The 124,593-nt window shown below is 42.4% G+C and overlaps 3 protein-coding genes and 2 non-coding genes across 11 annotated transcripts; 1 reads left to right on the plus strand and 4 right to left on the minus strand.

The window, feature by feature from the left end:
• Positions 1 to 27,785: 27,785 nt before the first annotated feature.
• On the minus strand, positions 27,786 to 67,121 carry LOC120065404 (eukaryotic translation initiation factor 4B-like). 7 transcript variants are annotated; one of them, XM_039016390.1, is made up of 15 exons: positions 67,071 to 67,121; positions 63,212 to 63,364; positions 62,765 to 62,970; positions 47,014 to 47,130; positions 46,553 to 46,607; positions 45,516 to 45,668; positions 44,933 to 45,106; positions 44,204 to 44,368; positions 43,669 to 43,927; positions 42,804 to 42,907; positions 37,925 to 38,165; positions 37,712 to 37,746; positions 36,369 to 36,498; positions 34,334 to 34,481; positions 27,786 to 28,150 (listed from the first exon to the last, which is right to left on the minus strand). In XM_039016390.1, exons 1-15 carry the CDS (start codon positions 67,081 to 67,083, stop codon positions 28,070 to 28,072), a joined length of 2,034 nt encoding a protein of 677 aa, XP_038872318.1. In that variant the 5' UTR covers positions 67,084 to 67,121; the 3' UTR covers positions 27,786 to 28,069. The 7 variants fall into 7 exon arrangements, 6 of the variants coding, with proteins under 6 accessions (XP_038872318.1, XP_038872317.1, XP_038872319.1 ...); XM_039016389.1 differs by having other exon boundaries at positions 44,210 to 44,368; positions 44,921 to 45,106; XM_039016391.1 differs by having other exon boundaries at positions 34,409 to 34,481; positions 44,921 to 45,106.
• On the minus strand, positions 45,292 to 45,471 carry LOC120065764. Its single transcript, XR_005478716.1, has one exon. It is a non-coding gene; the product is annotated as a small nucleolar RNA SNORA81 (small nucleolar RNA).
• Positions 58,938 to 59,073, minus strand: LOC120065755. The gene has a single exon (XR_005478708.1). It is a non-coding gene; the product is annotated as a small nucleolar RNA SNORA16B/SNORA16A family (small nucleolar RNA).
• Positions 67,122 to 83,084: 15,963 nt separating the features above from the next.
• On the minus strand, positions 83,085 to 93,105 carry LOC120064643 (keratin, type I cytoskeletal 18-like). Its single transcript, XM_039015267.1, has 7 exons — positions 92,519 to 93,105; positions 90,850 to 90,932; positions 86,234 to 86,390; positions 85,313 to 85,477; positions 84,737 to 84,862; positions 84,146 to 84,366; positions 83,085 to 83,259 (listed from the first exon to the last, which is right to left on the minus strand). Exons 1-7 carry the CDS (start codon positions 92,999 to 93,001, stop codon positions 83,226 to 83,228), a joined length of 1,269 nt encoding a protein of 422 aa, XP_038871195.1. The 5' UTR covers positions 93,002 to 93,105; the 3' UTR covers positions 83,085 to 83,225.
• An 18,457-nt stretch (positions 93,106 to 111,562) lies between these two features.
• LOC120064644 (keratin, type II cytoskeletal 8-like) lies at positions 111,563 to 120,423 on the plus strand. The gene is made up of 7 exons (XM_039015268.1): positions 111,563 to 112,224; positions 116,809 to 117,017; positions 118,143 to 118,203; positions 118,431 to 118,526; positions 118,686 to 118,850; positions 119,495 to 119,620; positions 119,781 to 120,423. The coding sequence occupies exons 1-7, from the start codon at positions 111,691 to 111,693 to the stop codon at positions 120,003 to 120,005; spliced, it is 1,416 nt and encodes a 471-aa protein (XP_038871196.1). The 5' UTR covers positions 111,563 to 111,690; the 3' UTR covers positions 120,006 to 120,423.
• Positions 120,424 to 124,593: the final 4,170 nt, after the last annotated feature.

Raw genomic sequence — 124,593 nt, forward strand, 5'->3', positions numbered from 1 at the left:
TTGGTCGAATTTGTGATAGCTACTGATGTAGTAAAAAACTGATGGAGTAAAAATAGTGGTGTCTTTTGCTAACGTGGTTAGCTAATAGATTTACATATTGTGTCTTCCCTGTAAAACATTTTAAAAATCGGACATGTTGGCTTGATTCACAAGATGTGTACCTTTCATCTGGTGTCTTGGACTTGTTAATGTGTGAAAGTTAAATATTTAAAAAAAATATCTTTTGAATTTCGCGCCCTGCACTTTGAGCTGGCTGTTGTCATAAGTGTACCGACGTCGGGCTTGCACGCCAAACAGGTTAACTCTTCAATATCTGTCAAGCTGGTTGTTGAGCATTGCTAGACAGCCCTTTTCAAGTCTTGCCATTGATTTTAAAGCCGATTTAAGTCTAAACTCTAACTAGGCCACTCAGGAACATTCAATGTCATCTTGGTTAGCAACTCCAGTTTATATTTGGACTTGTGTTTTTGTCACGCCCTGATCTGTTTCACCTGTCCTTGTGCTTGTCTCCATCCCCTCCAGGTGTCACCCATCTTCCTCGCTTATCCTCTGGGTATTTATACCTGTGTTTTCTGTCTGTCTGTGCCAGTTCGTCTTGTTTGTTCAAGTCAACCAGCGTTTTATCTCAGCTCCTATTTTTCCCCAGTCTCCCTTTACTTGTCCTCCTTGTTTTTGACCCTTGACTGTCCTGACCCGGTATCCGCCTGCCTGACCACTCTGCCTGTCCTTGAGCCTGCCTGCCGTCCTGTATCTTTGCTCCATCTCTGGATTACCGACCTCTGCCTGACCTGACCCTGAGCCTGACTGCCATCCTGTACCTTGACCTCTACTCTGGATTTTTGACCCCTGCCTGCCTTGACCTGTCGTTTGCCTGCCCCTGTTACAATAAACATTGTTACTTCACACAGTCTGCACTTGGATCTTACCATGATTCCTGATAGTTTTAGGTTATTGTCCTGCTGAATGGTGAATTTGTCTCCCAGTGTCTGTTGGAAAGCAGACTGAACCATGTTTTCCTCTAAGATTGTGCCTGTGCTTAGCGCTATTCCATTTCTTTTTATGCTAAAATACTCCCTAGTCCTTGCTGATGACAAGCATACTCATAACCCAAACATTTTTTGAGAGAGAATGGCGCCGAAGGAGATGGCTGCCGTTTTACGATCCCGTAACCAATTGTGCTATTGTGTATGTTTTTTCACGTTATTTGTATCTTATTTTGTACATAATGTTTCTGACCCTGGGACTAAACACCTCCCTCTGCAACTGGATCCTGGACTTCCTGACGGGCCGCCCCAGTGACTTTTTTAATTAAAGTCACTATTGGCCTTATGGTGAAATGCCTGAGTGGTTTCCTTCCTCTCCAGCAACTGAGTTAGGAAGATTTCACCATGCTCAAAGGGATATTCAATGTCTGCTTTTTTTATTTTCACCCATCTACCAATTGGTGCCCTTTTTGCGAGACATTGGAAAACCTTCCAGGTCTTTGTGGTTGAATCAAGTTTTTGTAAAAAATGTAAATTAAAACATAATTCCACTTTGACATTATGACTGGGGTGGCTGGGGTCTTTGACAATTTTTAGTAGTAGTGCCTTGCGGTCAGAGGCCGAGCAATTGTCGTACCAGACAGTGATGCAACCAGTCAGGATGCTCTCGATGTTGCAGCTGTAGAACCTGGTGTGTAGGCCAGTAACACAAAAGCTTAATTTAATACATTTTAAATTCAAGCTGTAACACAACAAAATGTGGAAAACATCAAGGTGTTTGAATACTGAAAGCACTGTATCTCTCAGTCCGAGGGGAGTGGAGTCAGGACAAGTGGCGGAAGACATGAAGAGACATGTAGAAGTGTGACAGCAGTTGTTTAAGGGCACATGGTATCTGAAGAATTGAGATGGTTACGTAACAACTCAGAACTCAGATTTGGACAATGTGTGTACAGGCACTCCCTTTCCAGGGACACTTCCAAGAGTTTTCGTAACATCTTGTAACCGTTACATCTTGTTACCTTCGTAACATTGTTACATCTTGTTATCTTAGTAACATCGTTAGATCCCACAGTGTGTTGTTTTCACAGAAACCATTGTTACTCTAAAACTGGTCAAAGGAGAGCCACCCTTCCTTTACTATACCTTCGTCTCTCTACTCAAACCAGACCCGTACCAATTTGTGGTGCTACGCAGTACTAGGCACAGCTATATCCCTGATGAGCTAAAGTGACAGGGGGTAAAATCTAGCTAACCTGATGATTTAGAGTCAGATTAAGGGATGTTAAGGCCTTGCCCAGAAACCCCTAGACCCTACTCCCTAAGTGCTTATATCAAAGGTATCACGTTACATGTAAGACCCAGATGCAGACAACTTCGAAGTAACAACAGTTTATTGATCGAACAGGGGCAGGTAAAAAGCAGGTCAAGGGCAGGCAGAGGTCTGTAATCCAGATAGGTGGGGCAAAGGTACAGGACGGCAGGCAGGCTCAGGGCAGGCAGAATGTTCAACACCGGGAAAACTAGGAAACAGGAACAATCGAGACTCAGGAGCAGAGGGGAAACCGCTGGTAGACTTGACGAAGCAAAACAAACTGGCAACAGACAGAGAACACAGGTATAAATACACAGGGGATAATGGGGACGATGGGTGTCACGTTCTGACCATAGTTCTTGTGTGTTTTACTTGTTTTAGTGTTGGTCAGGACGTGAGCTGGGTGGGCATTCTATGTTGTGTGTCTAGTTTGTCTGTTTCTATGTTTGGCCTAATATGGTTCTCAATCAGAGGCAGGTGTTTTGTGTTGTCTCTGATTGGGAATCATATTTAGGTGGCTTGTTTTGTGTTGGGGTTTGTGGGTGGTTGTCTTCTGTCTTTGTGTTCTGCACAGGATAGGACTGTCTCGGTTGTCACGTTTTTTATTTTGTATTTTTGTATAGTGTTCACGTTATCGTCTCTTTGTTTATTAAACATGTTGAACACTAGCCGCGCTGCATTTTGGTCGTCTCCTTCACCAACGGAAGAAAACCGTTACAGAACCACCCACCATACTCGGACCAAGCAGCGTGGTAAGGGGAAGCAGCGGCAGCAGCAGCAGGAGCTAGCAAGGCAGGGGTGTGTCTTGGGGGAGCACACGGGGTGTGTAGCTGGGTCAAGTAGGAGACTTGAGCCAGTTCCCCGTGCTTACCAGAAGGAGCAGTTGGCGAAATTGAGGTACGAGTCGGAGAATGTGGAGGAGTTATTGGACAGATTGGAGGAAAGTGAATGGATGGGAGACTATGAGACATTCGATGAGTTGTTGGTAGAATTGGAGGAGAGCGAAGAGAGAGAGCTGTTGGTTTGGCGTAGTATACAAGGTACTCGCCCTGAGGTGTGTGATTACCGTGGAGACCGGGAGTACGGGCAGACACCGTGTTATGCGGAAGAGCGCACGGTGTCTCCTGTACGGGTGCACAGCCCGGTGCGGTACATCCCAGCTCCACGTATCGGCCGGGCTAGATTGAGCATTGAGCCAGGTGCCATGAAGCCGGCTCAACGCATCTGGTCTCCAGTGCGTCTCCTCGGGCCGGTGTACATGGCACCAGCCAAACGCATGGTGTCCCCGGTTCGCCAGCACAGCCCAGTGCGGGTTATTCCACCTCCCTGCACTGGTCGGGCTACGGGGAGCATTCAACCAGGTAAGGTTGGGCAGGCTCGGTGCTCAAGGGAGCCAGTACGCCTTCACGGTCCGGTATATCCGGTGCCACCTCCTCGCTCCAGTCCAGTACCACCAGTGCCAACACCACGCACCAGGCTTCCTGTGCGTCTCCAGAACTCTGTTCCTCCTCCACGCACTCTCCCTGTGGTGCGTGGCTCCAGTCCAGTACCACCAGTTCCGGCACCACGCACCAAGCCTATTGTGCGTATCCAGAGCCCTGTACGCACTGTTGTTTCTCCCCGCACTAGCCTTGAGGTGCGTGGCTACAGCCCGGTACCACCAGTTCCGGCACCACGCACCAGGCCTATAGTGCGCTTTGAGAATCCAGTGTGCCCTGTTCCTGCTCCCCGCACTAGCCTAGTGGTGCGTGTCTCCAGTCCGGTACCACCAGTTCCGGCACCACGCACCAGGCCTACTGTGCGCCTCAGCAGGTCAGAGTCGGCCCTCTGCCCAGCGCCATCTGAGCTGCCTGCCTGCCCAGCGCCATCTGAGCTGCCCGCCTGCCCAGCGCCATCTGCGCTGCCCGTCTGCCCAGCGCCGTCTGAGCTGCCTGTCTGCCCAGCGCCATCTGAGCTGCCTGCCTGCCCAGCGCTATCTGAGCTGCCTGCCTGCCCAGCGCCATCTGAGCCGCCTGCCCAGTGCCATCTGAGCCGTCCGTCTGCCCAGCGCCATCTGAGCCGTCCGTCTGCCCAGCGCCATCTGAGCCGTCCGTCTGTCCCGAGCCGTCAGAGCCGCCCGTCTGTCCCGAGCCGTTAGAGCCGCCCGTCAGTCAGGAGCCGCCAGAGCCGCCCGCCAGTCAGGAGCCGCCAGAGCCGCCCGCCAGTCAGGAGCCGCCAGAGCCGCCCGCCAGTCAGGAGCTGCCAGAGCCGCCCGCCAGTCAGGAGCTGCCAGAGCCGCCCGCCAGTCAGGAGCTGCCGGAGCCGCCCGCCAGTCAGGAGCTGCCAGAGCCGCCCACCAGTCATGAGCTGCCCGCCAGGCATGAGCTGCCCACCAGTCATGAGCTGCCCGCCAGTCATGAGCTGCCCTCCAGTCATGAGCTGCCCTCCAGTCATGAGCTGCCCTCCAGTCATGAGCTGCCCTCCAGTCATGAGCTGCCCTCCAGTCATGAGCTGCCATTCAGTCCGGAGCTGCCATTAGTCCGGAGCTGCCCTTCAATCCGGAGCTGCCCCTCTGTCCTGAGCTACCTCTCTGTCTTAAGCTACCTCTCTGTCATGAGCTGTCCCTCAGTCCGGAGGAGTTTCCTCAGTCTAGTGGGGACCTTTGTGAAGGTTCCTAGGCCAAGGTCGGCGGCGAGGGTCGCCACTCAAAGGACGCTAAGGAGGGGGACAAAGACAATGGTGGAGTGGCATCCTCGTCCAGCGCCGGAGCCGCCACCGCGGACAGATGCCCACCCAGACCCTCCCCTAGAGTTTTGGGTGGTGCGTTCGGAGTCCGCACCTCAGGAGGGGGGTACTGTCACGTTCTGACCATAGTTCTTGTGTGTTTTACTTGTTTTAGTGTTGGTCAGGACGTGAGCTGGGTGGGCATTCTATGTTGTGTGTCTAGTTTGTCTGTTTCTATGTTTGGCCTAATATGGTTCTCAATCAGAGGCAGGTGTTTTGTGTTGTCTCTGATTGGGAATCATATTTAGGTGGCTTGTTTTGTGTTGGGGTTTGTGGGTGGTTGTCTTCTGTCTTTGTGTTCTACACCAGATAGGACTGTCTCGGTTTTCACGTTTGTTATTTTGTATTTTTGTATAGTGTTCACGTTATCGTCTCTTTGTTTATTAAACATGTTGAACACTAGCCGCGCTGCATTTTGGTCCTCTCCTTCACCAACGGAAGAAAACCGTTACAATGGGCGACACCTGGAGGGGGGTGGAGACAATCACAAAGACAGGTGAAACAGATCAGGGTGTGACAAAGGATTGGATATGGCAACAAAATATACATCTGGTGGTGGTCATAGTGGTGGTGGTGAAGCTACTACCATATTTCATACACCTATCCAATTCTTTCAGATCTTCATGAGAATGAGGATAGGTAGGGGTTGTCTCTGGATAAGGGCAATGGTATTGGGAGAATGCGCCACTTCTACCAGCCTTTGTAATCAGAGGCTGAATGTGTTTCCTGTTTTCAGACTAGCCGTGTTCACAGTTACCACAAGCAGGTTATCGTTTCTCGTCATGAATCTTCTTTTGGAGGCAGCTCTGCAGAGTGGTCAAAATAATACAAATCAAAAAAGCACATTTTTATTTAATGAATTTTTACAATATAGCCCATTTTACCTTTGCAGCTGGCCCATCTAGCGGAAATCACTCAGTTCTGACTCAAGGAAAAAAACTCATGCCAATAAACGTCAATCTGCCTACCACATTGTGTCATGACTTCCGGCATCTGGACTCCACTTGTTGCTGTTACCATAGCTTTTCAGTGCCTAGCAACCACTGTGAGCACATACTCATTGACCCTCCCCTTGCAGTCTGTGTGGAGCAACCTTTGGCCACAGCTAGAATCTACTCCCACAGGTAAAATGTATGTGAATGTTTGGATAGCAAGAAGTGAGTGGGCTTACTATTCAGTTTGTGTAGTTTATGGTGCATGTTTCAGGCTGTGTTTTTGGATTGTAGACTAGGCCTATAAATCTAAGAAGTCTATAACCTTTTCTTGGCATAACTATAGCTAGCAGTTTGTCTCGCTCTCTCACACACACACACACACAATGTGAGTTGTCAGAGAAACCACTGTTGTTTTCCTCCCCTCACAACTCTATAATATTGTTCCCAAACTACAAATCCAGTCATTCCAGTATACACAAAGCGCCATGTGGGTAGATGACTGGCACTGAGCAGGGAGAGTGGGAAATGATTAGCCTAACCCCAGTGGGGGGACACCATACTGTACACGCTGGGAGTGCTCTTAACCAGGCCAGGGAGTACTCTTACCAAGGCCAGGGAGTGCCCTTAGCCAGGCCAGGAAGGGCTCTTAACCAGGCCAGGAAGTGCTCTTATCCAGGCCCGGAGTGCCCTTAATGTGCCAGAGGCTAAGCTAACGGGCAAAGAATGTGTTGACAACAGCCTACTAGGGGTGGGCAGTACACAATTTCTGTTTTTATTTAGACCATGACTTGCCAAGAGCTAACTGTAGCATTGGCTAAATAAAGGGAACCATTGTTTCAACAAAAGCGTGAATAAATATGTAATGATGTTTACAGTACAGTGCATGCCTCAAAATATGTTATTCCTCTGCATTGTATGTGCTGGTACTATATGGTACACACACCAGTTTGCTACAGCAGGAAAATAATCCTGCAGCAACAGGAAATGTGAATACTATGTGGACATTTTTATAAGGGTTGATACATTTTTCGAAAGGGAAAATCACGTCTGAAATTTCAAAGCTGAAATTGCAAACTACAGAAGCCTTTTTAAACCTCAAATACACTACAAGTATAACATTTCCTGGATTGCAGGAAGGTTCTCCTGCAACAGGGTGGTCAAATTAAGATCCTACATCTGTATGTACAGTGTATTATATAAGAGAAATGCATAGATGTTGTATAATATAATTGAACAGACAAGTCGGATGACAACCGCTCTGTAATTGGAAAAGAATGTCGAAAAACTTTTGTCTGGTTGTACAAAGAGGCTTTAGTTGTGCTTGGTTTGTTTGGAGACAGAGAGGGTGTGAAATGGGAATTGTCTTCCATGTCCTGCTTATCAACATGTTTGGCAGGATATAGGGTATGGCACAGTGAGGCCCCAGCTGCCTGTTAGCCTTCCCTTCAACCAAGGCCTTGTTTGTGTACTCTTGAGGTGCATAGAGTTACATGGAGAGAAACTGAGCTGTTCAGACATATTTTGTAATGAGAAAGGAGTTGGAGCGAAGACCAGTGTTGATCTATGTTCTGTGAAACCTTCCACCAATCTGCGTGCAGATGACTAGCTTGAAGTAAGTGCCAAGCTCCACTAGCCCTCGTGAGAGAAACCCAGCCTTCAGTAAGAGCTCCCTCAGTCCAATTAAATAAACCCACGTATAATGGGATAGCTCCCCTTGTATGTAGCAGACCTGCATTCAAATACTATTTAGAGTATTTCAATTACTTTCAAAGACATTTGGAAGTAAGTATTTTGATATTTTTTTTGTTTGAAAACACAAGTAGTTGAATATTGGAATGTATTTGGAAACACACCTGGAAATGATTGTGTATTTGAGTATTTCCAAATACAAATAAATACTCTAAAGCATTTGAACCAGGTCTATTTGGTATTTGAAATAATGTATTTGGAAATAAGTATTTGAAAATACGTCCAATAGTAGTTTATTCGGGCCACATTATTTGAAAATACAAAAATACACAGAACATAGGTATTTAAATAACAAATAATCAAATACACATGTATTTCAACACAGGGCCCATATCCACAAAGATTCTCAGAGGAGAAATGTGGTCTTTAAGAGACATTTCACTCCTACTCTTAAGGGTAAAATAAAAGCTATGCATTAAGCCTCTTTAGTCATAAAGTCCCACCTAATAAAACACGTATTATTAATAAAACAATCAGAATAAAAAAAGGGTATGCATGCCAAAATATTAGGCATGATTTAAGAACAGGCAAAGTGATCGTGTCATGCGAAAATTCGAACAAAGGTTTTACCATTGCAACATCTGATTTCGCCTAAATTCATATTAACCTTGGTTGTCTGAAGGGTGCTATAGAGTTCACATCTGGCGATGTCTTATTGCGATTGGTTATTCCCCATCATTTGCAACAATATCAATGAGCGTCATCACTATCTTTCCTTTGTGGTACCTCAAACTGTCGCAATTACCAACTGAGATAAACATTTAAGAATTTATGGAACTCCTGTCTCTGAGCAGTGTCCTAACATCATCCTAAAACCTACCTACTCTGAGCTGGAAGCAGGTTGGCATTTATTGGGATGACATGTACTAGAGGCTGCTCTGCAGGCTGGCCACTAGCTGGCACAGCCACAAAGTCATACAATCGTATTTTAAACTTAACCCTAACCTGAACCACACTGCTAACCTTATGCCTAACCCTAACCTTCCATTTTTTCATTAACTTTTATGACATGAAGCATATCTTTCTTTTTTTTCTCGCAGGCCTATCCTGGACCTTGCCTTTGAGACATGCCTTAATTGTCACGTTCCTGACCTGTTGTCTGTTATTTTTGTATGTGTTTAGTTGGTCAGGGCGTGAGTTGGGGTGGGCATTCTATGTTTTGTGTTTCTATGTTTAGGTCGTTGGTAATTAGCCTTATATGGTTCTCAATCAGAGACAGGTGTTTGACGTTTCTCTGATTGGGAACCATATAAAGGTAGGGTGTTCACACTGTTTGTTTGTGGGTGGTTGTCTTCCGTGTCTGTATGTATGTTCGTACCACACGGGACTGTAGCGTTTTGGTTTGTAGTCTATACCTGTTCGTACGTTCTTGGTGTTATTTGTAAGTTCTCTAGTTCAGGTCTGTCTTCGTTCGTTTTGTTATTTTGTAATTATTCCAAGTGTTGTTTCGTGTTCGTCTTCGTCGTTTAATAAATTCATTATGTTTTCTAAACCCGCTGCATGTTGGTCTGATCTCTACTCCTCCTCTTCGGACGAAGAGGAGGAGAACAGCCGTTACAGAACCACCCACCAACGAAGGATCAAGCAGCGGGTTAACGGACAGCAGCAGGTGTACAAGGAGGAATGGACATGGGAGGAAATCCTAGACAGAGAAGGACCCTGGGCAGAACCAGAGGAGTGTCGCCGCCCCAAAGCGGAGATGGAGGCAGCGAAAGCGGAGAGGCGGCGATATGAGGATGCAGCACGGAAACAAGGCTGGAAGCCCGTGAGTCAAACCCCAAAATTTCTTGGGGGGGGGGCTCTCGGGGAATATAGTTGGGTCAGTCAGGGGACTTGAGCCAACTCCTCCTGCTTTACATAAGGAGCCGGTGAGGGCGGATTTGGAGGTGAGTGACGCAGAGACAGTAAAGGAGTTAATGGAGAAATTGAAGGAGAAAGATATGAGAGATGTACTGGTTTGGTGCATGAGGCACGGCATCCGTCCGAATGAACGTATTGGTGAGTTAATGTCACTGGGAACAGCTCTCCATACTCGTCCTGAGGTGCGTGCTAGCCGTCTGGTTAAGACAGTGCCTACACCACGCACCAAGCCTCCTGTGCGTCTCCAGAGTCCTGTGCGTCCTGTTACTGCTCCCCGCACTAGCCCTGAGATACGTGTTCCCAGCCCAATACCACCAGTGCTGGCACCACGCACCAAGCCTCCTGTGCGTCTTCAGAGCCCTGGTTCTCCTCCATGCACTCTCCCTGTGGTGCGTGTCTCCAGCCTAGTACCACCAGTGCTGGCACCACGCACCAAGCCTCATGTGCGTCTCCAGAGCCCTGTACGCACTGTTCCTTCTCCCCGTACTCGCCATGATGTGCGTGCCCTCAGCCCGGTACCATCAGTGCCGGTATCAGGCACCAGGCCTATAGTACGCCTTGAGAGTCCAGTGTGCCCTGTTGTTCCCCGCACTAGCCTGAAGGTGCGTGTCCTTAGCCCGGTGCCTCCAGTTCCGGCACCACGCACCAGGCCTACAGTGCGTCTCAGCCGGCCAGAGTCTGCCGTCTGCCCAACGGCGCCTGAACTGCCCGTCTGCCCAACGGCGCCTGAACTGCCCGTCTGTCCAACGGCGCCTGAACTGCCCGTCTGTCCAACGGCGCCTGAACTGCCCGTCTGTCCAACGGCGCCTGAACTGCCCGTCTGTCCAACGGCGCTTGAACTGCCCGTCTGCCCAACGGTGCCTGAACTGCCCGTCTGCCCAACGGTGCCTGAACTGCCCGTCTGCCCAACGCCGTCTGACCTGTCTGTCTGCAAAGCGCCGCATGAACTGCCCGTCTGTACTGAGCCTTCAAAGCCGCCCGTCTGCCATGAGCCTTCAGAGCCTTCCGCCAGACAGGAGCCGCTAGAGCCTTCCACCAGACAGGAGCCGCTAGAGCCTTCCGCCAGACAGGATCAGCCAGAGCCTTCCGCCAGACAGGATCAGCCAGAGCCTTCCGCCAGACAGGATCAGCCAGAGCCTTCCGCCAGACAGGATCAGCCAGAGCCTTCCGCCAGACAGGATCAGCCAGAGCCTTCCGCCAGACAGGATCAGCCAGAGCCTTCCGCCAGACAGGATCAGTCAGAGCCTTCCGCCAGACAGGATCAGCCAGATCAGTCAGCCAGCCATGAGCAGCCAGATCCGTCAGCCAGCCATGAGCAGCCAGATCCGTCAGCCAGCCATGAGCAGCCAGATCCGTCAGCCAGCCATGAGCAGCCAGATCCGTCAGCCAGCCATGAGCAGCCAGATCCGTCAGCCAGCCATGAGCAGCCAGATCCGTCAGCCAGCCATGAGCAGCCAGATCCGCCAGCCAGCCATGAGCAGCCAGATCCGCCAGCCAGCCATGAGCAGCCAGATCCGCCAGCCAGCCATGAGCAGCCAGATCCGTCAGCCAGCCATGAGCAGCCAGATCCGTCAGCCAGCCATGAGCAGCCAGATCCGTCAGCCAGCCATGAGCAGCCAGATCCGTCAGCCAGCCATGAGCAGCCAGACCCGTCAGCCAGCCATGAGCAGCAAGACCCGTCAGCCAGCCATGAGCAGCAAGAGCCCGCCGGCCAGGATCCGCCAGAGCCCGCCGGTCAGGATCCGCCAGAGCCCGCCGGCCAGGATCCGCCAGAGCCCGCCGGTCAGGATCCGCCAGAGCCCGCCGGCCAGGATCCGCCAGAGCCCGCCGGCCAGGATCCGCCAGAGCCCGCCGGCCAGGATCCGCCAGAGCCCGCCGGCCAGGATCCGCCAGAGCCCGCCGGCCAGGATCCGCCAGAACCCGCCGGCCAGGATCCGCCAGAGTCGCTAGACAGTCATGAGCTGCCCTCCAGTCATGAGCTGCCCTCCAGTCATGAGCTGCCCTCCAGTCATGAGCTGCTCTCCAGTCATGAGCTGCTCTCCAGTCATGAGCTGCTCTCCAGTCATGAGCTGTCTTCCAGTCATGAGCTGCCCTCCAGTCATGAGCTGCCACCCAGTCATGAGCTGCCACCCAGTCATGAGCTGCCACCCAGTCATGAGCTGCCACCCAGTCATGAGCTGCCACCCAGCCATGAGCTGCCACCCAGCCCGGAGCTGCCACCCAGCCCGGAGCTGCCAGTAGTCCGGAGCTGCCAGTAGTCCGGAGCTGCCCCTCTGTCCTGAGCTACCTCTCTGTCCTGAGCTACCTCTCTGTCCTGAGTTATCTAGGGGGGACCGGTGTGAAGGTTCCTAGACCAGGGTTGGGGGCGAGGATCGCCACTCGGAGGACGCTAAGGAGGGGGACAATGACAATGGTGGAGTGGTGTCGTCGTCCTGCGCCGGAGCCGCCACCGCGGACAGATGCCCACCCAGACCCTCCCCTTGAGTTTTAGGGGTGCGCCCGGAGTTCGCACCTTGAGGGGGGGGTTCTGTCACGTTCCTGACCTGTTGTCTGTTATTTTTGTATGTGTTTAGTTGGTCAGGGCGTGAGTTGGGGTGGGCATTCTATGTTTTGTGTTTCTATGTTTAGGTCATTGGTAATTAGCCTTATATGGTTCTCAATCAGAGACAGGTGTTTGACGTTTCTCTGATTGGGAACCATATAAAGGTAGGGTGTTCACACTGTTTGTTTGTGGGTGGTTGTCTTCCGTGTCTGTATGTATGTTTGTACCACACGGGACTGTAGCGTTTTGGTTTGTAGTCTATACCTGTTCGTACGTTCTTGGTGTTATTTGTAAGTTCTCTAGTTCAGGTCTGTCTTCGTTCGTTTTGTTATTTTGTAATTATTCCAAGTGTTGTTTCGTGTTCGTCTTCGTCGTTTAATAAATTCATTATGTTTTCTAAACCCGCTGCATGTTGGTCTGATCTCTACTCCTCCTCTTCGGACGAAGAGGAGGAGAACAGCCGTTACATTAATGAAGCTAGGGGGCAGAATCTTTATATTTGGAAAAATAACGTTCCCAAAGTAAACGGACTATTTCTCAGGCTCAGATATTAGAATATGCATATAATTAGAAAACACTCTAAAGTTTCCAAAACTGTCAAAATATTGTCTGTGCGTATAACAGAACTGATTTTGCAGGCGAAAACCTGAGGAAGTGCTTTGTTACATTTTTAATCCTTGTTCCATTGCTTGCCCCTCCTCCATTTAAAGGCGTATCAACCAGATTCCTTTTCCAATGGCTTCCTCAGGCTGTGACCAGGCTTTAGACATAGTTTCAGGCTTTTATTTGGAAAAATGAGCGAGATTTATCAAAATGCGCCAGGTGTCCTTTGATTAGTTCCTGCGCAGGAGAGATTTGGCTAGACATTTTCTTTCTCTGTAGTATTGAACAGTTTACCGTCTGGTTGAAATATGATCAATTATGTATGTTAAAAACAACCTGAGGATTTATTATAAAAAACCTTTGACATGTTTCTACGAACATTACGGATACTTTTTGGAATTTTCGTCTGCCCTTCAGGACCAGAACGAGCTTGTGGTTTTCTGAACATAACGCGCAAACGAAATGGCGGATTTTGGTTATAAAACTAATCTTTATCGAACAAAAATAACATTTATTGTGTAACTGGGAGTCTCGTGAGTACAAACATCCGAAGATTATCAAAGGTAAGCGATTAATTTTATTGCTTTTCTGACTTTCGTGACCAAGCTAATTTAAGGCTAGCTGTTCTAGCTGTTCTTTTGTTCTTTGTCTAGTGATTTTTAGTATTATTTTTGAATTTGGCGCGCTGCAATTCAGCGGTTGTTTACGAAAATTATCCCGTAAAAGGGATCCGTGCGGCAAGAAGTTTTAAGCCTATCCTGGACCTTGCCTTTGAGACATGCCTTAAACTTGCCTGTCAATTGATATCAAAACAAATGTGTGTATTTCATTAATACCCCTGCAGAAATGTATACAATACATTGGTGTTTAGTGTTGCGTTTACTAACATTTCAATAACGTTTAAAAACAAAACTGGAGAGTGGAGGTAAGACAAAGTGCTGAGGACAATGCAAAAGCATGAATCTAGCACAGGAGGTTGGTGGTACCTTAATTGGGGAGGACAGAGAGGAAGGGCTCGTGGTAATGGCTGGAGCGGAATGGGTGAAATGGTATCAAATGCAAACACATGGTTACCATGTGTTTGATTCCATTTGCTCCGATCGGGCCATTATTATGAGCCGTCCTCCCCTCAGCAGCCTCCACTGCAACCGAGCAGTCTAAGCTCAACTCAGGCCCCATTTAACATAATTAATTTTGATTACATTTGCAGGAGTATTGCAGAAACCAAATGTCATACATCTTAAATGGAAGACTTCTAAAACAATGGAAAGCACTGATCTCTAAAACTCAAAAATCACTGATTTGAAACCTCTGATATACAGCAATCAAAATAACTATGGTGTAGACTAGATGTTCAACAATATCAAAACAAAGTGAGGAAGGAGATAAGACAACGACCAGCCTTTCTTCAGTTCATTCAGCCAAACTCCCTTAGAGTCCATACTTTACTGCAGTGGGCTAAATCAGGGTCACACAGAGTGTTTCTTGGTAGTACTTAAACAAATCTACTAGTATACACCTCACACACACGGTTATGGGCTTAAAAAGAAGAGGACACCTGTACCATGTCAGACATAGAGTTGAAAGTTATTACATTTTGAGTTTGCATCCCGATATTACACTTTATATACATCACAGAAGACTGAAATATAACAAAATCCGTTTGACATAGAAACACCGGATTTTTGGCTGGTTTAAAAAGATTGTGTTTATTAATTATGAAAACAAATATGAATAACATTCCACCCATGAGGCCACTAGGTCATTTGACTGCAGGAAAGAGCTACTGAAAACCCTGGAATCTCTCACCTGATCACCACCTGGGTAAGAGAAGGCCCTGTGCCAAACCTTCAAAATAAATCTCTACTGTACATAAGCTGAATGTTGTAAAAGCAACTCATCAAAGGAGCTTGATTTTAGACAGGTGTTTCTAATAGTTCAGTCATGCCCTGCACATGGGATACATGCAGAGATTAGTAATAGACCCATGGCAATGCATTGCGAGGTACACGTTAGTATCAGCATTGATGGTTACATCTTAATATTGTGTTAACTAACCCCTGCAAGATGTTTTGACGAGGTGAGCAGATAGGAGCAGTCGAAAGACCTGCTGGTTTAGTTTCCCACACTGTTGGAATGAGACACACCTCTGCTGAGCATCCACAAGCTCATGCAAATTAACCTTTGTTTCCAAAGGCTAAGCCAGACGTTTGTGTTCCTTCATCTGTCAGTAGACTCAACTGCTGTTCAGAGGAAGAATGTGAACCTGTTAGTCCAGCCACAAGGTATGACATTAAAAAAAACAGCAAGCAGCCTACAAGGCTGTAAAAAGAAGTTGTCACTGTATGATTTATGTCGAGTCCTGCAGCATGGGAAGATTCAAGATGATACAAGTAAACTTTGCAGTGAATTGCCGGTGGTATATCATGTGTTAAATTGAAGCTGTTAAATCTGACATGTTTTACAGGATTTAGTGCAATAATCATTCAATGAGATCAAACATTTAATGACCTTGTACATATGTCTTGTTCCTTTTATAACTCAATTATTTATGTCGAATGCCACACATTATGAGTCAAATGATAATACTAAATAATCGGTGCACAAGTCGAGTCAAGGGGAATGCATGAATTAGTTAGTTAGCTACAAGACTAAAACAAGGAAATTGAGGTTTGAATGGAGGTTTAAATTGAGTTAGTACATGCATGCATGTTTGATGATACTCCTCGTCTCTACTAGGGATGGGAGGAAAAATGTATACAGTAGAGTATTGCAATATTATTTCTGATGATATTATACCGGCTCTATGACTCCAAGTATTGATTCTCAAAATGTAGTTAATGTTAGCTAGTCGGCTGTACCTGCGCCAAAACTGTGGCATTTCTCCTTCTTTAGCTTGTCCTCAATCTTTAAAAAAAATGGTGAGCCAACATGTGATATGATTGAAACATTGAATCGCAAAACAATTGCACTAATGATTCGCAATACAAAGGCCAGTTTTATGCTCTGCATGCACCAAAGGCCACATTAAATCACAAACTTGAAGTGCACTAAGGGACACTGAAATGAACGACAGTGCACTTGGGCTTTTCGTCTTTCCTACTTTGACTAGTGGTGACTGGTCCTGGAGTTCTACAGTATGAGGAGGGTGTTTGTGTAGAAGAGAGCCCTGGGGTTTCATGCTGTTCTGGAGGTGTTTTATTTTCTTTATTTAACTAGGCAATGAGGTGTACTCTCTGCCTACCGGAAATAGTTACATAACAAATGTCTTTCATCTGCCATGTAGAATTAGACGATTAAGCAACAATCACAATGATGCGAGCCAAGATTTTTCATTAGCTTGAGTTGCGCTTGTATTGTCCTTTGTTTCTTTTAGGAATAGCTCTTGCTATCTCTTCATTCATCTATTCATTTCAGGCCATTCTCCCCTTGACCTTTTTCCAATGAAAACCTCACACTATAACGCAAAGGATTAAAGGAAAATAAGATAATTATTGTTGTGCAATAAATGGTATGAGGCAATAGGCGACATACTGTAAGTGTCCTCTTAGGGGGGCCACTAAAGTGTTTTGCCCAAGAGGTAGGGGGGCCCTAACCATATCTCGCTTAGGGGGCCCACAAAAGGCTAGGGCCCTGGATGAGAGCATGGTGTTCTGAGTTGTTCTGCTTAGCTGTGTAGCTTAGCTGCCTTCTGGTTTCTGCAGTCTGGTTTGTCTTTTAAGGCCCAAATTGGAAGCTATTCACAGGGTGCATCCCAATAGTATAAAATGGCTTCCTCTTGTCTCCTCCCCTTCATCTGTGCTGATCTGAAAACAAAAGACGGGTGAAAGTGACTGAGTGGATGCTTAACTGCAGGGCCACAGACCTTTGATGGGTGTTGCGAATTCCCTGCCGGTGACTGTTATCAGCAACTCACAACCATGAGCTGCACACTCCACTCCCCATCCCCCACGACCAGAGCCTGAGAGTCTAGGGGATACCATAACCCTGCCTTTCAAACTCTCCCTGACCTGTGTGACCTGTGCCCTGATAGGTTGCTAGTTTCAGAACCAGTAGCATTCCACTACGTCTCCCAATTTTGATCTCCATGTTCATCCCCCTCAGTGTGTTTAAATACATTTCCTGTGTGTTAACTCTTGGACGGCTTTATTCCCATCTAACCGGGGGCGGTGTCAGTGAGTCACAAACCAGTAAAATACTTAGAGATGGGTCGCTCTCTGGGGCATGTGCTAAAAGTTATTTTTAAATATTTTAAAAACGCCCCCCTTCCCCCTCCTGCTCCTGCAGCCAAATTCTCCATCATTTTTTAACATGGGCCTTGATTTTCAGCAAAAACAGAACCATACTGGGGTGGGCAGTATCTGCTGATTATCACAAATGTAGATGGATAATTTAGTTAGTTAGAGACTAGCTGCTACATTATGCTGTCAGAACAAACTAGTCTTTACTTGATTGTAATTACTGGCAGTCGAACTGCAGTTTCCCCCTTCCCTGACCGTGAGGCCGTGTTTTGAGCAACTCCAAAGTAACCTTGATTAGCCTACTGGTGGTATTCATCCCACACTCATCGCCTGCCACTGGTAGGTATAGCTAGAGCATCAGGACAAGTGCAGCAGCGCAGTGCCACACTCGCTGTGGCAGAAGGGCGGGGAGGGGAGTCATCCGTTTATGAGAAATGTTCTGGTTTGAAGGGCAATTTGTTATATTTAAAGTTACAAAAGAGAAACGAGACTAAAAGTACAATAAACTTGTATTTGTAAAAGAAGAAGAAAAAAAAGGTCATGTGTTCCAGCCCCTCCAGGGCTCTATGTGTGAACCTGCATACTTACCTGGATATACTTCAACCTGCCCAGATACTTCACGTTAGTGCAGTGGAGTAAAGGAGACCTGAAGCCTCTTTTGACTTTTGTGATACACTCCCATGGAACAGTTAGTGCCAACAAGACCACCTTACTCTGAACAGAGCCATCCATGGGTTATGCTGGAGCCAAAAGGACCAAGCTACTTTGATGCCCCACGCTAACCTGAGAACCACGAGGGAAATGTAAGAAAGCGGTGTCTCTGATTGGCCATAAAAACAGTCCTGAAAAAAGATACTGTACATTATGAATTATTGTAAATGAAGGGGTGTGTTTTGTATGTAGGAATGTCTATCAATGTGAGTTTATCTTGGGGAGTTTCTCCCATTCTTCTATGCAGATCCTCTCAAGCTCTGTCAGGTTAGATGGGGAACGTCACTGAGCAGCTATTTTCAGGTCTCTCCAGAGATGTTCGATCAGGTTCAAGTCCGGGCTCTGGCTTGGCCACTCAAGGACATTCAGAGACCACTCCTACATTGTCTTGGCTATGTGCTTAGGGTTGTTGTCCTGGTGAAGGTGAGCCTTTGCCCCAGTCTGAGGTCCTGAGCAACCTGGAGCAGGTTTTCATCAAGGATCTCTCTGTACTTTGCTCCGTTCGTCTTTCCCTTGATCCTGACTAGACTCCCAGTCCCTGTCGCTGAAAAACATCTCCACAGCATGATGCTGTCACCACCATGCTTCACCGTCAGGATGGTGCCAGGTTTTCTCCAGATGTGAAGCTTGGCATTCAGGCCAAAGAGTTCAATATTAGTTTCATCAGACCAGAGAATCTTGTTTCTCATGGTCTGATATTCCTTTAGGTGCCTTTTTGCAAACTGCAAGCGGCTGTCACGTGCATTTTACTGTGGAGTGGCTTTCGTCTGGCCACTCTACCATAAAGGCCTGATTGGTGGAGTTTTGCAGAGATGGTTGTCCTTCTGGAAGGTTCTCCCATCTCCACAGAGGAACTCTGGAGCTCTGTCAAAGTGACCATCGGTTTCTTGGTCACCTGCCTAACCAAGACCCTTCTCCCCCAATTGCTCAGTTTGGCCGGGCGGCCAGCTCTAGGAAGTCTTGGTTGTTCCAAACTTCTTCAATTTAAGAATGATGGAGGCCACTGTGTTCTTGGGGACCTTCAATGCTGCAGAAATGTTTTGTTACCCTTCCCCAGATCTGTACCTCGGCACAATCCTGTCTTGGAGCTCTGCAGACAATTCCTTCCAACTCAAGGCTTGGTTCATGCTTTGACATGCACTGTCAACTGTGGGATCTTATATAGACAGTTTTGTGCCTTTCCAAATCATGTCCAATCAATTGAATTTACCACAGGTGGACTCCAAGTTGTAGAAACATCTCAAGGATTATCAATGGAAACAGGATGCACCTAAGCTCAATTTCAAGTCTCATAGCAAAGGGTCTGAATACTTATGTAAATAAGCTATTTCTGTTTTTTACTTGGAATAAATTAGCAAAAATGTCTAAAAACCTGTTTTCACTTTGTCATTATGTGGTATTGTGTGTAGGTTGATGAGGAAAACAAATAATTTAAAACATTTTAGAATAAGGCTGTAACGTAACAAAATGTGGAAAAAGTCAAGAGGTCTGAATACTTTCCGTATGTGTTGAACCCAAAAATGTAGGTTGGAAGGTAAAACCAAATCAAATATGGATGTGAATGTAAATACTACATGATCATCCTCCATCAGCCAGTGTGCTTCAATAGGCCAGGGCAAAATGGAAAGAGTCACTCCACATGCTACCGTTTGAAATGATGGTGTAATATACAACACACTACTGAAATATTTGGGCTGGTAATTAGAGTATATTCCACTCATGAATTTGAATTTCATTGATACACTGTAAGTTGATGATTTTAGCTTGATACCATAGCAGTTACAGTAACAAGTCACATAGAAAAGTTGATCTTGTGCAATGTTACATGAGGCAGAAAGGGCAGGTACTGTAGCCCTTGGCTCCCTGAAATGGCTTCTTGCTAGTTACCGGTGGCTGCAGGTAGCTTAGTGGTTCAGAGCGTTGGGCCAGTAATTGAAGGATGCTGGTTTGAATCCCCGAGGTGACTTGGTGAAAAATGTGCCCTTGAGCAAGGCACTTAACCCTAATTGCTCCTGTAGGTTCAAAGGTTCTGAACATAAGACTCTGAACAGACAGAAGGCATTACAAGCGTTATTATCACGGTTGTCCTGAGTTTTGAAAAAAATACCACTTACATCTGAAAAATGTGCCAAAGTGATAGAAAAATGCTGTAATTATCCCTGACAGCACATAAAGACACATTTTCCATGTTGACAAATGAGAGAGAGAAAAAGAGGGTGTGATCATGTGGGGTTCATACATACACACATACAGTACATTTGTGTGTTGCAGTTTGTGTGTGCGTACATGTATGTGTGTGTGTGTGTGTCTGCGTTCATTCGTGTGTGTGTGTGTGTGTGTGTGTCTGCATTCGTGTGTGTGTGTGTGTGTGTCTGCGTTGGTGTGTGTGTGTGTGTGCGCGTGTGTGTGTGTGTGTGTGTGTGTGTGTGTGTGTGTGTGTGTGTGTGTGTGTGTGTGTGTGTGTGTGTGTGTGTGTGTGTGTGTGTGTGTGTGTGCGTGTGTGCATGTGTGTTTGGAATGTGGAGGGTGTGTTTGGAATGTGGAGGGTGTGGTTGGAATGTGGTTTTGGAGAGATTTGATTGATTGAACAAAGTATAGAAGAGAGTGAATATGCTTCAGGCATATTGTCTATTAAGACTGATGGTCTGACGATCAAACACCTTTTAAGGGGATAGTAAATGTTTGTTTGGATAGAAACCCATAGCTTGTTAAGCAATTGCCTAATCAAGTGTGTGTAGGCTCTATTCTCATTGTAACATACCTTGCAATTCTAAAGGGAAGAAAATGAGAAAATATTGACTGAGTCTTAAAGTTGGATCCATGTATAAATTCTTCTTATAAAAAACCTGCAAAGCATTGTCCACACTAAGTATCTGCTTGGATACATTCTTCTTACTCGTATTATTATCTATTCTGATGCCTAGTCATGTTATGTGCAGTGCCTTCAGAAAGTATTCACAACCCATGACTTTTTCCACATTTTGTTGTGTTACAAAGTGGGATTAAAATGGATTTAATTGTATTTTTTGGTCAACATTTATGAATAATGTACGAAAAATAAAACGCTAATATATCTTCATTATAGGATGCCATCTTTCCAATTTTCCAACAAGTCAGTTTGTCAAATTTCTGCCCTGGCAGAGCTGCCCATGTTAACTAAGTGCTGTTATTGTGACGTGTAAACGTCTAGGAGCAACAATGGCTCTAGTGTGTCCAAGGGCCCCCCATCTCGTGGCAAAACATTTTAGTGGCCCCACTCTTGATGGCAGAGAGAAAAATCTATGTTTTAATGTTCATTTACTACAATTATACATATTTTGCCGTGGGGCGGAGAGAACATTTAGCAATTTTATAACAAATGTATTGCAATTCTACTCATTTTGCCATGGGGCAGAGAGATACATCTTTCAGTTTGAAAGAAAATTTCCTACAATTCTACACATTTTGCCATTACTTATGCCATGTTAATATGATATCTGAGTGAGAATGACTAATACTGCGTGCCCGATCGGTATTTGGCCATGATTACTACAAGTATAGCTGGATAGACTAACTACCAATCCAAAAATGAACATAGCAAATTGTCAGCTAACTGAGGGACTGACATAACAAGAGAAAAACTGTTGATGCACAACCAAATTTCAAAATCACATCTTGTGTACTGTTCTTACTCTAAATAGTGAGTTCCTTTTTTGGGGGGACAAAGTCACCGCTTATGTCGGTTATGCCTGGAGCCGGCCCTGCATGTACACATTTCATACATTTCCCTTTTGGTTGGGTTTGGCATAAGGATAACAGCATCCTCTCATCAAATGACTCAATGGAAGAAATATGTCACACATCACATACACATTGAGAGGTTGTTTGTTCTCCTAGTGCTTTAATGGGTCTCTGAGCAAGCAGAGAGAAAAACATCTGCTACAATGACACCTGCTGGTGACTCAGGTGTGGACAGACAAATGAGATGGATAGCATCCATCGACAGTGAACGAGACCACACAAGTAGGCCAAATAGACATAAGGGGTCGACTTTCAGGGGCCTTTCAGGAATACATAACCCTTCATATTTACCACTTTAAACCAGACCATTTGTGGGTAGGAAAATTAACTTTCAGTTAGACTGCCTGTGATTCCAATTAGCCTGTTTGATAGGTCACTGTTTGGCAGGCAAATTATGTACTAACCTGGCTAGAAAAGTCAAATGAATGTGAGTGGAAGGCTGAAAAGTAGGTTGTGGAAGCACAAATCTGTCACAGAAAGAATAAACAAATTCCATGGTCGCCTGTGATGACGAAGTCTCCTCATTCATCTCCTCGGGTGACAGTGGAATCCATGTCTTTGCTGGTGCCTTTGCTGCCTCCCAGGGTGATGCTGGAATCCACATCTCTGCTGGTGCCTTTGCTACCTCCCAGGCTGATGCTGGCATCCACGTCTCTGCTGGTAGAGACCTGGATACCGTTGGTGGCTCCCAGGATGTTACAGCCAGGCAGGTCAAAACTGGGGCCTACATGGCTGTTCTCATGGCCACTGATGTAAGTGCTGCTGCTCTTGTATCCGCCCATTGAGCCCCGGACGTAGCTAGTGGTGCGACTGCTCTCCAGGGGGTAAGAGTTGTAGTTCATTGCTGGAAGTGGAAATGAACATTTCGGGTCATTGAAGTGAACATGGACTTGTGTTATTTATTTATCTCAGTTATTTGACCATTACGATTTACAATCAGTACTCAGAATTAAGTGAAACAGAATAGCTGTGGAGTGTGAGGACATTCACTTACAAGAAGACTGTTTGGAGATGCTGACCGACTTGATTCCAGTCACCAGCCTGGGTAAAGAGGTGGAGAGTAAAGAGAAGGGATCATAGAAGTAGAAGGAATAGAACAGGCTTGGAAGCTCTAACCCTGAAGCTCTAACCCTGAAGCTTTAACCCTGTAGCTATAACCCAGAAGCTATAACCCTGAAGCTCTAACCCCGAAACTCTAAACCTGAAGCTCTAACCCAGAAGCTCTAACCCAGAAGATCTAACCCTGGCAATTTGACTGGTAGTGGTAGACTCATGGATACACCACGTTGTCTTACGTCAGATTGTGTCACTCCTATGCGACGCTCGTCGCTCGACCAATCTTTTATGTAGGATGTTGAACACATTAAAAAAAGAAAAGATTTTGCTCATCTGCATAACACTAGTTCCTGATTTCGAAAATCACTCCGCTCTCGGTATCTATGACACACTGGCTACTGCGGCAAACCATGCTCCAGCTAGCAGCCTAGTGCGAGCTTGTTTATGGTAGATAGTTTGCTAGCTTGTTGATAAAGTTGTAAGTCACCAAAGTTATGGGACTGTTCTCAGAAATCAGCATTTTTCTGATTCTGACAGCTGGCACTGTGCCTCGCTACTTTGTAACATTTGGCCAATGCGATAACGGCGCAGAGAGCAATGAGTTGTGCTGTAGAACTCAGCACACTAATCACGGCAGAACTAATCACTCCCTGCCATCCAGGACCTCTATATCAGGCTGTATCAGAGGAAGGCCCAAAATGTTTCAGAAAAACCGCCAAAGACTCCAGCCACCCAAGCCATAGACTTTTCACTCTGCTACCGTCCATCGGCTCTCAGACCAACAGGCTCCGAGACAGCTTCTACCCCCAAGTCATAAGACTGCTAAATAGCCAGACTGCTAAATAGTCAATTAATGCTACCCAAACTATCTGCACTGACTCTATCTTGCGCTGACCCTATGCACACTCACTAGACTATACAGTATATACACACCATATACACACTCATTCACACACACTACATTGACACTCCCACATAAAACCCACACATATTCACATACACTACATACACACACACATAACACACACAAACATACCAACACAACACAAACACACATACTTACACACACACACACACTTTTACACTCATCAGTTGCTGTAGCAACTCTGTTCTTTATTTTACTCTTATCGTTATCTATCCTGATGCCTAGTCACTTTACCCTGCCTTCATGTACATATCTAGCTCAAATACCTTGTACCTCTGCACATTTGATCTGGTACTGGTACTCCCTGTATATAGCTCCATTCTTGTGTATTTATTTTATTCCTCTTTTTATTTTATTTATTTTTATTTAACCTTTATTTAACTAGGCAAGTTGTGTTACTATTTTATTTTTAAACTCTGCATTGTTGGGAGGGCTCGTAAGCAAACATTTCACAGTAAGCATTTCAGCGTTGTTAGCATCCCTGCCTTTTGTTTCATATTAATTAATTTTGCAAGCAGACACTAGCTAGCTAACACTAGCTAATTTTCAATTTTCAACAACAAAACACCTTAACTAGGTGTAGAATTGGGTAGTGAAGACTTGCTCATTGAATGATGCTAACTGATGTGGCTCATGCAATTAAACATATTTTCAGAGGTGTGTATTCGTAGATGCCAAGGGAAGCCAAGCTTCCCCCAAAAATGCAAAAAACAAAACAAAAAAAACATACAAAATAATTGATCTTTCGTCTCTCTGTGTTTCATCAATTTCCTTCAATTCACAAGAGTCTTGTGTATCTCACCGGAGAAAGAATACAAGTTAATGAAACAGTGCCCCTCTGTCTCACTATTTGTAGCCCATCTATTTGATGCTGTCTGGCCAAAAAGAGTATGACATTGTTCCAGCCCGTAGCATTGAATCAGTCTTTGATTGAATGTAAGGGAAGCCAGCGAGCGTTTGGCCTCCCTTGATTAAAAAATATATATTGAATAATAGCCAATGGTCCTAGCGCACAAAAAAAGTGTCAAGGGAAGCCAGTTTGACTTTGGCTTCAAAGCCAAACATCATTGACAGAAAAAAATTGAATTATTGCATCATCTTGTTGTGTCCTTGTCATCCGGTGGCTAGTTAAAATCGTCTCTTTCCTAAATTAGCTATAGATGGAGATAGGGATTTAGACTTGTGGTTTTACTTAAATTCTCTGCACTGGCAAGTTATTATAAAGGCGATTCTGATCCAACCATAAATTAATACATTGTGCCTCTGGCCTGAGAGGATGGAAGTTCAACATGTAGATAGATGTAGTATACTAATGTTTACTAGCTGGCCTGGTGCATCGTTGCCCATGAATGGAAGTTATGCTAGCCAGCAAGCATCTTAGCCAGGTAGCCTAGGACAACAAAAACTAAAGGTGTATACAGTATGACAGTCAGAGACCGTTTAGGCAAGATGAAAGAACAGAATGGCATTGGTGTTTCTCTACAAAATATTTTTTCTATTTGCACACACACACACAGAGAGAGAGAGAGAGAGAGAAATCAGTAGCATGGACAGCCACATCATGTTTAGCTTACGTTGGAATAAATCATTTTGGGTATCTTTTAGATGTCACTGTATTTGACTAAGCATAAGGGATTACAGTGGCTTGCGAAAGTATTCACCCCTCTTGGCATTTTTCCTATTTTGTTGCCTTACAACCTGGAATTAAAATGGATTTTTGGGGGGTTTGTATCATTTGATTTATACAACATGCCTACCACTTTGAAGATGCAAAATATTTTTTATTGTGAAACAAAAAAGACATAAGACAAAAAAACTGAAAACTTAAGTGTGCATAACTATTCACCCCCAAAGTCAATACTTTGTAGAGACACCTTTTGCAGCAATTACAGCTGCAAGTCTCTTGGGGTATGTCTCTATAAGCTTGGCACATCTAGCCACTGGGATTTTTGCCCATTCTTCAAGGCAAAACTGCTCCAGCTCCTTCAAGTTGGATGGGTTCCGCTGGTGTACAGCAATCTTTAAGTCATACCACAGATTCTCAATTGGATTGAGGTTTGGGCTTTGACTAGGCCATTCCAAGGCATTTCAATGTTTCCCCTTAAACCACTCAAGTGTTCCTTTGGCAGTGTGCTTAGGGTCATTGTCCTGCTGGAAAGTGAACCTCCATCCTAGTCTCAAATCTCTGGAAGACTGAAACAGGTTTCCATCAGGAATTTCCCTATATTTAGCACTATCCATCATTCCTTCAATTCTGACCAGTTTCCCAGTCCTTGCCGATGAAAACATCCCCACAGCATGATGCTGCGTGGTGGCACATGCTTCACTGTGGGGATGGTATTCTCAATGTGATGAGGGGTGTTGGGTTTGCGCCAGACAGTGTTTTCCTTGATGGCCAAAAAGCTCAATTTTAGTCTCATCTGACCAGAGTACCTTCTTCCATATGTTTGGGGAGTCTCCCACATGCCTTTTGGCGAACACCAAACATGCTTGTTTATTTTTTTCTTTAAGCAATGGCTTTTATATGGCCACTCTTCCATAAAGCTCAGCTCTGTGGAGTGTACGGCTTAAAGTGGTCCTATGGACAGATACTCCAATCTCCACTGTGGAGCTTTGCAGCTCCTTCAGAGTTATATTTGGTCTCTTTGTTGCCTCTCTGATTAATGCCCTCCTTGCCTGTAACAAAGACCCACCTAAAGGTCTCTGTTGAAGTGCTGTACAAGTAACTTATGTCTGGATTACTTTGATATGGTATCCCTTGTATATTACTTAATTCTTGTGTATTTTTATTCCTTGTGTTATTTAAATTATATATTTTTAACTCTTCATTGTTGGAAAAGTACTCGTAAGTAATAATCTTTACGGTAAAGTCTACACCGGTTGTATACGGTGCATTTGAAAACTAAAATTCGATTTGAAGTCCCCTGTAGAACAAGTGCTGTACAAGAATCGTCAGTTTTGATGAGTAACTTCAAAACCTATTAAAATATTCATTTAAATGTTTTCCAATTTAAATCGGGAATTAGGATGCATTTTGTCTCCCCATATCAAATCTGGTATAATCAAAACCTCATAGCTTAAAGTAAAACAAATAATCTAATTTGTCACATACGCCCAATAAAACGGTGACTTAATCGTGAAACGCTTGATTACGAGCTCTTCCAGACAATACAGTTAAATAATAGAATGAAAAATAGTACCACAAATGGAATACAATACATAAGAATGGAGCTATATACAGAGTGTACCAGATCAATGTTCAGGTGTACGAGGTTTTTGAGGTAGTTGTGTACATGAAGGCAGGGTAAAGGGACTAGGAATCAGGATAGATCATAATACAAGTAAAATAAAGGACAGAGTAGCAGCAGCATAGTGTGTTGGTGTTGTGTATGTGAGGGTTTTTTGCATTAGTGTCAGTGCAGTGTGTGAGTGAGTATATAGTGTGTGTATATATAGTCTTGTGAATATTTTACTGCTGCTTTTTAATTATTTGTTACTTATTATTTTCTTTCTTAACTACATTGTTGGTTAAGGGCTTGAAAGTAAGCATTTCACTGTTGTAGTCAGCATGTGACATAAAATTTGATTTTGAATAAGAATTTCCAAGCTACTTCCCAAAACACTGTCAAACACCTTCCCGGTACATCTCAATAGATCAGTAGCACTGCTTGCTGGCTAAAGTTCTGTCCTACACTAGTAGTACCAGCTTCAAATATTTCTCAAAAGGTATACTTTCATTGGGTGCACTCTTTTGCAGCAGATGTCTGGTTATTAGCTGTGTGGGCAGTTGGCACTCGATTTGCAATTTAGTAGTCTGGTGGCAAATGCCGATTGCCCCACTCACAACAGACCAGCTAGGAGCTAAAACTTTTATTTTTTAATGCTTGTGGTAGAGAACTTCTGATCATTAAGAAACATTAGAACCGCCACAAATCAATGCTCCCTTTATTGATCAGCTAATTTTTCCTGATCTATCGTCTTTTAGTTAGTGACGACATTCACCGCCCCGTGCTCTACAGTACTCAATTACAACGGCAAACTCTGCCTTCACTTATGTAGTTCAGTGTCCGCCGGCGGGGTAAAATAAGCACCCGCCCATTGAGAACAATGTCATTATGAGTATTGGCTGGACCAATCGGCGAGAATATATACTTTTATCCTACTCAGCCAGCTGTCAGGTAAAAAAAAAACACTGCCTTTTTAACTGCACATGAGATTTAATAGGTCAGGCTGACAAGCAAGCATCCAGTAACCAACTCTCATCCTTTTCCACTGGGGAGAAGGATGGAGCCCAACGCATACCATCACAAATGTAAACAATATTTGTTTTTACCCCACTTTTTTATTTATTACAATTAATTCAATTTTCCATATTTTCTTGTGTCGACTATTCCTTTCCTTCTCCATTTAAAACAAGTCAGTATATGACTATTCTTTTTAGAAACTGAAAAGTCCTGAAAAGGGTAGGGGAGGGAGGGTTACGAGTAAGGAAAGTAGGTAGGAGTGACGACCTCCCAGGTGCCTCTACACCAGGTGAGGAGACTTTCATATTTAATGTGAGATTCTTTCATTGGCTGGATCTTCTTTTCACTCCACCGCTCTGGCTTTATTCTACGCGGTCCTCCGCGTCGTCTCCTTGCTCGCTGTCCATTAGCAAAGCGGCGTATTTACTGGCTGAGCTGAATTTCTGAAACAAAAAAAAAACTCAGATCAGGAGAGATCCTAACGCTGCTCATTTGGTCCCACATTACAATAAATGTCCTTAGTTATGCATTTTCATGGTACAGTGCTACTACAGGTAACGGGTCAAACACGTAAATACTATGTCACAATGTGCACCTAAACTGTACATTGTATTATTTTTTAAAATTCAGATTTAAGTGAGAAGTATTTGCTCCGTTATATTCCTGTTTGTGGCCCACCTGTTAGCTTGCACGATTCATGCCATTCTCCTTTAACCAATCATCAACAAGCTGTTTTCACCCACAGAACTGTAGCACCATTCTCGGTAAACTCTAGACACAGTAGTGCGCGAAAAGGCCAGAAGACAGGCCGTTCCTGACATACTGGCACCGACAACCATACCACGCTCAGTCGATTGTTTTGCCCATTCTAACGTTCATCCGAACAGTAACTGAATGAGTTGATGCCTGTCTGCCTGCTTTTATATAGCAAGCCACGGCCAGACTCCACAGTTGTAAAGTTGGCTGATGTCCTTTGGGTGGTAGATCATTCTTGATACACAGTGAAACTGGAGAGCGTGAAAAACCCAGCAGCGTTGCAGTTCTTGACACAACCCGGTGCGCCTGTCACCTACCATACCCTGTTCAAAGGCACTCACTCTTTCTTGCCCAGTCACCCTCTGAATGGCGCACGTACACAATCTGTCTCTCAATTGTCTCGAGGCCTAAAAATCCTTCATCTACACCGATTGAAGTAGATTTTAGTGACATTAATAAAAGGGATCACAGCTTTCACCTGGTCTGTCTCATGAAAAGAGCAGATGTTCATAATGTTTAATCCTCAGACATGTATGCACACACACACACAGTACCAGTCAAAAGTTGATACCTACTCATTCAAGGTTCCTTTACGATTTCCTACATTGTAGAATGGTGAACACATCAAAACTATGGAATCATGTAGTAACCAAAAAAAGTGTTAAACAATTCAAAATATATTTTATATATTTGAGATTCTTATAAGTAGCCACTTTGCCTTTGACAGCTTTGCACACTCTTGGCATGCTCTCAACCAACTTCATGAGGAATGCTTGTTCAACAGTGTTTAAGGACTTCCCACATATGCTGAGCACTTGTTGGCTGCTTTTCCTTCACTCTGCGGTTTAACTCATCCCAAACCATCTCAATTGGGTTGAGGTCAGGTGATTGTGGAGACCAGGACATCTAATGCAGCACTCCATCACTCTCCTTCTTGGTCAAATAGCCCTTACACAGCCTGGAGGTGTGTTGGGTCATTGTCCTGTTGAAAAACAAATGACAGTCCCACTAAGTGCACACAAGGTGGGATGGCATATCGTTGCAGAATACTGTGGTAACCATGCTGGTTAAGTGTGCATTGAATTATGAATAAAATCACTGACAGTATCACCAGCGAAGCACCCCCACACCATCACACCTCCTCCATGCTTCAGTCTGAACCACATGCGGAGATCATCCGTTCACCTACTCTGCGTCTCAAAAAGATATGGCGGTTGGAACCAAAAATCTCACATTTTAACTACTCAGACCATAGGACAGACTTCCACCGGGTTTCTTGGCCCACGCAAGTCTTCTTATTGACATGGGTTCTTTGCTGCAATTTGACCATGAAGGCCTGATTCAGTCTCCTCTGAACAGTTGATGTTGAGATGGTGTCTGCTACTTGAAACGCTACTGTGAAGCATTTATTTGGGCTGCAATCTGAGGTGCAGTTACTCATGAGAGCCAGATTCACAGGGCTTGATGGTCTTTGAGACTGCACTTGAAGAAACTTTCAACGTTCTTGAAATTAAAATACATTTTGGGAAAAAAGGACAACTCAGCTCCAGCATTCATTGAATCAGATAGCTTATTCATCACAAAACCAACTGATATTGCAAACTACTTTATTTTTTCATTGGCAAGATTAGCAAACTTAGGCATGACATGCCAAAAACAAACACTAACACATCCAAGTTTCTGACCAAATTATGAAAGACAAGCATTATAATTTTGAATTCTGTAAAGTGAGGGTGGAAGATGTGAAAAAAGTATTGTCTATCAACATGACAAGCCACCGGTGTCTGACAACTTGGAAAAGTTAGTTTCAGAGTGGGTGGCAAGGAATAAGCTAGTCCTAAATATTTCTTAAACTAAAAGCATTGTATTTGGGACAAACCATTCACTAAACCCTAAATCTCAACTAAATCTTGTAATAAATCATGTGGAAATTGAGCAAGTTGAGATGACTAAACTGCTTGAAGTAACCCTGGATTGTAAACTGTCATGGTCAAAACATATTGAGTCAAGAGTAGCTAAGATGGGGAGAAGTCTGTCTAACAAAGCGATGCTCTGCATTCTTAACACTATCAACAAGGCAGGTCCTACAGGCCCTAGTTTTGTCGCACCTGGACTACTGTTAAGTCGTGTGGTCAGGTGCCACAAGAAAGGACTTAGGAAAATTGCAATTGACTCAGAACAGGGGAGCACGGCTGGCCCTTGGATGTACAGAGAGCTAATATTAATAATATGCATGTCAATCTCTCCTGGCTGAAAGTGGAGGAGAAATAGACTTAATGACTACTTTTATTTAAGAGAGGTATTGACATGTTGAATGCACTGAGCTGTCTGTTTGAACTACTGGCGCAAAGCTCAGAAACTAATGCATATCCCACAAGACGTCTCTTCACAGACTCTTCAAAGTCCAGAACAAACTATGGGAGGAGCACAGTACTACATGGAACTCTATTCCACATCAAGTAACTGATGAAAGCAGTAAAATAAAAATAAAAAACACCTTATGGAACAGCAGGGACTGCGAAGCAACAAACATAGGCACATGCATACACACATGCACTATACACAGATTTTGTACTGTAGATATGTAGTAGTGGTGGAGTAAGGGCCTGAGGGGGCAGTCTTGTGAAATCTGTGAATGTATTATAATGGGGATCCTAAATAAAAACAAATACAACAACTGATTGGCTCAACAACTTTTAACAAGGCACACCTGTTAATTGAGATGCAATCCAGGTGACTGCCTCATTAAGCTGGTTGAGAGAATGCCAAGAGTGTGCAAAGCTGTCATCAAGGCAAAGGGTGGCTATTTGAAGAATCTCAAATATAAAATAGGATTTTGATTTGGTTAACACTTTTTGGTTACTAAATGATTCCATGTGTTATTTCATAGTTGTATTCACTATTATTCTACAATGTAGAAAATAATAAAAAGAAAAACCCTAGAATGAGTAGGTGTCCAAACTTATGACTGGTACTGTATTTACACATTTTAGTAGGACAATGTAAAGTCCATTATTCATCTGAAGAGTAGGAATTGGGCTGTATGAGAAGGTTTCAATCCTAAGCAACCTGCATACATACCATCATAGCTACTGTAGTTGGTCAAAGCTGTGTGGTGGAAAACCTTGGTGGAGCATTCATTGTGGTGCTCATGTGAATTTATTTTCTTTTCCTGCTTCAGACCAATGCCTACTTCACACTTAAGATAATTTTTAGTTTCCATTATTTTTACACCGGAAAGTGATTACAGATTTCCACATGCAAAAGGTGTGTTCAGAAATGTAATTTGCACTTCAAAGTGTAAATTGTCTCAATTTAATGTCCAGAACCCGGTTTCGCAAAAGCATCTTAATGCTAAATTCACCCGTAGGACCTTCGTAGCCACCTTGTTAAATTTGAGCCTTTTTCCAAAACCATTGTAACAAAAGTTGTACTTAAAACACAAATTTACCTCAGAGCACTCGTAGAACAGCTAACTGGGTCGTTCAATGCTTTTTTTGCCCTTCCGTGTCACTTCATACATACTCTCCCCGATAAACAAAGAATCAAGATTGTCTCTGACCACCGATAACTTAAGAACGAAGTTGACTACAATACCAAGTCGCTAATGTCTTTGCAATTGTTATAAACAAGCAAAGGGTAAACAGATGCTTCAAATGAAAACCGAGATAACTGCATTAAAGACAATTGGCTACATAGGCCTATATTATTCAATCATAATGAAATCATTTTCATGTTCAATCAGTTGAGTTCCATTTTGCTAATTGTATGCTGTAATTTTTGCCTCAATTCCATGGTATAGGACTAACATGTGCGCAATGTGACAAATATTTGATTTAGTGCATAGCCTAAGCATTAAAATAACACCCTGACTACACCACTCGTGTTACAAAATAAATTTAGAAACCTATATTATTCAATTATTGCGAGCAGTTACCAAGGGCTAAAATAGAAGTCAGTTCTATTTGTGACGCAGATCGCGCTGCAAGTCCTGCCTCTCCCATCTTCTCATTGGTTTATAGAAGCAGATACCCACGTGCCATCTCCTCATTGGTTATACCCACGTGGGTGATTGAAAGAAACTGTTGTCGGTCATCGTGGTAATACTATGAAAGTTTAGATGCCACTCACCATAAAGTTCAAAGAAGAAAAATCCTCGAAGGAGGAAAGATGACTAGAAACGATTCGGTTGCCCGTTTTATGTGTGGATTAATTGTCGTAGTAGAGGACCTTGTGCATTTCAGGTAAAATAACTCAATGTTTAACTTCTTTTGGACTAGGGGGAAGTATTGAGTAGCTTGGATGAATAAGGTGCCCAAAGTAAACTGCCTGCTACTCAGGCCCAGTTGCTAATATATGCATATTACTAGTAGATTTGGATAGAAAACACTGAAGTTTCTAAAACTGTTTGAATGATGTCTGTGAGCATAACAGAACTCATATGGCAGGCAAAAACCTGAGAAAAAAATCCAACCAGGAAGTGGGAAATCTGAGGTTTGTAGTTTTTCAAGTCATTGCCTATCAAATATACAGTGTCTATGGGGTCATATTGCACTTCCCAAGGCTTCCACTAGATGTCAACAGTCTTTAGACCCTTGTTTCAGGCTTCTACTATGAAGGGGAAGCGAATAAGAGCCGTTTGAACCAGTGGTCTGGCAGAATGCCATTAGTTTAGTCACGTGAGAGCGAGCTGCGTTCCCTTTCATTTCTAAAGTCAAAAGAATTGTCCGGTTGGAATATTATTGCCGATTTATGACAAAAACATCCTAAAGATTGATTATATACATCGTTTGACATATTTCTATGAACTGTAATGGAACTGTTTTGACTTTGGAATAAGTGCCTGCGCCTTGTGAATTTGGAATTGTTAAGTGAACGCGCAAACAAAAAGGAGGTATTTGGACTTAAATTATGGACTATATCGAACAAAACAAACATTTATTATGGAACTGGGATTCCTGGGAGTGCATTCCGATGAAGATCAAAGGTAAGTGATTAATTTGAACGCCATTTCTGACTTGTGACACCTCTCATTGGTTTGAAAATGGCTGTATGGTTTTCTGCTGCTAGGCGCTGACCTAACAATCGCATGGTGTGCTTTTGCCGTAAATCCTTTTTGAAATCGGTTGGATTTACAAGAAGTTTATCTTTAAAATGGTGTATAATACTTGTATGTTTGAGGAATTTTAATTATGGGATTTCTGTTGTTTTGAATTTGGCGCCCTGCAATTTCACTTGCTGTTGTCGAGGTGGAACGCTACCGTCCCACTGGTGCCAGAGAGGTTAACAGTCAATCCCAACATTTTCAAATCCAATTGTCACTTTATGGATGCTATAACCTCATTTTAATCCGACGTCTTCAATTTGAGCTAGGTAGGCACAGAAAATACTCAGTCAATTGCTAATGACCCTGTTAAAAACATCCAGTATGTGGTTCTCGGTAAAGGCCGGAACGGCTCAGGACGAGGGGCAGGAAAGTGTGTTGTATATCTCCAATCAAGTCGATTGGCTTAGATATGATGGTTGGGAGAATTTAATAACATTGAGCTTTAACCAATGCCTATTGCCCCCACAATATGTATGGATAACTATTTATATAAATATCAGTAAACTTTTCATTAAGCGGGACCCATGTTTTTCCCTGATGTGTGAATTTTGCAATAAAAGCCAAAAAGAAAGAAGAACAAAAAGACTGAGGAAAAAGCTGGCGACATTGAAAAAAAGGGTGGTGCCATGGACAGTTTCAGTAGAACACTGAAGCCAATGTGACAAGATTATGGGGTAAAGGACTGAAGACAGTTTGGGGGACAGGTTCAGTGAAAGACGAAATTATTCAGGGAGAGTTTCAGGTTTTGAAAACTGAACTCAACTGTGTGGGAGTTTGAGGAAAATCCAAATCCACTATGGGGTGGGTCAAGAGCACTTGATGTGACACCAGGACTCACGGGAGTTGGGGACTCTTCGTATTTCTTTGGCTCTGGTGCTGGTCTTGAGTCCCGGTCTCTTCTGTTATCCTTTCTACAATCAGAATAAACACTAAGTTAAACTTCACTGTCCAGCTAAGTCTTGAGGGTCAGAGCCTGTGAGTGCACTAGCACACCGTTCAACAGTATGACACCAAATATTTCCCAGTCAAATTGATCCAATATAATCCACTCATAACTGTAAATTCAGGAGAAGACTAATAGTATTCACACCCTCACAATCTCTCGTATAACCTCTAAAGGCTGGTTAACAGTTAGTCATCAAAAGGAGTGTTTGCCGGTCCTCAAGTAGGCTACCCCAAACATGACATTTGTTACACCCCCACACAAGCTTGCCTACTCAACTAATGATCAAGCTCAGGTGTGATTGTATGGGGCTTGATAAAAAAATGTTATGTTTGGGAAAGGAATCGAGGATCACTGCCTAACATTGGTGTGAAAAAACATGGTTATGTACACAACCTAAAGCACTTCCATCCAGTTTAAAGAGTCATTTTTGTGAGATTTTTTTTTGTGTGATGACATATGCAAGAAACCCCCACATCTACTCAAGCCTGCAAGACAAAGGTGTTTTTTTAAAGGCAAAATCAGCCAGTAATTTAACCAGGGATATTTTCGTTCATGGAATTAGCTAGCTAAACAGTTATTTTATTCCCTAAAACGAATCAGTTCAGTTATTACGGTTACCATAACAAGGAACTACAACCTTTAGGAGCAGGTAATAATTCTATACCAGGGGTCTCCAACCTTTTCTAGCATGAGAGCTACTTAAAAAAAAACGTTACAAGCTAGCTTTCAAATAGGCACATTCTCCTCTCCCCTGTAACTCACCTGCAACTCCTCCCCAGGTCCTTAGTGTACAAGAGAAAGTAGCACACTAAGTTCTGCCAATATACTTGGTAAAACAATGTTTGTTTTAACCAACTCTAAAGGGGGGCCCAATAAAATGTGATTTTCCCCCTGTTTAATATTCTTAAATTAAGTTCGGTCAAATTCTGGTTTTCAATTTTTGGGGGAATTGTCACTCAATTTGTTGTTCATAGAGAAACAACAAAATTGGATGTTCAGAGTCTATGTCCATGCTTTAATCAAATCCGATTTATTTTATTTTAAATGTAGCTCAGTTTATTTTTTTTGTTCAATTCCCCTTTAATTGCACATCTAGCGAGTGAGGAATGTGCCATCTAATTTGCCGGTCTAGCGATGATTTTGTACTGCTCATGTCATAACAATGTTTGCAAATAAATAGATAAATGTACTTAACATTTAATTGAGAAAGTATGTGTCAACCCACAAGGCAGTTATCACATCAGAGTGACAGACAAACGTGTGCACCACACAGACAGGGGCAATATTGATGGAAATTAATTGGCAGATAGTTTTGGCTAGTTGGGAGCTTGGGGTGTCTGACACTTGTGAGATTTGTTAATGAAAGTTTGCGGTGGAACACGTGAAAATCGCATGTACTTTCAAAATTGTTTGGCAAGCTACTCATTAGGTGGGCTGCGAGCTACTGTAAGAGACCCCTGTTCTGTAGCCGTATCAATTATTTGTCAATATTTACATAAGTCAACATTTCTGTGTTTGTGACATGATGTTCAAATCCTCCAAATTATCATTTTGTGCTTTTGTAGTGGAGGTAAGCGAGTCCTAATGCTGTGCCGTAATGTTCGGGAGAGCCAAGAGTTGAGAAATTACAGCTTGCATCTGGAATATCCTCACTGAGGAGAGTATTAGGCCCTAGTGAAGGCACTTCCATTAGGCTAGCAAGCATTTAACCTAATAATAGGGGCAATTGCATTGCTTTTAACTTTCTTAATTTCCAACAGTTGACGTACCGACCATAAACCAGCCTTTAGAGGTGCCCTGGCTGCAATACCCTCCCTGCCTGTTCCACTAATGCCGCTCGTTTTGGGCTGACCTGTCTTCCTCCCTTCGTCGATCTCTGTTGGCCCCTTCTCCTCGGCCCCGCCCTGCTCCAGGCCCCGCAGCCCCCCCTCTCCCCCGTGGGGGGCCCCGGTCCCGACGCACACCGTCCACTTTATTCTCTTCTGGAAGGGAGAGCCCAAACAGTGAGGATGGAGGGAGGGGTTTGGGTGGCTGGAACTCCACTTAAGGCTACACTCCACAAACAGCATTCCACACCGCCTCTGGCCCAGGGTTGCATTCAAGATCGTAACATTTGCAGTTAAGCAAAACATGTATTGTCAAATGGGAGGTTCACACGTCTAACTTCTGTGATCTTGAATACAACCCAGGCCTAGGGAACCCATTTTCCTTAATGGCCGCAGGGTCTGCTGCTTTTGCTGACTTGACAACCTTCACCTGATTAATAAACTATATCCATTAAAAAATGAATAATCTTACCTCATTTCCCAGGAGCTAACCACATATTAATGGAAAAATCTGTCAAGAGCTTGACAACAGGGTCATGTTCAGGAGGCACAAACGAGAACTTTCAAAACATATTATGGGAAGGGGTGTTGAAGGTTGAACATTAGGTGTTTGGTGCCTACAGAGCACAACCCTGGGAAAGAATCAGACACTGCACCCATACAGGATCAAGGGTTCCCCACTTTAACTTTACACCAGGGCTGCCCAGTTTGGTTCCTGCTGCCTCTTCTCTCCTGGGTTTTATACCAACTGATAATTCAGTAAATTAGAGCTGGATTCCAATACTTCAAAGTTGCTTCTGATGTCCCATCACAATCAATTTGAAATAATTTTGTGAAATACTGGTGGGCAAGGTAGTTGGGACCTTCCATATTGCTTTTTGCCAACCCTTCAAACCAGTGCTTTACAGTTGCAATATGGAGTCCTGAGATAGCTAGCCAATGAAACAGGCAAGAGAACCAACAGGAGAGATTATCCAGGACCATAATTGGGCAGTGCTACACTATTTTGATCCATGTTAGTCAAGTTGTGGCCTCGTCCCAATCCACCCAATCGCCCCTGCTTTAGCTAAATCACCAAACCCCGAGAAAGTGGAAAAAAATCAATCATTTCCTTTTAGAATTGGAATGTGATGTTAGATATCACAATCCAGCAGTCATTCAAGGGCGAGGGGGTGAATAAAACCCCAAAGTGTCAGTAACACTCACGCTTGACTTCAGAGCAAAATCTCTTAATCTGAGAGTAGGACCGAAAGGCCTAGTTGGTCCACTCTGGGATTAGATTAGGACAAAGTCTCCATTACACCTTATTTGGAATGAACCACTAACAAAAACACACAAACACAAGTTCTTTGCAGTCCGAGTGCCTTACCCCTTCCAGATCCTCTTTCATCTGCAGAACTTGAGCTGAAAGAGACCGGACATTCAGACCTTTAGCTAACTCGCTTGCAAAGCAAAAAGTCCAAGCATTTTTTTTTGCCTCAGTCACTACAAGACAGGCTTTTGGTAATGATGACCTAAATTGGCCACACCGTTATCCACAGATGCTATACAATATACAAGACGTATAAGAACGTGTTCTGACCTCAGTTTGGGACATGCCGCGTCACTGGGGGAGACAGGGGTGGACCCTGCGCTCACCGCAGGGCGCTTGGCCCAGGCATTCTCCTTGGGTGGTGGTGCGGGCATCACCTTGAGGGGCTCCTTGGAGGAAGATGTGGAAGAGTTGGCGGAAGTAGGGCGAGCTCCGGGAGAGGGAGGGTCGTCTTCCTTACCACTGAATACTTCATTCTCAACTGATCGCTCGCTCTCTCTGCGCCGCGAGACTGGACAAAAGAGGGTGAGATTTCCGTATTAAAACTGACTGTTTGGGTTGTCTCGGGCGTAAAAGGGGCTACCTCTGCTCCTCTCCTTTAACTTGTATTGAAAACAAATTTGCAAAAAAAGGAATACGTTATATTCACCCATGCCGTCTTTTTAGTTCGGTGCAGACGGAAGAGGAAAGGAAGGCATACACACAGTAACAGTCGGAAGTACTCATTCAAGGGTTTCTCTTTATTTTTTACTATTTTCTAAATTTTAGAATAATATTGAAGACATCAAAATTATGAAATAACATATGGAATCATATAGTAACCAAAAACATGTTAAAATCAAAATATATTTTATATGAGATTCTTCAAAGTAGCCACACTTTGCCTTGACAGCTTTGCACACTCTTGGCGTTCTCTCAACCAGCTTCATGAGGTAGTCACCGGGAATGCATTTCAATTAACAGGTATACTTTATTAAAAATACATTTTGGAATTTCTTTCCTTCTTAATGCGTTTGAGCCAATCAGTTGTGTTGTGACAAGGTAGGGGTGGTATACAGAAAAACCTATATTACGGCAAGAACAGCACAAATAAGCAAAGCGAAATGACAGTCCATCATTACTTTAAGACATGATTGTTAGTCAATACGGACTTTGAAAGTTTCTTCAAGTGCAGTCGCAAAAACCATCAAGCGCTATGATGAAACTGGCTCTCATGAGGACCGCCACAGGAAAGGAAGACCCAGAGTTACCTCTGCTGCAGAGGATGGCCATTAGTTACCAGCCTCAGAAATCAGCAATTAACAGCACCTCAGATTGCAGCCCAAATAAATGTAAGACATCTCAACTAGGGCTGCACTGATATTTCCCTTGCAAAAAAAAACAGATACATAAAGTTGGCAGCCTTAAGCATTCTAGTACAGTTAAATAGTTGAAACACACACTGACCAAAAAGTTGGCATTTACGTATGTCCCCATTACCAGTAAAACAATCAAAACCTATTTCTTTCACTTACTTGCTGTGCGGTTTCATTGTTAATTTGTTTAATTCTCAACCAGGATTTCAAACATGTCAGTGAAGTTTCAGCTGTCTGTGGCCTCTTCTGTTGTGGGTCCTCTGTGCGCACGCACCATCACTGTGTCCGTTTCCATCTTGTCCAGCTGTGTAACTTTTCACGTAAACCAGATTTCATGTCTGCATCAAAGTAGCAGTCCTTGTACCTAGCGTAGAGCATGGTGGCAACACCGTAGAGGCTCAGAGAGAATGCCACCAAATCGCTTGTTCACGGCCTCTAGTAGAGTACTTTTGCAAGTTAACCCTACGGACTGTGTCGGCAGTTTTGTTGATCAGATGCTTCAGTGCCATGACAGAGGGTATCACGTCTGCTTCAGACGCAGTTGATGAGCTTATTTCTCGAGTCAGTTCGAATGGAGCTAGGTGTGTGTTCATGTTTTCAATGAGAGTCCACTGGTTTGTGCTGATAGTGTCAGGTAACTCCGTCTACGTACACGCCAAGCACTTCTTTATATTCCAGCAGGCTCTCCATCATGTAAAAAGTACCGTTCCATCTGGTGGAAACATCTTGCTTAAGCCTATTCGTTTTCATGCCAAGATGCTCCTGTATTGCTTGCAGGCTGTGAGTATTTAAAATGACCCACTATCTTCCTACCTGTTGCCACTGTCAGATATGCCACTTTTTTTATTTATTTATTAATTTTATTTCACCTTTATTTAACCAGGTAGGCAAGTTGAGAACACGTTCTCATTTACAATTGCGACCTGGCCAAGATAAAGCAAAGCAGTTCGACACATACAACAACACATAGTTACACATGGAGTAAAACAAACATACAGTCAATAATACAGTGAAAAATAAGTCTATATACAATGTGAGCAAGTGAGGTGAGATGAGGTGAAGGCAAACAAAATATATATATATAAATAAAAATATAAAAAAGGCCATGGTGGCGAAGTAAATACAATATAGCAAGTAAAAACACTGGAATGGTTGGTTTGCAGTGGAAGAATGTGCAAAGTAGAGATAGAAATAATGGGGTGCAAAGGAGCTAAATAAATACAGTAGGTAAAGAGGTAGTTGTTTGGGCTAAATTATAGATGGGCTATGTACAGGTGCAGTAATCTATGAGCTGCTCTGACAGCTGGTGCTTAAAGCTAGTGAGGGAGATAAGTGTTTCCAGTTTCAGAGATTTTTGTAGTTCGTTCCAGTCATTGGCAGCAGAGAACTGGAAGGAGAGGCGGCCAAAGGAAGAATTGGTTTTGAGGGTGACCAGAGAGATACACCTGCTGGAGCGCGTGCTACAGGTAGGTGCTGCTATGGTGACCAGCGAGCTGAGATAAGGGGGGACTTTACCTAGCAGGGTCTTGTAGATGACCTGGAGCCAGTGGGTTTGGCGACGAGTATGAAGCGAGGGCCAGCCAACGAGAGTGTACAGGTCGCAGTGGTGGGTAGTATATGGGGCTTTGGTGACAAAACGGATGGCACTGTGATAGACTGCATCCGATTTATTGAGTAGGCTTTGGGCCAAAACATTCGTTTACAGCCAGTTGCAGCGTGTGTGCCATGCATGGCAAACTGGAGACTCCGCATTCTTCCAAAGCCTTTGTCATGTTACGTGTATTATCACATAGCACAGCGTGTATTTGTTCTTTGGGATTTTCCAAGTTTGAAACATGTTCTCAAATGCCATTGAAAAAGCAGCAGCCGTATAAGAACCAGTACATTCTTGAGCATGCAATACAGCTTTCCTCAGTACGAAATCCTCATCGACCCACTGCGCTGTCAGACTCAGCATGCTCATGGGGCTGACGTCGCTGGTCCAAATGTCAGTCATGAAGCTAATATCAGTGACGCCCATAGCAAGTAGCTAATGGATATGCATTTCAACAATACTGTGCAACTCCAGGTGGGGCAACATCTGGAAAAATAGCACCTACTTAGTGTGTACCGGGGCTCAAGGTGCTCGACCAGTCGGCGAAAGCCAACATCATCCACGACAGAGAACGGTTGATTGTCAAGGGCAATGAATTCCATTATCTTGCCGTTAATGGATTGAGCTTTTGAGTTGTCTCGCTGAAACTCTTACTCTTTCAAATGACTGCTCGACTTGAACTAGTTCAGTTGGAGGTGCGTTTAGTTTTTTTCTGCTTTTATTCTAAGTGGTCGCTGAACGTCTGGGGGTGATGCACTTTCAAATTAGTAATTACGTTTGTGGTATTGGACGATTTCACTTTCTCCCCTTAGGAACTAATAGCAGCACAAACGTTGCATCTGGCCTTTTTGTTATCTTCCTTTGAAACTTCAAAATAGATCCACACAGCAGACATTGTGGGCTGGGTTAGGAATGCTGTGTTGCATGTGTAGCGCTGTATTTTTTGTGGCATCATTATATCATCTACCTACGTTATATAGGTATGCACGTCAGCTTTGACATCGGTTTTTCACATAGGTGTTAAACTAGACATCGGGCCGATAGCGATGTTGGCATTTATAGCTAATATGTTTACCGAGATATCATGCACCCCTAATCTCAAAATCAACTGTTCAGAGGAGACTGAATCAGGTGTTCATGGTCAAATTGCTGCAAAGAAACCACTACCGAAGGACACTAATAAGAAGAGACTTGCTTGGGCCAAGAAACATGAGCAATGTACATTAGACCAGTGGAAATCGGTCCTTTGGTCTGATCAGTCCAAATTTGAGATTTTTGGTTCCAACCGCCGTGTCTTTGTGAGACGCAGAGAAGGTGATCATTGCATGTGTGGTTCCCACTGTGAAGCATGGCGTTGATGGTGTGGGGGTGCTTTGCTGGTGACACGGTCTGATTTATTTAGAATTCAAGGCACCCTTAACCAGCATTGCAACCACAGCATTCTGCAGCGATACACCATCCCATCTGGTTTGCACTTAGTGGGACAATCATTGTTTTTCAACAGGACAATGACCCAAAACACACCTCCAGGCTGTGTAAGGGCTATTTGACCAAGAAGGAGAGTGATGGAGTGCTGCATTAGATGTCCTGGTCTCCACAATCCCCCGACCTCAACCCAACTGAGAAGGTTTAGGATGAGTTGGAGTGAAGGAAAAGCAGCAAACGAGTGCTCACCATATGTGGGAACTCCTTCAAGCATGCCAGGTGACTACCTCATGAAGCTGCTTGAGAGAATGCCAAGAGTGTGCTAAGCTGTCGTCAAGGCAAAGGGTGGCTACTTTGAAGAATCTCAAATGTAAATATTGATTAGTTTAACACTTTTTGGGTTACTACATGATTCCATATGTGTTATTTCATAGTTTCGATGTCACTATTATTCTGCAATGTAGAAAATAGTAAATAAACAAAAAACACTTGAATGAGTTGGTGTCCCCAAACTTTTGACTGGTACTGTATATAAACACATATTTATGCAACAGATCACACCATAGATACACATTCCTTGAAATACTGCTGAAAAGGAGTGGCTGTTGCAAGGAACCACTAATTTGATAGCTGGCAGAAAACATATCTACAGTGAAAATACAATGGATAGTGTGGTTGACATTTAAAAGTTGATCATGCATGCGTGCTCACACCACAAGCAAAGAGACTACAAAGAGAACTGGATAAAACTCAGAAGATCAGTAAGGTTGATCACCTCTTCCTCCAGATGTACTTCCCGTCTGTGATGACTCACTTCCTGTGCGGGAGCGTGTAGCAGGTCGCTCAGAAGGTGGCTCCTCACTCCTCCAACTTGGGTCCCTAAGCACAGAAGAGAAAGATTGAGTAAATATATTCAACAAAAATGTAAAAACGCAACATGCAGCAATCTCAACGATTTTACTAAGTTACAGTTCAAATAAGGAAATCAGACAATTGAAATAAGTTAATTAGGCCCTAACCTATGGATTTCACATGACTGGACAGGGGTGCAGCCTCGGGTGGGCATAGGCCCACCCCCTGGAGAGCTGAGCCCACCCACCCAGAACAAGTTTTTCCCCCACAAAAAGGGCTTTATTACAGAAAGAAATACTCCTCATTTTCATCAGCTATTTGGGTGGCTGGTCTCAGACGATACCGCAGGTAAAGAAGCCGGATGTGGAGGTCCTGGGCTGGCATGGTTACATGTGGCCTGCAGTTATGAGGCCGGTTGGACGCACTGAAAAATTCTCTAAAATGGAGGCGGCTTATGGTAGAGAAATAACATTTAATTCTCTGGCAACTGTTCAGGTGGACATTCCTGCAGTCAGCATGCCAATTGCACGATCCCTTAACTTGTGGCATTGAGTAGTGACAAAACAGCCTTGATCATTACACAGGTGCACCTTGTCCACAGCCCAAGGTGCACCTGTGTAATGATCATGCTGTTTAATCAGCTACTTGATGTGCCAAACCTGTAAGGTAGATGGATTATCTTGACAAAGGAGAAATGCTCACTAACAGGGATGCAAACAAATTTGTGCACAAAATTTGAGAGAACATTTCAGCTCTGGCACTTTCCAGCTACACCCTCAACACCACACCTGTCTCTGTCGCGGGGTTTCCTATCAAAGCCCCTGGTCTTGTCCTCTTCCAGCTGCCTCTGGAGTTTCTCCTCCACCTCCCGCTCCTTGGCTGCAGTGTCCACGGGCTTGGCTGCTCCGAAGATGGAGGCACGGCCGGAGCTGGGGGCAGTCGCTGGAGCAGCTGGGGCAGCTCCCCCACCACCGCTGCGGGCCTGCTCCTCCTCCTTGGGCGTGCTGCGTGGCTTCAGGACCAGCTTGGGTCTCTGGGTGGTACCACCTGGGTGTGGAGGATAGGGGGGGGGGGGACAGTGGATTTGGGATGACATTTTGCATTAATTTAATCTGTATTTGAACCTTGGATACATCATCACCAAGGGAGACCTGTTCATATTATATAATACAACACTGCTCAGTAATTAAAGGGGGACCTAGGCAGGGGACTTGAGGGGAGGATGGTGTCAGCAGGTATAAGAGGATGGACATGTGGTTGACATCATACAGAATATACTGCGATAAGCAAAATAATATTGAATGTAATTTGAGGGTCAATTACCCTCACCTCCTCTCTCCTCGCGCCTCTCATATCGGTCCTCTCTGTCCCCGCCGTAGCGATCCCGTTCCCCGTAGCGGCCACCACCACCCCCGTCATCATCACGGCGGTAGCCACTGCCAAAGGCACGTCGCCCGCCATCATCCCGGTCCCTGCGGGAGCCAAAGGCTGTGGTGGAGTAGAGGGAGTACAAGGGCCAAGACTTTACAAGCTGTTCACAAAACAAAAAAATACAGCTGCCATACTTGAGAAACGAATAGATTTTAGCACCAGCAACCACAGTCAGATCAATGTAACTGCAGGACCTTGCTACTCAGCATGGTGTGTCGGTTTGAGAAAAGTATAAATTCTGAACTATTTATACTAGTGGAAATGACAGACAATGTCACGACGACACGGGAGCTGTAAGTCGCAAAGTGAGAACACCCTTCAGATAGAAAATCCTCACGATTTATCAGCTGTGATGTTGTACAGTGGAGCATGCATAAAGACATTCAGATTTTCAAAAACGCACTGTCGGGAAGAGCCATTAGTCGGTTTTCCTGTGAGAATTAGTCCCAAGCAAGGCTAAGAGCAAAAAAGAGCATATGGATTGACATTCATAAATCATACAGGAGGCTTGATGGACTGATGACATTCTGACAGAGGAGGATCTGGATAACAAAGTGAAGCGTATTCTAGATTGTCGATGATATGCTAAGTTTTGAGCAGTGGTTTTACCTCCGCTCTCACCTCCCCGGTCGTCATAGCGGTCTCTGCCGCCGAAGCCACGGTCTCTGCCGCCGTCCCGGTCGCCGCCAAATCCGCGGTCCCGGTCGCCGCCAAATCCGCGGTCCCGGTCGCCGCCAAATCCGCGGTCATTGTCCCGTCTCGGACCGTCACGGTCTCCATAGCGGTCGCGTGACCCTGAGAGGGACAGAAAGAAAATGTCAGTTAATACAATTACGAAAGGCATGCAAATCAAGTGACTGCCTGTTGAGATCTAAGCAATATTAAGTCAGTTACAGAACGTATGCAGTTCTTGTCATAAGGTTGAAGATAAGAACTTGAACTGTATGATGGACAGCCTAAAACATGACCATGCATGCTTAACATTTCAGTAGCCTTGAGACAAAGGACATTGGACATTAAGAAAGAGGTCCGCCATAGCCTCATTTGCGACACTGTGCCTTTTCTCTCCTTCCTTGGTGTACCCGTGCTTACATGCTTGCAAGAGCCAAGCCGTGAGGCATCGCCCTCCCAATTTTAGCAGGGTGCTTTAAAAAAGGGATGTGTGCTTGCTGAGTCCACTTTGAGCTTAGAGGGAGTGACTCACCGAAAGCGGATTCCTCTCTCTTTGGGGGTCCGTCATCAGCGTCAGCAGTGGGCCGGGCCCTCCAGTCGTCACTGTCTGTCTTGTCGGGGCCCCCCATGTCTCCCATACGGCCCATCCTGTCCCGTCCGCCCATCTGGCCATTATCTCTCCCCTCTGGCCATAGGAGGTTAGGTATAGAATTAGAAGATAAAGGCCAACACACTGTAAATGCCCCCAGGTGCTTTATTTCTGCACCACATTAGTAAACATTTTTTGTTGCTCTAGCACTTCTTCAGTGTTTTTTTTGCCCTGGCATTTTATGAGAAATGTGGGATGTGCATCAAATGTTCTCCTGACACATATGATTGGTTTCCCGGAAGCAGAATAAGCCTAGTCCTGGACTAAAAGCACTTGCAATATTCTCCATTAGCTTTATAGCCCAGGACTAGGCTTAATCTGTGCCCAGGAAACCTCCCCATAAAGTCTAAGGCTGGATTTAAACTCTTGTAGATGTACTCCATAGAGACTCTGCAACATCTCCACAAACCACAGAGATTCCAGAACATGCTTTAGCTTGTAACTTTACGTACGAGTCAATGACATCTTGCTACGAGGAACGTTTGGAGTAAAAATCCAGCCTAACATCAGACAAAAATGATGCTACTACAGTTTTGATGTGTTACTACCATTTGTGCCCAAGATCTATGATGCTTACAAAGCCCAGGTCAAGTGATAGAACATTTGGCCATTCTGTTCCCATAGTACAGTAGAAAGCTAGAATCATGGGTTGTGTATAACTCATGGAAAACAGAAAGGAAAATGCCGCACACTGCTGCTCATGCGCCCAGGTGATATTTATTTACAACGTTTCGACCCTTAGGTATGGATGCCTGATGAAGACCTAAGGGTCGAAACGTTGTAAATAAATATCACCTGGGCGCATGAGCAGCAGTGTGCGGCATTTCCCTTTCTGTTTTGCATGAGTCTGCCTACAACTCCAGCAACTGGGGAAAGTACCTGGAGGTGCCCATGTTCTTCAGATTTTGTGTATAACTCACCCTTGTCGTTGGACTGATCTGCAATATCCACCCGGATCCTGCGGTTTCCCAGGTTCTGTTAGGTCAGAGGTGCAGGGAACAAGCAAGTCATTACCAATAATGTGGCCTAAATTAACCAACTCATCTTCTTTCCATACCTGCATGTTCCAGTGTGATAGCTGGAAACAATTTACCTGTCATTTACATTAAAATGCAATATATTGGTCTTGAACAATTCATTTGATTAACGCATTTACGAAAAGCTCTCTTACTGTTACTAAATTAACATTTGTCCCTTGTAGTCAATAACCAAAGTTGAATGGATGTTGATATGGGTTGAAATTATAGAAAAATGTCTATGGGATGAATCCCAACTAAGTGAGTGGGTCCTCATGCATTGCATTGATCAGTGTTCTGAAGAATGGAACTCTAGTTAAGACCCTTTGATCCTTCCTGGTGCTATTCCTTGCGCCCTTCCTTACCTCCTCATTGAGAGTCAGCGCCCTCAGGAGGGAGTCCACATCATCAAACTCGGCGTAGCCAAAGCCCTTCAGCCTCTCTGGGTTACTGGGCTCCCGTGGCAAGCGCACAGCACTGATCTGAGAACAGAGGGGAGACAGAGCAGTGAGAGTGAGCTGATGGAGAACTTTGCTGGTATGAGGTCAAAAATTAGACTGATGAGTGATCGCTGATGCGGACAGTCTCAGAACAGATGATAAATATTGCAATGACATTACAAGAATGAGTTACTGTATCATGAGATTAATCAAAGTGTACTTGAGGGCAATAGGATAGCGACAAACTCCTTTGCATAAATTGGCAGGTCTCCTCCCACATTCAACTTCTCTCCATATAGGCTAACCTACAGTACTTACATTCCAACATTTATACGACTCAACTCCTTTAATAAAATCTATATTTTTGATGCCTCCCATGTTAACATTGAAGATAGTTCAGTATATGGTGCTTGTTTGTGTAAACAGCTACATTTCAGGCAAGTCATCTTAACCTTTGGACAAGTAAAATAAAAAATGCTGTCGACTTGCCCATTGGGCAAGTGTCCAACTGTTAATGTCCATCCCCAGAAGACAACTGGTGGTTTCAAGAACAGGTTAGCCAGGTTGATGCTTCCAGGTAAGCCTCCTATAGATAGGATAATAATATATACACTAGTGATGCACCAATATGACATTTTTCTAACCAAAAAAACAACGATATTTACAACTTTAGTGGCCTTTTACACATTCTAGTACAGTTACATAGTTAAACACACATGGATGCAGCGGTCTAAGGCACTGCATCTCAGTGCAAGAGGTGACACTACAGTCCCTGACTCGAATCGAGGCTATCATATCCGGCCGTGATTGAGAGTCCCATAGTGCGGCACACAATTGACCCACCGTCTTCCAGGCCGTCATTGTAAATAATAATTTGTTCTTAACTGACTTGCCTGGGTAAGGTTACACACACACAAAAAAGTTTTGTTGGCATTTACGTATGTCCCCATTACCAGTAAAACATAATCAAAACCTATTTCTTTCACTTACTTGCTGTGTTTCGTTGTCCATTTGTTTAGTCGTTTCATTCTCTACCAGGATTTCTATTGAACTCCGTTTGGGTCTTGCGTGTCAAAAAAGATAATCAAATAACACTGACGTGTCAAATAGCAAGCCAACTATATAGCTAGGTGTCATCTAAAATAACCCTCATTGATAAGATAGTTCTTATTTGATTAATGGTGGTCAGACCCATCTATGTGAAGCTAGCCACATTAATTAGCCACAATAGTGGACTTTGCGGTTAGCCTTCAAAATAAAAGTATGGCATAGTTATACTATTTGTATTAATTTGCATTACTGTAAATGACATACTTTTATGTTGAAGGCAAACCGCAAATTCCACTATTGTGGCTAGCTTCACAACACACAACACAACCAGGTGTGGTCGAGTCTCACTAGCCAGATGAAGCTAGTTGGCTGCTTATAATATTAGCTTTGGGCAACAGGGTTAAGTTGCTGACTAGGTATTTATTTTTCATGAACTGAAGTTCAATTTCAATAGGCGAACAAGTGGCAACCTAGCTAATACTTACAAGGATTCCTAAATCATTGCTAAGAATAATGGAAATGACTGCAGGTTCTACTGGTCATTGTTTTCAGGCTGGTTGTATTGATGCTAGCTAGGTACCAAGCTAAAGCTAGCTACCCCAGAAGTTGCAGTCGAACAAATGATGCTTTACCAAAGCGGTATTGTAAACACATCGTTCGTGGCTGGTGTTTGCAGACTTATTTGTACAGCTTTGACAGTGCTACTGTATCTTTGACACGCAAAGACCCAAACGGCGTTCCATAGTATGTAAGTCGTGAAGCTAATAGCAGTGATGCCATTACTGTGTAACTCCGGTGGGAGCAAATTAATTACTTAATCATACAATGTGATTTTCTGGATTTCTCACAGTTGAAGTGTACCTATGATAAAAATTACAGACCTCTACATAATTTGTAGGAAAGTAGGAAAACCTGCAAAATCGGCAGTGTATCAAATACTTGTTCTCCCCACTGTAGGTATGCACGTCAGCTTTGCCATCGGTTTTGTCGATACCGATGTTGCCATTTTTAGCTAATCGGCCAATTCCGATAATCTTGCATCCCTAATATACACTTGTATATTAACTGGCTAGACAGGTTGATGGTACGTAATCCCTCCTATAGATAGGATAATAATATATACACACACACGTGTATATTAACTGGCTAGACAGGTTGATGGTTCCAGTTTAGCCTCCGATAGAAAAATATATATACACACACATATGTGTGTGTATATTAGAGGTCGACCGATTAATCGGAATGGCCGATTAATTAGGGCCGATTTCAAGTTTTCATAACAATCGGAAATCAGTATTTTTGGACACCGGTTTGGCCGAAATGTTATATCTTTTTTAACACCTTAATTTAACTAGGCAATTCAGTTAAGAACACATTCTTATTTTCAATGAAGGCCTAGAAACGGTGGGTTAACTGCCTTGTTCAGGGGCAGAACGACAGATTTTTACCTTGTCAGCTCGGGGATTCGTTTTTGCAACCTTCCGGTTACTAGTCCAATGCTCTAACCACCTGCCTTACATTGCACTCCACAAGGAGCCTGCATCGCAGGCTGACTACCTGCTACGCGAGGGCAGCAAGAAGCCAAGGTAAGTTTCTAGCTAGGATTAAACGTATCTTATAAAAAACAATCAATCTTAACATAATCACTAGTTAACTACATAAACATGGTTGACATTACTAGTTTATCTAGCGTCACCTGCGTTGCATATAATCGATGCGGTGCCTGTTAATGTCTCATCGAATCACAGCCTACTTCGCCAAACGGGTGATGATTTAGCACTGTCGTTGCACCAAACCTAACCATAAACATCAATGCCTTTCCTTAACCTTTTCTCAATAGGGGGTGCTGTTTGCACTTTGTAAAAATTTAGTTCCCAAATTAAACTGCCTCGTACTCAATTCTTGCTCGTACAATATGCATATTATTATTACTATTGAATAGAAAACACTCTAGTTTCTAAAACCGTTTGAATTATATCTGTGAGTAAAACAGAACTCAAGTTGGAGCAATTTCCTGTGAGGAAGTGAGAAATCTGAAATCAGGCAGGCTGTTCTGGGGTCAGTTTATTAATTTGCATGTCTTCTATTGGTCGAGATGCACTGCATACGCCTTCCCCTAGATGTCAGCAAATAGTGAGAATTGAAATGGAGTTGCTAGGCAGATCTGAGGCCATATAAAGGGTCTGGGAACGTGGGGTCCAGTCTTTTCATCATTCGCCATGACGCAAGACAGACCTCAGGATTGCGTTCTGGAAAGCTCCCGTTATAGGCCTTATAAAATCAGAGCCGGATATATCTTCGATATAGGTGTTAAAGACATCATAATGTTGTTATTTCAAACCGAGTTATATCAGTTTATATCAGTATATTGCGATTTTCGGATATTTCTTAGTGCTGCGTTATAGTGAGTTGGACACGTCTTCGCCACATGGCTAATGTTTACTGCTAATTCCAAAGTTGAAGGCGACAATCTACAACCGAGCAACGATTCCTCTGGACAAAGGACAACTTGCCCAAGATTCTGATGGGAGCTCATCAAAAAGTAAGAAGTATTTATGATGTTAATTCGTTGTTCTGTTGAAAAATGTAAAAATACTATTCCGCCATTAATTTCGGTGCGGTCTCGCTTTAACGCACGCTGTATGTCGTAGTAACGTTCATTTTAAAAATCTAACACAGCGGTTGCATTAACTAATGTATCTTTCATTTGCTGTCCAACCTGTATTTTTTAGTCAAGTTTATGATTAGTTACTGATTAGATTAGGTGCCTCTCCCAAGATTTCTCCCGACATTTTGTTGGCAGCTTGGCTACTATTCTCATTGTATAACCACGATTTGTGCCGCTAAATATGCACATTTTCGAACAAACAATATATGTATTGTGTAATATGATGTTATAGGACTGTCATCTGAAGAAGTTTGAGAAGGTTAGTAAAAAAATTAATATCTTTTGCTGGTTTATTCGTTATCGCTATTGTTGGCTTGAATCAATGCTGTTGTGTGGTTGGCTATTGTAGTAAGCTAATATAATGCTAAATTGTGTTTTCGCTGTAAAACACTTAAAATCTGAAATATTGGCTGGATTCACAAGATCTTTGTCTTTCATTTGCTGTACGCTGTGTATTTTTCATAAATGTTTTATGATGAGTATTTAGGTAATTCACGTTGGTCTCTGTAGTTATTCTAGTTGCTTTGGTTAGAGTTGTGATGGTGGCTGCAATGTAAAACTATGATTTATACCTGAAATATGCACATTTTCTAACAAAACATATGCTATACAATAAATATGTTATCAGACTGTCATCTGATGAAGTTGTTTCTTGGTTAGTGACTATTTATATCTTTATTTGGTCGAAATTGTGATAGCTACCTATGCAGGAAAAAAATGGCGAAAAAAAAAGTTGTGTCTTTTGCTATCGTGGTCAGCTAATAGAAATACATAGTGTCTTCCCTGTAAAACATTTTAAAAATCAGAAATGATGGCTGGATTCACAAGATGTGTATCTTTCATCTGGTGTCTTGGACTTGTGATTTAATGATATTTAGATGCTAGTATTTACTTGTGATGCTATGCTAGGCCATGCTAGTCAGCTTTTTTACTGATGGGGTGCTCCCGGATCCGGGATTGTGATTAAGTAGAAGTTAAAATCAATACACAAGTATATATTTTTTAAACATGCATATATAGTTAATATTGCCTGCTAACATGAATTTCTTATAATTACGGAAATTGTGTCACTTCTTTTGCGTTCCGTGCAAGCAGTCAAGGTATATGCAGCAGTTTGGGCCGCCTGGCTCGTTGCGAACTGCGTGAAGTCCATATATTCCTAACAAAACTTAATTAATTTGCCAGAATTGTAGATAATTATGACAACATTGAAGGTTGTACAATGCAACAGCAATATTTAGACTTAGGGATGCCACCCATAATAATAAAATACAGAACGGTTCCGTATTTCACTGAAATAATAAATATTTTGTTTTCGAAATGATAGTTTCCAGATTCGACCATATCAATGACCAAAGGCTCGTATTTCTGTGTGTTATGTTATAATTAAGTCTATGATTTGATATTTGATAGAGCAGTCTGACTGAGCAATGGTAGGCAGCAGCAAGCTCGTACACATTCATTCAAACAGCACTTTCGTGCATTTGCCAGCAGCTCTTCGCAATGCTTCAAGCATTGAACTGTTTATGACTTCAAGCCTATCAACTCCCGAAATTAGGCTGGTGTAACCGATGTGAAATGGCTAGCTAGTTAGCGGGGTGCGTGCTAATAGCGGTTCAATCGGTGGCATCACTCGCTCTGACACTTGGAGTAGTTGCCCATCGCTCTGCTTTTGTGGAGCGATGGGTAACGATGCTTTGAGGGTGGCTGTTGTCGATGTGTTCCTGGTTTGAGCCCAGGTAGGGGCGAGGAGAGGGAGGTATTCTGTTACACTGGCAATACTAAAGTGCCTATAAGAACATACAATAGTCAAAGGTATATGAAATACAAATGGTAGAGAGAAATAGTCCTATAATTCCTATTACAACAACCTAAAACTTCTTACCTGGGAATATTGAAGACTCATGTTAAAAGGAACCACCAGCTTTCATATGTTCTCATGTTCTGAGCAAGGAACTTAAATGTTAGCTTTTTTACATGGCACATATTACACTTTTACTTTCTTCAACACGTTGTTGCATTATTTAAACCAAATTGAATACGTTTCATTATTTATTTGAGGCTAAATTGATTTTATTGATGTATTATATTAAGGTAAAAGAAACGTCTTCATTCAGTATTGTTGTAATTGTCATTATTACATTTATTTATTTTTTTATCGTCTGATTAATCGGTTTTGGCTTTTTTTGGTCCTCCGATAATCGGTATCGGCGTTGAAAAATCATAATCGGTCGACCTCTAGTATGTATGTATGTATGTATATACACTGCTCAAAAAAATAAAGGGAACACTTAAACAACACAATGTAACTCCAAGTCAATCACATTTCTGTGAAATCAAACTGTCCACTTAGGAAGCAACACTGATTGACAATAAATTTCACATGCTGTTGTGCAAATGGAATAGACAAAATGTGGAAATTATAGGCAATTAGCAAGACACCCCCAATAAAGGAGTGGTTCTGCAGGTGGTGACCACAGACCACTTCTCCGTTCCTATGCTTCCTGGCTGATGTTTTGGTCACTTTTGAATGCTGGCGGTGCTTTCACTCTAGTGGTAGCATGAGATGGAGTCTACAACCCACACAAGTGGCTCAGGTAGTGCAGCTCATCCAGGATGGCACAACAATGCGAGCTGTGGCAAGAAGGTTTGCTGTGTCTGTCAGCGTAGTGTCCAGAGCATGGATGCGCTACCAGGAGACAGGCCAGTACATCAGGAGACAACCCAGCAGCAGGACCGCTACCTCCGCCTTTGTGCAAGGAGGATCAGGAGGAGCACTGCCAGAGCCCTGCAAAATGACCTCCAGCAGGCCACAAATGTGCATGTGTCTGCTCAAACGGTCAGAAACAGACTCCATGAGGGTGGTATGAGGGCCCGACGTCCACAGGTGGGGGTTGTGCTTACAGCCCAACACCGTGCAGGACGTTTGGCATTTGCCAGAGAACACCAAGATTGGCAAATTCCCCACTGGCGCCCTGTGCTCTTCACAGATGAAAGCAGGTTCACACTGAGCACATGTGACAGACGTGACAGAGTCTGGAGACGCCGTGGAGAACGTTCTGCTGTCTGCAACATCCTCCAGCATGACCGGTTTGGCGGTGGGTCAGTCATGGTGTGGGGTGGCATTTCTTTGGGGGGCCGCACAGCCCTCCATGTGCTCGCCAGAGGTAGCCTGACTGCCATTAGGTACCGAGATGAGATCCTCAGACCCCTTGTGAGACCATATGCTGGTGCGGTTGGCCCTGGGTTCCTCCTAATGCAAGACAATGCTAGACCTCATGTGGCTGGAGTGTGTCAGCAGTTCCTGCAAGAGGAAGGCATTGATGCTATGGACTGGCCCGCCCGTTCCCCAGACCTGAATCCAATTGAGCACATCTGGGACATCATGTCTCGCTCCATCCACCAAAGCCACGTTGCACCACAGACTGTCCAGGAGCCACCTCATCAGGAGCATGCCCAGGCATTGTAGGGAGGTCATACAGGCACGTGGAGGCCACACACACTACTGAGCCTCATTTTGACTTGTTTTAAGGACATTACATCAAAGTTGGATCAGCCTGTAGTGTGGTTTTCCACTTTAATTTTGAGTGTGACTCCAAATCCAGACCTCCATGGGTTGATAAATTTGATTTCCATTGATAATTTTTGTGTGATTTTGTTGTCAGCACATTCAACTATGTAAAGAAAAAAGTATAATAAGAATTTCTCATTCATTCAGATCTAGGATGTGTTATTTTAGTGTTCCCTTAATTTTTTTGAGCAGCGTATTACACACATTTTAAACTTCATATTCATCTCCTGCACACCTATATCAATATGAAAATTGGCTGTTTCTATTTTTTGTAGGAAAAAAGATAAGACGCACATCGTGTGATTTAAAGCAATTATGAGTAGGCATTGCCAACATTGTGGAAACTCCTTCATGACTGTTGGAAAATCATTCCATGTGAAGCTTGTTGAGAGAATGCCAAGAGTGTGAAAAGCTGCCATCAAGGCAAAGTGTGGCTACTTTGAAGAATCTCAAACATATTGATTTGTTTAACACTTTTGGTTACTACATGATTCCATATGTGTTATTTCATAGTTTTGATGTCTTCGCTATTATTCTACAATGTAGAAAATAGTAAAAATAAAAGGAAAAACCCTTGAATGAGTAGGAGTCCAAACTTTTAACTGATACTGTATATATAATAAGCAAGTTTATTTTATTACACCCATAGCAGTTAATACAAACTGAAATCCATGAGCATACAAACACAGTGGTGTGATACTTTTAGTATTTTAAAGTATCTGTACTTTACTATTCATATTTGACAACTTTTACTTCACTACATTCCTCATAAAAATGTAATACTTTATACGCAAAAAAAAATCTGACACCCAAAAGTACGGAACGCTTAGGACAGAAAAACGGTCAAATTCTCGTACTTATCAATGGAACACCCCTACCGCCTCTGATCTGGCAGACTCACTAAACACGTTTCATTTGTAAATTATGTCTGAGTGTTGGAGCGTGCCCCTGACTATCTGTAAATTTAAAAAAGAAAATGGTGCCGTCTGGTTTGCTTAATATAAAGAATTTGAAAGAAAATTATTTATACTTTTGATACTTAAGTATATTTTAGCAATTACGTTTACAGTATATTTAAAACCAAATACTTTGACTTTTACTCAAGTAGGATTTTACTGGGTGACTTTCACTTTAGTCAATAAGGTACTTTTCCCACCACTGACAAACATGGATAAAAATAAAATAGAAATAGTAAAACAAATTAACTAATAATGTCCTGCGATTTTAAAGTGACTCATGAATCAATGAGCAGAAATATGGGATTGGTGACCTCGTGTACCATTCAGTTCTAGACTTTCGTAGTCAGTTTGTTTTGGCTGCGGACGTTCCTGCCTGTCAGTGAGGGGGTAGCCAGTCTCTGAATTTAGATTTTAAGAGGCTGACAGCAGTCAGTGCAGAGTTGTATGTCGTTCATGGAGCTGAGGTAGGGACAGGTATAACTGGAGAGTCCTCCTGGGATGGTGCGGCATGCTCTCTTCTGAATATGCTCCAGGTCATTAGACTGGGCTGGGTCAGTGAGCTGTGCCAAGCAGGAGTGGCATTCTCTAGGGTGGGGCATATGTAGCGGGTGTACATGTTCACCAGGTCTTCCTGTGGCACATGGAACCTTTTAAGGCGGCGAAGGAGAAACAGTGATCTGTTGCTCTTGGTTAGCATAGTAGCAACCTGCTCGCCCCACTGTAAGTGCTTCTGTACAAAATGTTAACATTATTTTTTGCAGGTGCTCTTATTGCTTTTGTAAGTTGCTCTGGATTAGGGTTAAGTTTCTTTCAAGGGAACAGAGCTAGTCAGCTCTGGGATTCGAACCAGCAACCTTTCGGTTACTGGCCCAACGCTCTTAAGTGCTAGGCTACCTGCTGTACTGTCACACACAGATCCTGGCCCTCAATCCAGAGGTGGCATGGGACAGGTGGATTTCTTGTTAAGGTTACTGATAGGACCTTGCACTTGGTAGGGTTCAGAGGCATTCTGCTTGCATGAACCCACGTGTCGAAGTTGCAAAAGGGTGTTCAACTCAATATTAACTTCTTATGGCTGGGTGGCAATATTGAGTAGCTTGGATGAAAAGGTGCCCAGAGTAAACTGCCTGCTACTCAGGCTCAGAGGCTAAGATATGCATATTATTAGTAGATATGGATAGAAAACGCAGAAGTTTCTAAAACGGTTTGAATGATGTCTGTGAGTATAACAGAACTCATATGGCAGGCAAAAACCTGAGAAAAAATCCAACCAGGAAGTGGGAAATCTGAGGTTTGTAAGTTTGCCTATCCAATATACAGTGGGATATTGGTCATATTGCACTTCCTAAGGCTTCCACTAGATGTCAACAGTCTTTAGAACCTTGTTTGATGCTTCTACTGTGACTGAGGGAAGGAGAGCTCTTTGAGTCAGGTGTCTGGCACAAGCTGAACATGCGCGCTCACGTGAGAGCGACCTGCTTTCCATTGCATTTCTGAAGACATAGGAATTCTCCGGTTGAAACATTATTGATGATTTGTTAAAAACATCCTAAAGATTGATTCTATACATCGTTTGACATGTTTCTACGAACTGTAATGGAATTGTTTGACTGTCTGACCTGTGCGTCATGAAATTGGATTACTGGACTGAACGCGCGAACAAAATGAAGGTATTTGGACATAAATGGACTATATCGAACAAAACAAACATTTATTATGGAACTGGGATTCCTGGGAGTGCATTCCTGGGAGTGCAAGGTAAGTGAATATTTATAATGCTATTTCTGACTTCTGTTGACTCCAAAAGATGGCGGATATCTTTATGGCTTATTCGGGCTCTGAGCGCCGTACTCAGATTATAGCATGGTGTGCTTTTTCCGTAAAGTTTTTTTAAAATCTGACACAGCGGTTGCATTAAGGAGAAGTTTATCTAAAGTTCCATGTTTAATACTTGTATCTTTTATCTCATATTTCTGATTTTTGTGACTCCTCTCTTTGGCTGGAAAAATGGCTGGGTTTTTCTGTGACTAGGTGCAGACCTAACATAATCGTTTGGTGTGCTTTCGTCATAAAGTCTTTATGAAATTGGACACTGTGGTGGGACAACATCTTTAAAATGGTGTAAAATACTTGTATGTCTGAGGAATTTTAATTATGAGATTTGTCGTTTTGAATTTGGCACCCTTCACTTTCACTGGCTGTTGTCATATCGCCCCGTTAACGGGATCTCAGCCGTAAGAATTAAGGTGTTACTAATGTTTTGCACACTCAAGAGTATATTAACAGGCTAGACAAGTTGATGGTTCCAGTTAAGCCACCTCCTATAGATATAGGCAATGATTAACCTCAGGTGGGTTTAATGTCCTGTTTGTGTCCTTCAGTTTGACAGGAATTAGGAATTAACGGTTAACCGTTAAAATTGGTTAGTCGCCGAAAATACATTTGACCGGTCATGCTTATTGTTCTATAGGTACATTTTAATAATTTTGTGGAATTAAATATTTTGTTAGTTGTTAAGCATCTTATTACACGCGTTCATCATACATCATAGGCTATTCTGCTCCTCAAACTAGGATATTGCCTGTCAGACATCACGAGAGCATGTGCTTTTGTAAGCCCAGTCATTGCACAACGAATAACAATTATAAATGTAATTGTGTGTTAACTGTTTTATAGCCACAATTAACTTGTAATTACAGCAATCAACTCGTAATAACAGCATTTGAGTGCATAGGCTATATCAACGGTCACACACCACTTTGCAATGTGAGCTTGAAGGAATATAACTGTTTGAAACCCAAACGTTTAACTTTAAATAAATGAGGCATGTATTACCTTGCTTCAAAGTAGCCTAGCCAAAATCCAACCATAGAAAGTGGAGGCAATTATTTTATGAAGATACAGAATGTCTCTTCTGTTCTATTGGTTTTCGTATAAACTTTCTTTCATTGTCCATAAGCCAAAGGCACAATGCTCCTATTAGCAACCCATCCTAGTCATTACGATAAGATTCCCCTTCTCTAGGTTTCTAACTGAGATTTGTCTATCACATATCTAACTGATTGCTTTAAGTGCGCTGTTTAGAACAGTGATTTCCCACGAATTGAACTTCGGCAAATGTTCAAAAATTACTTTTTATTGGCTGCTTCATTACAGGAGTTGCATGTTCGATAATAAACTATAGCCTTTTGACTAAGACAACAGGTTTGCTATTGTTGCATGTTTCCAGTTCTTAAAGAAAAATGTCTGCTCCTTGTATACATGCATAGTATTTTCTGTTGGTCACCTCATTTTACTGATTGGGGGGGAAAAAATGTTTGTTGACCGGTTAATGAGGGGTCGGTTAGTCGGCAGCAAAATTGACCAAAATGTGCATCCCTAACAGGAATACAAACTGGTGTATAAATAGCTGACCACAAGCATCAACACAACCAAAGTCATTCAGTTTCTCATATCTCCTTCAAAACAGAAAACTTTTCTGCAGCGATCATTGGGAGGCAAATCAAATTAGAATCCTGATAACACATACTAGATCTGTCATATAATCACAATGACTGCCAAGAAATACACATCACACTATTTCTAGGCACAATTTAGCATCAAGTGTCCTTCCCCTTAATGTTGCTGAGTCAGTTATTGTCAAACTGCACAGCGACCGTCGGTGAAAGTGTTGTTTTTGGCATCCATTTGACCGTGTCTGCTACAAGAGAACAGCAACGGCTTCGATTGGTGCCAAGAGGCTCACTGTTGGCAGGTTCAATAGGTGTATAATTCTTAAGATAACGAGGCTGGTCAGCAAAAACTAAGTTTGGTAAAGAGTCTAATAGATTTGTTTTTGGTGCAAACCCTTATAATAGTAAATGTTTTACAGTTCCCCTTTCCTATATACTGATAGTAGCGGTCAATCAACACAGATCTACACTGTTGAAAATGTAGATCTATCTCCATAAAGATCTACATGTTTGGGCTCCCGAGTGGCACAGCGGTCTAAGGCATTGCATCTCAATTAGGGCTGGGCGATATGGCCAAAATATTATATCACAGTATTTTTTTTAATTTGTATGGTATTTGACTGTTTTTAGTTTTTGAATAATAAGTTGTACATTTGCTTTATGAGTAGTGAGTGATCCTAGGGTGGCAACACACCAAGTGATTTCAATGAGTCTTTCTCCATTCTGATTGTTTTATACTGTTCAATTCAACCAAAACAAATTTCAGCACTTCTATCATTTCTGCATTTCCTGCACTCAATTGCAGTGGTGGAAAAAGTACCAAATTGTCATACTTCAGTAAAAGTAGACACGTTAACAGAAAATTACTCAAGTAAAAGTCATCCCACTAAAATACTAGTTGAGTAAAAGTCTAAGTATTTGGTTTTAAATATCCTTAAGTGTCAAAAGTAAATGTAGTTGATAAAATGTATTTAAGTATCAAAAGTGAAAGCATAAATCATTTTAAATTCCTTATATTAAGCAAACCAGATGGCACCATATTTATTTTTTAAACGGCTAGCCAGGGGCACATCCAACAATCAGACCTAATATACAAACAATGCATGTGTGTTTAGCGAGTCCTTCAGGTCAGAGGCAGTAGATGACCAGGTATGTTCTCTTAACAAGTGCGTAAATTGGACAACTTTCCTGTCTGCTAACTTTAGGTGTCAGGGAAAATGTATGGAGTAAAAAGTACAGTATTTTATTTAGGAATGTAGTGAAGTAAAAGTTGTCAAAAATAAAAATAGCAAAGTAAAGTACAAATACCAAAAAAGAAACGACTTAAGTAGTACTTTCAAGTATTTTTACTTAAGTACTTGACACTAGTGCTCAATTGAGAATTTCCACACTGCCACATAATTTGCCCATATCGTGCAGCCCTATCTAGGACTTTTTAACCAAATGTTGCAATTGCGATTTGACTTGCGAATTAGAGCAAAACTGTTGGAATCATGGAAATAAAATGACTGTTCTATGGTTAGAATATAATAGTGCGCACTTTGAATACAGTGTTGTTTGAGACAACAAATTAAAATGCCAGGGAGGAGTTATTGTGACAGGGTAGGAACTAAAGTGTTGATAAGTGTTTCCTAGGGGACCCTATAAGCTTTGGCTACATTGCATGTTCTCTCTTAGCTACTTCATGTAGCTAACATATTCTTGCTTTTCATACTCCTCTGATTTAGAAGATACTGTTGCACAAACACGCCGATTTAGGTCTACACCATCACTGGTATTATCAGGCTGTGTTAGCTAGTGACGTTTGCTCTTACTCAGTACATTTATTAGCTAGCTAGATAGCTATTAGCAATTAACATTTAGTGTCTCAAGATTCAGGGCAACTTGCTAAGAAAAGACAAACTAGCTGTTTGCTGATGTAAGAAACAAACGAATCGTGTCATTATAGAACGCTAGTGGATTTATATTAAGAAGCAAAGTGAAAACAGCATTGTTGTTGTCAACATTGTTACATGTGCTGCATTGACCATGCAGACTGAACGCAAGTGGCATGGTTGAGAAACATCAAATGCGCTCCTTGAGTGACAGGGGGCTTGGCTAGATTGTGGAAAGTGGCATGGAGAGAAAGAACGGAGAGAGATGACTCAAGTAGTAATGTGAACTATAAAGTGACATTACACATGGCGTATCACATTTAACAAACCAAACATTAAAATGCCGGTATATTGCACTCCACACTGCCCTTCCCCACCTGAACAAAAGGAACACCTATGTGAGAATACTGTTCATTGTCTACAGCTCAGCGTTCAACACCATAGTACCCTCAAAGCTCATCACCAAGCTAAGGAACCTGGGACTAAACACCTCCCTCTGCAACTGGATCCTAGACTTCCTGACAGGCCACCCCCAGGTGGTTAGGGTAGGTAGCAACACATCTGCCACGCTAATCCTCAAAACTGGAGCTCCCCTGGGGTGCGTGCTCAGTCCCGTCCTGTACTCCCTGTTCACCCACGACTGCATGGCCAGGCACAACTCCAACACCATCATTAAGTTTGCTGACGACACAACAGTGGTAGGCCTGATCACCGACAACAACGAGACAGCCTATAGGGAGGAGGTCAGAGACCTGGCCGGGTGGTGCCAGAATAACCTATCCCTCAACGTAACCAAGACTAAGGAGATGATTGTGGATTACAGGAAAAGGAGCACCGAGCACATCCACATTCTGTAGTGGAGCAGGTTGAGAGCTTCAAATTCCTTGGTGTCCACATTAACAACAAACTAGATTGGTCCAAACACACCAAGACATTCGTGAAGAGGGAACGACAAAGCCTATTCCCCCTTAGGAAACTAAAAAGATTTGGCATGGGTCCTGAGATCCTCAAAAGGTTCTACAGCTGCAACATCGAGAGCATCCTGACCGGTTGCATCACTGCCTGGTACGGCAATTGCTCGGCCTCCGACCGCAAGGCACTTCAGAGGGTAGTGCGTACAGCCCAGTACATCACTGGGGCAAAGCTGCATGCCATCCAGGACCTCTACACCAGGCGGTGTCAGAGGAAGGCCCTAAAAATTGTCAATGACCCCAGCCATAGACTGTTCTCTCTACTACCGCATGGCAAGCAGTACCGGAGTGCCAAGTCAAGGACAAAAAGGCTTCTCAACAGTTTTTACCCCCAAGCCATAAGACTCCTGAACAGGTAACCAAATGGTTACCCGGACTATTTGCATTGTGTGCCCCCCCAACCCCTCTTTTACGCTGCTGCTACTCTCTGTTCATCATATATGCATAGTCACTTTAACGATACCTACATGTACATACTACCTCAATAAGCCTGACTAACAGGAGTCTGTATATAGCCTTGCTACTCTTTTTTCAAATGTATTTTTAATGTTGTGTTATTTCTTTACTTACCTACACACCTTTTTTTCCACACCATTGGTTAGAGCCTGTAAGTAAGCATTTCACTGTAAGGTCTACACCTGTTGTATTCGGCGCACGTGACAAATAAACTTTGATTTGATTTAGAAGGTAAAGTAAAAACCCAAACTGGTCACTGCATCAATACCAGTATATCACAAAATATGTTATACCACCCTGCCCTAACCTCAATGCAAGACGCATCGCTACAGTCCCTGGAACGAATCCGGGCTGTATCACATCCGGCCTTGACTGGGAGTCCCATATGGCAGCGCACAATTGGCCCAGCATTGTCCAGATTTGGCTAGGGTAGGCCGTCATTGTAAATAAGAATTTGTTCATAACTGACTTGCCTAGTTAAATAAATAAGATATATAAATAATAATATACAAGTCAAAAAGTGTGTGGTATCCTTCCCACACCAGAGTCATGTTGAGTCGGCACAACATCGACATGTCCAGGTAGGAGTGCAAAGCATTTTTGCACCATTTTGTGCCTACTGAAAACACAGATTTTGTTAACACAGTTGCCGTTCTGACAGGATCTAGTACGTACCGCTAGGCCCCGGAAGAAGTCCATGATAGATTCCTCGGAGACGTCGTAGGGCAGGTTGCCCAGGAAGGCGGTGTAGGGGGGGCTGCGGGGGAGGCGTGCCCGGTCCACGTTGGGCTCGCGGGCCGACCGTGGCGCCGTGGGCAGGATGTTGCGATCTATGGCCGGGGCCCGATAACTGTCCTCCCCTGAGTGCCAGGAGGTGGACACTGAGAGAAAGAGTGGGAGGAGTAAGGAAGAGGGATATATTTTTTCATGGACAGGTGCAACGTTATCGAAAACAGATAGAAATGTACTGTGGAACAACAAGACATGATTCCCAATGCTACATTTCACTGATCTGCATAGTTATTAGCATTGCACCCTAGTGAATGTGAAACCCTGGTAAGTTTGCATCTTTGGATGAGCCCCCATATGAGATCTCATCAAGCATCATGTTGTGTCTCTCACCATCTCCCTCCAGGTCATCCGTCTCGTCAGCCCAGCTGGTGGACTTGGCATAGCTGGGTTGCGGTGGTGGAGCATTGCCTCCACTCCCATTGTCCTCTGCCAGGAAGTCAGTGAGGGTCAGGGTCTTCCCCTTCTTATTCCCCTTCTTCTTAGCTGGAGAGGGTGAGAGGGAGATCAGTGGGCTGCATGAAACATTGAAGGGAAATGTAATGTACAGAGGTGAACTGTCCAAAAACGACCACTAGTCCCTAGTTTCCAATCTAAGGGTCTGGATTAGCATGGTTGCCAGTCTCTTACGTAAGAGATAGAGGGTACATTTGGAAGACATTTTGTATGATGTAATTACGAAGTCATAGACCACTACAAGCGGTCCATTTAACTTGATTTGTGACTACTAGACTCGAGGTAGAGGTCTGCGAGAGATGGATTTATTCATTCCGCCCGCAGCTTTTCATACCGCACTCCGCTGGATTTCTGTTCTACTCCTACGCGCAACAGGTCCGAACCCAACCACAGTCCTTCAATGTTATTTTAGGCGTATGTGACACAGCTCACTTGCCAGCCATGGTCCAAGCAATTTCGCACCCTACAGGCAATATCAAAATCCACAAAAATAACCCAAGAAATAGGTTAAATTGCCAGAGATTGTCACGTGTCCCATTATTAGGCTTTCGGTTTTACTGGCTGATAATCAAACAGGCTAGACGTAGTTTGAAGAGACGTGCACTTTCTCTTGAGATATGTTTTAGGAGTGAGACTGTTTTCAGATAGAGACAAATATGGGTGATAAATATTTATTTCTAGGCAATGTAGTAAACTATAGCCTAATCATATTTAGGAAGTAAATTCCCTTATAAAGATAACGGCCCTGTGCTTTGCCGCCCATGCATAGGCTATAGCCTACTAGGGTTGGGCGGTATGCAGATTTTCATACCGTCTCTTTACCATAGTGGGGTATACGGGTCGGTATAATTTGACGTCTTAGATTTCTTATAATTAGTTTGTAAGCAGTTGAGTAGCACACAACACCCCCCAAATAAAATGTATAAAACAGTACTGAAAATCATACCGTCTGTATTTCGAAACATACCCCAGTATATGATATAAACAGTATCACCCAAGCCTAGTCTTGAATTGAGACCACACATGCACTTGAACTCCACGTATGGATACTGAACTTGAAGTAGCAAAAATGTTGAGGACAGTTGCACTTTCTCGTTAGCATATAGGATATAGCCTACCTTTTAGGAGGACGATTTGCAAGCAGAGACAAATAATATTTATAGAAAATTAAGAGGCAATACTCGCTCACCATTTTTAGCCTAAGCGCGCATTGTGTCTTTTCAATAATCTATTTGTTTGATTGCACCTCGACTCAAGTCTGTTGAGCGCCCTTCACTTCTTACCATTATTATTTATTTACAGACACTGTAGTAAACTATTGTCTAATCACATTTAATAAAAAATCCTTGGAAAGATAACTGCCACCTGATTCTCCGCCAATGCATAGGCAGCCTACTCTATTTAATTGAGACAACACATATACAGACGCACTTGATTTTGCACACCTAACTAGGAGGAGAGGCAGGCTACTGAACTTAAAGCACTATGACTATGTGAATAATGCAACAAATAGGTGTTTTTAATACAGTAGGCAGGCTAATGCATACAACGCAGAACGAAAGCCGTTTTCAAATCTGCGAAACAATTATTTTCATCCCAAAATAGTCAGAGACTGCCCGCTACCAACCGCAGCATGAAAAATGCTGATTGGCTGCTATGATCTCTATTGGGACCAGCAGGTCCTGTTGGCATTCCGCAGGAGTGCAGCCCTCTAGCTCTAGGCAGTCCTGCATTGCGTTGGAAACCAATGAAAGTGTCTATACCGAGCTAGTGGAAATTCCTGAAACTATGTTACGTCATTTTCACAAACTGCCATTGACATTCTCTGACGAAGGCAAAACAAGCGCATTGGTTTAGAAAAGGTCTCAATCCACCCTTTATGCCAACAGCTGCACGCGAACAAATAGTAATTTCTCACTGTTGTGGAGTGCTCCAGTCCAGCATCGTGTCAGATAAAGGAGCAATGACGTGCAGGCCATGACAATGAAACAGTGTGTCTAATAGGTCTTCATAGTGTGTGTGGGTCCAAAGCCAGCCAGATGAGCCTTGGCCCCACTCTAAACTGCAGGATGACATTTATTGAGATTAATCTTGTACTGGAGGCAGAGCTGAGAGATTTCCACTAGATTGGCCAGCTGCAAAGTTGAAGCTGGCTACATATTGTAAAAATTTATGAAAACAAAAATGTGCTTTTTGATCTAAATTTAAAGTTAAGGCATAAGGTTAGCAGTGTGGTTAAGGCCAGCTAGTGATTACCCTGCAAAGCTGCCTCCAGTACTCTAGTCATTCCCATGAATGCCAACCTGCTTCTAAAACAGGGAGTGGTCTCTCTCACCGCATATTAACTGCCACTATATTGAAACGCTCTAAAACAAAATTGGGCATCACTGATAAGTGCTTTTACAGTTTATCCTATTTTCAGCAACAGAGAGTTTGGTTGTTTCTTCAAGGGCAACAACACTTTAGGTGTGTGTGTGTGACAGACATTACATTTGTTATTGTGACTAAATTGGTTGGCTACTGGTTTCAATGAGACCCAGCTCTTCTGATGGAGCAGGTTTGGTCGGTTTGTTTTGGTTTGACGCGGACTGGGAAAAACAAAGAGGGCTGGCGGCTTCATTGTGAAAATCCCAGCTGTCAGGGCATTCTTTTAACACACTACAGAGCATCACACACACAGCCTGTTTACAATTGGTATCTTGTCAGTGGGTCACACACGGTTTACAATGAATGGTGATGGTACTCGTGCAGTGAGTGACAACAATACCATTAATACACACTGTAGAACAAGCTACAATATTAAATTATCCTAGCAAACAGCGTGTAAGTCAGGCCTAGGTGCAAAGTAGTGCCTTCCACGTGGTGAATCATTATGAATTACGTGAAACCAAACTGGGGAAATAGCCAGTGAGTCATTCTTGCCAATGTAGCCATATTTCCTTAAACTAGCCAACATTAACCAAATAATTTCGAAACTGGATGGTTCCAAGCTAACTAATACAGCTGAAACGAATACAGCTGAAGCTACCACTGGTATGTTAGTAAGCTAACGAGCTAGCTAGTTGCTTAGCTAGCCATTGTCATTACATCCACTGGCTTCGTCAGCAAAGGACTGCTTACCGGGAATACTTTAAGGCCTATGCTAGTGGCATGTGGCTGACATCATTAAATACGCCAGCCTGCTAACATTTGAGGGGAGGCCAGCGATAGGACGCGTCCAGCAACTGTCCTACTTCACCAATCGGTTACCAAAATCCGCACGTGGGAAATTCCTTGAGAACCCCATGCCACTGAACCAGACCCTCCTACAAGAAATGCGCTTGCTTGTCTTAGCGCCACAGTAAATCGTCGACTACTTAGACATAATGTGTCAGTTGCTTATGAATAACATTACGAACTACTTAAATGTCTGATACAATCCAAAGGCACACCCTAAAGTCAACGCAATACCCGTAACATATCACTCAAAGAAAAACACTGGGAAGAAATTATTAAACTCTGAGCAAATAGCTGCCTCGCGAAGCTAACGACGTTAGCTAGCTAGATCCCTTAGCCGGCAGCGGCGTCTTTATCCCTGAGAAACAGTAATTTGATGAAAATATACACATAGAACACCGACACAGATTGACACGACAAGCTGTAGACACTCGTCAAACGATATTTGCTAAATTGTGTCGAGCTAATACCCTCTGAAATCTCCCACCCGACCTAGCTCGTTCACCCACATAAACCTCACCTGGCGCCGCCATGTTGGAGAGCGAGTTCGTACCAGATTCCCGGATGAAGGCGTCAGAGGTTTATAATCGAGAACGCGCATCTGGTCGCGAGCCTCATATCCCTCCAGCCTTGCACTTGCTGTCTACTATTTTCTATTAATAATATTATATTATGGTAGAGACCAATTTCAGGCATTTCAAATATATTTGAATACCTTTTGTGTAATAAAAACAAATAGTAGAAGAAAGTAGTATGCATAGTAGTAAAACTGATGTGGTCACAATGTTTTTTTAATTATTTTTATTTCACCTTTATTTAACCAGGTAGGCTAGTTGAGAACAAGTTCTCATTTGCAACTGCGACCTGGCCAAGATAAAGCATAGCAATTCGACACATACAACAACACAGAGTTAAACATGGAATAAACAAAACATAGTCAATAATACAGTAGAACAAAAGAAAACAAAAAGTCTATATACAGTGAGCGCAAATGAGGTAAGATAAGGGAGTTAAGGCAATAAATAGGCCATGGTGGCGAAGTAATTACAATATAGCAATTAAAACACTGGAATGGTAGATGTGCAGAAGATGAATGTGCAAGTAGAGATACCGGGGTGCAAAAAAGCAAGATAAATAAATAGAGTATGGGGATGAGGTAGGTAGATAGATGGGTTGTTTACAGATGGGCTATGTACAGGTGCAGTGATCTGTGAGCTGCTCTGACAGCTGGTGCTTAAAGCTAGTGAGGGAGATATGAGTCTCCAGCTTCAGAGATTTTTGCAGTTCGTTCCAGTCATTGGCAGCAGAGAACTGGAAGGAAAGACGACCAAAGGAGGAATTGGCTTTGGGGGTGACCAGTGAGATATACCTGCTGGAGCGCGTGCTACGAGTGGGTGCTGCTATGGTGACCAGTGAGCTGAGATAAGGTGGAGCTTTACCTAGCAGAGACTTGTAGATAACCTGTAGCCAGTGGGTTTGGCAACAAGTATGAAGCGAGGGCCAACCAACGAGAGCATACAGGTCGCAATGGTGGGTAGTGTATGGGGCTTTGGTGAAAAAACGGATGGCACTGTGATAGACTGCATCCAATTTGTTGAGTAGAGTGTTGGAGGCAATTTTATAGATGACATCACCGAAGTCGAGGATCGGTAGGATGGTCAGTTTTACGAGGGTATGTTTGGCAGCATGAGTGAAGGATGCTTTGTTGCGATATAGGAAGCCAATTCTAGATTTAATTTTGGATTGGAAATGCTTAATGTGAGTCTGGAAAGAGAGTTTACAGTCTAACCAGACACCTAGGTATTTGTAGTTGTCCACGTATTCTAAGTCAGAGCCGTCCAGAGTAGTGATGCTGGACGGGCGAGCAGGTGCGGGCAGTGATCGGTTGAAGAGCATGCATTTCGTTTTACTTGCGTTTAAGAGCAGTTGGAGGCCACGGAAGGAGAGTTGTATGGCATTGAAGCTCGTCTGGAGGTTAGTTAACACAGTGTCCAAAGAGGGGCCAGAAGTATACAGAATGGTGTCGTCTGCGTAGAGGTGTATCAGAGAATCACCAGCAGCAAGAGCAACATCATTGATGTATACAGAGAAGAGAGTCGGCCCGAGGATTGAACCCTGTGTTACCCCCATAGAGACTGCCAGAGTTCCGGACAACAGGCCCTCCGATTTGACACACTGAACTCTATCAGAGAAGTAGTTGGTAAACCAGGCGAGGCAGTCATTTGAGAAACCAAGGCTGTCGAGTCTGCCAATAAGAATGTGGTGATTGACAGAGTCGAAAGCCTTGGCCAGGTCGATGAATACGGCTGCACAGTAATGTCTCTTATCGATGGCGGTTATGATGTCGTTTAGGACCTTGAGCGTGGCTGAGGTGCACCCATGACCAGCTCTGAAACCAGATTGCATAGCGGAGAAGGTACGGTGGGATTCGAAATGGTCGGTAATCTGTTTGTTAACTTGGCTTTCGAAGACCTTAGAAAGACAGGGTAGGATAGAAATAGGTCTGTAGCAGTTTGGGTCTAGAGTGTCTCCCCCTTTGAAGAGGGGAAATACCGCGGCAACTTTCCAATCTTTGGGAATCTCAGACGATACGAAAGAGAGGTTGAACAGGCTAGTGATAAGGGTTGCAACAATTTCGGCAGATCATTTTAGAAAGAGAGGGTCCAGATTGTCTAGCCCGGCTGATTTGTAGGGTTCCAGATTTTGCAGCTCTTTCAGAACATCAGCTATCTGGATTTGGGTAAAGGAGAAATGGTGGGGTTGCTGTGGAGGGTGCCGGGCAGTTGACCGGGGTAGGGGTAGCCAGGTGGAAAACATGGCCAGCCGTAGAGAAATGCTTCTTGAAATTCTCAATTATAGTGGATTTATCAGTGGTGACAGTGTTTCCTAGCCTTTTGCATATATAGCTAGTTAAAGCATAAATTATGAATGTGATATGTCAAGTATGACTGTATTTACAAATATGAAGTGGATAATGTCTTGGTGTTGCAGTTGAATAAAATAGTATATAAATAGAACAGCAGTTTTGACAGTGTGTGTGTGTGTGTGTGTGTATGTGTGTGTGTGTGTGTGTGCGTGTGTTTTCCTACATAATCCGGACCCCAAAAGTCCTAACATTTAAGACTTTTTTCAAGTCCTGAATTTGTTCAAATGCTATTTTAAGCTTAAGGGGTTTGATTTTGGGTTTTGGTGTTCAGGTTAATGTTATGACTAGGGTTAAGGTTAGGGTTTTTGGGGTTACGGTTAGGGTTAGGTTTTGGATAAATGTTAAGTTTAGGGTTAGGGGTTTGGGAAAATAGCATTTTTAATGGTCAAACATTTTTACCCTCCAAAAAGTCCTGACATTTCACGAAAACATACAATGACAACTTCAGAATTGTACAGTAACAGCTTATTTAACCAGGAAAAAAAACATACAATGACAACTTTAGAATTGTACAGTAACAGCTTATTTAACCAGGAAAAAAAACATTCAACAACACGTTATCAAGAGCAATCCGGCCTACAGGAAACATTTACACTCCTCCTGAACATAGTGAGTTTAAAACTCTGGCCTAAAACTAAGGGGCACGAGTACATCTAGGTGAAGTTCCATGCCACATTTTGCAGACTGTTCCATGCCTCTGGTGCACAATAGGAAAAGGCAGTCTTGCCTTTCTCCGTAACTGCCCTGAGGCTTTACCAACCACCTAGTAGACCGTGTCTGGTAACTGCTACTGGTGAACAAGAGCCGGCTACAGAGGTAGAGAGGTCGTTTACCCAGAAGGGCTTTGTAGATGAACACATAACAATGTAACTGTCTGTGCATGTAAAGCAAGGTCCAGCTCACCATTTGATACAAGGTGCAATGGTGGGTGAGCATCTTGGCCTCAACATCAGCATATACCTCAATGTCAGCAAATAGCTGTCTGCCTTTCATCACCTTACCTAAAGCAATCAAAGAATATTACTTTATTGTGGCTTATAAGTATGCTATAACACACCAAAACAAAGATTAGGATGCAGTAATAATGATGTGCTGCTCATTGACAAAAAGGTTAGAAATGAATCACATTGACAGTCATTATAATGCTGTATGATCCTTGAGGAAAAAGTGACCAGCAATTATGAAGCGCTACATATGTTGCTGTACATTATAAGTGATTATGACTGTAATGCATCAGAAGAATTGTATTTATTTTATTTAACCTTTATTTAACTAGGCATGTCAGTTAAGAATCAATTATTATTTACAATGTTGGCCTACACCCGCCAAACCCTAACTTGGACGACGCTGGGACAATTGTGCACTGCCCTATGGGACTCCCAATGACGGCCAGTTGTGATACAGCCTGGAATCGAAACCAGTGAAGCCTCTAGCACTGAGTGCTAGAGATGCAGTGCTTTAGACCACTGCGCCACTCGGGGGCATGAGTTTATATGAGTCTTTATGTGTCTATAACTAAACTTATACTGAATTATTACTATATCATAGTGCATTATGGGTACATGTATAATGCTGTATAATAGAAAGTCTTACCCAAATATTATCTAAGGTGCAGGTCTGGGCAGGTAGACAGCTAGGGTTAGCTGTTCAACAGTCTGATTGCCTGGTGGTAGACCTGATGCGGAGTGAATAGTCCGTGTGTGAATAGTGAATAGTCCGTGGCTCGGGTGACGGAGTCCTTGACAATCTTCCAGGCCTTCCTCAGAAACCGTCTGGTGTAAATGTCCTGGAGGGCGGGGAGCTTGCTCCCAGTGATGTTTTGGGCCGTTCCCAGTTCCCACCACCCTCTGTAGAGCCTTGTGGTCACAGTTGTCATACTAGGCGGTGATGCAGCCAGACAAGGTACTCTCGATGGTGCATATATAGAAGTTCTTGAGGATCTGAGGGGCCATGCAAAATGTATTTAGTTGCCTGAGGTTGAAGAGGGGCTGTCGCGCTTTCTTCACCACGATGACGGTGTGATGGGTCCATGTCAGGTCCTCTATGATGTGCACGCTGAGGAACTTGAAGCTTTTGAACCTCTCCACTGCAGCCCCATCAATTTTAATCATTTCAGCATGATGTAACAGCAGTTTACAGCATTTTTTGTTTGTTTTTCTTCCTCTCCCCAGTCCACTTAAAGTTTTCTTCTTCATTTCCTATGGGCTTCACCCAAGTAGTGGCTGGAATACAACTGTATTAAGCCCCTTACAACACTACCCTGCAAAAATGTAATGTTGTCCCAAACATTTAACTGGCCTCAAAACAGAGGACGTAAGTACTGGTCAAGAGAACACCTGAGAAAACTGAACTAACACCCATATAACTGTCAGCGTGTGCGCTACTGGTGATGAAGTCAGGTGCAGGAGAGCAGAGAGTTGTGATCAGGTGCACACTTTATTCGGCAGAAGCAAACAACAGACGGACGCAACAGTGTCCAACAAACCTCCAGCCAAAGGCAAAAGTGCAAAGTGCGACAAAGTCATAAATAAGCAAAACATGTTTAACGATTAAACATACTCCGGGTTGCAACATAGTACCCGGGGGAAAAACCAGCTAGGTGTGTCAATACAAAACACGTAACAAAACAATCCCACACAAAGACATGGGGGGAACAGAGGAATATATATATATGCAGTTGATTAGGGAATGTAAACCCGGTGTGCGGGGAACAAGATAAAACAAATGGAACAATGAAAAATGGAGCGGCGATGGCTAGAAGGCCGGTGACGTCGACCGCCGAACACCGCCCGAACAAGGATGGGAGTCGACTTCATCAGAAGTCGTGACAATAGCTATATAGACACGCCCAGTCTACCTATATCGGCAAAGACGCAACTCCTACTAAACATTATCTCACTGTGATTAGTAAAGTCCATTTTTATTATATTTAAATGAACAAATCTGAACATCTCTAATTCATATCCTGATAAGCGCTTGGCAGCCCTAAAGTGGCTCCCGAGTGGTGCAGTGTTCTAAGGCACTGCATCTCAGTGCAAGAGGTGTCACTATAGACACCCTGGTTCAAATCCAGGCTGTATCACAACTGGCTGTGATTGTGTTTGGCCGGTGTAGGCTGTCATTGTAAATAAGATTTTTTCTTAACTGACTTGCTTAGTTAAATAAAGGTTCAATAAAAAAAATATTAAAAAAGTGTTAAAGGTTTGGAGGTCTATGGGCCTCCTCTGCTGGGCTGAACGGTGGGGCAAGGTCATGGTTGACCCCAATGAATCAGTGTCCACTTCATCATGGAATGATTAAGTCTCTGAACCATCAGCTCCTCCCAGACCTCTATGCTGGAGTGGTTCCTTTCTCCACAGACCTCTACTCAGTGCTTGAACTGGCTCCTCAAATGGTAGGGAATTACATGACATGAGCATATTGCGATGCAGAACCCAGGCCCTGCCTGTACCCCTCTCGGGTTTGACCTCATAGACAGGGCTGTCATCACCTTTCCTGTTTACCGCCACGTGTATTTGATCCTCCCAGTGTGATCTTAGCTTTCCCGGCCCCCCACGTTCTGACATGTTCCCCACCAGTACACGATCCCCTGAGACCGGAACCGAACTCATTTTCTTCTGAGGCTTTTCACTTTGCTGTTCATTTCTCCATGTTTCTTATGGCGATGTCATCGGCTTCCGCCATCTGTTGTTTCCACTTCTTAGCATAATCCTGGTATGATTTCTTCTGTTACTTTATCTGCAACCCAAATACAAGGTCAACAGGTAGCAGTGGAGCCCTTCCAAATTGCAGGAAATATGGTGAGAACCCAGTAGCATCACCGGTGATATAATTACATGCATGAATTACCTTTTTAAAACTTTTTGGGGATAGGGGGCAGCATTTTCACTTTTGGATGAATAGCGTGCCCAGAGTGAACTGCCTCCTACTCTGTCCCAGATGCTAATATATGCATATTATTATTACTATTGGATAGAAAACACTCTGAAGTTTCTAAAACTGTTTGAATGATGTCTGTGAGTATAACAGAACTCATATGGCAGGCGAAAACCTGAGAAAAATCCAACCAGGAAGTGGGATATCTGAGGTTGGTCAATTTTCAAATCAGCCCCTATTGAATGCACAGTAGGATATGGATCTGTATCTGTTTGCACTTCCTACGGCTTCCACTAGATGTCAACAGTCTGTAGAACCTTGAATGAGGCTTCTACTGTGATGTGGAGCCAGATGAGAGCTGTTTGAGTCAGTGGCCTGGCAGAGAGCCAGGTCCTGGTCACGCGCATTTCACATGATAGCGACCTGCGTTCCATTGCTTCTCTACAGACAAAGGAATTCTCCGGTTGGAACGTTATTGAATATTTATGACAACAACATCCTAAAGATTGATTCTATACTTAGTTTGACAAGTTTCTTCGACCTGTAATATAACTTTTTGAAGTTTTCGTCCGACGTTCGGCTGGACCTGCACGAGCGTTTGGATATGTGTCCTAAACGTGCTGACAAAAGTAGCTACTTGGACATTAATAATGGACATTATAGAACAAAACAACAATTTATTGTGGAACTAGGATTCCTGGGAGTGCATTCTGATGAAGATCATCAAAGGTAAGGGAATATTTATAATGTAATTTCTGATTTCTGTTGATTCCAACATGGTGGAATTATTTTTTGTTGTTGTTCTGAGCGCCGTCTCAGATTATTGCATGGTTTGCTTTTTCCGTAAAGTTTTTTGAAATCTGACAGAGCGGTTGCATTAAGAACAAGTGTATCTTTAATTCTATGTAAAACATGTATCTTTCATCAAAGTTTATGATGAGTATTTATGTTATTTCTCTGCAATTTCTCCGGATATTTTGGAGGCATTTCTGAACCTGGCGCCAATGTAAACTGAGGTTTTTGGATATAAATATTAACTTTATCGAACAAAACATATATGTATTGTGTAACATGAAGTCCTATGAGTGTCATCTGATGAAGATGATCAAAGGTTAGTGATTCATTTTATCTCTATTTCTGCTTTTTGTGACTCCTATCTTTGGCTGGAAAAATGGCTGTGTTTTTTTGACTTGGCGGTGATCTAACATAATCATATGTTGTGCTTTCGCTGTAAAGCATTTTTGAAATCGGACACGATGGGTAGATTAACAAGATGTTTATCTTTCATTTGCTGTATTGGACTTGTTCATGTGTGAAAGTTACATATTTCTTTGAATTTCCCGCGCTGCCTTTTCAGCGGAATGTTGTCGAGGGGTTCCGCTAGCGGAACGCCTGTCCTAGACAGATTTTAAGATAATCACCCCAGTTAGCATTTCTCTCTTAATCTGTGTGCACAACATTGACAATAGGTTAAATCTCTCCCCTGGATTCCCCTGTGGAGGATATGGCGAGGCTCTGGAATTGGCTATTCCCGTACAGTTCTGCAAGGCTCTGAATAACTGATTTTCAAACTCTCCTCCCTGATCGTGATGGATTTTTGACACAAATCCAAACTTTGGGGAAAAGTCTTCAAAAAGATTTTTTTGCTTCAGTTCTCCCCGACTTATTTTTGGTGGGTAGGCTTGCACAAATTTTTTAAGGTTATCTAAAATAATTAAAATGGACTCGTAGCCCCATCTGCTTTTCTCCAAATGCACATAGTCAATTAAAATCATCTCAAAAGGAGCCCGTGCATGTTGCATTGGGGCCCTAGTTATTACACTGGGTTTATTTTATTTGATACACTTACACAATTTAGTGATTAAGTGTTCAATTAAAGTGTTCTTGTGCTAAGTTCATGTAGTGGTCTGGGTGTAGCTGGTGCAGAGGAGTCAGGCGCAGGACAGCAGAGATGAGTAACACAAGTAACTTTACTCAAATATTCCAATAACATGTCGTAATACCGAGCCCACAATAACAGACCAAACATACATAAAACAATCACGCACAAAAACCATGGGGAAAACAGAGGGTTAAATAATGAACATGTAATTGGGGAATTGAAACCAGGTGTGTAAAACAAAGACAAAACAAATGGAAAATGAAAAGTGGATCGGCGATGGCTAGAAGGCCGGTGACGTCGACCACCGAACGCCGCCCGAACAAGGAGAGTGTAACGGCTCTCGTTGGTGGTAGAAATAGTAGACCAAGGCGCAGCGTGGAAAGTGTTCATGATTTTAATTTAAAAAACACTCAAACAAAATAACAAAATCAAAAACGCACAGTTCTGTCAGGCAACAGTAACTAAACAGAAAACAAGATCCCACAACCTAATGGTGGGGAAAAGGGCTGCCTAAGTATGATCCCCAATCAGAGACAACGATAGACAGCTGCCTCTGATTGGGAACCACACTATGCCAAAAACAAAGAAACAGAAAACATAGAATTTCCCACCCGAGTCACACCCTGACCTAACCAAACATAGAGAATAATAAGAATCTCTAAGGTCAGGGCGTGACAGAGAGGGACCAACTTCGGCGGAAGTCGTGACAGTTCAACACTCTTTCTGTTCCTTTATGGGCCATTTCAGTGTGTAAGTACTTGTAAATTAGTGTTCTATACTGACTTGGTACCACAATTTGTGTCCTTTTTGCTGTTTTCCTTTGTAATAATCCCTCTGGTGAGACATGGAGTCTGTTCCACTCTTGCAGTAACTGTTTGACTTTGCATGACTCTTGTTGACATTCTGTTGGTTTTGGCTTAGCCCTTTGCCTTTTCAGTTCCAAGATTCTTGATACTGCTGCATCCTTTAACTGAACCTGCATGAGATCGTGTGGAGACAGTCAGTCTGTAATTGTTCCCCCTTACCTTGACAGCTCATCTTGCACTGATGGCCTTAGCGTGACCACGGATATCCAAGTTACTCAAGTCATGCTATTGTGCCTGAACATTATTGAGTGTTGCTTTTGCCGTCTCAGGGGAGTGTTTCTCTGTGCATTCTTCCATGTAATGTTCAGCAAGCAAAGGAGAACGTGACAGAAAGTCTGAGTCAGTGTTTACCTTTCCAGGACGATACTTCAGTGTGAGATTGAAGTCAGACAGCTCCGCCACCCAGCGATGACCAGTGGTATTCAGTCTCGCTGTAGTTAGTACATACAGTACCAGTCAAAAGTTTGGACACACCTATTCATTCCAGGGATTTATTTTATTTACTATATTGTAGAATAATAGTGAAAATATCAGAACTATGAAATAACACATATGGAATCATGTTGTAACCAAAAAAGTGTTAAACAAATCAAAATATGTTTTATATTTGAGATTCTTCAAAGTAGCCACCCTATGCCTTGATGACAGCTTTGCACACTCTTGGCATTCTCTCAACCAGCTTCATGAGGTAGTCACCTGGAATGCATTTTAAATTAACAGGTGTGCTTTGTTAAAAGTTCCTTTGTGGAATTCCTTTCCTTCTTAATGTGTTTGAGCCAATCAGTTGTGCTGTGACAAGGTAGGGGTGGTATACAGAAGATAGCTTTATTTGATAAAAGACCAAGTCCATATTATGGCAAGAAGAGCTCAAATAAGCAAATAGAAATGACAGTCCATCTTTACTTTAAGACATGAAAGTCAGTCAATACGGAAAATTGCATACGGAAAAGTGCAGTCGCAAAAACCATCAAGTGCTATGATGAAACTGGCTCTCATGAGGACCACCACAGGACAGGAAGATCCAGAGTTACCTCTGCTGCAGAGGATAACTTCATTCAAGTTCACTGCACATCAGATTGCAGCTCAAATAAATGCTTCACAGAGCTCAAGCAACAGATACATCTTAACATCAACTGTTCAGAGGAGACCTTCATGGTCGAATTGCTACAAAGAAACCACTACTAAAGAACACTAATAATAAGAAGAGACTTGCTTTGGCCAAGAAACACGACTGGTGGTAATCTGTCCTTTGGTCTGATGAGTCCAAATTTGAGATTTTTGGTTCCAACCGCCGTCTCTCTGTGAGACGCAGAGTAGGTGAACGGATTACCCACCATGAAGCATGGAGGAGAAGGTGTGATGGTATGGGGGTGCTTTGCTGGTGACACTGTCTGTGATTTATTTAGAATTCAAGGCACACTTAACCAGCATGGCTACCACAGCATTCTGCAGTGATACATCATCCCAACTGGTTTGCGCTTAGGGGGACTATCATTTGTTTTTCAACAGGACAATGACCCAAAACACACCTACAGACTGTGTATCTCAAATATAAAATATATTTTGATTTGTTTAACACTTTTTTGGTTACTACATGATTCCATATGTCTTCACTATTATTCTACAAGGTAGAAAATGGTAAAAATAAAGAAAAATCCTTGAATGAGTAGGTGTGTCCAAACTTTTGACTGGTACTGTATGTCAAGGGGTTACTATCCCTGTACACTGTCACAGAGGGAGCGTTAAAGAGATCATCTTGAATCCGCTCAGTCACTGCCCATTTGAAGGCCAAGAATACCAGTTTCCCCAAGTGAAGGTGATAGTTTCTCTCTGCTTATGTCAGGGTGAGGAGCCATATCCAATTACCATCAGTTTGCCACTTTCTTGTTGGTATAACACACCTCCCTCTTCAGAGGCATCAACATGCAAGATAAAAGGGTTCTTGAAATTTTGGTTATGCAAGCACAGGTGTATTAGTCAACACACTTACCAAGTGTTCTAATACTCTCTGGTGAGCATCCTCCCATATAACTTTCTGGTGGGGCGGAGCCTGTCCCGACTGCATAGCTATCTTGGTCTTTCGCTTCCCGGATGCTGGGGTCTCCGACTTCACTGCTAGTAAGTCATAGAGCCATTTTGCATGTTGTGATAAGTTCTGTACATAACCCCTGTAGTACCCTAGAAACCCCAGTAGTTTCCTAAGCTCTCTCACGTTTGTTGGTGGCCTGTTTACCAGTTCTTGCACTTCTACAATTTCTTTAACATACATTCTGTAACCCTCAGCAGAAATTATTTTTCATAAACAGCAGACCTCATTCTTGAATAGGTCACACTATTTATTTTGCTGCCTGAGTACCTGACGGACATCTTCCTCATGTTGTTCAAATGACTGACTAAAAACAAGCACATCATCCAAATATGGTATCTCTTATACCCTCTAAACTTTTCTCCATGCTTCGTTGGAAGGCAGTTTGATAAGCCAAAGGGAATTATGTTCCATTCATAAAGGCCCAAGGAGTGCTGAAGGAAGTGTATTTTCTGGACTCCTCTTTCCGTACACAGACCAGAGGTGATGTGTATGATTAAGTTTTAGTTCAAGAGCCCCTGGAGGTGGCTTTTCACCTCAGCATACAAGGGGCGTGGCACTCCATTGTATCTCTTTGACACTGGGATGTTATCAGTCAATGTTATCTCCATTTGGAGAGTTTCAATGCACCCCATGTCCATGTCATCTTTGGCAAAAATGGCGGATTCTTCTCTGAGCATCTGTTTGACTAATTCTTGTTCTTCATGGCTCTATTGCTGTGCATCTACAGGTGGGTCCCACCACTCTGTGACTGGTGTCAGGGCTCCGGTGGGGATCTCTCATGAACCTGTGCTACAGTAACCTTTTCTCCACTGGGCACAGGAACCGGGTGACACTAGCAATCTCTGTAATGTTGCTATCACTGTTTGTCTTGGTAAGGTAATGTCATGTTGGTAGTATTCACTACTGCAATGTCAACTTGATTTTTGCCAGTGATCTAATTGTGTGTGTGGCAAATACCGTCTTCTCCATTCCTCACTTATGATGGATACCTGAGCCCGTGTCCCAAAGTGCTTGTGCGCCCTCCATATAACACCACACTTTACATTTTTTTCCAATGAGCTGTGCTACATTACAATGTCCTGGGATAGCTGGAGTAGTTGGCCCCCACTCTCTCCGTTTCATGGGACAAGATGAGTTGTGGTCTTTCCTTTTGCGGGCAGTCTTAGTCTTACATGTAGGTTGGTGCTGTTTCCAATGATCCTGTTGGCACACTTCGGAACAATAGGCAGCTTTATGACGCAATGAACACAACTTCAACTCTGAGGTTCTCTCTCCCTTTGCCCTGCAGCCGCTGCAACACTGGATGGAACTAGATGTATCTGAGGTCACTGTGTTCCATGGTGGTGACCCCCAGGCGTTTCCTGATGAATGTGCTTTGCCCCTGATCCTACATCCTACTGCCCAATGGCTATCACTGTTGACCAGTCTGTTGACCAGTCTGTTGACCAGTCAGATGACCAGTCTGATGACCAGTCTGATGACCAGTCTGATAACTTTTGCATTTTCTTCTCTCTCTTTTGGTTGTACATGGTTTTCTGTTGGAGCGATTCCTAACTGAACTGTCACTCTGGCCCTGCACCGACTGTACTAATGATGTTACCTGTCAGGTCAGTTCTTTGATTGCTTCATTGCTCGCATCAATTTTACTCAGGAGGAGATTGTATTTATTTTGTTTTCGGACTGTGGTCTGTAGGGGTTCTGCGTGGTCACATTCCTCTCCACTATCCTATTTATCCTCACTCTGTACTGCGTTCACTCCAGTAGGGGTGAACTTACCTGAAACCATGGCCTTTTGCATGCGTTTGCTTTCATTGCCCTGGGCAATTTGCATTTTCTCAAGCACTCCACTCAAGACATAATTTGTTGATCTAGTAACAATGGCCTGTAGGCATTGGCTCTTGACTAACTCTGTGCCATATTTCAGTCCTGATAGGGCACGAGGCTGATAACACTTTCTGTCTTTCTGCCTCGGACTAGGAAGTCCAAGGCAGACTCTTGTGTTGTCTTAGTCAACTTGTGATACAGTTCAGTGGCATCCTTCTCTGCATAATGTGTCCTCAAGATTTGCCTTAGGGTGTCATGTCTGTTTTCCCCTCCAGATAACTCCTCATCTTAAGCCCTGGGCTCACAGCTCTGATTACGGCTTCTGTGATTTCTAATTCCCTGTATCCTTTTCTCAGTCCATTTTCAATCTGATGTTCTAGGCTGTTGAAGCTGAGATTATCTTTCTGATTCTGATCTCCTATCAGTCTTTATGACTGGGCATACTCACTCCACTCTCTCTGTGTGGTGTGTGCCTTTCTGGAGCTGGGGCCACCTCTCTGCTGGGCGGGGGAGCCCCTCCCTCCTCTTTTCATCCTGCAACAGCTTCTGTCTCTCCACTGGGTTCGTTGTTCACTTGCATCGTTGGCGCCGACTGGCTGGGGCTTGTAGGCAGACTTTTTGCAGCATCCTCCGAGTCTGATATTACTTTGATTTCGTTTTTCACTTGAAGCAGCCATGACATCCCCTCATCCTCTGATTCCATTAAATCCTCCTTCTCACAGTAATCTTCAATCAGTTTGCGCCGCAACGCGCGACGGCTCTTTCCTTTTAATTCAGAGTCATCTACATTTCCTATTCCACAACGTACACACAGGTGCCGTAAATTGTCCTCAGTTAAAGTCCATAAACTCTGTTCAATTTCATCCAACAACGTTTCCCACTCTCGACTCATATTGCCCTATTCACGTGGCAATAACGACAATGCAGGCAATGGCAAGATAGCAAAAGTTCGTTAAGTGGTTAGCCAGCTATGGTTAGCTAGCTAGCAACTCTCCCAATGTCTCTCACTCATTGTCCATTCAAGGAATATGGGCCGGTGCTCACATGAAAATAAATCTCAGCTGTGCCTCCAAATTTCTTACCTTTATCTATGAGCTTATAATGTAAATTTCAACGCGAAAGGTACTGTTTACTTGAATTTTAACCATGTCAGCACAATGTAACAGCTCCCCCAGTCCACTTAAAATGTTCTTCTTCATTTCCCATGGGCTTCACCCATGTACCCCCTAGTGGCTGGAATACAACTGTAATAAGCCCCTCCTTACATCTTCAGGCAATGAACATCATTTTCACAACCGCTTGTCCCGGTGGGATAGGCCTGTGTGCAGTGCAATGGCGATTGCGTTGTCCGTTGATCTTTTGGTGCGGTATGCAAATTGTAGTGGGTCCAGGGTGTCAGGTAAGGTGGAGCTGATGTGGTCCTTTACCAGCCTCTCGAAGCACTTCATGATGACAGAAGTGAGTGCCACAGGGCGATAGTCATTTAGGCAGGTTACCTTTGTTTGCCAGGGTACAGGAACAATAGTGGAAGCATGTGGGGATTACAGACTAGGACAGGGAGAGGTTGAATCTGTCCTTAAACCAGCTGGTCTAGTTTTGAGAGTATTCACACGTTTAAAAGTCTTGCTCACGTCGGCCACAGAGATAGAGAGCACACACAGTCATCTTGAGCAGCGGGGGCCCATGTAGGAGGATCAATGTTGTTTACCTCGAAGCAAGCATAAAAAGTGTTTTACTTGTCTGGGAGATAGGCATAGGTGCTCGCCATGCAGCTGGTTTTCCCTATATAATCTGTGATTGTTTGCAGCCCTTGCCAAAAACAGATCAATATTCTGAAGAAGTGCATTCTTTCTCTTTTACTTCTTCAAAACTATTTGACTGCAGTAATGTGGTAGGCTATTTGAGAGACAGCTTGCAGATACTGTATATTGATGACATAACGTGCTGGCCTTCACAATAAGGAGCTACGCATAAACTATGTATTGCACTATGGTCTTTCTTATTTATTGCCTATTATAAACTGGGTGGTTCGAGCTCTGACTGCTGATTGGCTGACAGCCGTGATATATCGGCCCTTATACCACTGTTGTGACAAAACGTATTTTTACTGCTCTAATTACATTGGCAACCAGTTTATAATAGCAATAATGTAGCGTAACTGAGTAGCCTACCTAAATTCAATAAGAGCACAAGCATCAATTTCTTCCTAAAGCATTCTTCTCTATAGCCTATTCACAATAAGTTATAATTCATTATTTTATTGTATGTGCTGTGATTAATTAAGAACTTTATGAATGTTTAATTGCTAATTGTTTACCTCACATGTTGGTTTAAATGTTGACTATATTGTTATACACATATGATAAATATTCATCAATTTCTTCTCTCATTATTAAGCCACACCATCCTTGGTTTTAGGGTGATACGCTTTTGCAATACCCTATAAGCTTTTGTTCATGGGTTTGGGGATGTGTGCCTCTTTCTGTACATTGAGGTAATTTCAGGACAATATTTCTGTCCGTTTAATCATTTTTATCTTCTTCTGTTACTAACCCTACACTATGTCATGCATCATGTGTGATGATGGCTTTTAGTTATTTGTAACTTTTCTTGTATTTATTCTATTGCTACACAAGGGGTGTTTGTGAGTTTGGGACTTTTTGATTGCCCGTGCTTCGTACTATAAAAAATAAATCATATTTTAAAAAGGGAATTACAGTTTTCTATCCATCACATAAAGAAGATACATTTTAAGCTTTCCTAAAATCTTGCAATTGGCTCGGTTCAATGGGCTCGGTTCAATAGGCTCAGTTCAATAGGCTCAGTTTAATGGGGTGGCAGGTAGCCTAGTGGTTGGACTAGAGTGTTGGACTAGTAACTGAAAGGTTGCAAGATCAAATCCCCGAGCTGACAAGGTAAAAACCTGTTGTTCTTCCCCTGAACAAGGCAGTTAACCCAGTGTTCCTAGGCCGTCATTGAAAATAAGAATTTGTTCTTATTAACTTACTTGCCTGGTAAAATAAAAAATGGGCTCGGTGCAGTGTTTAGGTATAAATATGAGAAACAACACATTAAATGATAAACCATTGCATCAAGGTTTTATTTTTATGACATGGTTATGCCCATTTGATGGGTTTGACTCCTCCGTGTCTGTGGGTATCTCTCTCCATGAAGTTGACAGTTGGTCATCACTTTTGTCCCGCCTCATTCCTTTAGGGTTTCAGTTCATCCATAGCGTCTTGGAGCCTGGAATAGAGAAAATAGGTATTAAAAAACAGGACATTCATTCATTAACAGGACAAACAATCATGCTATACCTGGTTTATACTGTAGATGGCGTCAAACTACCTCATCCACTCACATTAGTAAGATGGCGCCGACAGATATGGCAGCTCTGCTTCAAGCTCTGCAGCAAGGCCTACTTGCTGCAGATGTGTCCAAAATCATTTTGTGTTTCTGCCATTTGACTTTGTCACAACTTCCAAGAATTTGACTCATGGTAAATGTCACCCCCACCTCACGATCTCATTATATCCTGTTTCAACTCCATAGATTTGATTTGATCCACGCACCATGGCGTATTGTGGTAGTTGAGCTTGAAGCATAGCTGTGATTGAATCAAGAATTTGACCCTCAACTATTTGTTCTTATTCTTGCGTGATAACTGATTAAAAATAAAAAATGTATTTAATCTCAATCAGCTCAACCCGTCTCGGAGCTAAGGGTGCATCTCAATAGTATAAAGTTGCTTCCTCTCGTTCTCGCCTTCTTTCCTTCACTGATGTCAACGAACTGGATTGCGAAAAGTCTGCCTAACATCCACCTATCCATGTGTCTGTAAATCAGTGCACATGAAGAAAACAAATCAAGATGAGAGGAAGCCAGTTTAGACTATTAAGATGCACCCCAATAGTCAGTCAATGGCCCAATCCCAAATCAACCTTCAGGCCCTATGTCACATGCACTTGTGGAGATCTGAGAAGATTTGATTGAAATAACCAATATGATGAAACTTCCACCTGGCCTATCAAGGTGGAAGGTGGAGCTATGAACATAATGCTTATACCTATCTAATTGGTCTACGGGTCGATTTAGGATTGAACCAATCTCCCTCATCCCCTCGTCCACTCACTTGAAGTCCCCTCCGTCGAGCAGGCTCCTGTAGGTGGCGATCTCGGCCTCCAGCTTCATCTTCATGTTGAGCAGGGCCTCATACTCCTGGCCCTGATGCTGGATGTTACCCCGCAGGTTGGTCAGCTCGCCCTCCAGACGGATGAGGATGGCATTGTACTTCTCCACCTCCATGTTGGAACGCATCTCCACGTTATGCAAGGTGTCCTCTAAGGAGGATTTCTGTTTGAAATAAGAGGAGAATTTTGGGAATGTTGTTGAATGACATTGCGATTATTAGAATGTTGGAATTTGGAGATATGGAAGGTATGGCTAAGGTATGGTGAGCGGAGCTATAGGAGGACAGGCTCATTGTATTGACTGGAATGGAATACATTGAATGGAGTCAAATGTGTTTTCCATATGTTTGATACCATTCCATTAATTCTATTCCAGCCCTTACAATGAGCACATCCACCCATAGCTCCTCCCACCAGCCTCCTCTGTTGGACATAGAGGACATACTGGGGTTACTATCAGTTCCATTTCTGCTCTGTGGAATATAGGAATTTAACTGAAATATGTTATCATCATATTGAAAGAATGTCCTTACCAAGCTCTGTTGGGACGCCAGCTCAATCTCGAGGGTCTGTAGCTGTCTATGTAGGTCACTCATCTCAACCTGGGCCCCCTGCAGGGCCTCTGTGTTCTGTGATACCTGCACCTGCACGTCTGAGATCTATACCACAGCACAAAGGGAGAGAGATGAGAGGGAGAGAAGCTGAGTCAACTTGAGAGGTGAATTCATGTTTTGTAGTTCAGGCTTTTGTTGTGTGACTAGACTACCCAGATATGATACTGGTTTGTGCAACAAAACAAGTTTTTATTGGAAAGCTACACTTTTTGCAAATACACAATTTTATATTGGCCTGTGGGTGTGAGGTAGTCCATTTCAATTCCAAATGCGGATCAAAAACGGAGTATTATAGGCTTTATTTTTATTAACTTATTTTATTTTATTAAACCTTTATTTAAATAGGCAAGTCATTTAAGAACAAATTCTTATTTATTCTTACCCCAGCCAAACCCGGACTTTATGTGGTGTGTAATGTTAGTATGTATGAAGTAATGATAAGAACATATCCATCCTTCTTTCCTTCTGAACACTGTAAAGATAGGATGGGCAAACCTGGTTTTCGTGCCACACTTTGAGGTCCTCTGCGTTCTTCAGAGCCATCTTCTCGTACTTGGCCCTCATCTCCTCCATGACCAGTGACATGTCCTGACCCTTGGGGGCGTCCACGTCCACCTGCACCCCCGACTGAGTGATCTGGTTCCTCATCTCCATCACTTCCTGTTGGAGAGAGGGAAGAAGGGAAGGGGGAGAGAGAGAGAGACAGAGACATGAGAAATAGTAAGGCATTCCAAAATTTACCAACTGTGAAATGTGAAAAGCTCATAGCTAGTGATTAGGTTAGTCTGATTTTGTTATCACGTTATCATCATTCTTCCTGAATTATATCATTCTTAAATCTAGTCTGGAAATGTTCTATTTCATGCAAATCTTCTATTGTTTGACATGGACATTCAATCTCAATCAGGAGAGAACAACTGCCGCGTCTCATTGAAGCCATGAAGTTAAAGGCTGACCAAGGTACTGCAGGCTGTTGTTTTCGGGAAAAAGGATCCCCCATTATAGTGAATGGGAAAATGGCAATCTTCGTTGGCAATATTCATGTAAAAAAATGTTTTTTCAGAAGACGGTCATGGTGCCAATATTTTCTTCTATCACACCAAATGTATGTCCTTGAACCAACTATTTTAAAATCGCACACAGAAGAAGTTATAAGCATAATCAAGTTGCTACCGGCAGCCTGCAGTACCCCAGTCGGCCTTCAATTTGAGACAATCAATGCGAGGGGGCACCACTGAGCTAGCCTGCAATGTCGCTACCTGGAGTAGCTCAAATTGAGCATGTTATGTCTTGAGAATCCCCCCATGAGACGCTTCCAATAATAATATTAGTCTTCAATCTATTCAAATACAATAAAAATATGAATTTTAAAATTATAATTTGATGTGGATATTCAATATTAATACTATAGCTCACATTGTCATGGTTCTTCCTGAGGAAGATGAGCTCCTCCTTCACGGCCTCGATCTCACTCTCCGCGTTCATCCTGCCCATGTTGGTGTCATCGATGACCTTCTTCAACCCGGCAATGTCCGCCTCCACTGACTGGCGAATGCCATTCTCAGATTCAAACCTTTGGGCATAGGGAGACTGTCACTACACTCCTTGTTGACATGAAATACTTGGAAATTGTGACCTTGGGACTATAAGGTTTTATCTGAGAAAAGCATTGTTCTGAGATATTAAGCAACAACGTTTTCACATCCCAGATCTCTGAACTGTTTTCTAGTGAATTCTTCTTTCATAACCCTCACCTTAAAGGTACCTAAAGTGCAGAGTATAAAAATCCTTAGACATTTCTAAATCATTTTTTTAGGGGGGTGCAATAGCAGATATAACCTTGTGGCTCTGAAATCTCAATCTGGATTCAGCCATAAGCCTCTATCTGACACTTCTGAATTTGACATGTACAGTTAAAAAAAAAAAGTGTAGCTATTTGAATATATAAATGATAGAATAATACAAAGATAGCATGGGTGAAATTGCCACTGGGATGGGAGAACAGAACCCAGCTTCCCGATAGCGATGGAACTTACGTGTGTTTTACTGATGCATCTTTCTTACAATGGCCAAAGGTGTAATATGCGTTTCCCAAAACACCACACAGAGACAATGGCCGCGAAGTGAGTCGTTAGAGCATGTGTCGATACTGGTAGGATCAAAAGAAAGGGAGCACTGCTCTCGGATCAGCTTTCTCCATTCAAATCTTACCGTAGCATTAGAATTCTTTCACAATACTGATGGCGGATCAGGTCCTAGAGAGATATTACCACATACGGCTGCAAATATTGAGGCGTGTCATTCTAATGCTTACCCATTAAAAATTCACAAAATCACAGATTTGGCACATCATTGTGCACATTTAGCTGTTCTACGAGAGGTCTGAGGCAGGCGTAAGATTACGAGCGTTTTCAAGTGCAACGTTAATTTCAACAGCTCAGAGATTTAACAATGTTCCTACGAAGGTTCTAACCATGGCCGGCCCGCTCATTAGGCAGGATTAGGTGGCCGCCTATGGCGGCAGATTGACGAGGGCAGCATTTTCTGAGCTAAATTGAGCAAGACGCACCACCAATAACACAAAAACCTCACATGCTTCTGCCGAAAAACATTGACAATTTCTATCAACCGGTGGCATTTGGTCTTTTTAGGTGAGCCTGATGCTACCCTGTGATAAGCAGTGCCCACTTTGTCCATTCCCAGCGCGCCTCTCCAGGGTGCTGTTGGAGAAACGCATCACAGCAGGCGCAACACCAATGTTCTGTCAAAAAAATCATCCAACATAAATCATGTAGCAGATTTCTAGCATATGGTAGAAAGAGTATGTGGTCTTTTCTGTAGCCTACAGGCTGGAGATAAAATGTATGACGATGTAATGAGACGGACACTTTTTACATCCTGCAGGTTTCTCTCATCAAGTAACCTAACCTAAACGGCACCCAATCAAATAAAAATGCGCTGTCATGTTAACAAACAACACATCCTAAAAACAGGATAGGTAAAAGTAAAATGGACAATGTGGAATTGACAATCACAACTTCTGTGCTGGTGTTTCACCTCATTGTCATGATCAGTGGTTTCAAGTTTGTATCCGTACATTTTTGATAAGCTGATCATAGCGAAAAATTAAATAGTTCTGCATTTCCAACTGGGTAAACACATTACAAATAGGCTTACGATAACTCCTGATAGAGTTGGGTAGCTGATATTCAGAGCTTAAATAGCCAAATTAATTAGTCACAGGAATCAGGACTAATAAAGCCAATGCAGCGGCCTGCTTTACAAATGGTGGGCCTACCACATGGATGGGCATTCATACAATTCCATTGCTGGCCGACATGGTAGGCTACACCCCAGTAAGCACGGTCAGTCGTCGTCTTTTTTTGGTGTTTTACAAATGGTAGGCTTACCACATAGAAGGGCATTCATACAATTACATTTCAGGCAACACTGTAGGCACCTCAGTATGCACGGAACGACGCCGACGCTTTTTGAACGTCTTGTTTTGGTGCAGTCCAGACCGGCCTTGATTTCTACATCCACGGAAATTCAATAGATTGGACATGATTTGGAAAGGCACACACCTGTCTATATAAGGTCCCACAGCTGATAGTGCATGTCAGGGCAAAAACCAAGCCATGAGGTTGAAGCAATTGTCCGTAGAGCTCTGAGACAGGATTGTGTCGAGGCACAGATCTGGGGAATGATACTAAAACATTTCTGCAGCATTGAAGGTCCCATAAACACAGTGGCCTCCATAATTCTTAAATAGAAGGTTGGAACCACCAAGACTCTTCCTAGAGCTGGCCACATGGCCAAACTGAGCAATCAGGGGAGAAGGGCCTTGGTCAGGGAGGTGACCAACAACCTGATGGTCACTCTGACAGAGCTCCAGAGTTCGTCTGTGGAGATGGGAGAACCTTCCAGAAGAACAACCATCTCTGCAGCACTCCACCAATCAGGCCTTTATGGTAGAGTGGCCAGACGGAAGCCATTCTTCAGTAAAAAGCACATGTCAGCCTGCTTAGAGTTTGCCAAAGGCACCTAAATGACTATTAGACCATGAGAAACAAGATTCTCTGGTCTGATGAAACCAAGATTGAACTATTTGGCCTGAATGCCAAGCGTCAAATCTGGAGGAAACCTGGCACCATCCCTACGGTGAATCATGGTGGTGGCAGCATCATGCTGTGGGGATATTTTTCAGCGGCAGGGACTGGGAGACTAGTTAGGATCGAGGCAAAGATGTAAAAGTACAGAGATCCTTCATGAAAATCTGCTCCAGAGTGCTTAGGACCTCAGACTGGGGGCGAATGTTTACTTTCCAACACGACAGCGACCCTAAGCACACAGCCAAGACAACGCAGGAGTGGCTTTGGGACATGTCTCTGAATGTCCTTGTGTGGCCCAACCAGAGCCCGGACTTGAACCCGATCTAACATCTCTGGAGAAACCTGAAAATGTGCAGCGACGCTCCCCATCCAACCTGACAGAGCTTGAGAGGATCTGCAGAGAAGAATGGGAGAAACTCCCCAAATACCGGTGTGCCAAGCTTGTAGCGTCATACCCAAGAAGTCGTCTACTGTTCGTCCGTTCCCCCAATATCTACACTACAATTTCGCCCTTGCAAGATAGTCAGAACACATCATAATATACATTAAGAAATGTATTATGATCAACAGACAAATTACTGTCATCACTGAACAATGATGCGACAACATCATTTACTTTAAGATTTTTGATGCATGCCATTATTGCTGGCTAAACTAGCCTGGACCGTACTTAGACCGTACTTAGGCTTGTGATTGGATTGCAGATAAAACCTTATAGCGCCAAGTTCAAATGGGTTTATGCAGATATACGTTTCTAGTTTTCCATTTTTTTTCTCATTTAAAATGTACAGTAGTTTATTTTATTTAAATATTTGACTTCACAATCATCTGAAGAACCTTCTGAAGATCATTTATGTGACTATCTCATTTTTGACAAAAATATCAGATTGAACCTTATAGCCCCAAGGTCTCGAAATTATGGGGTGAAGGCACAAAATGGCTGCCGTGTTTCAGTTGACTATGAAAGGGAAAATGGATATCTAGTCAGTTGCTCAACCAAAATGTGTTGACTCAGACACTATCTTAAGTCAATTTTGATTCTCTCCCTACTTTTGATTATTATTAGAATTTGGGGAGGGAGGCCTCTCGAGTGGTGCAGTGGTCTAAGGCACTGCATCGCAGTGCTAGCTGTGCCACTAGAGATTCTGGATTCGAGTCCAGGCTCTGTCGCAGCCGGCCGTGACCGGGAGACCAATGGGGTGGCGCACAATTGGCCCAGCGTCGTCCGGGTTAGGGGAGGGTTTGGCTTGTAGGGATGTCCTTGTCCCATTGCGCACTAGCGACTCCTGTGGTGGGATGGGCGCAGTGCACGCTGACACGGTTGCCAGGTGTATGGTGTTTCCTCCAAGACATTGTTATGGCTGGCTTCCGGGTTAAGTGGGCATTTGGTCAAGAAGCAGCGCGGCTTGGTTCGGTTGTGTTTCGGAGGACGCGTGACTCTCGACCTTTGCCTCTCCAGAGTCTGTACGGGAGTTGCAGCACTGAGACAGACTGTAATTGCAATTGGATACCACGAAATTGGGGAGAAAAAGGGGTAAAAAATAGAATTTTGGGAGGGAAAGTTTAAACGCACATCAGACATTTACATGCAGATGCCAATATGACAGATTCATTATGAGAGATTAGATAAGACTGCATACCGGTACAGGCACTAGACTTCCTCCCTCATGGGTCTGGCATATCTCAAACTCTTGAGAGTTCTTCCTTGAACTGAATGGCTGATACACTACCTAATTGTGTATAGTGGGTTTAAACCAATTGAATTTGTGAGAAGCACATGTACAGTATGAAATTAAACAGATAAATTGATTTTTTTGACAGAGCGACGATCTACAAAATCGCAAATGAACCCTTGTATTGTATACAAATTCATGGATCAACCAGTGTGCAGAAAGATGTCATTTACAGTGGTAAACTCACTTTACTTTGAAGTCATCTGCAGCTAAGCGGGCATTATCAATTTGGAGCACCAGGCTAGCATTGTCCGCTGTCGCATCAAAGACCTATTGGAGAAAAAGATTGTTAATGCTAATGAATACATGACAATAACAGACTAAATCTTTTGGAGGACAATTTTGCAGGTGACATGAGCATTATGATGCTTTATTTAACTTAACGTTTGAATCCATGTCAGTTATAGAGGAAAGCTGTAGGCCTGTATGTTTTCCCCCACTTACTTCTTAATTCTAACTATAATTGTGTGCGTCATACACAGATGAGCTGGCAATAAAAAAGAAGAACTAAAACATTCCATCACGGGATCTGCTGCTCATCACCATCATTTTAAATCTAAGACTCTCAGGGGAGTGATATTGAAACTGCAGGTTGAGTGAATCACAAATGAATCTATGGTTACCGTCACATGTCTCTAAGAAAAAAGAGGAACCACAAACGGAAGAACAGGAAAATTAGTTCTCGCTCTAGGGCTGAATCTGTTCTCAATTTTCATTGTTTAAAGAAAAAGGCGGGGCTTCCTGTCCCCCACAAAACCATAAAGAGAGCCCCCCCACCCCCCACCCCAAAATCTGTGTGTTTCTAACCATGGCATTCTGGTGTGAATCACACAAAAAAGGAAACTCTTGTCCCTTTATGTGTCCGGCAAGTGGAACAAGGCTAACATTCATCATAAGAGTGCCATCATAAGCTATAGAGGGCCTCTGAATTCTTTTGGACAAAAGTCTGTTTTTGCCAGGAATTCATGAGATCTTGTTGGAATTCTTACATAGATCTTTGACTGTGCTGTGAGTAGTTTACAGAGACTTTGACTGTGCTTTGTGGAGCTATAATGGTTATATAACCAGCACACCCACCATGTGTTTCAAATCTCACAGGGGATTCTTTTTGTGTGTTGTCACACCACATCTGGTTCACATTGCTGGTCCCTCCCACACAACACTACGCCCCAGAGTAACCCAGGAGAGTGACCCGGCGGGTTGGAAACCATCTTGGAACATTGTTTATGGGTTTTGGTCAGTTTTTTGATGATGATTCACTGCTTCCACCAAAGGATTCATTTGAGGAAGTCTTTGACTAGTTTGAGGAGTGAGGGAACTAGGGAAGGAGGGGGAAGGAAAGGGGATATCTGCCCCACCCTGCCCCACCCTCTATTCAGTTGTTAGGACATTTTATAAGGCAGTTGTTACAAAGCAGGGTTCATCACAGAAATGTTGAAGTGAAGGCAGAAAGAGTGAGAAGCAAAGTATAAATCGGTGAATAAATAATTTTCACTACGCTTAAATTCATTCTTGGAGGGACATCTCTCATACCATATGGGTTTTAGTTCACAGAAAAGTTGCAACATTGGTGACATTACATGGATATTTTGATTTATAGGTTAATCAAATAAGGATTATCTATGAACACACTTATCTAAAGCAACAAAAGACAAAACAAATTCCTCACCTTAACCCTTTTTCTACACACATTATCAACAACCCTCTCTCTCTCCCTGTCACTCTCTCTTTGTCTCTATCACTCTTGTAATGATACTGTATTATTATTTGTTTGAATGTGATACTACTCAAGAGACCCCATATTGCACCTCTCACTATCACTCCCCCCTCTCTCTCTTTCTCATTCACACCCCCACCTTCTTGCGCAGGTCGTCCAGTATAGGGCTGTACTTGCTGTAGTCGCGGGCGTCTGGTCCTCCCTTCTCCAGGGCCTCTCGGATCTTCATCTCCAGCTGTCCGTTGGCCTGCTCCAGGTTCCTCACCGTCTCCAGGTAGTTGGCCAGACGGTCGTTCAGGTTCTGCATGGCCCCCTTCTCGTTTCCCATGACGTGACCACCGCCACCACCTGCCGCCGTCGTCTTGGTCAGACCACCCATGCCCAAACCCATAGCGGCGCCCATGCCACCACCCATGCCCATACCACCGCCGCTCACCTTAAAGGAGGATGTGGAGTAGGAGGAGGAGCTGGCCGGGGCACCGCTGCGGAGGCCCCCGTAGGCTGTGGAGGAAATGCGGGTGCCCTGGCCTCCGGCCCCGCCATAGGTGCTGGCGGCCCGGTAGGAGGACACGGGCGCGGAGCGTTGGAAAGAGGTGTGGCTGCTGGACGGTCTGTAACTCATGACTGCTGATGGAGGAGTTAAAAAGAATTGAGAAGAAAGAGAGAGCGAGAGGAGACTGAGCTGAGATACAGAGAGAGTGACGCGGGTAGAATGAACCGGAGAACTAATACTCCCCCTACACAACTATCCTTTCTCTCTCTTTCGCAGGCCGGCCTCCAAGACCCTGCCTACATCCACACCCCCATCCTCTCTTTCCTGCTCTCCTCCCTCTTCTCTCATGCTTTCATTCACTCGGTTCCTTATTTCCCCTATTTTTTGCGTGCATCTAATGAGAAGCATACAGTACCAGTTAAAAGTTTGGACACACCTACTCATTTAAGTTTTTTGTTGTTTTTTAAATCTATTTTCTACATTGTAGAATAAAGTGAATTAATCAAAACTATGAAATAACACATATGGAATCATATAGTAACCAAATGTATTGACATTTTAGATTCTTCAAAGTAGCCACCCTTTGCCTTGATGACAGCTTTGTATTCTCTCAACCAGCTTCATGGGGTAGTCACCTGGAATGCTTGTCCAACAGTCTTGAAGGAGTTCCCACATATGCGGAGCACTTGTTGGCTACTTTTCCTTCAGTCTGTGGTCTAAGTCATCCCAAACCATCTCAATTGGGTTGAGGTCGGGTGATTGTGGAGGCCAGGTCATCTGATGCAGCACTCCATCACTCTCCGTCCTGGTCAAATAGCCTTTACACAGCCTGAAGGTGTGTTTTGGGTCATTGTCCTGTTGAAAAAAGTCCCACTAAGTGCACACTAGGTGGGATGGCGTATCGCTGCAGAATGCTGTGGTAGCCTTGCTGGTTATGTGTGCCTTGAATTCTAAATAAATCATTGACAGAGTCACAAGCAAAGCACTCCCACACCATCACACCTCCTCCATGCTTCACGGTGGGAACAACGCATGTGGAGATCATCTTTTCAACTACTCTGCGTCTCACAAAGACATGGCGGTTGGATCCAAAAATCTCAAATTTGTACTCATTAGACCAAAGGGCAGATTTCCACCGGTCTAATGTCCATTGCTCGTGTTTCTTGGCCCAAGCAACTCTCTTCTTCTTCTTGGTGTCCTTTAGTAGTGGTTTCCTTGCAGCAATTCAACCATGAAGGCCCTAGATTCATGCAGTCTCCTCTGAACAGTTGATGTTGAGATGTGTCTCACCTCTGTGAGGTGAAATCTGAGGTGCAGTTAATTGCTGATTTCAGAGGCTGGTAACTCTGATGAACTTATCCTCTGCAACAAAGGTAACTCTGGGTCCTCATGAGAGCCAGTTTCATCATAGCACTTGATGGTTTTTGCGACTGCACTGAAGAAACTTTCAAAGTTCTTGAACTGATTGGCTCAAACACATTAAGAAGGAAAGAAATTCCACAAATGAACTTTTAACAAAACACACCTGTTAACTGAACTGCATTCCAGGTGACTACCTCATGAAGCTGGTTGAGAGAATGCCAAGAGTGTGCAAAGCTGCCATCAAGGAAAAGGGTGACTACCTTGAAGAATCTCAAATATAAAATATATTTTGATTTGTTTAACACTTTTTTGGTTACAACATGATTCCATATGTGTTATTTCATAGTTTTGATGTCTTCACTATTATTTAACAATGTAGAAAATAGTAAAAACAAAGAAGAACCCTGGAATGAGTAGGTGTGTCCAAACTTTTGACTGGTACTGTATATTTAAAAAAGTACTTCCTACTACTGTGACAGTCCAGCTTACAACTTCATCACATTGTAAAAAAAAAAAAAAGGGAAAATATTTTAATTGGAAAAAAGAAACAAACACATATAATTAAGAAAATAATGAAAGACTGGAGTGAATGAAGAAGAAAATAATTTAAGAGTTTTTAATCTGAGCATGCATTGGCATTCTTCTGGTTTTGCCCATAAAAGGCATATTTGTAACGGTTGCTGCATAGTTTAAACATACGTGGTCAGCCAAACCCCAAAATAGCTGGATATGGATGCACTTCTCAGCAGGGCTAAACAAAACTAATGGAATATGTTAGCTAACTTAGACCAACTTTCACAAACTATTTCCCTGCACCTCTTGTTTGGAATGGTTAACTTTACCACACCAAACCTCTTTGGACCGACTTATGATGAATTTGTGAATAAACCAGTGATAACAACAACAGTTATCCCATTAGCATTTACACTGAGTATACCAAACATTAGGAACACCTTGCTAATACTAAGTTGCACCCCCCATTTTTGCCCTCAGAACAGCCTCAATTCATTGGGCATGAACTATACAAGGTGTCGAAAGTGTTACACAGGGATGCTGGCCCATGTTGACTCCAATGCTTCCCACAGGTGTATCAAGTTGGCTGGATGTCCTTTGGGTGGTTGACCATTCTTGATACGCACAGAAACTGTTGAGCATGAAATACCCAGCAGCTTTGCAGTTCTTGAAACAAATCAGTATTCCTGGCACCTACTACCATACCCCGTTAAAAGGAACTTACATCTTTTGTCTTGCTCATTCACCCTCTGAATGGCACACATTCACAATCCATGTCTCAGTTGTCTCAAGACTTAATAATTATTTAACCTGTCTCCTCCCCTTCATCTATACTGATTGAAGTGATTTAACAAGTGACATCAATACGGGATCATAGACTTCACCTGGATTCACCTGGTCAGTCTATGTCATGGAAAGAGCAGGTGTCCTTCATGTTTTCTATACTCAGTGTAGTACAACCATGTTTTGAAAGACCCCATAGCCCATATTAAACAGGAAACACCCAAACCCCTCAAACACACCTAGAAGATGTAAAGGTTAATCAAATTAGGTGTGCACAAAGACTTTGGTATGCTGATACCACAGTGTATATGTCTCTCTGTCTTCAGGGATAGGGTTGGGGGAGGGAAGGGAAGGGGTGCTCTTCATTCACCTTTGAGTGATAGATCACTGGGCACTATTTTCACAAAATTCTTCAGTTAATATCTTATCTTGAGTAGATATCTGCAGATAGCTGTGATACCTTGAATGGTATCTTTTATTGGTATCTTTTTAGTTTGTATCTCATTGAGCAGGAGTGTTGATTGTGTCACCCGAAAGGTAATAAAGTCACACAGACAGATAGAGCCATTGAATTTTTAATCCAGTACACAAAAAACCCATCAATATCCATTGTTCTTAAGAAAACATACTAGAATAGGACTGTGAGTGTCAGAAATAACATATACAGTAATTCATTACATAATATATGAATAAGAACCCAGTATGTAACATTTTACTCGGACTCTTGACACTTTTAGTCTCACAATAAACAAGCAACTTCCTAGCCTCAAATTATGTTCACAAGGAATTTTATGGCTTCTTAGGCCATGCAATAAACTAGCATCCTGTCCAGGGGGTGTACTTGTATGTCAAGCTGCTTCACGCTACAGAAATATGGGCCATTCTGGCTCGGACAAGGTTACTTACTTAAAACATTTTTTTTTTTAAACTTACATCAGATATTCTGTATCTTAGACATTATTAAATGAAGGGCTGGTTGTGTGTGGAAATGTAACAGAACATTCCAAAATAAAACCTCTGCCCTTAACTAGATGGACTCAAATTTAATAGGTGGTGGTGTTTATAGCAGTGGAAAATAGTAGGTTCCCAACCACTTTCTCTGACGAGACTACTGTATGCCCTGGCTAGGGCGGATTCACAAAATGGACCCCAGAGAACAAAATAACAAAACACACAGTTGGCTAAAGCTCATACACTTCCATTGTTTTCTTTATACTGTCACTCTACCTCACCTTCATGGTTGATCAAGTTTCAAAGCTTCCCCTCTACATCAGAACAACTCTCATATAATACAGTACTTATGTTTGGTAATATCATATATCAAGGAGTTTATACCTCAGTGATTTAGAATGGTTTAATGGTTGAGGAAGAGAAACTTCTCAATGGAATCAGAATGACTCATCTTACTACTTCTATGCCATTTCGAAACGTTTAAAATGACAGTCCACTTCAAAATCAAAGTTTGTCAGATGTTTCAACTCATTTCATTGTGCAAATCAAATGCACTTTTGAAGTGCTACCTGGAAATTATATACAGGCCATGTCTAGCTTTAAATTCAATGGAGCGTGCGTTTAGCTAATGAGACGACTGAAGTCAGAAACTCCACAAAATAAACAACAACTGAAATGGCTGCAAAAAAGGAAAATACAAGAGTTTGGTGATGCCAATGGGTTGCAGGTTCGATGCAATTATTATGGCATGCGTTATATAACAAAATACTTCATTCTTATTTACTTCACATGCTCAATATATAAGTGCCCACACTGTTTTTGTGCAGTTGCCATTTTTTGAACGGTCAAATAAACAGAATGGTTTTGGATACTGCAAACCTACTATTACTTCCTACACAACAGATGGCGACATTTGTGGACTCAACATTTGATATATTTTTGAAGTCCGAAAAAATCGGACCAACTTTGATTTCAGAGGGCACTATCACTTTAAACTGCTGCATGTGCAGTAGCTCCGGAGATCCTCAGACCAGAGAGGCCATGGGGGAGAGGGATTAAAAGAGAAGAGAAAATGGAGACTGACTCATAGCAATAACAACAGGAATGTGGGAAACTCAACAGGAGCTCATGTGCTTCATGGGTTCTGGACAACCGTCAAAGAATGAAAGCTCCCAGCTTGATCGTTCTTAGATCAACTTGAACTTGTTTATTCTTATTTTTTGTTACCCCTGAGCTCGGGAATACTTACCCAGCTAAAACAATTATACTGCTACAATGTTAGGTAACACTTTATTTGGATAGTCTGTAGAGCATCTACAGATGGACTATCTACAGACTATCGATAATATTTAAACTATCTACAAACCCAAACCCTAGCTCTAACCCCAACCTTAACCGTAACCTTAGAAAACAGTTACTTATCAACAGATAGTATGACCATCTGTAGAGCATTTACAGATGGAAAATCCGGTCTATACAAATAAAGTGTGAGCCAATGTTATGCCAACGGTACTTACTCAATCCCATGACCACGAGTTGTGCCATATCTGAGAGAAGGAAAGAGGAAAATGGGAGGGTGGATATTGATCGTTTTAAATTAATTAGAGGTATTAGATAAAGACCCAGACACACCCTGAGACCCTGAATATTGTTGGATGCCTTGGTTACACCCTGAGGTACTGAATATTGTTGGATGCCTTGGTTACACCCTGAGGTCCTGAATATTGTTGGATGCCTTGGTTACACCCTGAGGTACTGAATATTGTTGGATGCCTTGGTTACACCCTGAGGTCCTGAATATTGTTGGATGCCTTGGTTACACCCTGAGGTCCTGAATATTGTTGGATGCCTTGGTTACACCCTGAGGTCCTGAATATTGTTGGATGCCTTGGTTACACCCTGAGGTCCTGAATATTGTTGGATGCCTTGGTTACACCCTGAGGTCCTGAATATTGTTGGATGCCCTTGTCTAAAGGGTCTGGAAAATAACGTGTCAGACAAGAATTGGCACATTTTATATGCTTTTAAAACAGCTTCCAACAAAAAATATAATCGCCACGTTAATCAGAGCATACGTCAAGAATAAAAGGAATACCACCCCGTAATATATGTTGAAACAAACCCCATGCCCTGTTCAATAGGTCCAATGAATGTTGAACATGATTTTCTGTATTCACCCACTCAACCGTGTAACTTGATAGGTAGAGAGTTGTTTGCTAAGCTTAAGGATACAATTTTTTGTATTCCGATGGAGTTTTCATTGATATCCCCAACAATGAAGTTCTGAACTAATTCGTAAGTAGGCAAAATTTAACCACTCCCCGAAGTGGGAAACTGTCTCTGTCTCTCACTCCATTCTGTCTCAAATGCCAGAAACCTTATGGACAGAGCACTCCAATGACAGTGGACTGATAGGCAGTGCTTGCCCAGTTTATAATAACTGTTGATCCGAGAAAGAAACTCTAGTCTCGAGAGCTACCTTAAAAAAGAAGCTTCCTCCAAAGTTAATCTCTCCCCTTCTGAATTGGCTGATGTATTTTATAATTTCGGCACATTATTAATCTCAAAATAATAGACATTTCATGAGTGTGAAGCAGAAAGTGAATATACAATGGAAATTGGTAATAAATATATAGAGTAACATTGTTAGGGTAGATAAAAATCCAAACAATGCCTTCCAGTGGTATCCCGGTGAACATAATTTATCATCTTTATTTTATTCGTTTTTAAACCTTTTAATAGGGGTAAAAGCAGAACATTGTTTGAGAGTGATTCTTGTGTATTAGCAGTAATATATATGCCATTTAGCAAATGCTTTTATCCAAAGCGATTTATAGTCATTAAATAGTTAAATAAAGCTTAAATCAAATAAATAAAAACAGTCATGGGTGCATACATGTTACGTATGGGTGGTCCCAGAAATCGAACCTACTCTCCTGGCATTACAAGCATCATGCTCTACCAACTGACATGACAACAGCTACATGACAACAAATGCATTAACTACAGAAAATGCATAGTCAGCCCAATGGCCTGCTTAATTAATATGCTCCCTTTTAACATTCACACGTAGGGTGAGTATCGGTAAAGTGGACACTTTCTGAAAATGTGCTTTCACCTTATTAAATCCTCCCATTGTCTTAACCCCCAATATGATACTATCATTAATAGCTTAGGAACTCTACTACACTATACAAAAGAAGGAACAAATAAATATTAAACACAGAATGGATTACTTACAAATGGTCCTGAGACTACATCCTTTTTTAGTCGATACTGGCAAATTGGGACATCTTGATTGGCAAGATTAGCACTTAATTATTTATTGTAAAGAAGGAGAAATTAGAGAGTAGCCTACATAATTTCAAGATAAACTACAATCATTCATACAAATAAAATGTATTTAATTATTTAACTAGGCAAGTCAGTTAAAGAACAAATTATTATTTACAATGACGGCCTACCCCGGCCAAACCCTAACGACGCGGGGCTGATTGTGCGCTGCCCCATGGGACTCCCAATCACAGCCAGTTGTGATATAGTCTGGAAGTGAACCAGGGTCTGTAAGGACACCTCTAGCACTGAGATGCAGTGCCTTAGACCGCTGCAACACTCAGGAGCCCATGTAACATTCATACTTATCATGTATTATTATTAATATCATACTTGATTATAATTATATGGTGCATATTTAATTGTATAGCTTATATAAAATATAAAGAACCATATCTAAGCCTATCAGGTCAACATTCTTAATGCTACACTCTAGTGGACATTTTGTAGAATGCAACCAGAAAGACCCCTCATCCCTCAATTTCAATGACTGTTTCAAATACAGCTAAATAAACTTTTTTTTGGTCATATACAGTACTTGCATGGTTATAAATATCGCTAGCTAGGGTTAATGTTGGTGAGGTAATATCCTTCTAAGTACACTGAACAAAAATATAAACGCAAAGTGAAGTGTTGGCCCCACGTTTCATGAGGTGAAATAAAAAAATCCCATAAATGTCCATATACACAAAAGCTTATTTCTCTCAAGTATTGTGCACAAATTTGTTTACATCCCTGTTAGTGAGCATTTCTCCTTTGCCAAGATAATCCATCCACCTGACATGTGTGGCATATCAAGAAGCTGATTAAACAGCATGATCATTACACAGGTATAAGGGCACAAGGCGAGACCCAAATGCAGACACAGGAGGCAGATGGTTGAGCTCCAATATTTTTTATAACAAAAGGGACAGGCGAGAGTTCATAAACCAGGTCAGAGTCCAAACAGTACCAGGTGATTGGCAGGCTCGAGGTCAGGACAGGCGGGTTCAGCATCAGGACAGGCAAGGGTCAAAACCAGGAGGCTAGGAAAAACAGAGACTGGGGAAAAAAGGAGCTAGGAAAACTGCTGGTTGACTTTTCAAAACAAGACAAACAGAGAGACAGGAAACACAGGGATATATACACTGGGGATAATAAGCGACATCTGGAAAGGGTGGAGACAAGCACAAGGACAGGTGAAACAGATCAGGGCGTGACACCAGGTGCATATTGTGCCGGGGACAATAATAGGCCACTTTAAAATGAGCAGTTTTGTCACACAACACAATGCCACAGATGTCTCAAGTTTTGATTGTGCGTGCAATTAGCATGCTGACTGCAGGATGGTCCACCAGAGCTGTTGCCGGAGAATTGAATAATCTCCATATTTCTATCATAAGCTGCCTCCAACATTGTTTTAAAGAATTTAGCAGTAAAAGTAGTATGAAATCCATTTACAGTCATTTTGATTCACAATGCCATCCTATTACAAAATATGTTGTAATGATACACTGAATATACTTTTTTAGTTTATTTTAACCATAACATTATTTACCTGAGAATGCTATTTCATTTTACTTACCATTATGCCTCTGGAGATGCGTGTCATTACACAGGATGCCACGCCCACAATAATGACATCGTACCCATTAAAAACATTGTTAATCATCGCATACTTCCTCAGTAACACACAGGCATTGATTGTTGGTGATGTTATTGTACACATTTAAAGAAATACATAAAATGTAAGTGTCCCACGTATCTCACTTAACCAATATTCACCCTACATGACAACAATTTCATGAACACTCCACTGCAAATGCATAGTCACAGCATAATAGCCTCTTAAACGGATAGTTCACCCAAATTAAAAACATATATATATTGGTTTCCTTATCCTGTAGGTTTCTATGGACAAGATAAGACAGCAATCCTACTTTGGTTTTGTTGAACTTTTTAGCATGTGTGGCCCAAAACCAACGCAAGTCAATATCCATTATTAGACTGCTTACAGGGTAAGAAAACCAATAATTATCCTTTTAATTAACAAGGAAAATGTATAGTCAACCTTCATACTCTTTAGGAACATAGGAATACAGTAAAACACACATTTCCAATGATTAGAAAGGAGGTTATGAAAACAATTACATTTTTATAAATTGGATGACACCTCTTTTCTATTAGAATACTTGCACAGGAAGATTAAGACAGTATGCATTCACACACAAGAACATCTGATTACATTTTATTTTACAGTCCTATTTCAGTAATTATTTATTTGTATTTACAGATAAATGATGTAGTAACAATAATGCAAAACTCAATCACTCCAGGAACCAACACATGATTAATGTGATTGTAATCAATGTGTTTTTGCCATTTTACCTTGTAATTGTGAGCTAAATATCAGATATATATATATATATATATAGTGGGCTGTAAAAATAAAGCTTATTTACTTTTGGTACTACTCAATCCGTAAAGCTGAAGATGTTCCCGCTGTTGCGGAGACTGCTTTCACGGCAAATACTACATATGTCGACTCAATCGGAAATGACCTTCACATTTTAATACGGATGTTCCACAATGCTTCGGCAATACACATTGAATCCAGCCCTTCGTTAGTTTGTTACTACCTACAGACCACAGCTTTGACCTACTACAGTAGCTATCTTGGTCTATTGTACTTCAAACTATGTGTATGCAGGTTGCTTAGGATTCAAACCTTCTCAAACAGCCTAATTCCTACTCTTAGAGGAGGTGCTCCCACAATAATGTGATTTGTTCCGCAAGTTTAAATATTGGATTCTGCACACAACATACTAATCCCATTCCACTACCCTTTAAAGCTTTTTTTATTATATGAAAGCAAGCTTTGCTTATATACTTACAAGACCATCACGCTTGATTGAGCGAGTTGTTTTGTCTTGTAGTAATGTGGTGCCTGCCTGTATTTCCTTAAACCTTTATTTTAGCAATATATGACATTGAGAATTGTAATTTTTTGGGGGGTCAGTAGGCACCCAACATAACAACAGGTTACAGCGTGTTGGATACAGTCACTCTTATAGAAGTCTACTGTCTGCATTCCTGATTCCTGTAACAGTTAGCTCACCTGTGTAATGTTCACAGAAGCTCAGAAACACTTGCAAACATGGTCCTGTTTTATCAATTGCTGTGCGGATCAATGGGCAGCTCATTACCTATGTGAAAATGAATATGTAGCTTAAAGTTATGCGTGTATTTGTATTTGCAATAAAGATGGTGACACTACAATAATACACATTTACAATAGGCCTATATAAAAAAAATACATACAGTACAATAATATATACAGTATCTGTTTGCATTTATTGATTAACCTCAGCTTGAATACCACCATAGAGCTAGCTGCCTCTTATGACAGGCAGTCTGTTGCAGGCAGCAGCAGCTGTGTTGTTAACGAGCAACCAAGTTGCTCGACCAGGTTAGATAGCTAAACTCTGAGATTCAGCTGAAAAGATGTTAGCATTGTCAGAAACGCTACAAAAAGGTAGCACATCGTGAGCTATAAATTATACATTTAATAAAAACTGCTGTACCTACAAATTTAGTTAATCGGCCGTTTTTTAAATCCACTTTATGGACGGTATAATCTCATTTTAATCTGACGTCTGGAATTTGAGCTAGGTAGGCACAGAAAATACTATAAAAAAAACAGATTAAAAATCCGGTATGTGGTTTGTTATATGCATACTATAGTCGCGTGCCGAACGGCACAACTATAATATTAAAGCATCGGATTCTTCCCAAGGGGCACTAGGGGGAGCCAGCCTCAAGCCAAGCAACCCAAACAAGTACACCTGAATAGCGCGGAGAGGCAGCCTCAAGCCAATCAACCCTAAACAGGCATACCTGAAGAGGGTGTGGCAGTCAAGGTACAAATGGGCAGCTGTTCCTGCCTGTTCCCGTGATGACCCCTCCTCTGCCTTGGCCCTGACCTTCCTGTGGACCATCCCATTGCTATTATGTGATGTTGAAATTTCTACCTTAGTGTTGACTCCACTTCAGACAAAGATGTTTATGACTCTAAGCGTAGGTGGCAGGGAGAGGCCTGTAGGGCAATTATGTGACCCATACCGCCAAGCCCTTAGGGTTATTTGGAACAGCAGCCCCATACAGGTCAGGGTCAACCTCTGATATTTGTAAAGAGGCTGTTTCTTCTCGGCTATAATCGTTGTCTTCTGACCCTCCCACCATCATCCACTCATTGCATGTACATGTCTATCCCAGCACATTCCAAACTTTATGTGTTGCATGTGAAGCCCAAAACATCTCTCGTCTCTGGAGGCCACGGGGTGAGAAGGGTCAGATGTCAAACGGGTGTCTTAAAATTACCCCAGGCCTCTGACGATAGATGAGGAATGTAGTGATTTCAGCCAGAGAGGAAAGTAGAGATTTATCAAAGTCAAGATGATCACAGAAAGATTACAGCTGTTTTTGTTTGTTTAGGGATGAACCTGATGAATAATAATAGGTCATTGGTCACTTTTTGACAAACATGGTAAGGCTTGAGCCAGATAAGGGCTCCCAATGGCCAATACAAACGGAAGCCATGTTGCTTTCATATGGCAAAATAAACATTGGTGCAGGCTCTTCACAGTGCAACTTCGAGTCTTTTTACAAATGGAGTTATATTTTCCAACATTTGAGATAAACTGAAAAATAGTTAAAACTATTCACTCAACCAGATCTGTAAAAATGATTTAAAATCATGTGACAAATGTAATGCTATATAATGTTTTCCCAACTGAATTCATTGAGGTGTGTTATTGAGTTCATTGAGTCATTATTTATCTCTTCAACCCAGCAGTCAAACTCTGATAAGCCTTTCCCAGGGAGGTGTGTGGTTTAACATGTGTTACTGAGCAGCAAGGCTGTAAAACGCACGCACGCACGCACGCACGCACGCACGCACGCACACACACACACACACACACACACACACACACACACACACACACACACACACACACACACACACACACACACAATCACACACAATCACACACAATCACACACAATCACATCCTTTGTGTCTAACTGTGACAACAGTGTCGGGGTGTTCATAGTAGCATTTCATTGCTTAGGGCTAAAATAAACAAAAGGCCCCTTCCTTTTGCATGTAAACACAATAGGTCAGGCTCTTACAAGGACCACATTCTCTAAAAGCTACCAATTAACCACGGCAGGTAGCCTAGCTGTTACAGTGTTGGCCCAGTAACCCAAAGTTTGCAAGTTTGAATAATGAGCTGACTGAGTGAAACATCTGTTGATCTGCCCTTGAGCAAGGCACGTAACCCTAAAGGCTTCAGGGTTGCTGACAATAATGGCTGATTCCTGGCTGTGACCCCACTCTCTGTGGGTGTCTCACGGAAACAGGACAAACATAAACACCCCCTATTCGACCTCTGTTTTGATAAACCGAATCACATTCTTTCACCTGAAGTACAGGGAGTGTCAACAATAGAAGAAGCCCGAAGGTAAAGATATATACCGTACTTGATAGAAATGTGAAGGTACAAGACTGACAATTTGTACAGGATGTGACTTCCAAATTAATTACAAATTAAAAGCTGAAATGTTTTGAATAAATAAGTATTCAACCCCTTTGTTATGGCAGGCCTAAATAAGTTTAGGGGTAAAAATGTCCTTAACAAGTCACATAAGATGTATGTGTGCAATAATAGTGTTTAACATGATTTTTGAATGACTTCCTCATATCTATACCCCACACATACAATTATCTGTGAGCTCCCTCAGTCGAGCAGTGAATTTCAAACACAGATTCGACCACAAAGACCAGGAAGGTTTTACAATGCAGGTATGCTTGTAATCATGAAGTACTGGGTCGTTTTTAAAGATAAAAAAATAAACGGAATGGAGCTAAGCACAGGCAAAATCCTAGAGGAAAACCTGGTTCAGTCTGCTTTCCACCAGACACACAGAATTCACCTTTCAGCAGGACAATAACCTAAAACACAAGGCCAAATCTACAATGGAGTTGCTTACCAAGAAGTCAGTGAATGTTCCTGAGTGGCCAAGTTACAGTTTTGACTTAAATTTACTTGAGAATTTATGACAACACCTGAAAATTGTTGCCTAGTAATGATCAACAACCAATTTTACAGAGCTTAACATTTAAAAAAATAAAATAAATGGGCAGTGGTTGACTTGGGCAGGAGCTCACCAGAGCCGAGTAACCGGCACCTCACGTTTTCTACTGCTTGAGCTCCTGTTTCTCTTACAGAATATTAGATCAAAAGTATTGTGACGCTCCTGCAACTAAATATAAAAGTACCAACACCAAAATGAGTAGCAGTCCAAGTCAAGCACTGATAACAGACAAATGTTGCACAATTCAGGTGTGTAAAACTCTTACCGACTTACCCAGAAAGACATACTGCTGTAATCGCTGACAAAGATGATTCTATAAAGTAGTGATGCAGGGATGTGAATACTTTTGTCAATGACATATTTTTGTACTGTTTTCACTTTTTCATTATGGGGTGTTGTGTGTTTAAAAAAAAATCTATTTTGAATTCAGGCTGTAACCCAACAAAATGTGGAATAAGTAATGGGGTATGAATACTTTCTGAAGGCATTCCTACTCTAAGACACTTTCTGAATATGGGCCATGAACTGCCTTTCATGATGCAGGGAAAAGGGTATGTGACCAAGGTGGGCTTGGCATTATATTGAGGAAACTAGAGACAACCACTGTTCGCTATTTTGTCAGCAGATAAGAGAGGAATGTTAATCAATAGCCTATGTGACACTCTCCACACAATAAAGGTGTCTGTGTAAAATGTAATTGATCAATGAGAGTTGTTCATTGCAACATATTATGACTCACTTTAAGATGTGTTAAGATATGGATTGTCAATTAGGTTTACATTAAAACCCACAACTGTGAGTCATTCAGTCACTATCAACACAGACACGCCATATCTGATAGTAAAAACCTGCCCCATCTACTTGATGTGGTTTAATGTCTAGAAGTACATGCTAATACGTGCAGTCTGTCTGTGGAAGATATTTTGCTGCACATTGGTCATATTAAAATACGTCTCTTGATTTTGGGAGAATCTGACTCATGGAATATCCTTGGACTATATTATGGTAGTCCACTTGAGAGTTGAAATAAATGTTGTTTCAACTCTAATACAGTTCTGGGCATTATAAAGTTCCTTTTTACATATGCAAAATACTTGCTGCAGCAAGGTACATCGTTAATGGTGACACACTGTCTTGCAGGATGACGCCAAGCACTAATTTCATGAGCAATCATCTAACACACCCTAAAAAATATTGTGCTAGTTCCACTACTACACTTAACTTTTACTGTTTCAAACACTAATATATTAACTTTTACTGCCTCAGAAACCCGGATCCGGGATCACCCCCCACCCCCCCACACTGATTAGCATCACTAGCATAGCGTCACATTTAAATAGTAGCATCTAAATATCATTAAATCACAAGTCCAAGACACCAAATGAAAGATACAGATCTTGTGAATAAAGTCACCATTTCAGATTTTTAAAATGTTTTACAGGGAAGACAAAATATGTAAATCTATTAGCTAACCATGTTAGCAAAAGACACCCTTTTTCTTTGTCCACCATTTTTTCTCAACACCAGTAGCTATCACCAATTCGGCTAAACTAAGATATTGATAGCCACTAACCAAGAGAAAACCTCATCAGATGACAGTCTGATAACATATTTATGGTATAGGATAGGTTTTGTTAGAAAAATGTGCATATTTCAGGTATAAATCATAGTTTGCCATTGCAGCCACCAACACAAATCTCACCAAAGCGACTAGAATTACTACAGAGAGCAACGTGTATGACCAATTTACTCATCATAAAACATTTCATAAAAATAGACAAAGCATAGCAATGGAAAGACACAGATCTTGTGATTTCAGACAATATTTCAGATTTTCTAAGCGTTTTACAGCGAAAACACAATAAATCGCTAAGTTAGCATACCACATGTGCAAACATTACCAGAGCATCGATTCAAGCCAAAGAGAGCGATAACGTAATCATCGCCAAAATATATAAATTTTTTCACTAACCTTCTCAGAATTCTTCCGTTGACACTCCTGTAACATCATATTACAACATACATATATTGTTTGTTCGAAAATGTGCATATTTAGCCATAAAAAACCGTGGTTATACAATGAAAATAGTAGCAAATCAAGCCTCAACATGTCGGACGCCATCTTTCATAGTGATCTAGTTTAATCGAAAGCTAATCATATACTTGACTAAAAAATACAGGGTTGACAGGAATCGAAAGACAAATTAGTTCTTAATGCAATCGCTGATTTACATTTCTAAAATTATCCTTACTGTGCAATACAGGGTTCGCCAAGCGAAGCTATAGCAAACAAAATGGCGGATTATGCGTTTAAAATATTTCGACAGAACAACGATTTATCATATTAAATATTTCTTACTATGAGGTGATTTTCCATCAGATTCTTGGGCAATGTATCCTTTCTTGGGTCTAATCTTCTTTTGGTCGAAAGATGTCCTCTGTCCGTCGAAATGCCCACTAACGTTCGACCGGGACCCCGAAACGTGCCCAAAGCTTCAAAGAGCATCACATATAAATTCCTCAAAATCGCACTAAACGGATATAAATTGCTATAAAACGGTTTAAATTAACTACGTTATGATGTTTCTAACTCCTATATCGAATTAAATTACAGACGGATACATTTCACGTTGATAACCGAGCCTCTGAAAATGGCATCCCGAGGTCCTCTTCTGCGTAATGGCAAGAGTCGAAAGGGGGGCTACCCTCACTCCTTGGCCTTTTATAACCTCTGAGAGCTACGCAGAAAGCCCATTCCACTTCTCATTGGTTACTGACATCCAGGGGAAGGCGGGTGCAGTTCATGTCGTTCCATAGGATATACACAGACTTTTAAAACTGATCTGAAATCAGAGCTTCGCTCTCAGACCATCGCAGTACCTGTCATGGATTTCGCTGTAGAAAGAGTTCTGGGTCACCCACAGACAAAATTCCAACGGCTATAGAAACTAGAGAGTGTTTTCTATCCAATATAATTAATAATATGCATATTGTACGATCAAGAATTGAGCACGAGGCAGTTTAATTTGGCGACACCCGGAAAAAAAAAATGCTAACTGCTCCCCCTATTGACAAAAGGTTTAAGTCAAGCATAAAAAAATGGCTAAGATTCAAATTCAGAACTGTTATTGTACATTAGATCTACTTAATCTTTCTAATTAGTTACTTTCATTGATCGTGTCTTACTGTTAAACATGGCTTTATGTATTTCATCGCTTGACATTTTTATCCACTTTAGCAGGAATTGTTGAGCACAGTGCTCATTCCGCTAGCACTAACTGGAGGTCAAGCTGCAAGCATTGTAGCTTGATATATTTGCCTCTGTCAAGCGTGGCGACATGATCTTACTAAGGATGAGAATGGGTGGTCTCATCACTGAACCTCAATTTGTCTGATGGTTTTGATATCCATTCATCATGATCCATTACACCTTACAGAATAACAAACTGTTTGATACAAATATAGAAATTTGCTTTTCGTTCTTTTAAACCTCTTGGCGCACAGATCCCTTTAGCGGGATAATTTTCGTCAACATCCGCTGAATTGCAGAGCGACAAATTCATTTTTCTTTTCTAAAAATATGTTAATCCACCCGTCGTGTCAGATTTTGAAAATATGCTTTACAGCAAAAGCAATCCAAGCGTTTGTGTGAGTTTATCGATCAGTAGACAAAACATTACAAACAGCTAGCAGCAAAGTAGCTTGGTCACGAAAGTCAGAAAAGCAATCAAATGAATCGCTTACCTTTGATGATCTTCGGATGTTTGCACTCACGAGACTCCCAGTTACACAATAAATGTTCCTTTTGTTCGATAAAGATTATTTTTATATCCAAAAACCTCCATTTGGTTGGCGCGTTATGTTCAGTAATCCACAGGCTTGTGCAGGTCATGAAGGGCAGACGAAAATTCCAAATAGTATCCGTAAAGTTCGTAGAAACATGTCAAACATTTTTTATAATCAATCCTCAGGTTGTTTTTAACATAAATAATCAATAATATTTCAACCGGACGGTAAACTATTCAATACAAGAGAGAAAGAAAATGTTGAGCTACCACTTTCGCGCGCATGAACTAATCGAAGGACATCTGGCAGTCCACTGACGCGATTTGATAAATCTCACTCATTTTTCAGAATAAAAGCTTGAAACTATGTCTAAAGTCTGTTCACACCCTGTGGAAGCCATAGGAAAAGGAATCTGGTTGATATCCCTTTAAAACCTCTTGAAGCTAGGGGGCAGTATTTTTATGTTTGGAAAAATAACGTTCCCAAAGTAAGCGGCCTATTTCTCAGGCCCAGATGCTAGAATATGCATATAATTGACAGATTAGGATAGAAAACACTCTAAAGTTTCCAAAACTGTCAAAATATTGTCTGTGAGTATAACATAACTGATTTTGCAGGCGAAAACCTGAGGAAATCCAACCAGGAAGTGCCTCTTATTTTGAAAAATCCCTGTTCCATTGCCTGCCTTTCCTCAATTTAAACATGATTACAACATTGTGTAAAAGTATCATAAAAAAAAAAAAAAAAAAATGTGCCATGGCAAGTTTTTGGAAGAACTTAAAATTCTTAAGTTGAAAGGAAATATTATGAAAATTGAGTAAGTTAAACACAATTTTCCTTGTAGTTGTTTTTACACACAAATAGTTGTTAATATTAAGTATTTATTTCATGCTGAATTCATGTAAAAGAAAATTTGGGTTGGTTGAACAAGTGAAGTAGAGTAAAGTACTAATTATATTCAAGTAAAGATGAACACTACATTTTTTATGTCGAAATAATTATATTTTCAAATATAATTTACTAACCACCTGAATCATGTACAGTGCAGTAGCCCATTCCCAGAGCTGTATGTTTCTGTACAATTCAATACTGTTGGTGTGTTTGACGATGCGTAGAATGCAGGGTTGGGTAGGTTAATTTCTAAATGTAATCCGTTACAGTTATTAGTTATCTGTCCAAAATTGTAATCAGAAATGTAACTGATTACCCAAACTCAGTAATGTAATCTGATTACTTTCCCTTTCAGAGGCATTAGAAGAAGACAAAAATGATCCATCAAACGCATTTGGTGTGTCATCATAGTGGTCTCTGACTTGTGGTCAGACTCGCTCAGGTGAAACAAACATAACTTGCACCTTTTTTCAAGGCTGAATTGAATGTCATTGACAAAACAGAAAGGTGTCATAATTCGTTTTTTTTTACCAACATAATTTCTGAATTTTAGAGTAATACAAGAAGTACTCTGTTATCGAATTACAATATGTTTGCAGGTAACGTAACTGATTACAGTTGCAGTTGTTTTGTAATCAGATACTCCCCAACCCTGATATAATGCATTCTGCACTGGTCAACTGCATTGACACTTTAACATAAATAAATCATCATAAGAATAGTCAGAATAGCATTATGATAGTACCTTATGCTGCAAACAAGGAAAAGCAGCTACAAGTCCATCTACAGCTTCAATGAGACGGGCAATCCCTGTTATGTAAGATTTGTACTCTCTCAAATTCAATCTGTGTGCTGTAAATATGTAACATGACTCTATTATTTTCCTCCAGCATTCCTCTATTCTGTGCTCATCCCCAATGCATGCTAGCCAATCATAACTCCAATCGGACCCTCCCCTTTCCAGATAAAAAGAGGGCCAGGGAACAGTGAGCTCCATCTACAGTGAGTGTCTCAGTCTCCACAGACCACCTCCTGTAACACTGGCTAAAACGTAAGTCGTCATGTCCACCAGAGCTGTGAAGAGCACTAGCTACTCTGTGAGGCCCTCCTCTGCAGGCATGGGCTCCCCTCAGAACTGCAGCAGCAGCTCCTACTCCGGTGGGTATGGTGGTGTCAGACAGAGCTACAGCGTCCGCAGCTCCTACGGGGGCGTTGGCAGCAGCGCCGGGGGCGTTGCAGCAGGTGGTTATAGGGTAGTTGTGGCTGGGGGGTCCGTGCAAAGACGGGGTGTGATGGAGTTTGGGTATGTGGGCATGGGTGTTGACGGTGGTATGGGTGTTGGCGGTGGTATGGGTGTTGGCGGTGGTATGGGTGTTGGCGGTGGTATGGGTGTTGGCGGTGGTATGGGTATGGGTGGTGGTATGGGAGGTGGGAAGATGACCTGTACGGGACCCCCTCAAATCACAGCTGTTCAGGTCAACCAGAGCCTGCTGGCACCACTGAACCTGGCGATCGACCCCAACATCCAGGTTGTCCGCACCCAGGAGAAGGAGCAGATCAAGACGCTCAACAACCGCTTTGCCTCCATCGATAAGGTCAGTTCCTCATGTGTTCCTATCACAACAGGGTCAAATGCATAGTGCATGCCAAATACTTTCATACACTTGAGCTGAGCTTGATTTAGCTCGTCTGGTACAATGGGGCCAATGGAGTGTTCCCAAAAGTGCAATGTCCACCACTGGTTTGTATTACCTTGGCCTTTGAAGGGTGATTTCAGTCATCTGTTTCAGATTTTCAATGTTACCTATAACCATTCCCTTTACCTTCATTGAATAAGCTCCCTGCTTTGGTCAATCATAACTGAATGTACATTGTGTACAAAACATTGTGTACAAAACTGAACGTATAGTGGGGCAAAAAAGTATTTAGTCAGCCACCAATTGTGCAAGTTCTCCCACTTAAAAAGATGAGAGAGGCCTGTAATTTTCATCATAGGTACACTTCAACTATGACAGACAAAATGAGAAGAAAAAAAATCCAGAAAATCACATTGTAGGATTTTTAATGAATTTATTTGCAAATTATGGTGGAAAATAAGTATTTGGTCACCTCCAAACAAGCAAGATTTCTGGCTCTCTCAGACTTGTAACTTCTTCTTTAAGAACTTCTTGCCACTATAGGGGGTGCTGTTTCGCATTAGCATAATTTGGTCTACAGATTAAACTGCCTAGTACTCAATTCTTGCTCGTACAATATGCATATTATTGTTATTATTGGATAGAAAACACTCTCTAGTTTCTATAGCCGTTTGAATTATGTCTCTGAGTGGAACAGAACTCATTCTACAGCACTTTTCCTGACAGGGAGTGAGATTTCAGAAATCTTGGCCTCTGGTCCCAGGTCAGTTTTAATGTCCCTGTAAATGCTATGAGGATACAAACACTGCCCACGCCTTCCTCTAGATGTCAGTAAGAGGTGACAATTTGAATGGAGTCGATTGCGCAATCAGGGCCTGTATAAAAGAGCACAAGGCGGAAGTGGCTTTCTTTTCCTGCTGCGCCTGACGCACGATGGACGTCGGACTGGCTCTCTTTCCAAGCTTTGGTTTAGCCACTTATATATCGCCGGTCATGTTTTTACTCGTTATAGGTGTTAAAAACATCATAAGGTAGTTAATTTAAACCGTTTTATAGCAATTTATATCCGTTTAGTGCGATTTTGAGGCATTTCTTTGTGATGCACTTTGAAGCGCCGGGCAGGCCGGGCACGTTTCCAGTACCGGTCGAACGTTAGTGGCCATTTCGACGGACAAGAGGACATCTTTCGACCAAAAGACGATTAGACCGGAGAAAGGATACATTGCCCAAGATTCTGATGGAAGATCAGCTCATAGTAAGAAATATTTAAGATGATAAATCGTTGTTCTGTAGAAAAATGTTAAACGCATATTCCGCCATTTTTTTTGGTATAGCTTCGCTTGGCGAACCCTGTATTGCACAGTAAGGATAATTTTAGAAATGTAATTCAGCGATTGCATTAAGAACTAATTTGTCTTTCGATAGCTGTCCAACTTATATTTTTTTAGTCAAGTTTATGAATAGTTATTCATTAGACAAGATCACTGTCAATGATGGCGCCCGACATTTTCAGGCCAGTTTTGCTAGTATTCTCATTGTATAACCACGGTTTTTTGTGGCTAAATATGCACATTTTCGAACAAACTCTATATGTATGTTGTAATATGATGTTACAGGAGTGTCATCGGAAGAATTCTGAGAAGGTTAGTGAAAAAATTAATATATTTTGGCGATGATAACGTTATCGCTCTCTTTGGCTTGAATCAATGCTCGGGTAACGTTTGCACATGTGGTATGCTAATATAACGATTTATTGTGTTTTCGCTGTAAAACACTTAGAAAATCTGAAATGTTGTCTGAATTCACAAGATCTGTGTCTTTCCATTGCTATGCGCTGTGTATTTTTAAGAAATGTTTTATGATGACTAAATTGGTAATACACGTTGCTCTCTGTAGTAATTCTAGTAGCTTTGGTGAGATTTGTGATGGTGGCTGCAATGGCAAACTATGATTTATACCCGAAATATGCACATTTTTCTAACAAAACCTATGCTATACAATAAATATGTTATCAGACTGTCATCTGATGAGGTTTTTTCTTGGTTAGTGGCTATCAATATCTTTATTTGGTCGAATTGGTGATAGCACCTGATGGAGTAAGAAACTGATGGAGTTAGAAAAGTGGTGTCTTTTGCTAACGTGGTTAGCTAATAGATTTACATATTTTGTCTTCCCTGTAAAACATTTTAAAAATCTGAAATGGTGGCTTTATTCACAAGATCTGTATCTTTCATTTGGTGTCTTGGACTTGTGATTTAATGATATTTAGATGCTACTATTTAATTGTGACGCTATGCTAGCGATGCTAATCAGTGTGGGGGGGGGTGGGGGGTGATCCCGGATCCGGGGTTGAGAGGCGTGAAAAGTTAAGAGGCTCCTCTGTCCTCCACTCGTTACCTGTATTAATGGCACCTGTTTGAACTTGTTATCAGTATAAAAGACACCTGTCCACAACCTCAAACAGTCACACTCCAAACTCCACTATGGCCAAGACCAAAGAGCTGTCAAAGGACACCAGAAACAAAATTGTAGACCTGCACCAGGCTGGGAAGACTGAATCTGCAATAGGTAAGCAGCTTGGTTTGAAGAAATCAACTGTGGGAGCAATTATTAGGAAATGGAAGACATACAAGACCACTGATAATCTCCCTCGATCTGGGGCTCCATGCAAGATCTCACCCCGTGGGGTCAAAATGATCACAAGAACGGGGAGCAAAAATCCCAGAACCACACGGGGGGACCTAGTGAATGACCTGCAGAGAGCTGGGACCAAAGTAACAAAGCCTACCATCAGTAACACACTACGCCGCCAGGGACTCAAATCCTGCAGTGCCAGACGTGTCCCCCTGCTTAAGCCAGTACATGTCCAGGCCCGTCTGAAGTTTGCTAGAGAGCATTTGGATGATCCAGAAGAAGATTGAGAGGATGTCATATGGTCAGATGAAACCAAAATATAACTTTTTAGATAGAATACCTACTGTGTAGGTTTAAATAGAATACCTACTGTGAAGCATGGGGGTGGAAACATCATGCTTTGGGGCTGTTTTTCTGCAAAGGGACCAGGACGACTGATCCATGTAATAGAAAGAATGAATGGGGCCATGTATCGTGAGATTTTGAGTGAAAACCTCCTTCCATCAGCAAGGGCATTGAAGATGAAACGTGGCTGGGTCTTTCAGCATGACAATGATCCCAAACACACCGCCCGGGCAACGAAGGAGTGGCTTCGTAAGAAGCATTTCAAGGTCCTGGAGTTTCCTAGCCAGTCTCCAGATCTCAACCCCATAGAAAATCTTTGGAGGGAGTTGAAAGTCCGTGTTGCCCAGCAACAGCCCCAAAACATCACTGCTCTAGAGGAGATCTGCATGGAGGAATGGGCCAAAATACCAGCAACAGTGTGGGAAAACCTTGTGAAGACTTACAGAAAACATTTGACCTCTGTCATTGCCAACAAAGGGTATATAACAAAGTATTAAGATAAACTTTTGTTATTGACCAAATACTTATTTTCCACCATAATTTCCAAATAAATTCATTAAAAATCCTACAATGTGATTTTCTGGATTTCTTTTTCTCATTTTGTCTGTCATAGTTGAAGTGTACCTATGATGAAAATTACAGGCCTCTCTCATCTTTTTAAGTGGGAGAACTTGCACATTTGGTGGCTGACTAAATACTTTTTTGCCCCACTGTACATTGTGTACAAAACTATGGAAATAGATTATACTGTACATTTATGACTTATTGCATATTATTTAGGCAAGCATATAAAAGACAAATTTGGTTATTAACAGAATAAATTGGGATCACCAAACTCCCTCTTACTAAAAAAGGGAGACATGGTGGAGACAGAAATAGGGCCAGAGCGAGACCACACGACGAGGTTGGTTGTATGAATACAGGGTTTGTTGTTCGGAAAACCCTTCTGGACACCAGTTACTGACTCTTAAGTCCACAGAACAATCTTTCTTCTCCGTAGAAGTTGTAGGCAAATAGGGATTTGTTGTTGGGCAGAAATCCATCTTGTCACAGGATCCTCTCTTGCTCAATGTGCCATTGTCCCATAGGCCTACACACTCAAACAGGAAATGTCATGTTCACTGTCAGATATATCAGCCCATTCATGCACAGGGCTTATCAACTGTCAATTATCTCTACAATGATTACATGCTTCAACCATCCCTTATTGTTTTACCTACCTTAATGGGGCCCATTATTTCTAAAGAACCAAAGAACTCAAGGATCAATTTACAGGTTAAGCCATAAATCGGTTATGTTTACCACCAGGTTAACCTTATCTATGTGTGGAATTCTACCCTTCTCCACACCTTAGTGATGCACATCATCCTTCCTTCCTTCCTTCCTTCCTTCCTTCCTTCCTTCCTTCCTTCCTTCCTTCCTTCCTTCCTTCCTTCCTTCCTTCCTTCCTTCCTTCCTTCCTTCCTTCCTTCCTTCCTTCCTTCCTTCCTTCCTTCCTTCCTTCCTTCATTAATTCACAAGTTTCAGTCAATGGCACTGACCATTTCCCTTTTGTCCCTGCAGGTGCGTTTCTTGGAGCAGCAGAACAAGATGCTGGAGACCAAGTGGAGCCTCCTGCAGGACCAGACCACCACCAGCTCCAACATTGACGCCATGTTCGAGGCCTACATCTCCAACCTGCGCAGACAGCTGGACGGCCTGGGCAACGAGAAGATGAAGCTGGAGGGGGAGCTGAAGAACATGCAGGGTCTGGTTGAGAACTTCAAAACCAAGTGAGTACTTTCTTCATATTATAGATTTTTGACTAGGAGGGTTCATTTGCCCTGAAAAGGTCATTATCATTAATCAAATCAAATCAAATGTATTTATAAAGCCCTTCTTACATCAGCTGATGTCACAAAGTGCTGTACAGAAACCCAGCCTAAAACCCCAAACAGCAAGCAATGCAGGTGTAGAAGCACGGTGGCTAGGAAAAACTCCCTAGAAAGGCCGGAACCTAGGAAGAAACCTAGAGAGGAACTAGGCTATGAGGGGTGGCCAGTCCTCTTCTGGCTGTGCCGGGTGGAGATTATAACAGAACATGGCCAAGATGTTCAAATGTTCATAGATGACCAGCAGGGTCAAATAATAATAATCACAGTGGTTGTCGAGGGTGCAACAGGTCAGCACCTCAGGAGTAAATGTCAGTTGACTTTTCATAGCCGATCATTCAGAGTATCTCTACCGCTCCTGCTGTCTCTAGAGAGTTGAAAACAGCAGGTCTGGGACAGTTAGCACGTCCGGTGAACAGGTCAGGGTTCCATAGCCGCAGGCAGAACAGTTGAAACTGGAGCAGCAGCATGGCCAGGTGGACTGGGGACAGCAAGAAGTCATCAAGCCAGGTAGTCCTGAGGCATGGTCCTAGGGCTCAGGTCCTCCGAGAGAGAGAAAGAAAGAAAGGAAGAGAGAAAGAAAGAAAGAGAGAAAGAAAGAGAGAAAAAGAGAGGAAGAGAGAATTAGAGAGAGCATACTTAAATTCACACAGGACACCGGATAAGACAGGAGAAATACTCCAGATATAACAGACTGACCCTAGCCCCCCGACACATAAACTACTGCAGCATAAATACTGGAGGCTGAGACAGGAGGGGTCGGGAGACACCATGGCCCCATCCGACAATACCCCTGGACAGGGCCAAACAGGCAGGATATAAGCATTATCATTAGCATTCGCATGCTAATTTGGGAAAGTGGCACTACTTTCCAAATCTGGGTCTCAAATACAGTATCATGATTTCAAGAAGATTTATTTTTGATTGAATACATTCAAATCTTTAATCCTAAACATCATTTGATTTTAAGCTTGTCAGAAATGTTTCTTGTTTGATTAAAAGGCTTGCTCTATTCTCCACTCTCAGGTATGAGGATGAGATCAACAAGCGTAACGAGTCTGAAAACAGTTTTGTTCTCCTGAAGAAGGTCAGTAGACTGAATCATTCTAGAAGCCCCCCTACATGCATAACTTGCAGTGCATTGTTGCTTTACCACAACATCAACAAATTGGCTGAAGTAGAAAAGCACATTTACATTTTAGTAGGCTCTCTTATCCAGAGCGACTTGCAGGAGCAGTTAGGATTAAGTGCCTTGCTCGGTTACTGGTCCAACCTGCCGCCCTACATGAAACTAGATATGTCCTGCTTTCTCAGGATACAGATTCTGCATACATGACCAAGATGGAGCTGGAGGCCAAGCTGGACTGTCTCACTGATGAGATTAAGTTCCTCAGGAGTATCTATGATATGGTAATGTATCATGTCCATACTGCAATGGGAGAGACCGACAGAAAACATTTGAAGGATTAGCCTATGCTGTAGATTCCATCGGATTTGGAATCAATTGAGTGAAGAGTAGATGCCGGATGAAATCTAAAGGTTTCTCTTCATCCTCTCTTGGTTCTTCAGGAGCTGTGTGAGCTGCAGGGCCAGATCAAGGACATCTCTGTGGTGGTAGAGATGGACAACAGCCGTAACCTGGACATGGACTCCATTGTCGCTGAAGTGCGTGCCCAGTACGAGGACATCGCCAACAGCAGCAGAGCTGAGGCCGAGACCTGGTACACACAGAAAGTAAGCCCTTTCCCCCGTGAGGCCCGCAGAACACCTCATGCCTTCGTAAACCTTCCGAGATTCAATATTGGCTGTGCTCCTATGTCCATACTTGCATATCACTGAGAATGGAAGTCCATTAGAGGATGCTGGTGGGAGGAGTTATAGGGGGATGGGCTCATTGTAATGGCTGGAATGTAATAATTGAAACTGTATCAAACACATCAAACATATGGAAACCACATATTTGACTCCGTTCCATTATATCCATTCCAGCATTGCAATGAGCCCGTCCTCCTATAGTTCCTCCCACCAGCATCCTATGATGTCGAATGCCTAAGTGGTATCCTAATGTGGACACTAGAACAGAACCAGAACCAGAGCATTTTGCTTTAAGGCAACCACTATAACCATAAAATCTCAAGTTCTATAGTTTGGGGTGACAGTTACCCCAGGGAGGATCTCTGAGGGAGGATAATGTCACTGTGTGAAGTCATGACTAGCTCACCTCCACTACTTCATTGTAACTATACATTGTGAAACCTCTCTCGATTACCATAGCAATTGTGGTAACAAAGGCTATTTCTACCATCTCAGGTATCTGCTAGCTAAATTACATGGACTTCACTGTTTTGTTATGTCTCTATGTGTTGTCTCTGTAACAGTATGAACAGATGCAGTTGTCAGCCAGAAAGTATGGGGACGACCTGAAAAACACTAAGGCAGAGATTGCAGATATGAACCGTAAAATCATGAGATATCAGTCTGAAATGGACATGATGAAGGGTCAGGTGAGTGTCTCATACTGCATGCCTCTCAGTCAATATGTAACAGAAGTGCCATTTTATCTAACACCCCTAGCGTGGATAGACTGTCACTCCTATTCAGCGGTAAGAACAACAACATTTACAAATAGGAACACAACTAAAAATATGATTTATCTGACAATAGCGCACCCACCTGGAGAACCAGATTGCTAAGGCAGAGGAGCACGGTGAGCTGGCGGTGAAGGACGCCAGGCTTCGCATCAACGATCTCGAGGTGGCTCTGCAGAGAGCCAAACAGGACATGACCATGCAAGTCCGCCAGTACCAGGAGCTGATGAATGTCAAGCTGGCCCTGGACATTGAGATCGCCACTTACAGGAAGCTGCTGGAGGGAGAGGAGAGCAGGTAGGAGCCGTGAGCCCTGCCCAAATGAACTGGCTGCCTTCCCTCTTTCCCTCAGATCTGATCTGAGTTAGGCTTTCATGTAACGTTATTTTATATTAGTGAGTAGTCACAGGAAGTAAGGAGGATAGCATTCACACATGAGAGCATTAAAACATGGTGTTGAATGACCTGACTAGCATTAGGAGAATTTGATAATGACCAACGAGTTAATTTGCTCACTGATCATATCCCTACAGAAAGGAATGAATAGAATGGGCATCCCCATTCAAGTCAATGATGTCAATGATGGCATAATGGGTGGACTGGCAGCAATTTTGAGTGTACCCAGGCCAGGAAGTAAAAGCAAGAAGTTTACCCTTCAATACGTGCTGTGATTTGTTGAGTCAACTCAACTGACATTACAAAAAATACACAGTAGCGGTGCATGAGTAAAATCACTGGGGAATCCAAGCCAGGGAAAAAAACGATATTAAAACCTTGTTGTGATAATTGCATCGTTTGCTCTATAACCTGTTAGTTCATATGCCTTGCAACGGTGATATATAGGCCTAAAGCCGAGACAATAAGAAGACAGTGGCAGAATAAATTAAACCACACATTTGTTTCATTACAAAACCGGAGAGCAAGATCTGTCTGGTGAAGTCCACAAAACATATTGCATGAGCTGGACAGGAGGGGGAGACAAAGCGAAGGCTGGTGTGACAGTAACAAACAGTTAGTTACATGACCTATAGCATGGTCAAGCAAGGTAATGTTTCCGACATTTTCGGACTACTAAACAACTATTGATTTAGAACCAAAGAGAGATACCGCAAGTCATAAAGAAAACATGCGCTGCCTCCACTATTCCAGCACCATTTCAACTTCAACATTTCAACATCATATACAGTGCCTTGCAAAAGTATTCATCCCCCTTGGTGTTTTTCCCATTTGTTTGCATTACAACCTGTAATTTAAATAGATTTTTATTTGGATTTCATGTAATGGACATACACAAAATAGTCCAAATTGGTGACGTGAAATGAAAAAAACAAGTTCTTTAAAAAATTGGGAAAAATACAAATCTGAAAAGTGGTGCGTGCATATGTATTCACCCACTTTGCTTTGAAGCCCCTAAATAAGATCTGGTGCAACCAATTACCTTCAGAAGTCACATCATTAGTTAAATAAAGTCCACCTGTGTGCAATCTAAGTGTCACATGATCTGTCACATGATCTGTTCTGAAAGGCCCCAGAGTCTGCAACACCACTAAGCAAGGGGCACCAGCAAGCAAGCGGAACCATGAAGACCAAGGAGCTCTCCAAACAGGTCAGGGACAAAGTTGTGGAGAAGTACAGATCACTGTTGGTTTATAAAAAAATATCAGAAACTTTGAACATCCCACCCAAAATCCATTATTAAAACATTGAAAGAATATGGCACCACAACAAACCTCACAGACCAGGCGTTGGCAGCCAACAGTAATAATGCCTCCCCACAGACTCAACTTAATCTCATCACCATTATCCCCCATCACAGTGCAGATGTATACATTTCTCAACACTCGCTGACTGACGCAATAGTGACAAATTAAAAAGCCATCAACTACATATTTCGGCCAGCTGTTGGTGATTCAGACTTCATTCTGTGAAAATATCTGCATTTGGGAAAACATTTGAGCCGCTCTAAAGAGAATGTAAGGATTACTCCGAGATGACATTTTTAACATTTCAAGGTAATTGATCAATTGGGCTTGTGAGTATCTGGTGGATGTCAAGGATCAAACCAAATGTACAGTGCCTTCAGAAAGTATTCACACCCCTTGACTTTTTCCACATTTTGTTGTGTTACAGCCTGAATTTAAAATGGATTAAATTAAGATTTTTTTTGTCACTGGCCTACACACAATACCTAAATGTCAAAGTGGAAATATTTATTAAAAGCTGAAATGTCTTGAGTCAAGTATTCAACCTTTGTTATGGCAAGCCTAAATAAATTCAGGAGTAAAAATTTGCATAAGTCACAAATTTAATGGACTCCCTAGTGCAATAATAGTATTTAACATGATTTTTGAAAGACTACCTGATCTCTGTACCCCACAGACACAATTATCTGTATGGTCAAGCAGTGGATTTCAAACACAGATTCAACCACAAAGACCAAGGTGGTTTTCCAATGCATCGCGAAGAAGGGCACTTATTATAGATTGGTAAAAATGTAATAAAAAAGCAGACATTGAATGCCCGTTTGAGCATGGTGAAGTTATTAATTACACTTTGGATGGTGTATCAATATTTTTTCTAGCCAGGCAAGTCGGTTAAGAACAAATTCTTATTTACAATGACAGCCTACACCGTCAAACCCGGACGACACTGGGCCAATTGTGCGCTGCCCTATGGGACTCCCAATCATGGCCGGTTGTGATATAGCCTGGGTTTGAGCCAGGGTGTCTGTAGTGACGCCTCTAGCACTGAGATGCAGTGTCTTAGACCGCTGCGCCACTCAGGAGCCCGGTTGCTACAAAACTACAGGTGTCCTTCCTAACTCAGTTGCCGGAGAGGAAGGAAACCGCTCAGGGATTTCACCATGAGGCCAATGGTGACTTTAAAACAGAGTTTAATGGATGGATGGATCAGCAACATTGTAGTTACTCCACAATACTAACCTAATTGACAGAGTGAAAAGAAGGAACCCTGTACAGAATACAAATATCCCCGAAACCTGTTTGCAACAAGTCACTAAATACTGCAAAAAATGTGACAAAGCAATTCACTTTTTGTCCTGAATACAAAGTATTATGTTTGGGGCAAATCCAATACAACACATTACGGAGTACCCCTTTACATAATTTCAAGCATATTGGTGGCTGCATCATGTTAGACTACCTGTGGTGCAGCAGGTAGTCGTGGTTAGAGCGTTGGGCCAGTAACCGAAAGGTTGCTGGATCAAATCCCAGTGCTGACAAGGTAAAAATCTGTCTTTCTGCCCCTGAACAAGGCAGTTAAACCACTGTTCCCTGGTAGGTCGTCATTGTAAGTAAGAATTTGTTCTTAACTGACCTGCCTAGTTAAATAAAGGTTCAAATTAAAATGGTTATGCTTGTAATTGTTATGGACTGAAGAGTTTTTATAGGATTAAAAATAAATGGAATGCAGCTAAGCACATGCAAAATCAGAGAGGAAAACCTGGTTCAGTCTGCTTTACACCAGACACAGGGCAATAACCTCAACACTCTAGCAAGGATCAACCACCAATTTGACAGAGCTTGAAGAATTTTTTAAAGAACAATGGGCAAATATTGCACAATCCAGGTGTGGAAACCTCTAGAGACTTACCCAGAAAGACTCACAGCTGTAATTGCTGCCAAGGGTGTGAGTACTTACGTTAATGAGATTTCTGTATTTCATTTTCAATAAATTAGCAAAAATGTCTAAACATTTTTTCACTTTGTCATTATGGGGTAATGTGTATAAATGGCTGAGGAAAAAAATAATTTTTAATACATTTTGAATTCAGTCTGTAACATAACAAAATGGGGAATAAGTCAAGGGGTATGAATATTTTCTGTAGGCACTGTATTTCGTTGTGCCAACTTGTAAATATGTGAAGTACAACTTAAAAAGGAATAGAAACAGGAAAATAACAAAATTGTCTTGTTGGCAAATAGATCAAAGTTTCCAATGGACATCCGTCCTCTTATTAAGGGTGTCTGTCATTATGAACAAGGGACTTATTCATAACTCACCCTATTCATATTATATTACTAGGTGTGTATTTCAATGCCGACCTTCAAACTCAGTGCCTCTGCTGGACATCATGGGAAAATCAAAATAAATCAGCCAAGACCTCAGAAAACAAAAATTGTAGACCTCCACAAGTCTGGTTCATCCTTTGGAGCAATTTCCAAATGCCTGAAGGTACCACGTTCATCTGTACAAACAATAGTACGCAAGTATAAACACCATGGGACCACGCAGCTGTCATACCGCTCAGGAAGGAGACACGTTCTGTCTCCTAGAGATTAACGTTCTTTCGTGTGAAAAGTGCAAAACAATCCCAGAACAACAGCAAAGGACCTTCTGAAGATGCTGGAGGAAACAGGTACAAAAGTATCTATATCCACAGTAAAACGAGTCCTATATCAACATAACCTGAAAGGCCGCTCAGCGAGGAAGAAGCAACTGCTCCAAAACCGCCATAAAAAAGCCAGACTATGGTTTGCAACTGCACATGGGGACTAAGATTGTACTTTTTGGAGAAATGTCCTCTGGTCTGATGAAACAAAAATAGAACTGTTTGGCCATAATGACCATCATTATGTTTGGAGGAAAGGGGGAGGCTTGCAAGCCAAAGAACACCATCCCAACCGTGAAGCACGGGGGTGGCAGCATCATGTTGTGGGGGTGCTTTGCTGCAGGAGGGACTGGTGCACTTCACAAAATAGATGGCATCATGAGGCAGGAAAATTATGTGGATATATTGAAGCAACATCTCAAGACATCAGTCAGGAAGTTAAAGCTTGGTCGCAAATGGGTCTTCCAAATGGACAATGACCCCAAGCATACTTCCAAAGTTGTCGCAAAATGTCTTAAGGACAACAAAGTCAAGGTAT

This window comes from Salvelinus namaycush, chromosome 20 (assembly GCF_016432855.1).
Source record: "Salvelinus namaycush isolate Seneca chromosome 20, SaNama_1.0, whole genome shotgun sequence".
NCBI classification, from domain to species: Eukaryota; Metazoa; Chordata; class Actinopteri; order Salmoniformes; family Salmonidae; genus Salvelinus; species Salvelinus namaycush.

Excerpts from the sequence above, each read along its gene's own strand:
- LOC120064643 (XM_039015267.1), bottom strand. The coding sequence starts at position 93,001 with ATGAGTTACAGACCGTCCAGCAGCCACACCTCTTTCCAACGCTCCGCG. Across the intron at positions 90,933-92,518 it reads TGGACGACCTGCGCAAGAAG|GTCTTTGATGCGACAGCGGA; the intron begins GTGGGGGTGTGA and ends TTTCTCCAATAG. Across the intron at positions 86,391-90,849 it reads GCAGATGACTTCAAAGTAAA|GTTTGAATCTGAGAATGGCA; the intron begins GTGAGTTTACCA and ends CTATGCCCAAAG.
- LOC120064644 (XM_039015268.1), top strand. The coding sequence starts at position 111,691 with ATGTCCACCAGAGCTGTGAAGAGCACTAGCTACTCTGTGAGGCCCTCC. Across the intron at positions 118,527-118,685 it reads TCAGGAGTATCTATGATATG|GAGCTGTGTGAGCTGCAGGG; the intron begins GTAATGTATCAT and ends TTGGTTCTTCAG. Across the intron at positions 119,621-119,780 it reads TGGACATGATGAAGGGTCAG|CGCACCCACCTGGAGAACCA; the intron begins GTGAGTGTCTCA and ends ATCTGACAATAG.
- LOC120065404 (XM_039016388.1), bottom strand. Across the intron at positions 44,369-44,920 it reads CCGGGGAGGTGAGAGCGGAG|CCTTTGGCTCCCGCAGGGAC; the intron begins GTAAAACCACTG and ends ACTCCACCACAG. Across the intron at positions 37,747-37,924 it reads GCGGCATGTCCCAAACTGAG|CTCAAGTTCTGCAGATGAAA; the intron begins GTCAGAACACGT and ends GGTCTCTTTCAG.